At 40.8% G+C, this 144,179-nt stretch overlaps 1 protein-coding gene across 5 annotated transcripts; it reads right to left on the reverse strand.

Moving 5' to 3' along the window:
* Positions 1-220: 220 nt before the first annotated feature.
* Positions 221-115,650, reverse strand: SEMA6A (semaphorin 6A). 5 transcript variants are annotated; one of them, XM_074855836.1, is made up of 20 exons: positions 115,099-115,650; positions 64,584-64,721; positions 61,858-61,975; positions 56,634-56,694; positions 55,072-55,134; positions 54,115-54,216; positions 51,211-51,301; positions 48,277-48,396; positions 47,146-47,234; positions 46,016-46,233; positions 43,054-43,185; positions 40,100-40,255; positions 38,545-38,721; positions 37,685-37,825; positions 37,516-37,596; positions 35,408-35,466; positions 33,578-33,598; positions 33,395-33,445; positions 26,290-26,454; positions 221-4,331 (listed from the first exon to the last, which is right to left on the reverse strand). In XM_074855836.1, exons 2-20 carry the CDS (start codon positions 64,681-64,683, stop codon positions 3,142-3,144), a joined length of 3,135 nt encoding a protein of 1,044 aa, XP_074711937.1. In that variant the 5' UTR covers positions 64,684-64,721; positions 115,099-115,650; the 3' UTR covers positions 221-3,141. The 5 variants fall into 5 exon arrangements, with proteins under 5 accessions (XP_074711937.1, XP_074711939.1, XP_074711940.1 ...); XM_074855838.1 differs by lacking the exon at positions 33,395-33,445; XM_074855839.1 differs by lacking the exons at positions 26,290-26,454; positions 33,395-33,445.
* Positions 115,651-144,179: the final 28,529 nt, after the last annotated feature.

The raw sequence follows: 144,179 nt of genomic DNA on the forward strand, positions 1-144,179 counted from the left end.
GAACAAGCTCATAAAAAGAAAATGCAGAATATGAATAGAGGGAGAGCAAATGTGTGATTCAATTTTTAATTACCATCACCTTACTCTAAAGTCAAGTTCATCTTCTGTAAGAGACAGAAAGTAACAAATTTCTTTTTCACCATCAGCATGGTGTTTGTTTGTATTTTGTTAAGAAAAAGGATAAATCATCATGGAAACAAAAGAACAAGGACACAAGACATAAGGTAGAACAGTCTGGTTTTATTACCATATGTAATCAAGAGCATTTATTTCCCCTTTTCTCTTCCTTCTTTCTTTTTCTTTCTTGCTTTTTTTTTTTTTTTTTTTTTTTTTTTACAACATACATTAAGTTGTGAATCAGATGTTAGGGGGATGTGGAAATGAAGGGAAACTGGTGACATCACAATACTTTACAACTTTACAGCAAATGAGAGTCTGAATTTGTTGCATCTACCAGTGTATAGCAAGGGTGGAAAGCAAAGGCACACATAGGTTCATGAACCCCTCGAAACAGAGGGTGGAAGGGAACCGGCGTTGGGAAAGGACAAAACCAGAAGACCCACTGAGTACAACGTGCACGTTTCAAGGTCAACCGAGTAACTGGTGTGGTGTACATCGTCAAGGCAGATCGCTGCACAAGCTGTTGCCATGATTATTTGTCTCTATGTTCTGGGAGAATGCTTTGTGGGGTAATATCAACGGGACCTGCACATTTGGTAATCCAGGGGTTTGGAGCTTGGTGAAAAGGTTGCGAGTTGGTTCTTTTTTAAAAAAAAATGACCTTGCTACCTACTGTTTTCAAAGGGTTTTCTGTTTGTTTTTATTAAAACAACAACATTGCTTTGGATACAGATCTATCTACTCCAGTCTGCATAGTTCACTAAGGGTGAACAAAACTGTTTCATAAAAGCCATGATGAAATGAAAGAACATGCAAGCACCCTTGTTACACACTTTGGTCTAGACCATCCAGACTTTATATATACCATCTATAAGCTAATGGACTTAAAATCAGTCTTTTCAATCATTCAGAAACAAAACCAAAACCCTGAAAAACAAATGGAAGTATAAAATTTTAAAAAACAAATTGAAACAGAAACAACCACCTTACTCAAACATACTGTTCAGTAGATATATATATATATATATAAAAAGCTTAGAAGCGATCCCCATCATTTTTCTACAGTATGTTGACACAGTTATTGTAACAGATTAAAAACACATCTACATTTTTGCATAAACTGAAAGACTGGAAAGGAACTTACACACCTGCGCGCACACACACACACGCACACACCTGTGTGCGCGCACACTCCCACACTAGCTACATGCACAGTCACACAAAAGAAACAAAGGAAAAAAAAAAACAGAACACTTTTCCCCAAAGAAGTATATGCAGCATCCTTCTGGAGCAGCAGGTAGCTACAGCAGGAGCCCGCCTGCCTGTCCTAGCTCCATGTGCCCTGCGTGCTGCAGGATGTGTGGCTGGGCTTGGCCCCTCTCACCAGCGCTCATCCCCAAACAGGGGACACACCAGCTCCATGGACAAGGGTGCTGGTCACTTCCCTGTTGCCCAGTGAGAATGATCCCCATGCTGACGTGTGGTAAAGGGGGAGCAGGAGGCAGGGGAAGGCAGAACCCCCAGCATGGTGCCTTGGGAGCATCACTGCTTGTGGGTGGTTTTAAGAGAGGACTTGGCACAGCTAGAAAGTCAAATTGAAGTGGAGGGTATGGTGCTAGCCTAATTTATTGAGGGACATGGGGTTATGACAATAACCACCATGTTCTTCTTTCAATGTCTTTACTCCAGTTCTTGAAGGGGCTTGGAGAAGGAAGGATCAATAAATATTTGCATTACTCAAAGGGGAAAAAGAAAAAGGTTTTACATACTACAGCTCACAAGTATACACAACTGAGGGTGTAAGGCACAAATTTACATGTGGAAGAAAACAGGCTATTCACAGATATATTCCCACGAAAAACCCGTGTGATAAGACCATAATTTATGCATGGTAACAGCCGGCATATTAACTAGTTCACACTGTTTGAGGATTTTGTTTGCCGTCTCACATGCAAGGTGAAATGAGATGGCACATCACAAGCTGGTGCCTTCACAGAAAGTATTAGCTACTGACAAAGCCATGTTGATAGCAATGGTGCACAAATGTGCGGCTTTTAAGAGTTTCTCTTGCAGTTGCTTTAGAAGTTATGAACTTGCAGTATTTGTTGCTGTCTTAGGTCAGAGGCCCAGCCAGCTAATTAGCTGAGAGACTTAAATAGATATCCCCTTTTTTTTCAGCTAATGAGGCAGTCCAGGCACAAAGTTCAGAATTCCAGCTCCAACTTATCTAACTCAGTGAATTTATTGGAAAAATAAAAGAGTTTTAATTACTCCAGTTAATGAGTTTCATGTTAAATAGGTATAATTTTCAAGGTACTTCTCTGAAGAGCTGCTCATAGGATGATATGCAGAAGTAATTTCCTTAGGAAAAACAAAAGTTGAACAATAAATAAGAAGAGTTACTTGAGTTAACAGTCACATGTTATTCATTAAAAGAGAAGGGTAGCAGAAATCTATGACATAGTTTGCCCAACATGGCATTTAACTGCTGTAACCAAATGGCTGTAACACTGATGGGCATCATTTCACAGTACCTGCACGTAGTAAACTTCTGCCATTGTTAAGTCAGAGTTAGCTTTATCAATGGGTTCTTTTTTTTCTTCTTTTTTTTTTTTTCTTTTTTAAATTTGTTTGTTTTTGTAATTATTTGTTTTGCTTTTCAGAGCATTCTTTCCCAGTTCAGGAATGCGCTGTGCAGTTGGGGGCAGGGGGTGAAATGTCACAGTCATCTTTCACCTGTGTGCTTTTGGCTCAATGTTTGTGATGGATGGTTAGTCTTTTGAGCAAAGAACTGGCGGGTTGTGGGGCTAAGTCCTGCAATTACAAACCTTCAACCATGGGTCATATGGCTCGGGTTTAAAAAAATATTCCACTTTTCCCAGAGAGCAGAAATCCAACACATTTTCAGCTTGCAACAACCATCTTCTCAGAGGAGCGAGTGGTAATAGTTGCAGAACACTGGCTTTCAAGGGCAATCTCTGCTTAACTGACGTCCTCCCCCATCCCCCCACCCCACTCTGATTATGTACATGCATCGTTGGGCTTCATGGACGTGGAAAGTGGAGCAAAGGAAGGTTTGGGAGGTACATCTGGCTTTAGCGAGGGCGTGCGTTTCAACCCTGACCTCGTCAGTGAGTTGTAGGTGGTCAGACTCGGCTGCCGAGATACAGTCACAGCCTGTGCCTGAGCAGCGTGGACTTGTATGGAGTCCACTCGCTGTGGGGCCGGCGGTGGGTTGTCACCCCGGCCAAAGCTCTGATTGCGGGAGAGGTGGGACGAGTTAGAGGAGTTGGTGTTGTTTCTTTTGAGGGTTGATGTCTGGTGACTTCTCGTGAGTGAGTTTGTAGGATAGCTTCTCTTGTAGTCCACGTTGTAAGCAGAAGAGTGCACCTCCAGCCGCTTGCTCAGGCCACTCTGCGACAGCGAGGCACTCGGGGGCCCAAGGGAAGCTTCCCGCTGGGGTACTTTTGGTGGCAGGCTGTCGAGATTTTCCACCAGGTTAACCCCGTGGCTGGGGCTTTTGCCACTGAGATGGTCCTTGATAGTTTTGTACTCAAGGGTGGCATTCTGGTCCTCCACAGACATCTGAGCCCCATCACTCATTTTTGGCTGGTCAACATACTCATGCTGGTAGCCTTGCTGGGCTATGGGCAGGACCACAACACTGGGAATGTGGCTAGGAGAAGCCCTGAGTGGCAGGTCGGTTGGGATTACGGGCGAGGCCATTGGGGGGATATCTTTTGTGCAGGCATTGATTATGTTCTGGTTTCTCTCCCATTCCCTGCTTCCACGGCTGGGTTTTCTCTTCTGTTGCAGGGTTGGGGTGGACTCGGGGGTTGGCAGGGCAGCCAGGTCCAGATGGTGCTGGTCAGCTTTGATTAGCATCTTGGCAGTGCTGCCTGGAGTAGCCAGCTTGCCATTGTGCATCAGAGGTGTGAGGATAGCTTCAGGCTTTGGCTCCTTGGACTGAGCATCCCCAAACAGGCCACTGAGCTTGGTAACGCTGCTCATGGAGCCACGGCGGGAGTGGGTCAGCTCCTTCTCCTTTCTCTGCACAACAGCCACGTCTCTGCGGCGATGGTCACAGATGCAGTACACTATGATTCCTGAAAAGATGGCCCCCATGACAAAAGCAAGAATAACAGCAATGGCCAACAGAGTGACCGGCACCAGTTGATCATGACCCTTCAGGTAACTCTCACGAATCACTCCTGCAATAAACAGCATACAGTGGTTAAACAAACTAAGGATGGGGAAATGCTACTTATCATTAACTACTTTGTTCAAAGGCATGCCCTGGGAGGTTTGTTTGTGTTTTGCACGGTGATTTTTGATCAGCTTGCCCAAATTTGGAGACATACTGTACCTGCCAGCTACATCTTGCATGTACACCCTTGGGCTTTCAATACACCTTTCAGATCTGAAGTTGAAGACTACAAAGTTCAGGAGGGGAGAGGGAATTTACTTGCAGGGCAAGTGCAATTGGTTTGAAATCCTGGCCCTGGGGAACTCACACTGACTTAAGCAGGTCAGAGCTATTATTTCTCCTCCTCTGACATACTGGTCATTCCTCCCCTCCCCTCCATCTGATCTCTCCTCAGCTAATACTATCTTATTTTTACTACTGGTAAACCATCCACACTGAAAAACCTTTAAAAGGAGGAGAGGAGACAGATACTCTGCAAATACCAGAGAAGTGCATCCCACGTTGTTTAAGGCTTCTTTCTCTGATCGTCATTCTGTTATCTTTGTCATGTGTTTTAAAAGTCAGTGTCACATCCCTGAGCTTCAGGAGGATGCTTAAATAACTATGAAAGACAGAGCACTGTGTTGAAATCTACTGAGTCTGCTAGATGACTGTCCTTGCTGTTTTAATTTTAAAAGCTTTCTCTTGTTCTGAACACATGAATAGGTCGATCTCTGTGCTGAAACCTGTGCTTTCTCGTGTGAAAGCCCTGATTCTGAGGGCCTCATCTTGTCATCCCGTGCTATGGTCAGAGATCACTGTCAAATCTTACTTGGCCCTCCAAGTGCCCGCTGTTAGAGAAGGCATCTCTGGCAGAGCGCACCTCCTCCATCTGAAGTCCCTAATATAGCATTAATCAATACCCTGAATTTCTGACAAAAGTAGCTTTTTCTGAGATAATTGGGCACCAAGCCAGCAGCACTAATGAAACACAAGCACAGAGCCTCTAGTTTGCTTTTTTTCCATTTCTGTTTTTGTTCTTAGTGCTTAACAAGGAGCAGATACAGCCTGACAAGGAGCTGAAGGAACATCTCTCCCACCTCTTTCTCCAGAGAGGGTCCAAGCACCAGGGCATTAAAAGCTTCACATGCTCTAAGGAAATGTCCTTGTCCTTATTATAGGAGAGACAGCAAGACAGAAAATGTATCTCCAAGGCTCTCCTGAGACTTCATGAAGATACAAAAATTTCATGTCGTAAATCAACTCCTTCTAGAATAACGTCTTTTCATGTATTTGGCAGAGAAGGTATTAGTGGCCCAGAATTAGAACCAAATGCAAAATACTCCTCAGCAGACTATGTTAAAAGAGCTTTGGAAAGTTGCCACTATCTCACAGAAACTTTTGATAAGTATTCTGGCTAGATAGAGTATTGCTTCTACAACATATATTTTTCTGTCCCCATTTAATTGCAGTGTTTAGGTGGACAAGGGATATTGTCTTACAAGATAAGAACTTTATGTTTAAAAGCAAAACAGCTCTTGAACTCATAAGCCCCTGCATGTGACATCATAGCTGGTTGACACAGAAATTACTGTGCTGTGACAAACAAAGGATTATGATTTCACAAGGAAAATATATAGCAAGAGCAGATGATCACCTAAGAAAATAAGATCCTGCATTCATATAAACGTCTTAATAGTAAAAAAGTAAGGGGAGGAGAGTAAATCTCAGAAAACAATATATAATTAGAAACAATCTTCAGATTAAGTGTTTCTAAGAGAACCCTCTTTTAAAGCCCAGCAGCTTTTTAAGAGGCAGATTTTTCTATTCTTTGTCATCAGCACTTAACAAGCAGCAGTAGAACCTAGCTCTGTAATTTAAATCCACATACAAAATTGCTGTATATAGACCAGAAGCACAGTCTAGTGATTATGGCACAGTCAGCAGTAACTACATTTCACTGCAAAGTTGTTGGTCTTCTGTAGACCTTCACCTGCTGATATTTACATGCTAGACCCTGCAGCGTTTCGAGACCAAATTTATTTACACTTGTAAAACTGTCTGTGGTCATTAACCGGAGAATCAGAAATAGAAAGTCTTAAATGGGTGGGAAGGATGGTCAGGGAAGTGTTAAGTCTTACCCAGAAATGCACTGCTGGATGTGAACTTAAGAAAAGCTTCAACTTAAAAGCATGATTTCATGGACACCTTCCATGCACAAACTTCTCAGAGATATGCCCCTGTGAGCACTTAAGTTCAATGTTTTTTGCATGAAAAAGACTCAAAATCCCAGCTCAGTGCCCACCTAAGGGTGTAAGCATCTACAGTCAAAGCCAGCATGTGTTCATGAAGGGAAAGTCATGTGTCACTAATTTAATATCCTTTTTCATATAGACTGGGGCACAAGAGGCTGGACTGCAGCTCTGCAGAAAGGGATCTGATGGTTTTACTTGATGGTAAGCTCAATACGAGTCAACGATATGCCCCGGTGGCCAAAAGGGTCAACTATGTAAAAATATTAGAATGTGTCCAAAGGAGGGCAACAAAGATGGTGAAAAGACTACAGGGCATGACTGGTGAGGATCTGCTGAAGATACTCAGTTTGTTCAGCTTAGAGAAGAGACCTCATTGCTATCTGAAACTTCCTCAAGATGTGTGAAGAGGGAAGTGCTGATATCTCTCTCCCGGGTGTCCAGTGATAGTATGTCAGGCTTAAAACTTGTGTCCATGCCTGACACTTCCTACTGGCTAAATGAGGTGGTCCTACAACCCTCAGCCTTCTGCTTTAGGCTAAGTCCTACTCTGTGAATGATAGCCTTCAGCACAAATCTGCATCACTGCCTACAAAAGCAACATAAGTCTTTGGTTTTACACTACCAACAGATATTGAATCATTACAACTCACATTACAAAATTACCACACAATTCAGACTGAATGACCATGTGTGTCCAAGAAAGGGGTAGCTGAAATTATGTCACTCACACTGCAGGTGTTTTATCAACAGAAATTTATGAGGGTCTTAACACAGTTTGATGCCAGCTAGCTCCTCCTGAGCTCAAACCTTCCTGATGTTTATTATGTTTTCTATACTAGAGTTAAAGGATATTAACATTAGTGGATTTGCTCTAGGCAGGCAGATCTTCTCTGGACACAATGTCAGGTTGATTTTTTATCATGGATCACATCTGCGTGTTTTAGTTACGCAAGCAATCCCAACAACTTTAACTTAAATGAAGATGGGCAAGATTTGATCCTGCATTAATGTTTATGAAATAGATACAACTAAGTATTGAAACATCCTACTTTCATGACCACAGGGAGCGAAATCTAATATGAAATAGGCTGATAACTGCAGTCATTGTCAAACAACATCTCAAGCCCCTAGGATCAGTAGTAACTGTCTTCACAGACTGGGAGGAATAAGCAAGTGTATGTCCCCAAAACAAGATACCTTGAAAGCAGTTAGGACAGTGTTCGTGCCATTTTACAGTCTGCCTTGTGTGCGTTTTTACCTATCCTCCAGTTGTTGAAGAACAACACAGTCTGCAAGGCTCACTCCAGCACCATTCATTAGCACTCATTATTAAAAGAATTAGAATCAATGAAGAAAATAATCAGAAAAATGGAGGGCCTACATTTCTGAAAGTGAAGTAAAGTATTCAGACTCCCAGCTCAGAGGAAGTACCTGCTATTGAAAAGTCTTATGACTATATATTATCTGACATGCTTCTAAGACATTATGTACCAGAAAACTGACTGGGCTGGCTGCATAAAATGCTGTGGAACCAGACTGTAAAATATGACTGATATAAATATGAATATATTATTTTTATCGTATATTTAATAATAAAACAATTATTCTAAATTACTTTTAACATACTACATTTAGAACTTTTCTGTTTGCAATATGTTCTTTCCAAATGTGAAAATAAATTGCTTATTTCGTTTTATGTGGTCTGAACTGCTCATCCATACTCTCCACTGTTTTCTGTAGTACCTAAGGATGTATCACCACGGATAATAACCAGTTATTCTTTGGAAAGGGATATTGTTGACAGAATTACCTGTATTAACATTATACTTGGGAGAAGTCTGGTGGTAAAAATGGTATTAAAACTGAAAAAGCTTCAAAGACATAGATGAGGTTAAATATTTGCACCTTCAAGGATCAGACCTTACATGTTGCTAATGCCCAAACATGTTGACACTTATCTATCTCCCTGAAGTCTTCCAGTAAAGTCCCTTGCAAATCACAACTGGGCTTACAACTTCAGGGTCTTCCCACCTGCAATGTACCATTATTTCGGACCACTAAAAGAGCCAGGCTAGTCACCTGATATCCTCCACTTTTCATGGCCATTCTGATTCCTGTAGACAACCTGATCCTTCCTCCTCCGCTAACTTTCTGTAATTTCATCCCATGTCCTTTTGTCTGCATCTCCTAACATCACCATTCATTTTCTCAGTCAGTATGCCCTGTACTGTAACAGTCTGAAACATGCAAAATCACCTCTACTTACTCATCTAATGAGAGAGAAGACCTGATATGGTATTGTATTATTCTGCTATACATAATTTATGCTTTCTTCCAGCAGAGCTTGTAGGTAAGGTACACAGTGTTGGCTGGCTGGTCAGTTAAGAGGACATTGAGAAGAATGTTTCCAAACCTTCAAAGTGTTTCAATTTTGAAATGAGCTAGTGCTCTATTCACATGAATAGAGTATTGATCTAGCTTGTTCACTAAAGGTAGTTGGGGAAAAAGCAAGGAGACATTAAATTTTATGTCAGTAATACATATACTTTTTCTAAAGTTCTAAAAAAGGTGAGAAGCAGACCTGCTGAATGACTCTGGGTGAAAATAAAGAGAGAGAAGACCAGAGATGATACAATGATATAGATCTACTGTATACTAGATCATCATAAGCAGGAAGGAGATGAGGCTTCTTATTTTCACCAATTAACAAAATTATTCAAGGGCTAGGACTGTACCTCTATATCTGCTAAAATACAAGTTAAAAAGCAAGATGTGCACAGTGCTAAAAGTATTATTGTATGAAAATGCTAATGAAGCTATTCTGGGCATGTTCTCTGCTCCTTCAAATTCTAACAGGACAGAACTTCTGAGGGCAGAAATGTAATTAGAATGAAATAATCACAAAGGGAGAGAGTTCATCATTCTAAAGAATACACTGCATGAGCATAACTGAGTAAGAATAATGAATATCAGTACAACAAACTTCAGTAAAGGAGGGCAGATAAGGAAAGACATGGAGATCGAAGCATTTACTCCTTTTCCTGCTTCACTTCACCAAAAATCCCCACTCTGATCTGTGATCAGAAACGTAAGAGAGTCAGGCAATAACTGTCTACCAGAACAGAGAAAAGATGTAAAAATATTTAGATAATGTAGATGTTTTCAAGTTGTCTAAAGGAATTAATCCCCGACTGCTTAAGCCAAAGCAATTTCTAGACACTGCGAAGTATCTTGGAGAATGCTGGAGGAAGTATGAGCATCAAGAGCTCTGGAAAAGGACAAGCATATTACCTGCCTCTGAGATGAGCCAGAAGGAGGACCTAAGAAAAGACAGACCTGCCAGTGCAATTTTTAGAATGGAAATGACACTAGAACAAGTGATTAAACAATTTTATGAGCATCCAAAGGACAATAAAGTAATTATTAAAAAAAAAAAAAAAGCCAAAGAAAATTTGCCAAGAATAAATTACATTAAACCAGACAAACTTCCTTTCTTGAGAGGATAAATGGCTTACTTTTTACGCAGAAACATTAAGTATGATACCCTTTGACTTCTGTAAAATATTTGACTTATTTTCTCAGAAGCAAATGAAAGTGAGCTAAAACCTGCTGAAAACCTGCAGTTGAAAAGTACTGATCAAAGGTCTACCTGGAAAGAGATCTGAAGTAAGGTGTCTGTCTCAGGAGAACAGCAATTAACAGGCATCAGCAGAAAGGAGACCTTAACTCCAGAGGTCCAGCAAAAGAGCTGTGTCCTTTTAGCATATACAGTATAAGAGACATCCCATGATGAAGCCTAAATTTGTCTCACCTGTGATCAGCGACAGGGATGGCACAACATCAAGAAGAGCCCCACAATCACATTCGTCTAAGTCGGGGTTCTGGCATACGCTTTGCAGTGAGCACAAACTGAAATTCCAGCTTATAACCTCCACAACTGATTGATGAATGAAAACAAACAGCAAACAACTTCTCAGTGTGAATAGCTTAATGTGAGGCCGTTTTAGTGATACAGTAGTCCGGATGCTGCCTTCTTTCCCAACCAAGCTGAAGTCAGTGAGAATAACTCACAGGGCAGAGAGCAATCTGGTCCCATTACTGCAAGTTCTTGTGTGAGAATAACCTAGTTAACTGTCACCAAAAATAATGACTTTCAGTTTGAGCACTACAGTTAGCTGTAGTGTGGAGACAAAAACACTTCTGTCACAGAAATGATTTATGGCTGCGAGCGGTGGACAACAAGATGATCACATGCCATGTGCACCAAGAACGCTCTGTGATCACCTCTGCAGGGAGCTGTCATTGTCTAGCTTTCCAAAGTTGCCTGCAATGGATGGCAAAGTAATAACCCAAAATGGTGGCACACACAAAAGAGAAACACAGAAGTGGGAAATGAAGAATGATGCTTTAGCAGCGAAATGAGGGAAGAACTATCAGGGAATAAGTAATATTTACGTCTAAACCACACATTAACAGCAGTCAGGGAGCGAGTGTCATTGCTGTCTTAAACTTAACCTCTCTAGCTAAATGGGAATGAGCCCACCTCCATCCCCAAAACATACAAAATCCCTTGAGAGTTTCCACGGAACAAGTCATTGTTCCAGAAAGGCACAATGATTTCTTTACTGCTGTTATTTAAACCTTGCAGTTAAATTCATTCTTCAGTGCAAGCTTCTCTGTCTGATGTATGTCTTCCTCTGCTTAGACTTGAAGAAATGCTGGTATAGACTCATTATGAATGGAGGTTTTTATGGGCTTCAGAGTATCTTTTTTAAATACCACTGAATAGGTTTTCAACATGTGTCTCCAGGTGTTAGAAGTGTGTTTACAGGCAGTCTCATGCTGCTAAAAGACTATTTCAGCCTGGAAAATCCCTGCAGGTATTAACAAGCTTTCTTCCTCATTTTTAACCAGCAATAGGCATAAAAAAATACTCAAGATGAATTTAGCCTGGACACCCAGATTTAAAGTGACAGCAAATTCAGGAATAACCAGAGTCTACCATGCATTTCTGAGATCTTATCTCACAATTTTCTTGAAGGAATAATTTCAAGGTTTAACATAAACTAATCACATTATAATCCCAATGATTTGATGCTTGCCACTTTATTGGAACTGCTTTGTTGTAAACAGTAAGGTTTTTCTTTCATCTTTCTTCTGGCTGCAAGGACTCATTCTGCTGACTCAGTGCAACTGTACACAGTATCTGTTTATCTGGCCTCTTGGTACCGGCTAGAAAAAAACAGCTCAAGCAGTTATAGTTAAAGCTGCTGGTAAATGCTTTTTTCCCCCTCCCTCACAGTAAAGCTCTATTGTTGATTTGTAAAGATCTGCAAAAGTTTTGCATGACTGTGCTGAGAAGAGCAATCCATCTCCCCCAGATTCCGTCCTACGTCTCTCAAAGCCAGTTGCCCAAGCTAGCAGTCTAAGATATCCAGCAAACAAAAAGTGGATGCATGTGCTTGGAGAGAAGAAGGAATCTGGTAAAGGGAAAAACCTTCAGTTTCAAGATGATCTGGGATCATTGGAGGTATGAGAAGAAATTGTATTTCAGAACTATAAAATCAATATATAACGTACCTGAAGTCACATGTAACAAAGCCTTGAAAAGGATCTGAACAATCAGATCAGCCACGTGGCCTCTGTCAGCGTCTTTTGGCCCTTCCTTAATCGGACCTATTTCAGAGGCAATCCCTCCAGAACAGGTTAATCTATTGATCTGTAAGGGTGGTTTTATTTCTCCTTTCAACCAGTCCAAATTATATCACTTCTCTCCACTTTGATGAATTACTGTCGACATGACTCTCTATAGAAAAAAAGATGGTTGTAACTTACTAAAAGAGGGGAGGATCAACAGCTGGCTTTGCTCTCAATGGGAGGAGGGAGAACTTTCATTCTTGTATTTTTTTTAAGCTAGATAAAGCTTTAAGAAAGGTGAGAGAAATGACTCCATCATGTCCATATGAGAAAACCTGTGGGTCTTGAAGTAGCATTTTCAGAACAGATTTCAATTATCTGTTTTTAGTTCAATTATGAGCCTGCAATCCAATTTTTCTGCATGCCACAGTGGCCATACAAAACCTACACCACGGCCACACTTGTGAACTTTTGAGAAAGTAGAAACAAGCAGTTCTTTTTGGAAAGGGATTATTATAGATGGAAATTACAAGACCTGAACCAGCAAATTCATGCTCAGACACCTCCCACCCACACTGAAACAAAGGGGAAGCAGACCTGAAAAAGACTGGAATAGCAAGCTCTTAGAGCTTTTTTAATTGTGTTACTTCTAAGCAGTATCTTTATAAATAAACTAGTTTATTGAGTTTGCAGGTATGGGAGCAGGTTTGAGGTACACAGCCTCCTGGATATATAATATAATGATGAAAGTCCTGAAGCCAGCCCAATTTCATTTGTCCCAGCGGCTAGGCTTAAGGACAGCTCTTGCACTAGAAAGAGCTTGACAACCTTTTTCCCACTGGCAGGTGGTATGCAGTGGCTGATCATTTTGAACTTTCCTGATTTCAGTACTTTCTTTCACCTCTCACCCTTTCCCAGTGAGCAATGATAATTTTAGATACCTCTATGTGATGGGAATAAGACATAGCAGGTCCTTTAAAAAAGTAAACCACAGGCATTCACAGTAGTTCAAACAAGATGCATAAAATCCAAATGTCAAGGAAAATTAATTCTTTTGTAGCTTGTCTTGGCAGAGGCAAACTTTATGCTGCTTTGCATCTTAAAACAGAAGTTTCTTTTAAAGTCTGCTGTATTTCCTCTGATGACGTAAAAAAAAGCTCAGCGTACATTCTGGGACCTTTCTACTATGCCTGGGATGGGCTTAAACATATCCAGCTGCTCTTTACTAGTTTACTTCAGGGGATCTTTCACAGCTGGGTTAAACTAGATTTACATATGTTTGGCTGAATATGCATGATTTCAGGGCTCCAGAGAAGTTGTTGTAGCCTGGAAAGTGAATCTCTCATCTTCACAGTTCCCATTTCGCTGCATGGAGCTCCTCTGATGGTGCAGAACAAATGTGGGTTTTTTTTGTTTTTTTTTCCGCTGTGGGCATTATGTATTCTGGGCAGCCCAGTGCCTTTCTGGAAGCAGTTTTTATGAACAGTGTCAAGGAAAGAGAAGCTGTCACTGAGAAATTCTGTGGCTTTTCCTCTCCTTTTTTACAGTCTGTTTTGAACTATGGCCTTTCTGCACAACAGGGAAAAGTGAAGTTTGCTGAATGTCAACATAAGCAGCTCTGCTTAGCAGACTGAAGCTCAAAGCAGCCTTATGGAAGAACTGGGGTTAAATTTCAAACACTGCAAATGACCTAAAAGCAAAAAATGTTTCCTCATCAGCTCTGATCTTCTTTAAGGACACAAAAATGGAAATGCTGGTTTTGAGCTACTAGTGAGACTGAACACATCACAGCTTCACGAACAAAGGAGCCATCTATTAAACATCCAAGATGTTTAAATAATAAGAGTGTACCCTATATACCTTATTTCCTGAGGTCCCTGGAAATTATGATTAAACTGTTGAATAACTATGTTACCAAGCCAACAATGTTTACCCATGCGTGTAGACTGCATTTCTTGGGAGTAGTCCTTCTGCCCACAGCTGGGTTGCTGGTGCATGTTAGGAACATGGCTGGACCCCATGTTAGGTCTGTTCTTACCCAGAGGAAGGATGAAACCTCTCCTGTCATTAAAATGCCAGCACTTTATATTTTGTGACAGAAAGCAAACACTGTGGATTAATTCTTCATTTCTCCCACACTCATGAACACTGCAGATGCAGTCAAAAGACCTGGACTTAAGAATTAAAAAATGTCCCCAGTGATTAGGAAAAGACAAGTCTGCATCTTCTAGAAATATTTGCAGGGCTGGTGTTGTAGGTAAAAAATAGCTTATATGTGTCTAATGTTAGGTTTATCGATCCCTCCGTATTACAGTCCCATAGCCTCATCTGCCTTTGAATACATCAAGAGACTGAAAAATTGTGATGAGATTGAAATGCTGGCCACAATAGTTGGCAAGACTAATTCTGCTCCTAGTTCTTTTTCTGTATCTCACTACTCTTCCAATATAAGTATCAGAAGCCTTCTTTCCTTTCAGTTACATTAATTCAAATCCACAGTATCTCCAGCAAAGCAAGCATGGTTACTCTAGCCACAATCTGATGTAAAAGACTGCACTTCCCTGATTGACATCTTGTCCTGGTGCTGCTATTATCTCTCTCTCACTTCATTTTCTATCTCCAGTGGTGGCCTCTTTCATGCATTTTTCTGTCTCTTAAATGTATAGTTTTCTGCATTTTTCTACTTTTTTTTTTTTTAAATCACCTCCCCACTCTGCATGCACTTCATATATATTTACACTTTGATGCCATAACTTCATCAATCTTTCCTGTCTATGCATTTTTTAATGTGCTCAGTGATTACTATGAGCAAGCTGCTTCCCTGGATGACGTGAACCCATGGCTTCATCTCAGAGGACATACTTTGGCAAGCAGGTACCTGCCCCAGTTCCAAGAAAGCTCCCTGGGGCCAGAAGCAATCTAACCACAGTGTGTGCAAACCAGTGTCTTCTCCAACATATATTCAAAGCCCATTCAGAAACCCTCTTGACTGTCCAGTGTCAGGCCAGGGAGATGGAACTCTGTATTTGCTTTATCACACTTATCGCAAACAGCACTGTTTCTGCAATACAGCAACTCCCCCAGTCTTCCACTCAGTTCTGGCACTGGATAAAATTTCCGTTTTCTGGATTTACTGTAGTGTTTGTTCAGTTTCTGCTCATGTTCTTTCTTTAAGCCAGTGTTTTCCACTGCTGCAGGCAAACCAGGCAGCTTGCACAGCTAGTTAATCAACATGAAGGTAGGTGCTATAACAAGGAACATGACTGGCTTTTTCATATCTGTAGACTAGTTCTCAAGATACGTATACTGATCTACAGATATACAAACTTCCATGTGAGAGGTTAAAGCCTCATTTTTTTCCTAACATTGGAACCCTACCAAATTTTATCACAATCTCTTTTCTCTCAGTGATATGTATTTATTCGCTCTCCTTTCTAAACACAGTGTAAGTGAGACCAAACACTTCAGGGAAGCGCACCTGATGTTGTCAAGTTGTCTTGCCATGAGCAAGTAGAGATAAACTGTATTGTCTTTCCAGGTCTTGATGCTGGGTATATGAAAGTAGCTGCTGATTTGATATTAGTAATTTAGTTCAATGAGTGAGAACTGCACACTGAGATATACAAATCCCCCTGGGTAGGGAAAATTAATTAGTCTTACTGGATGAGTGCCTCAGGGCCTTGCCTATAGCGTGGTCATATTTAGACAAAAAGCATATGAAGTGCTGCAGGACTGTAAGACCTCTTTAAGACACTGAATAGAGACTAGTGTTTTGTAGAGATAAAGCCGAACGCTATCTGCAAAAAAAGAGCAGAGCTCTTTATGTTCCTTATTATGAGCCATGATTGCCTAAACCTCTGGGCAGGGTCTGTGGTGAATGCAAGAGGTTCAGTGGGGAGAGCAGGCAGAAGGGACAGAGGGCACTCCTGCTCTGTGCCCTCCTTTGAGAGCCTCTGATTGGGACTCATTCAGCAACAAATACACATGGAGAATTGTTGGAACTGTTTGATGGGAGCTATAAGCTGGTGGCAGGAATTTAATTTCTCCAGTGCTGACCAAGGCCTCAAAGAAACTACCAATGGCCTTTTCTGCAACGTGTGACAAGACCACTTCTGTTAGCTTCTTTAAAAACAAGGAGTAATTAGTGTTTACCCAGCATTATGGCTTCTGCCTCACTCACCCTGATTGCTTCTAAACAGGAACTCAGTACAGTTTCCTGATTTAAAGAATAAGGAAACACCTGGAAAATATGTGCTTCTCAAAAGAGTTTTGGAATTATTTTAATGAAGGCTTTGGTGTGCTGCTGTTCAGGAGGTGTTTCTGTGCACGCCTAAATTCCCTGTTTGTGCTGGTACTGTTTGTGTTTAGTAATTGCAGATCTTTCAGGCTCTCCAAAAAACCCCCTCTGTTTCTTTCTGCAAGAACATGATAGTGAATAACAGTAGCTTTGTAGGGCTTTAAAAATGTGCCTGCTTCCCCCCCCCCCCCCTTTTTTTTTTAACAGCTGTTCTTTTATTTTCTATCACAATTGTGGGTAAGATGGGATGGAGCACGAACAAGATGGCATATTATTGACAGCATGCAGCTGGTGTTATTTTCCAATTAAAAAAATCCTTGTTGGGCATATGAAAGAACTGTCTAGTTTATGCCCAGTTGTGACAATGCTATCAAGCTGCACCTTCATCTGAGATTTTATTTCACAGAAGATAGCAATCTTTGGTTGCTGATGGGAGAACTACAGTTTAATATCCAGGGCTAACCACTTTGGTAGACGTGGGAGGCTGGAACTGGTCTGGAGGCTATCCACTGGGACTCGCTGTTTCAGAGTATTACAGGTATTCTTCCCAGCCACCACAAAGTTTGTGATGAATGTGCTGTTAGCCATTTCCAAATGTTTGCTGTATTATACAGCTGTGCCAGAAATGCCTCTTAATGCTTCCTGAGCAACTTCTATAAACTGCCCTAAGCTCTTCTAATGCCAATGGAGCTGTTAAAATCTATTTCAGCAGGGACTCTGACTTATTCTGATCTGCTGGGGCAGGGAGAGCCGTCAGACTATCAGTTGGTGGTTAAAGTGCTTATCAGTCACAGCACCAATGCTCAATGTACACAGAGTTGTCTGTGTATTTAGTTGCCTAACTGTGACGAGTCTCTTCTGGGTATAAGGGACTGAGATTTTTCAAAAACTTAAGCTTGGCCAATGAAGCTATTTTTTCCCTCACAGAGATACCAGGAGGCACATTTTTGATATAATGGTAAATTTGTACTAACTGCTTCAAAACTTCTCAATAAAATGCTCTTAAGACTCTTTTTTGTAACATGAGAATAACAATATATTCTTCCCTATCCTTTTTCAGCTACTGGCACAGAAAATGTTAGAACATATAACTAAAATCTAGCAAAAGTCTTAGCAACAGTAATTGGATACCAGAGACTACAGTGTCTCACTAAATGGCTATTAAAGAGCTTGAAGTAACACCTGACTAAGGCTATTCATAGGAGCAACTACTTTCCAAATGTGATGACATTTGTTATCTTTATTTAATGTTCAGTAAGATTAACATGGCAAAATCTAAATTATGTCCTCTCCAGGTTTTTCTTTTTTTAATTAACTGCATACTGTTAATCAGTAAGCATCAGCCCATCCTGACATAAAGAATTAAGCTAGCCTTTTTTACAGCCTTAAAGAAAACTAAGAAAAAAATGGAGAAGAGTCATCTCTACATACTGAAGGGCATGTTGATACCATTCGCTAAAAGGTTATCTATATGAGAAGAATGTAGGTGGTGTTTTGTACCAGAGGCATGTAATTAAACAGTTCACAATCCACAGATCATGTTAAAAGTGCTCTGAACCAGGACTGTCAATGTTTAGGTCGTTGTAAAATTACTACAGGACACCTTACCTATTAATTAATACAGTTATTGAAAGTTGGCACATCCTATATGATAAAAATGAATTATTCAAATATCTTTAACAGCATATTGACATTTTAATTGCACACTGGCATTAACACCAAAAGGCGCTTTAAGTGTCTTTCAGCTACTAGATCTTCTGCTCTTAAATCCCTTCAAATTTCAAAGCAGTTTCAGGAATCTCTTATTTAAAGGGCTAGGTTGTCCTTCCAATTCAGCATCTTTGTATGGCACAACATCTCCCTATATTCAATATAGATGCCACAAAAATGAAACTGGGTGTTGCTTAACATCCTATCCACCAATTATGCTTTGCTATTTCCAGATAGAGTAGTGGTCCTGTGGGGCCAGCATACCCTCCAGCGAATTCCCAGCTCTTGATAAATATGTCAGTGCTACAAGGGTCAAACAAGAGCACGAGGCAGTCTGTGTTCCTCCACCGAGCTGTCCTCACCGGCTGACTGTGGATGAATGCAGCTGGGGATCTAGTCCGTCACACAATAGCTTTAATGCCCTGAACCCTGAGCATCTGCCTTGACAAATTAGATGTGGCCTCTTTTATTAAAAAAGTAGATCAAGGTCATGGGGCAATGACAGTTTTTCCCTGTTTTAGTGCGACAAGCTTCTACTGCTCATTGTAGCCTGGAAATGGATAGCCTGACTTTAAATCTATGCAGGCGGACAATTACAGGTCAAGGATACCTGCTGTTTCCTGCAGCCACATTTGACATCTGATGAGTTCTATTTTAAACTTCACCCTTCTTTTATTTGTAGGATCCAGTAATTTTGGGACAGGAAAGCTATGTTGATAGTTTTCATAACCAGGGGTTGCACATCGATACAACCTTGTCTATTATTAATAATGTCTGGTTTTGGCTACTAAATAGCAAATGGCTCTTGGTTCTAATCTTGTTACTCACATTTCCACTTCTGCTAGTTAAATGTGAAATCTGTACTGTTAGTGAAATGTAGAAACATTTTGATTTCTGAAAATTTTAAGTTAGTGCCAGTGCTGAAGTACAGGCCATTTCTTTAGGTGTGGCACAGGCAGTTGGTGTGTGTTGGAATACAGCCCCTCCCTTATTTTGATTTCCTTATCCTTGCCTATCTTTTGCAGTGAAAACTGTTCCTTTCCCTATTCTTCCAGAAGGTTACTATAGAAAATCTGTGACTAAATGAGCTGGGGCTTTTTTATGTAAGGTTTGAAATGAAGACTTAGTCACAGAGCAGGCACACTAAATCACTGCCCTGTATTCTATTACAATCCCCGTGTTTGATTAAAATTGGCTTAAGGATGTGGCCCTGCCCAGGGAATTAGTTTCTGTCATCTTTTCTGCATGCCTTGTCTCCTTTCTGTCTCTTCACTCTTGTTCTCATAAAAACTTACAAAAACATAATGAAAACAAGTTTGAAGAAAGTCTGTTGTCAGAAACATCCTTCTTGCATTCTTCTTTCATCAATTTTATATACAATTTCCATTTTATTAATTAGCATCTAGTTTTCTACTGCCACTGTTTGAACTTGCGGATGTAATCTGAGATGATTAGTTGTCTCTAGCCCTGGGAGCAGACAGCTTGTACATGCAAGACAGAACAGAGGAAGGATCAGTGTCATTTCTCCGGACAAGTCTGGTGTGTTCCCTTAATCCTGACTGCACAGCCCTCTGGTGTGTGTCACAGGATACCAGTGACTCCAGCATGGTGAGGTTATCAATCTTCTGACATGTTTGCTAGTTATTAGCCTGGTCTGGTGACACAGGTACCTGGCCATTAAAAACTGCTGAGAAATCTGGTCCCATTTAACTGCTAAGAATGGCTTTCTGGTATTTATCTGATATGGAGCTAACATGGTGCTCCACAGCAGGTATACTCTTATTAGTCTCTGAGACATTCAGTTCTTGGACAAGTTGCTCATTAGAGACATTCTATACAAATACACGGTTGTTTGTTTAAAAAAAAAAAGACTTTTTTTTAGTATTTCACCTAAGCAGTTAGTATATGTGACAAACGTAAATAAGCCCCCCATCTAGAAACAGGGATGTTTACAGTAAGCTGATGCTAATTTACCTAAGGACATTTTAGAAAAAAAACCTCTAGGGCTTTATTGAGCATAGACTCATCCAACCAACCTTTGTTTAAATCCTAATAGAAGTAAATAGGTTTTAATCTAGATGTGGCTCTATAAAAGTTGAAATGAACTAAGTCCCATGGCATCTTGTCTTGTGTAGGTGAAATCCTTTTGTGAAGCACTACAGCTTCAAGTAACCACACCTCTCACTTCAAATCTCAGCCAAATGCTATGGAATCATAGACAGAATCAGGGCAAATTCCCTACTCCCTTTCTCACAGCACTCATGCTAGACTGTGGGCAAAAGACTTAGAAGTATAGTAAGTGAAGGATCTGGTCCAATTTGATCTTCATTGTTTCCTCAACAGTTGAAACTTAGTGAACTGCAAAGTACTTGCAATCTGCTTTACGTTTGTGTGTACAATGGTTTGAGACACTGGAAAAGAATAGCAGTGTTCCTCGCAGGCACACATGCTCTGAGTTTATATCTCTTCCCAAGCCCCATAAAGGCAGAACTGACTGTGGTGCAATTCCTTCTATTAGCCTAACACTGTTTTTAGGATCAGACAGTGCCAGGACAATGATATGGATCAAATACAGAGTATTTGCTTCGCCTTGAAAATCCAAGCTCTCCCCCTCCAACCTGCAAACACTGACGCAACAAATCAGTTTTGACAAATTTTGTGCCAATTTAAATCCTCTTCTGAATTATTACAAAATGCCAGCAAGATAACAACAACTTCTCCCTGCCTCCTGTGAGAAAAAACACTCTTTTAGATCCTTGCACATATTAGCAAATAACAATATTTTTGTGTAAAAACATACAGTGCAAATGTATTTCCTGGTGCAAAACTCAACCCTCCCATGATGAACACCAGTTGTTTAATATATGCAAAAAAGTCTGATGCTTTGCTTTGCCACAGTTGTTTTTTTCTTTCATTTCATGTCTACTTGTAAAGTATCTTGTTAAATCAGCACTTTACATTCTTTATCATAACTGTACCTGAAGTTTCATATACTTCTGTCTCACTGCAGCAGAATCTGGCTGAACATTTGCAGACTCTCCGGAGACAAGCATTGTCAGCACTTGGCAAATCTTTCAAGTAGTGATAATCACAGTAAAATTTAGTAACACTGCCACTTGTGCACAATACGAAATATCTTCTGGAGTCAGGTTTTGAAATTAACAGCCCCTGGGCTTCCCAGTAACATAGCCCTCTCCAAACAGAGGAGCTGACTATTCCTAATGATGTCCAAATCTGTACCAGAGGAAGGGCTGCAGTTTATATTTTTATAATTTATAATTATATAATAATAAAAATATATTTTATAATTATTATTAATATTATTACTACTATTACTAATATAAATTCTATAATCTATAAAATAATAGGTGCTCCCAGATGCCGTATCTATAGGAGCATTTTTGACATCCAAATACACTAGCAACTCTTAACTCTGCAAACTGTGTCCATCATATCCCCCTTCTAATCAGCATTTTACCATTGTTACATGGATATTGACAACAGGCTTGTTAAGGAAAGGAGATACCACCTCATAATCTTCACTTAATGAGTGTTGAGACAAGTAAGAATACAAACATTAAGTCTGCTAACAGCAACACTACACTTTCGTCATTCAGTGCCCAGCTCAGCCATGTCCACCTGAACTCTATGGAGAAGAAGCTGGAGCAGAACCACGAAATCATAAGCTGCATTTGCAACTAATTTATCAAAACTGTGATTAAAAGGCAGGCTCTAGGCAATTAGAGACCGAGTGCGAAAACTGAGCAGTTGGCTGCATTTGTGCTAATGAACCCAGGACTTGGAATAGCATGAGGTATTTCTGAAGGGAGGCAGGAAGGACAGGAGGCAGCAGAGAAGGGCAGCAGGTAATGAGGGGCAAGGCCAGCTACTCCTGAAGAAAATCACTTTGTTTTCTTCATGTAGGCCTCTCTATGAGCAGTACGTGTCTACTCCCCTCTTCGTTAGTAGGGCAACTACAGTGAGACAGAGTGCTACGGCACTACTAGTGGTAGAAGGTAGAGGGTAGAGCCTTGGAGTGCTCCACAGGAGGAGCTTCATGACTGCGGTGGGAGGGAGACCAAGTACAATGGCAGCAGGGGGGAAGGTTAGATGGTGAGGTTAAGGAAACTGTTTTGACAAAGGTGAGAAACACACAATTAAATTAACACTAAAACAGCAAGAAAGGAAACAAAATGTAAACATACTCTAGAACATGTTTTTTTCTTTTTCTTTTTTCTGGTGAGGAGTTGGAGAAGAAAAGGAAAGGTGCAGTTTGCCCAAACAGAGCTGATTTTTTTTTTTTTTTTTTTTTTTTTTGGTTCTGTAATAGGAAGGGCAGATTCCTTAACGGCCAAAATGAAAATGCCAGTGGGATAGCAACGCATAGTTCCCACTCTATGGGTTGCACTACACATTTTCATCTTGGCAAGAAATGTGATGTAGCTCAGAAACAACAATCCCAGAGTATATTTAGCTACTAAAGCTGTGGCACACAAATGTCACATTCCCATGAGTCAACCCTTTTAAAGAACCCCCTCTTTACGCCCCCACAGATATTCCCCAAGATGCTGAATTAAAAGTGAAGCATATGGATGGATGTGACATCATCAAAGAACCCGTGCTACAGAAAAGAAAGCAGCAAGTGGATTCTGTACAATTAGTACAATCAGTAAGAAGCTGTTTGTGAGCACAGGAAAAGAAGAAAAACACTGGCCAAAGGATCAGACACAACCAACGAAGAACAACACAAACCACCTTACAAAACAACGTGAAAATGAAAAAAAAAGGATAATATTTTTTCTTTGTGAATGTGTGAAAGTAAAAGAAATCACAGCAAAAAGTGAAAACAAAATCTTGATAAAAGGATAGTAACATTTTCTGATTTAATTTTGTGTAAGAACTCTTTCCTTTGCCCTTTTAAAACAACAAATCAATAGTAATTTTGGAGCCAACTGGCTCTGACTGGGCAAGGCAAGGAGTAACAACACACAAGTAGATGGTAATGGTAAACAACCATGCGGTCACCTCTGCCGCCATTGTTTTGATTGCATGTAGACTGCTTCCAGCTTTGTCAACATTCATAATTAGGCACTACAGAATGCATGATATTTAAATGACCCTGTCAAGTGCTAATAAGGCTCTTTGGTAACCATCAGTCCCTGGGGAGGGAACTATTGAATGTAAGCCACCTCATCAGTCAGTGAATTGAAGCAAAAATTATTAGAAACCAGCAGCTATACATTTATTAATATTTTCACTTCATGCTCTTCTGAAAGCTGCTACTGGCATACAAGACGCTTTTAAGAGCTAGCTTTCCATCTATTAAGCATTGCTTCAGAAAAGATTTGTGAAGTAGGGACCCACACATAACAAATAGTGCCATTAAAATGTATACGCATCTCCGCATTCCTCTGGGTACATAAAGGGACAGATCTTCCACTATAGGTGGTTTCTGACACTGCTACCCTGTCTGATGCCAGCAGAAGAGCTGGGTTCAAAGACAAATCCCTTCCTCCCTCCCTCCCTCCCTCCCTCCCTCCCTTCCTTCCCTCCCTTCCTTCCCAACATCCCCTTCTCTCAGGGCAGAGGAAAGGTACCTCTTACTTTCAGAAAAGGGAACACTGAGTTTTCTAAGAAATGTCCTCTCACCTCAAGCATTTTGAATATAGGTGTTACTAACAGACTGGACAGGAAAAGAAAAAAGCCTTATTTTGCGGCTGTCAGTGTTACCACTGACTTACTGCTGAAAGGAAAGAGGATTGCTAGGTAAATCACATGCCATCTTTAGAAGGGCGTGCAGGTTTATCTGCCTTCCCTCCTCTACATAGGTGATACCCAGAAATCACTTTTTCTGAATTGCCCTTCCACAGCTGAAGAGCAAGGGCTGAGGAATTAAAAATATGAGGATGGTATCTCAAACTGATCTTAAGTATGAATTAGCAATCTGAGTTTTCCTCTTCAGCACTCTCAATTTCTTGCACCCTAAGTTACAGTTTTGAGTATTGCAGCTGCCTGAAATTCTTCCTCTGCCAAGGTTCAGCAGCCCACAGGTCTGTAGAGTGCAAAGGAGCTCTGTGCTTAACTCATATGTAAGCCTGATCAGGTTCTAGAAGTTCATTTTTTTGCTTTGGATTTGCAGTTATTCTCCCAGAATGTCTACCGGATCAAGCTCTGAAAAAAACTGTTCAAACAGGGGCCACTTCTAAAACCCAGTTGAAGAAAGAAGAGGAAATGGTAGTTTTTCCCTTTTGTATAGGAAAAGCTAATTGCTGGGAGGTGGGAGACAAGTTCACTTCCTTTGCCTAAGGCAATTCAAATATTCATATTCCATTTCCTGCCACCAAGCCTAAAAGCCAAGGCTACTAGATTGTTTGCCACGGCATGTCAGGAAATTTTACTGCATCTCCTGCCTAATTTGACCAGCCTCCTCAGCTGGAAAAGTGCCTCAGGCTTCATCTCTGCTGGGTCAGTCAGGTGACGCCCATTGCCTTCATGGCTAGGAACTTTGAAGGCTCTGTGAGGTCAATCCTGGTGAGTTCAGTGAGAAATCCAGGATATACCAGGACTGTGGGAGGCACTGTGCATCTGGGGCTGTTGTGAATAACAGGCACTGAGTTCACAGCCTGGGTCCAGAGCACTGCCAGCTGTTCGTGCAGCTCTGCTGAATGCTGTTCCACAATGTTAATGTGTTCATCACCCCCTGCTGAAAGTCTCCTCAGCCAATGCAGAGAATTCAACATTCAGTGGGTCAGATGGAGGGGAAGGAATGTGATTTAGTAACCTACTAGTCTGGGCAGACAATACAAAGCAGCAGAACTGGCATGCCAGTAGCTTCTCCAGGAACAGCTGATGCTTTTGTCTAATGAGTTTTTCATGTAAAATGCATGAACAATAGAGACTGGAATACACATTTCAATTAATATTTTAAGTGCTTTATATCAAGTATTCATAGCAGAAAGGACTGAAGCTCATCTGTGTTCTTGCCCCTGGTGAGTGCCCTAACCACTCAGCAAGTGAGTTTTGCTTATACCCATCCTCCTTGTGGCCCACTGAGTATTTAATTAGTCCACACAGAGCGAAACATCTTCAACAGAGAAGAGATTGAAAGAAGCGATCTAAGAACACCCTGGAGAAAAATAACAAGGACTGAGATCTCTCTAGGCAGTAGAGGTATTTGAACCTAAGTCCCCTATTTACAAAGGAACTATTTTAACCTCTTAGAGACAGAGATTAAAAGACACCAGGAGAATGATGGAGGGCCAGGATGGAATAAGGGGGCACCGCCATCCTTATATAGGAGAAAAGCTGCTTCTCTAAGGATGTTCAAGTGGCAGTTTTAAGCAATTCTCTGTCTAATTCCCTGTAGGTATAGCAAAAGGGGACTGAAGGCCAAAGGACAGGTCTGTCACTTGTATTAGACCCAAGTGTGCTTCAGCACAGGGCTGAACACTGTGAAATGACACCTAAACCCCAACATTTTGGTGCTTTAAAAACACAGCACAGAATCTCTCCCCACCAGCAGTCACCTCTGCATCTTTTAAAACATGCTAATGACTTCCTCAGTCCCCACTCTCAAAGGTATTTGATGCTCAGGTCCCACTGTCTTCAGTTTTACTTCAATGGTTAAACTAGAGCAGACCTTCAGTATCTCTGTCTGTCATCGAGAGATGGAAAAAACATGAAATTAGCCGAGATCTGCTGTGTTGCCCTGGGAATTCAGACAAAAAGACAATATAAAAGTGCACTCTTAAGAACAATGGGAAATCACGGATCTTGCTCTGCCAGAGAACAAGGCAGATCAAGTTTAAAGGGAGCTAAATCCCCACTGTTTCCCTCCTTACCGTACACATGCACAACACACTCTGCAAAGGCATACACTTCTGTTTGTTTTGTGTGGTTTCCTCAGGCAGTGAATTATCTAGGACTGAGTCTGAGATTGGCTGTTTAGTTTCAGGCTTTACAATAAGCTTTTAATTATAGCACAGGAGTTTCATTACATGTTACTCTGAGCCAGCTGGAAGCAGTTACAGTTTAGACCTCCCCACCTCCCTCCTCACCACAGGATGTCATTTCCAAGGCCTTACCCTTCTTGTCTTGATGATTATGGGATGAAACTGCCACATATGGATCTGTATTTTCAGATGAACCAAGCGGATCCTTCCAATCCAGCATGCGTCCCCTAGCATCATAACCCTGTCGAGTGCGAGAGTCGGAAGTGGTGGTGCTTGGGACTAGGGAACTGGAGTGTCCTGTTTACATTATAAATACAGGTAGGGAAGACAAGTCTCATTAGTCACTTCCCACGCTACCTCCCCATGCTCAGGAATGCACGCACTGCTTTGCTTCCATGATGGGCAAATGCTCGTCTCGGCTGAGCAATGTTTCAAAAGTCCTTCAAAGCACAGCCCCAAGGAAACAGGGGATTTGAACCTTCTAGATCAGGGTGTTAAGAGGTGCCCACATGCCTCAGACTGCCACTGAGCTGGCAGTTGTGTGCTTTTACTCAACAGAGTTACATGCATATGGAAGAGGGTTAGCACACTTCATCTGAGTCAAGCATCCTTCAGCTGGATTCAGTACACACATCTGACCATCACTGAAGAGTCAGTCCATGCTGTATGGTACTAGCTTAGTTAAAAAGCAATTTTAAAAACAATTTAAAAGGGAACAACTTCTAATATGGCCAAAACTGAAGGGGAATGCCAGAAGAGCTACAAAATGGTGACATCAGTGCCCCCAGGGGAATGAAGGACTGCCCAACACTGGCGTGCTTGCACTGCAGCACTGCCCCGCAGATGAGAAATACACAAGGTCTGTCAGCCACTTGCAGCCACTTGCACTCCTGCCATCGGCCCTGTCTGAGCTGATGGTCCAAAATGGCTCTGAGATAAGCATGAAATCCAACATCATTTCTGCTTAGAGTGACAGTGAAGACAATGCCTTACTATGTGGATCTGCCCAACCACCCGTGCATGACTCTAGCAGGTGCCTTTTTTCCATTACAACTACTCTAGACATTGTTACTGTTGTCCTGAATAAGGGCTGATGAGCTCCTTGCCTATCAAACAGACACTAACAAACAGCATGTTCACAGGACATGCCCAGCTAGAAACACTGCAGTTTTAAGAGTGGTTCAGCTGGGGCAGAGATATGTTTGTGGACTCATACATCCTTTGCAGCTAGATCCTGAGAAATACATAAGCACCCAAAATGCCTGGAGTGCCTGGAGTCTACTGTCTCTGAAAGATGGCTCCAACCTGGACTTCCCAGTGGCTTGGGTTGCTTCGTCACTGCTGGGGAGGGGGCACCAAAACTCCATCCACACCACAACATTTTGACCTCAAAACCATAGACGTCTCTGAAAGTTCTTTTTCTGCACATGTATCAAAATGAATTATTTTCAGCAAGACTTAGGGAGCTCTGGGACTGGTTAATTTGATGTGGAGTAGCTATACCTCCTTTTACCTACTTTCCTGAAAGAGTCCATCAAAAGTGGGGTTTTTGAAACATGCTCAAACACAAACTAACAGAATCCAATTATTCATACAGAATGGCAGATAATGCTTTCTCTTCAGGTAATACCAGACAGACTGACAGAAGCCCTCCATTCTCCTGCCTCCTTTTTAACAGCTCAGCAAATTAATTTTCCTTCCTTAGATGTGAGTGTCACTTGGAGAGGAGTCCAATCAGCAGGCTACAGACTGCCCTAGCAGGGACCCTCTCCCTGCTCCTTCCCTTAATGTTGGTTTCAGTGTTTAGAAAAATAATTTGAGACTCACTGGGGTAGAGATAGAGCAACACAAGGAACACAAATTTAAAGCATTACGGAGAAGGCTCAGAGCCGTGCAGGTAGAGACTGTACTTCTGTAGTTTATTTTAAACAGTCACTGGATAAGCATTAAGCTTTCAGAAGCTGCATGTCAAAAAGGCTGCTTTAAATGGCTTCTAAAGCCATCAGCCCCAGTTCTCAGAAGTGCAGAGAGAGCTGATGAACCTAGATCCCTAATTCCACTCCAGCAATCAAAAATCTAAATGTTGGCCACCAATGCTCCCAAGCTTTTTTATGCACCCATGTGTTTCGTTTTATCCAGCCCTTTCACCAGCTTCATGGGGTTGAACTACTGATGAAGTCAGCAAAAAACCTGCAACTCCTATTAAGATGCTGCTATGATTTAAAGAAGTCCTGCTGAATATTAATGGTCTTAGAGGAAGAAAATATCTGTGCTCCTCTGTATATTTTCGAGGAGTCCTTTTGATATATTGCACAGCACTAGTGGCAGCACTTTTGACTGTGTTTTGCATAGAACGTGGACACAACTAACTCCTTTAACTGGTATGCTTCACAAGGAGAATTGGTCAAATTCATGGTGTTCTCACCACAAAGCCAACCTTCAGCTACTACACCTAAACATTATACAATTTAGCTCTGGACCTCAGGCTGAAGGCTTATACTGGTAAGTGCACTGGATTATTTTCTACCTCTCATGATAGGAAGTGTGGTTTCTCCCGGCCGTCTTTCTTTAACACAGTGAATTAAAGGCTGTATTTTGCTGAAGACAGAGCTTTTAATGTCGCTTATATAGAAAAGACAAGCCAAATATTACCCACTTTGAAAAGGTTTTCATAAGCTACAGCATGGGTGGGAGCATTGATAACACACACTTAGATGGATGATGGACTCTGATCCAAACATGCTGCCTCCTCCACAACAGTCTTGCAGCAGGGCTGCTTGTTTCCAAAGGACACGTAGAGGTCCAGCGACTGAACACATGTGCCCTCCTGAAGCAAGAATATGATGCAGCGTGAAAGTGTTCACCCCTACACCATTTTATGCTTGTCAACTCCTGTGCTTATCCCCAAGAAGTAAGAGAAATAACAAGACAGAGAACAGGCCAGAAAATGGAAATTATGAGATTTCCATGTCTTCTTTTCCCTAAGTACTAAACCACAGTGCCAGCATTCATGGAGTTCCAGTCTCTAAGTTAAAACCCATTCAGCAACCACAATGAGGTGTACAATATTTGTTCAACCTACAAATAGTGCTGCACTCAAAACAAGAAAGCAATTAGTCATAGCTTGATAAGGAGGTAAAAGAGAAGAAAATCTTGCTAAGCAGCAAACATATTTTATGCCTGTGTTTGATATGCATTTATACGTCCATACCTCTGTCCAGACACTTTAGGTGTGCTTAAAGGGGAAATTCTAAGGAAAAGCCATAAGTATGGTTAAAGAAAAACATTTCTTAATGCAGTAATCTAAAGGAAATATATGCCCAAGGGACACATTTTCTGAAAAAAAAAAAAAAAAAAAGGTTTCCTGGACCACATGCTGCAAATACATAGAGAACTTCTTCATAACGGAAAGCTAAGGCTTTGTGAAGATATTAATGTGTACCAGATGGTCGTTAGGTAAAGAAGGGTTTCATACAGATGTGAGAAATCAGTCTATTTGCTGAGAAACAACTGAGAAACAACCTTCCACACCTCATCGAGATAAACTTTTTTTCACTAGATTTTGAAGAAGCAGGGCAGGAGCAGATCAGACCTTAACAGGCTGTTCCACTTGTGTTAGAGCTGCATTCTGGAAATACTACTGGGCAGTGGCTGTTCCCATAAGCAAGTATCACTGTGTCCTGTAAGTGCCTGGATAGCCAGTCCTGCTGGGTGAATTTCACCTCTGAGCAGAGTGGCATCACAAATGGATGAGCTAGTTAAGTTTCTCTCATAAACAGAGAAAAGCCTGAAGTGGCAGGCAATCCAGTCCTGGCCCTCTCATACACAGCCATTATTAAACCTTACAATGTGCTGTATAGTTTGCAACATGTAGTGGGCCTTTTTTTTTTCCATTACACCATTTTTACCACTGTGACTATGTAAATAGACTTCACTGCAATTTAAAGAGGTTTTAAGCATATCTGAGACGTGACCAGTACCTCTATGTTAATATCGGTTAATAACTAAACAGCTAAAAAACCAATTCTGCCTTTGTTTTAAAACAATCTGAAAAACTGCAGACACAGTGCTTTTCGAACTTCTTTGTTTAAAACAAACACGTAAAAATCAAAATAGACACAGTTTTAAAAAAATCTGGTTTAGGTGCTTCCATTATTTGCAGAAACTTTTCATTTGGAGTGCTGTAATCAAGTAACAGAAGGAGAGTAAAAAGCACTTAGTGTCTACAGGCACGGATAATGATTCAGAAGGGCTGCACTTCTGTAACTATAGCTCTTTCTGAAGTGCACTTGTAAAATATACGGAGGTTTTTTGCAGGTTTAAAACAAAGACAAGGATTCAATATGTATTTGATAGTTGCTCTAATATGCACGAGTCATTAGGATCTCAGAGGTTAAGATGTCTGCACACTATCCTATTAACAGCTATAGCAACCTAATTAGACAATTAGGGGGAAAGGCTAAATCAATACTACAGAGGGAGAAAGGACTATGGCTAGGGGGTAAAATAAGGGCCCAATTCACTAAGAATTGACGTTTCCAAAGGTAATTGAAGCTGCTTACAATTTTGCAGAGGAATCTAGCCTAATCTCCTTGCTTAAATATGTGGCTCTTGCATAATTTTTCTCTGACCTAGCCTGCTATCTCCTCCTTGGGTGTCAAAAAGGATGCACTTGAACAGTCACCTGTGTGGATTTTGCAATTTAATTGTTTACAACCAATCACATGAAACTGCCCAGAAAACAGAGCCCACCTGCCAAATTCAGGAAGACGCTGATGCCAAGAATGCAAAGATTAAGGGCTTGGTTCTCCTTTCACTCACACTGCTACAGATTTGCAGTAAGTCTGTTGAAGTAAGCTGATTTATAGTGGAATAATCAAGGGAATCAGGCCTTAAGACTTCTTTTGCAACTGGAGTTTCAGATGCCTTTGGATATATTTAACCCACTGGATCCAAAAGCACCCTGAGCATTCACTCGCTTGGCATTCTGGTATATTCCAGAGTTCTGAGGTTTAATCTATTATGAAATACCATTTACTTATGCATTTAACTGTACTCAGTAACATTAAAATGCAGCATTTATAAAATTTTCATTTTCTCAAGAAAAAAATTACTCAGAGCAGTCACTACAGTTAGCAAACACGAACATATTTACTGAGACTGGTTTACCACCTCATGCTGGAATTTTTAACATTCCTCATGTGGAAGATCAGTAGAGGTGACTAGCACATTTCCTTTCGTATTTTGCCATGGTAAGTGAAAAGAAAGACTGACTGCAGTAATATCAGAATGGGTATTTTAACAAACCCATAAAAGGAAGAGCTGACTTGCCTAGAGACCACGTTATCAGGATGTACCTGAGGATGGTCAGTGAAATAATCCATGAAAGACAGGGCACGAATGGGAAGCAATGCTCATGTGGGTCAGCATTTCTCTATTGCATCTGGCTGTAGGGTACTGCTTTAAGAGCTGGGTTAATTCACATAGTCTGTCTTTGGGCTTGACATGCCTGGACAGTAAAATGAACTCCCTTTTGTTACCTGTGCTCCCTGGGACTGCTGCTTTTTTCACTCTGCTGCTCACTTGAATCACTCTTCTGCTTTCTTGGTCAGATTAAAATAACAGTTTTTGCTAAAGTCCCTACTAATATGGTAGCTGACAAGATCCAGAACTATAGCCCCACACCTATAACTGTGCAGCCGACAAATGCACTTAGAAGCAGGAAACGTAGAACATTTCTGGCACATCAGCAGTGTGCCCAAGGCCATTTTCTTTATCTTTATATTCAGCAGTACAGATTTTAATATTACTGTTCTTTAATTACTGCTCTGTGCATTGGAAATATAGAAATTTTCAAATGAAAGAAAGTACAAGCTGTATATGCATATGAAACCAGAAGTCTTCCATATATTATGAAGTCTCGACTTGTCTTTGATTTTGTACATTCCCTTCACAGGTTTTCATTATCATACTTTCAAACAAGTTTCACCTGCATGTTTTCCATTTCCTGGTAATAAACAACACGGGAAATTTGATTTTATTTTTACAAATGTTGAACAGTATTACTTTGCCTCCAGTTATTTATATGCTGCTGTACTGAGCTGCCATTGGTTCTGTTTTGTACCTACATATTTTGCAGGCACAAGATTAAAGGATCAATTAAATGCTCATCGCAACTGCACATTAATCTACCTCTTGCTACATTCAGCCAAACATATGGTTAATTTTCCCTAGGTCTGATGAACTGCTAGTCTTGTACAGCCTGAAAGCAACTTCACAAGCAAGCTCCCATCCCACATGGAAATTTGCTGTTGACTTCACTGGGAGCAATACCACACATCCTCTTAGCTTGTGAGTACTTGTCTTTGATCAGGATGTCTATAAAGAGAAACTATTGCAATCTAAGTCTAGGTTTGAATTTAAAGTGATTATTTATTCTGCAATAATTCCTCATGAAGACATTTATTCTGCACTTCAAGTATCAGTGTAATCCACTTCCAAACATACAGAACAAAGTGGTGGAAAGTACTGTGAGCACAGATTAAGAGCTGCCTCATGGGAAACTGCTACTCTAGGCTTGCAGAAATGCTCCTCTTCAGATCAGGTCATTTAATTTGCTATGTGAATCCCCTTTTTTTTTAACAGATTAGGCCCCATTCAGGCATTAAGATACTGCAAGCATGGACAACATAAATGACTCACCCTAGAAGTGACAGGAACCTTCAGCAATCAAGGCATAACCCAGTCTCAACTCACATGGGTAACAGGCTAATTTTCCTTATGGGAGATCTTTCTGTAACCCAGTGACAGTTCCTCTCCTTTCCCTAAGGTACCTCTGACTGGTTGCTGTAGCAGTCAATGACACCAGCCTGGACGACTCATGACTGAGATGTGAGCTGCTATCTTGTTTTTCCTGGCAAACAGGTAAGATGCATCACTGTACTCAAGTGTTCCTTTGTCTGAGTGTTCAGATGAAGCATGCTCTTAATGATGTCTTCTGGTATGCCATTAAAGTAGGCCATATTTGACTTTAATTCAATGAAGACAGTTTTGAGGGAGGACTAGAAAAGAGGGATTGAAAATCAAGAGGTATGACTTAATCCTAGTTGTAATTAGTGAATCAGGCCCTCAAAACCAAGACAAAACAAGTCAAAAAGGGTAACAGCTATTTGAGTACAGGAACTACTATCTAACACAAGAATCTGGGGAGAATTTTTAAAAACACCCATAAACTGACCATACACTGTGTCGTAAGACATTTCATGATCAGGTGAAGCAGTTGAAATGTCTATGAACAAAATAAATTGGGAAGAAACATTAAATAAAACAAAAGTATGAAAATACTTAAAAGTTTAGTAAAAAGTGATTCCTCCAAAATGGATTTGCTGTCAGTAAATAATGAAACTAAGAACTTCCTTACCATTCAGGGCTACGAAGGAATCTGAAAGACAAATAACAGGGGAAAAATCATTATTTCTCTCTCATTTTTTCTTTTTAATAGTTTGCTGCTAGCAACCTTTTATGCTTCAGCTGATATTTATATGTATGTGATTAGTACCCTAAGGACCCAGGCAAAACTAATATTCAGATATAAACAAAACCAATGTCCGGCTTTGAAAGTGTTCATGACCAGCCCTGTGCAAGGGATAGCAAGTGGGAAGGCTAGTGCCCTCCCTGCCATGGGTTTCTTTGCAAGATCAAGTCCAAATCTAATGCAAGACACTACAAGTGATTCAGCCGGCAATGTGAATCAGTGAGGACAAAACTCACATGACCCAAGACCACATGAAGTAATAAGATCAGCTGGGTTAGCAGGGAGCGAAATCTACCCCTGTGCAGCGTCAAGGTTCAATGCATCATTCAGGGCTAAAGAGGGACTTAAGCAGGGTATGGGCTTTGTTGCTCTCTGCACAGGAGCAGATATCTGTCCATGAGCACAGTGTGCTGCTTCTGAATAATTTCCTACCCTTCTTCTATATTTAACTGGTATCAGGTACACTCCACTCCTTTCTAACCTATTTGCCCAAGGAGAGTAGAACTGGCTGAAAAGGGCAAAGTTGCACCAGCTGGGAACTGACCTGATTTGGTGCTAACCCATTTTACAGGAGCACAGGAGGGACTATGTGTACACCTCCTTCAACATACTTAGAGACAGCCTACGTAACCCTATCTTAGAGCAGAGGCAGAGAGAGGTGTAGCTGAGATGGGGGACACGCAGAGGCTAAATCCTTGTACTCGTTCAAGCACAGTGATCACAGTAATAAATGGCTCTTGAACAAGGATGCACAAGGCATGAGAAGGTCCTGGCTTTCTCCAGAGCAGCTGGCCTGCACTGTATCCCACTGCACATTCTAGACCTCTGTTATTTTGCTCTGTATTCCTAAACTAGTGACTCTCTCACTGTACATTACTTCCGCAGCTTCAGTAATTTTATTGCATCTACAAGCATCAGTGCAGATTACACTGAAAAGAATGTGATTCTTGATTTCATAAGGTTTATAAATAATATTTGGGGTTCAGAATTAAACCAACCTTAGCAAGAACATTTCGAACGAGAGCTGTCCTGATCAGATGTTGGTACTCCTCAAGCCTCAGGAAACAGCATGCAAGCAGTGCAAGCTGTGCACATTTAAGCATCTCAGTGCAAAACATAAATGTTTAAAGACTGTGTTTAAGCTTCCAACTCACAATGTCAGTACCTAAGGTTTACCATTAAAATTTCTCAGGCAAGGTCAGTAGTGCCTGACCCTTAATACCATTATGTTGTCCACCCTGTGTGTAAAATCCACTAAGATTCACAAACTAAATAGTTCCCACTTCTTGATCCAGATTGAAAGCTGAAGGTATATTTCACTGTCTCCCTGTCCTGCATGGGAATGTAGTTCAAGTCACGGTCTACACCAAGAAACCAAGCCATTTCTACATAAACGACCCAACCACCATGGCTAATAAAGACAATGAACACACAATTCATTATGCCTTTGCTATAATGAATATCCTCTAGAACTGAGGTTTTCTCAATACACAACTGCTTTGAAATCCAGTATTTGTAAAAATCACACCAACCAGGCTATCTTCTTTAAATACATTTAAACAACCATTGCTCTTCTGAACCTGCATCATTAGGCTCATTTGCTGTTCCTGTTGTGGCTTACATTGTACAAAAGAATGCCTGACAGGTAATGGTGATTTGAGGCATTCAAAGGGATGCTGTGACACATGGTAAATAGAGGGTAAAAGCTTTGCTTACTTTGGCAGTCACCCAGGCCATCTGTATTGCCATGTTCTATGTCCTGTTCAAATGCCAGTCTAAATAACAGAAAGAAACAAAACAGTATGAATAACAACAGTCACACAGGCACTACCAGAAAGAAATTATCACACGTGCAACTGAATAAAGCCCCGCCGTGAAACTGGCCATTTCTTTGGAACTTCCATTCAAAGGCTGAAAAATTGCAACACAGACATTCAAGTTATTCATCACTGCTTAATGATTTCTCGGCTTCTGATGATGCTTTGTCTTTTTATTATTACTTTTTAAAAATCCACTGCATGCCTCATTGTCGAGAGAGGAAAACAGATTTATATTTTTTAATATATGAATGAATCTATATATCTATATATAGATATGAATATATCTATAATATAATATATATATGAATATGTCTATAATATGTAATATTATCAGGAGCAATTATGATCCTACCTTAACTCATCCATATAGCAGACAAGGTGCACTGACACTGACATGAGAAGGAAGCTAACCCATTGAGTAGGCACTGTGTTGGGGGAAGACAACCTGCATTTCAGCAATCATTTAGGTACTGCGCTGGATGAGGCTGCAAGATGTAAGGTCCAGTCCACAGAAAGCATTCCACTGAACTCAAGTGGCTCTACTGAAAAACACTCACAGGCTATTCTAGCTGACATGCCCAGTTTACACTCCTAACCTCTGCCTGGGATTTTGGATAACTAGTGAAACTGTTTTTCCAACTTCCTGTATGGTCAAAGGTGAATGACAAGAGCCTTGGAAAGCCTTCAACAAAAGCCCTTGTCTATATTAGCTAGGATACTGCCCTTGAGGCATAATTACCCTTGCAAGCACCTCATTCCCAACTCCATGTTCTTAAAACTCCTGCTCAACTGTCACCTACTCCAGGAGGGCACCTAACATCTCTGCCTCCTGTTGACTAGTTTAGAAGTTCATCAGACATCTTCACAGCTGATCTGGATCTCCTTCCTACATGCTATGCATTGGACAGAAAGTGACCTGCCTTGCTTGCCTCTGGACTGCACCACTGCAAGCTGCACTGCTTCTGTCTTGATGGATCTATTGATAAACACAGGAGCTGCTTTTAACAGTAAGGTACAGAAGTCCCCTACAACTTGCCACGGAAGTGCAAGAAGACTCAAGCACTTTGGCAATGCTGAGAAAACCTGATACGGACACAGGTGCATTTTAACATTATTCTACCAAATGTCCAGTCAGGAACAGTCCACACTGGACTGTCTGTATATGTAAAGCATATACAGACAGATATAGCTATAGCATCCCCAGTGGCCAAAACAATTTGAATTCAAATAGCTAATTAAGAACTTGACACAAGCACAGAGATGATAACTCATCCATTATATACTGAAGACCTGTACAGAAGCAAGGTTAAGTGGGGTCAGCTGTGGGGCTGTTGAGGTTGTGTGATGTTTGTGCTACACTTCCACCACTGCCTTGAGGAAGTATAGCTGTACCTCAGAGTGGGCAAGCATGAGGTGTGTCAGATGTTGCCAAGAAATGAGAGCTCTGAAGTGGGTCTGCTCCCTGCAAGGAGGCTTTAGTAACCACATTTAAACAAACCTTCACAGACTTTCATTATTATAAAATAATTAAATTCTACTGTTAAGCAAGGGGAGATCCAGCACTTCTCTGAATCAGAGCTCTTACTGTGCTCTGTGATTCCTCTTAGTAATGCACACTAAATTAGAAGGACTGGTTTTGTTTGCAGTGGACAAATTGCTTCAGTAATTTAATTTGGATTCTATTGCCTCTTTAATCAGCTGTGATGGCTCCAGTGTGGGCTGGTCCAGACACAGCCATCCAGTTCCCTCCTTTCAATAACACACGGACCTTAGTACAGCTCTTTCATTTTCTTCTTCCTCCTCTTTCATCAGTTACCAATCAGCTGACAGTTCACGTCAGAAAAATTTGTGAGACATTTCAGAGGTGAATGCAAATAAGGTAGAAACAAACACTTCCCACATTTTTCCTTCCCTCAGAGCCTCATGTTTCAAATAGCTCTGCCCAAGACTGCCCGGCGCCACCACCAGAGCTTCACGACCTGTCCAGCCAGAGCTCTTACTCACTTGGAGCCAAGGACCAGCTGTGTGCACACCCCACTCTCCTTCACCCATCCGCAGTAGGGGTCTCTGGAGGCTATGCAGGCCCTTGAGAAAGAAGAATACAAGGTGGCATTCGTAAGTGCTCCCACCTTCCCCATGCCTGGTGTGCAAGCTTCTGACAGAAAACACGTACTTTTTGCATTTGCCATGACGCTCACAACGTCCCAGGGGAACCTTGATGACACAGGTGGAGAAGGCGACATACAGGGCGCTGCTCGGCTTGTCAAGCTGCATGCCCACAATCCGTTTGTCCTCTACACTGTCGTAGCTGCACCTGATTCGAAAAAAAGTGAGATAAGGTTACACATGAGTTCTGCTGGGAAACCAGATGGAAAGTTAATGATGCCTCAAGCTGAAAAAACACCCCGAAAACAACTCCTACAAAAAAACCCTGAGAAAGGTAGAATTGAACAAACCAAGGAAAAAGAACACACAATAGCCACTAAAACACTGACAGACATATAAGTGAGTATTAAAAATGCATGGGACAGGGGAATAAGGAGTGGATAGAGACGGCACACCAGACAAGCTTTCTGAGAGCCCTTCGTTTTTTGTGTTTATTCTTCTCCACCACTCAAAGTAGCTGAAATTTCTGCATGATTATGGCCCACTTCAAAGCCCCCTTAGGCATATTTGAGGAAGGCTGAAATGTGGGAAATTTCCCTTGGAAAGTGGCTTGCTGTTTGTTGAGTTATTTGGAGAGGAATCAGGTTTTTTACAGGATCAGAAAATTAAAGTTCCTTTGCATAACTTCACTTTTAATTATCCATCAACTACTGCAGAGGATGGGCTATTTTCTACACATACTGAATAAAAAATATCTTATTGCAATGTAGAGACTGATAAGCAGACATCCCCTCACCAAACAATTTAAAATTACTCAAAAAACTTGGCTTCTCTAACCACTTCCCGTTTTGTGGGACAACCTACTCTCTGGGAAACCGGGAGTTCAAAGTCACCCATACATGAGTACAAAGAATCAGATATACACACTTTTCAGGATTGTAAACGTTCATCTCCTCCAGGAAAAGGCTGTCATTTAGGAAACCACTGTTTCCTGTCCGTGCCAAGAACTTCAGGATGATTCCTTTCTCTGATCCCAAGAAAACCACGGTGTAGTTCTGATACGGCCCAGCAGCAGAGTCCACAGCAATCTTGGTCAGGCGGTATCTAGAAGAACAATACAGCATTTTGCATCACTTGGGATCAGATTGTTATTTTATTTTATCACTTTCTCCACTTCAGATAACTGTGTGGTAGCCTTCTAACAACTATCTAACATATTTAAGCACTTTTCCTAGCTGAATAACCTTATAAGTTAACAAAGACTATACCAGTTTGGCTCCCCAAATAGTAGGGAATTTTTGTGTGTTTGTTTGCATGTCCCTATGTCCAATAGATAGCAGAAGTGTTTGCAGAAAGCTAAAGGGGTGCTAAGAGTCTTTCCAATCAAAAGCAAAGTACTAGTCTGGTGACTTCCTCTGGCAGGGAAAGAAAATCATCAAGTGAAATTTGTTTTTAATTGCAAGTTCTGTCACATTAAAAGCAGCGATAATGATCTACATACAACTTTTTTGGCAAGAAAAGCTGTGCCAGTGCAATAGTGAGACACTAAACACCATTTTACCTCACTAAAAATAATCACAAAACTGCCACTAAGCAAGTTCAGTGCAGAGGTGATATTGAATCTTGGAACTATGTAATTTATTGAAAAAGAGTACTGGTGATTTGGTACCAGTTACCTGGTACTGGCGATCAAAGGAAGGTGCTCTGCAGAGCTTGCTGCTCTCATCTTTGGTTGGAGGTACAGAACCTGACATAAAAACCTGACGGAATATACGTTACTAAAACTAAGTCAGGCCCTTCCAGAGCTAAACACTATCCAGCACAAAACTCTACCCTTGTATGGAGGAAGAAAGGGAAATATGGCAAAAGTTAGTTACATTATTCTGTTTACAACTGGAGGGTAGATAAGTAGTATAGTGACCACAGCACGGAGTGGGAATGTATTTTGATTGGAAGGGGATGGCGTATTTGACGCTTGCTGATTTATGAGTCTCTGTTCAAATCTCTTCATTAGTAATTTTCTCTTGCTGCCATAGAAAGAACACAAATTATGTGACTACTTCTGCCTGTACACTTCTGTAAACATTAAACCATACCAGTACATATCCTGACAGACATCTTCATATCCTGTGAACACATCCTGGCAGACATGTTTGTAACCTGTGTTCATATGCCTGGGCTGTCTGCTGATCCTTGCCCAAATACTGACCCATAAACCAAAAGGCTGGTCAACCTTCCCTGCACGGCATTTCCTCCAAGATCTGGTTTCAGCACAGCGTGGTTGGAAAGGACTGAGGTTTTTTCCTATCTTGAAAGCTGCTGAGGGAGTTCTGTGACATCTGCTCAGCACTGCTATCATTCCTAGCTGGATTCATGCCCAGCACACCAAGGATGTTTACTGAGTTTGAGAGTATTCTGAACCAGACTATTAGCACAACTTGACAGCTATGATGAGGACAAGAGTCCACCTGGAGGTACACACCTGACCATTGTTCTCAGGAACCAGGGTCGATTGACAATAGAAGGTACAGCCTCATCCATCAGTGGATGTGTTTTGATGAAGTTCAGAGTATCATCCGGGAACTCGTTAGAGGTTACATATTTTTCTAATGATGTAGAGCCAGCACAGCAACCAGGCCTAAATAAAACAAGAGGGTAAAGCCAGAACACTTATTTGATGCCTAGTGGAAATTTCCTTTTATAATGAAGCCCTCAGTGAAATCTGATGTGCATTACAAGCGTCTAAATGGATGATTGAGAAGACTAGTGGACTTGTTCAGCCCCTCAGGGGAAGCTTAAAATCCTGCTCTATCCTCCACTCAAAAAGGCTTAACATGTCACTTAAAAGCACAGACATTTCTTCAGCAGGAGTGCGACACACACAGTTTGTAGTTCATCCACTCACATGGAACCTAATTACTATATGTGTGCATTGGGCTTGATGCAGCCTACTGGCACAAGTGCTTTCTGATCTATAATTTGCCTAGTTGACTGCTCTTTACTGGAACAAAAGCAGTCCCCAACATACAAAAGGAACTTGATTTTTTTTTTAGCATGTGTGAAAGAATGCTTGCTTTCATTCCTGTCTGGTAGAAAGCATACTAGTGGAGAAGACAACCCAGGAAGCATCCATGTAAACATTAGTTTTACCCCTTTTCAATCTGGAAGACAGAGGACTGAGGACTTTCACTGAAAAGTTATCTAATCATTCTTCTACAACTTAAAATGCAAATCTGCTCACCCTATTCCTAAAATCTACCCTGCTCCTCAGAGGTAACTTAACCTTCCTGCCTGGACAGGTCACCTCCTACACAGGAAGTAGCAAAATGCTTTGCTTGTTATTAATATTTTGTGGGTTATTTTCTCCAACAAAAGGTCCATTTGATCCCATTTCCTAGAGCATTATGATTCTTCAAGTTTTTGAGCCACTGTGAGATGGGAAGATGAAAGATGGACCACCCACTCATAAACATTATGCAGTGTCCAATTTTAATCTGCTCTGACGTGGGTAGAGCCACTGACATGAGTGAAGTAATGCTAACTGGAACAAAATATAGTGCTGGTCCTATTATATCTGTTGTTCAGATTTAGATAAACATTAAAATCTCAGGTAACTAAATGTTATGTAAGAAGGTAGCAAAGGACTGGAGGGGACTAGCTGGGTCAATGAGTCTGCTCCCACACACACAATGAACACTACAAGCAGAGACTGTGTGCTCTGACTCTTCGTATCCAAAATATATTGGTTGTCTTGTAACTGCATATAGAATTAGCAATAGAGGGACAGAAGGAGAAACCAAGGGCATCACTGGTCTTCTAGGACCTTGTAAGGGCACTGATTCAGGAGGTGACATTCCCAGGGAACTCTAAGGAGCAGCGTATGCCCTTTGGCACTGTGGTGCCTAGGGTACAACTAATCTGGAGGCCTATTTCCTCCTAAATCCTAATCACATGATTGGATTAATCCTGTTTTAATCTCAAAAATGGTTTAATCAAGTAAACATAAAATCAAGTTAACACTGCTGTGCACCTTGGCCAAAAGGGAAGCAAGGACGCTGAAAGGCTCTGGTATGTTTCTGAGAAATATTAGGATCAATAGGAGTAGTAACGTTTCTGCACCATACTGAGATATCCAAACATAAATGACCTTATTTCAAAGGCGTCTTGTGCCTCTCATGCATTTCGACATGAGTTAGAAGTAATGATTATTTCTATTAAGCAGATACACGAAACAGGGTTCACCGATTCACTTCACGTTATCTCCTGCTGGCTTAGAAGAAGCAGTATTACCCCATCTTCATCATAACTGTTAGCCTGCTATTGGCTCATCCCATGAACTTATAATGCAACTTTCTCTTCTTCCTTCCCTCTGAAAGAGAAGATGTCTCTTCTCCTTTTCCCCTTCCCTGCCAATACTCTCTGAGTTCCAAACAAATGACCTCGGAGCCCTCGTGCAGCCTTGTACTACCAAGGCAGCCCATCATGTCAACAAGTTGTTGAAACACTGAAGAAAGGAGAAGAAAATCCAGCAACAGTGCTAACGGGTGCCTTACTAAGGCTCAGACTGAAAACAGACACAGAATTTACCAGATTTTCCAGTCACCTCCAGGCTCTTCTCTTGAATGACAACTTCAGAATAAAGACAGCACAGGAATACTATACTCGGCAACTCTAAAACATGATTGGCCAAATGTGGATTTAGGCAGAAGCTCAGTTGCCACCACAGAGCTTCAAATCTGTTTTTCTTTTGAAGTTATGTGAGATAGCAGAAGCAATGTAAAATTTACATTAAGGTGGTAGAGCTTGACTGAGATAAATTAATTTGCTTTATCTACATTCGTATTATATTCTCAGAGCAAAATGACGCTGGTGTAAATGAGTTAACAAATGGCTGTCAGCAGCAGCTTGCATGAAATGGGTGCTTGTAGGAAATACGAAGAGAGTGTAATAGAGAAGCCACATGCAAAGAGGAGGGAAGAAGAAGCAAGGAAAATAACTCATAGGAGGAATGAGGTAAACTGAATCTCCATTTTGATGGAATGCTGTTTTTTTCCTCCCCATGATGCATCCTCAGTGGCACATAAATTGCATGTTAACCACACAACAGCAAACCGCAGAACTGGTGCAGGCTTTGTAATGATATAATGATATATAAATAAATATCTATTACTGAACCAATTTGCAGCAGGTGTGTAACACCACTCTTAAGTGATAGATTATTCTGACCAAGTGGATCTGATGCTGGCCTGATTTATGTTACACAAATCTTAAGTGGACAAATTTTCAGTTGCATACGTTAGATCCAAATGCAACTCAACTTCTCTTTAACAACATGTATCTTCAATTGTATCTGCAACTTACAAGGCTGTTCAAATTATCAAAAACCTCTGTTCTGTGGTGCAGGAACAGAACAATATCACTATCCATGAAACATACCTGGGCTTGGGCACTCGTTCATCAGGAACTGGTGTCCATGTGGAGTCTGGAGACTTTTGTTCTTTGAATCTCCCAGTAAATACATTGGCGATGTCAAGCATATCATAGGCACAGACTGCAGAGCCAGGGATGCTGCAAAGTGACATTTCCCAGAAATTGTTACTCATTCTGCAGTTATGCATAAAATCTTGAGTGAAAAACATGCTGTATAGAAGTCTTCCTGTCACAGGCTACTCAATCCTGAACTCTGTAACCTCTCGGTATTGACAGGAAAAGCCAGCCCCATGGAAAAGCCTGAAACATACCAATCAGCAGACAGCTCCTGCCAGCACAATTTGTTCAAAGTCTCTACAGAAAGAAGTAATTGCAATAATCTTGAAGAAGGGAAAGAATCTGGGAAACTCCTGGTACCACTGGCGATGCATGAGGAGTAATAGCCAGTCTCATTCAGAGCCCATTATTTGGAAATTTCAGTTCTTGTAAGTCACAACATCTCTTGGTATTAATTCTCACAGTCCCTGTCATTCCACAAAAATACACTGCAGACAGTTCAGAAGTTGGTGTTGATCAAACTGGGAGCATACTACAACGTTCCACTGACCTGATATTTATATGTTATTACTCCATCCTCCCACAGCCTGATCTCCAAGTTTTCCCAACGGAAAGGAGTTAACTATGCTTTGCTTAACTCAGTGAGGTGTAAAGAGCTTATAGAAGCAAATTCATTTTTGTTTTTAGATCATAAAGTTGTAAATTTCAACTTTTTGATTATTTGCATGCAACTGCACGATAGCATTGTCTAAATATAATTATATTCTTACCTACATGTTTTCTGATAGGCTTAGGGGTTTCCCATTGTCACTCACTTGGAAGCATGAATTATTCATTTATCCACCTTTCATTTTTTTACACACGAACTACTGTATTCGTGTCTGACTTTCATTGCTTGATTTTATCAGGTAAATAGCATGAACCCAGCTGGCTGAGGCTTTCAATCCTGCTTTTAGCTAGTAGGTTATTATACACCAAAGAAAAAATGTAGGAACTATAATACTGTTACAGAGAATAAACTAAACTCATAAAGGTATATAAATTGATAGAAAAATAACTGAATATTAAAAGGTTTCAAAATGCTTATTACTGAAGGAAACAAGTAGGGAGACAGTCTTACTTTGAGCTCCACAGAATGTGTTTTTATATGGAAGGAAACTTCAAAGCTCTATATTAACATGATACTACACAGCAAGAGTTTTAAATGGAGGTAGCCACACACACATATGTTGATGTAACAGTTGATCAAGGGTATATTTGGCCACACCCAGGACCCAGGACCTCATCCTAAAAGACACCTCAAGACCCACTCCAGCTAGATTTTGCACTTTGCTAAATTAAGCCCCGAAGAAAAAACAACCCTAAAATCTTGAGGTATGCTATACAGAACTATAAGTGATGAGAACTGTTCTCAACATATAACTACAAAGTTATAGAGGGAGTGCTGCAGTGAGAAGACTGCAACAGCTTTTACTCTTGAGGATGACAGTTTGCAGGTCCACCATGTGATAAAGCCATAAGGATGGAGTATGGTCAGTCACAGTCAAGCCACCTCACAACCACTGCACTACAATCATCACCAGCTCCTACTATGGGTGACCTCAGGTTAGACTGGGGAATCTCTTCCAGCTCACTCTAGGTAGAAGCTTTGTTCCAGAGATCAAAGATATTTGTTGCAGCTTTTCCTCAGTGGAGGAGGAATGGGAGAGATGCGTCTATGTCAGAGGTAGGTCTGCTAATGAGCTGTCTCCAAGCCTATAAGCCTTTCTGTCATCTTCAACGTCTGGCAAAAACTGAGGCCTATAATATAGTACCTTGATTTTAACACCAAGTATTTAGATTTTAAAATGTAGGGTTTAAGAAATTCGTGACACACCACAGGAGATACTAGCAGAGCAGGAGGACAATCTTAATTTTGAGGTAATCTCAAAATACAACCTATTTTCTGATGCTGAATCTCTGTTTGTTCACTTGTTTTTATTAAGCCAATTAGTGTAAAAAGAGATCATCTTAATTTAAGCTTGTATTTCCTACTGTTGACATAATTATTCCATTGCAGTTCCTATTGTTTTGATGTCAAAACCAGTGATTATACTTTCCAGTCCCGGGTTTACTGTCATTTGAAGTCAGTTCTGTGCATGACCTCACTGAGGTCAGGCTTTGACAAGAGGTGATGAGTGTACAGCAAAATCAGATGAATTTCAGCAATCAAGTTCCCCTTTCAGCTCAAACATTACTCTGTGAAACAGCAATATATTTTTAATTAGAATGTTACTATTTTTTTAACTTCTCAGTGAGACCTCAATAATTAGATACAGTTACTCTTCTAATAACTTCTGGAGAAACAGAAGTTATAATGTAAATTCTGTGCAGATGAACCCATGCTTTTGGAAAAACACATGGACAATGAAATACAGGTGTTCTGGGGACCCTCCTCCCCAGCCAGCAAAACATCTGGCTCTCCCAGGAGAAAATGCAAGAGTCAGTAGGGATGCACGAAATAACAGGAAGGAGTACTAATGTGGTTCTTGGGGGTTTAGATGTAAACAGGACAGACCCAGTCCTTTCACCGTGAGAAAAAAAGTAGTATCTCCTCTTTGGAATAACATTCTGCAAGTTACATGCTGCAAAACTTCTTGGTGGCTGGTCTGAATTATGCCCATGTAAAGAAAAGTATGTCCAAGGAATGTGTCCAGATAGTAAATGGCTGAAAGCTGCTCTAAATTATCAGATATAAAACGCAGTAAGCAATATCAGGGTATCTTAAAATGAAACACAAACTAAACACATTGTACATAATAATTACACTGTGTAAGCAATCACTTCTTGTACCTTCATATAGTAAAAAGAAACTGCAGTGAAAAGCAAAACGTAAAGGAAACAGAAGGTAAAAGGTTACTGAACCTATTACCTATTATATGGAGTGGAGAAGGTTGCTAAAACAACATCCCGGCCATTGAAATGGATAACATCTGTAACTGCCTGCAGTATGTTAAAGTAGAAGTGTGAATCGCCAGGAACTGAGCAGTTCAAACGAGCCTTGAGAAAGGAAGTCCACTGTTTTTCCAGCACTCTCTGAGATCCTCCCATGTCATTTTTGCAAACCTGAGCCACCCTTGGGAAAACTACCTGGAAGGAGTAGAGCAAAAATAATGGAGAAAATGAAATGTTTGTTTGAACTAAAAGACTTTGCTGAAATTCTGCTTTTAAAACATTTGGAATAACACAGCAAGGTGCTTAATTTAATCCCATGTTTCCATAATCTGTGACAAATAAGAAACAGAAAAATTCAGCTTTGGAACAGTGTGCTATAAAAGATAAGACTGTGGCATTTACTATACAGCCATAAATCCTTCAGGAGATCTGTTCTCAACCCATATAAAACTCATTTCCATACAGACTGCTTAGCTCTCTATTTCCCCAAACAAAAGCACATTTTATATTCACAATCCCTGCAACCCACGCTGCCTGCTCTGACTCCTGTGTTTTCAGCACTTAAAAACTATGCAAATCTTGCTGTGCATTTATTCCTGCCCTCCACCTTTGTGACCTTGGTCAGCTTTTCTGACTGCTTAGTCAGAAAGCTATTGTGAAATTAGCAAAAATGCAGAAAGTATTTAATTATTCTTTGCAGAACTGCAGAGCATGAAATTCCTGCCCCTGTTTACTCAGCACTGCAATTAAGATTTCTTAAAGAAAAATATCTCCCTGCTTTGGAATCCATTTTTAACAATTACCTACTGTGCTGAACTAACTATATTTGCCTTGTGCTTTTTATGGTTTGAAAAAAGAGATTGCAGCATACACCTCCACCATAAGAAACCAAAAGGAAACACTGTTTCCTTTCAAGACAGTGCAATGTTTCACTTCAGCCAACCTTTTGGCTTAAGCAATAGGAATCTTCTCAAAATGATGACCTTGTCATCATGATTTATGGTTCTTATTTCAAGGTCACTCCTAACAGCATTGGCCCGAGAACAGCATATGTTTTCCTCCTTCTGAATCTGACAAAGTCATTCAAGGCAATGTTTTTGCCCTTACCTTTCCCATGCTGTTGTACTCCACTGCTATTTCCCGGAAGAAGAAGTAAATGTAACTGCCATAGTCCACTGCCTGGACAAAGTACGGTTCTAGAAAAAAAAACAGAACATCCTATTCAGGCACCACGTACAGCACATAGTATGCGAAGAGAAGCCAAATACATTCACACTAAACATCCAAAGGTGAAATGCCTGCATTAGACAAACTTGCTCAGTTTTCAGAACTAGCAACACCACCACTGCAGAAGAATCACTGTCTGGGGACAGGGCAGCTGGGGACAAGTCTGTGCAGCATCAGTGCAAGGTAGTTAAGTGTTTGCCACTAATACATCTACCCTGCGTGGAGTACGATGAAAGGTAAAGAGTCAATATACAACAGTATGACCGAGGGGTCCAAGCAGTGCTCTTTATGACATGCAGGCTATGTGTGGAGGGAATAACAAACCATGTAACTGTTTCTGCCCACACATGTCTGTAGCAGCAAGCAAAGTGGGACAGCTAAAGTCGACACCTGGCAAAACATTTCCGTATGCAGAAAAAGACTTCAAACTATGGCTTTGCTCACTGTTAAAATCACTCCAAATGCTAACTATTCATAACGCCTACATGAAGCTAAACAGCACCGTTCTTAACAATGAGGGTATTTAGAGCACAGAAATTGCCTAATTCAATGGCAGCTGTACAGTCCCTAAGAATCATAAAAGAAAGGCTTTGTGTAATACTCCCATAATTTTATTTTCATTGATGAATCTTAATGTTACAGGACAGACCCTCTATACTTCATGAAGCCTTGACTATTACCTAACAGTCCTGGGGCAGGAATATTTTCAAACACAGACCAAGCACACCAAGCCCTGCAAGTTCCAACCTTTACATTCAACAGCTGTGAACTGATGGGTTTCGGCTTGGAAAGCTCGCTGGAATATATATTCTGATCTACTGTGATCAGTTTCTGTCAGGTCCCATAACTTGGGGTCAGAAGAGGGAAAGACATAAACAGATCAGTCTAAGAGATGTAATTTAGTTCCTTCTCTCTGCCAGAACACGTTGGTGAAATGAAATGACAGAGAGGTCTGTCAGGAATCCAAGACTCTCATCAGAGATGCTTTTTTCGTTTTGCTTGTTTATCTACCTTTCAACCACTTGGAGTCATGTTTAACTGTCCGCAGAGTTGGGCTGTCTCCAAGGCTCCGGTATATAACTGCATCTATTGCAAGGAAGTCGGTCACTGTGGCAGAATACAGCTTTCCCTCTGGAGAGGAAGGAAAGAAGAAACAAGAGGGGAGGAGCATTAGAAATAATATAATTGCTTTCTCTCATCAGTCACATGAGACGGGGCAAACGAAGTCATCACAATCTCCTTAGGAACACTGAAGGAGAAAAATACCGCTAGCTAAATGAGACCGAGCACTGAAAAAACAAGTCACCAGTTTTAAAAATGGTCATTTCAGAGGGTTGCCATGGGAAAAGAAACCATATAGAGTAATTCTTCTCCAGTTTAGGTAATTCATACTGAACTACCCTATCCAGTTTCCCTGCACATGCCTCTGGCTCAATGCTCATAAATTCTGCCTACGTATGTGAGCAAAATAAATAGGGGGAAGCCACACAGAATGGTTCTTTTTAACTGTGAGGGCAAACCATACAGGTCTTAAGGACTGTCAGCTAATTGACACTTATGCAAATTTCTCCCTTTGAGAGCACTTTTCCTCTGCCAAAGATCACTAGCAAAAAATTAAATAGTGTGCAGGGAGCCCAGGCAAAACAGGGATGGAAAGAGATGGAGGAGGATTGCCTATCTATGTTTCTTTTCTGTAATGTGTTTTAGGCATTTCCTGCATGAATTATGGATTCCTCTCTCTTAAAGAACTGAAGGACAAGTGATAAGCAAGGGTCTACAAAATGGCACACAAGGACAACCAAAAAATGCAAAACTATCAGCAAGTAAAAGCATGAGCTCCAACAACATTTTTAAAAGATGACTGTTGTGTAATCTGTTTCATAATGGTTTACGTCTCCTTTGACAGAGATTATGTTGGGTGTTGGGCCTTGAAGGCACCAGCACTGAGGACATACACAGGACAAGGCAGAGAGGCTTCTATTGGTGAAATTCTCCTCATTGCACTTACAGACAACATTTAATTTCAGTTCAAGATTTAAAAATCAGACCATTTTTTATTAGCAGGACTGTACTCTTTGTTCTGAGCCCCACTATTCCCATCATTATTTGGCTATTTGAAAATGAACTTTTCTTCTTAGCAAAACCAGAAAAAAATAATTACAAAAAAGCAGCAGATACTAAAAACAATTTTAAAATAGAATAAAAAGCTGAATTGTTTAGATATGGATGTCTGAACTCATTTTAATACAATCACACATTCATTTTCTTTCCTGCCAAGTTCCTGAAGACCATGTGACCAATAACAATTCGCACATATCAGCTGTAATAGCTACAGGCTGCAAGAAGAGCGATATTCATGTAAGTGCACCCAACAGACTCAGATGAGCTGGATTACTGCCCTAAACTGCTCTGAAACTGCTTTTCACTGCACTCTGAAAAGTTATCGTGGGTATCAATATGTATGGCATATCAAACAGTGATTTTCTAAAGCTAGCAGATTTACAGGGTATAATCTACAAGAATTTATTTGAACAGTATCAAATTTATTCGGAATCATCATGAAAGGGTATGATCATTTCTATAAATATACTTTTTATTGTCAAATAATGCGAGGAATTCTTCAGTGACAGAATGGAAGTCATCTTACCAAACCTCAGCTGCATGCAAGGTAAATGTTTACATTAAGTTGGTAATAAACACTTTCTTGGCCAGTATAGTGTGAAAGGCCCTTCTGAAAGGTCATTCAGACTGCCCTAAGGATAGACAATCTGAGACACAGGATAAATCTCTCTCTGAAGGTGTCTCTCTCTTTCCATGGTTTATGAATTTCTACTTTACGTTCTTTTGACTGTAATTAAGAAATTGCATACTACCACCATCATCACTATTATCTTTGAAATAAAAGGACCCATTTATTTACACTATAAGGAGTAAAAAAAAAAAAAATTGCAACCTGCCATAAAATCTCTCCTTTGTGAGACAGATGATGCTACCTCAAATACAGTAGTGCTTAATACAGCCCTTCAGCCTCAGCCTCAGTTGAGAGTGGCTGAACTACTTGCACGGTCTCAAATCTTCAGAGGAATAGCTAAAGTATTTTCACATGAGCACCCAGGCTCTGCTTCCTAGCATCACACCTGCTGAAGAATGCTGACAGTATCATGGGTGACTTCTGTATTATCTTTACCACCTTTTACAGCCAAATCTGAGAAAAGATCATCAGGGTTCACACTAAGAGAGATTCAATAATGAAATAATTTAATCAGGAAGTCATGAAGAAAGGTACAAAAATGCACACAATTAACAGCCCAAATTAACCCCATTAGTAAGCACTCACTTTTTTAAACTACTGCAGTAGAAATCAGAATTAACTGTATTCTGCTACATGCAGCATAAATCATTATTAACCAACACACTCCTCTCCTTTGTCTGCAACAGCTGGTAACAGCATATTGAAATGTTTTCTGCTTTAAAATAAAACTACCATTCCCCTTCCTTCTAGATCTAGAAAAGGGCACATCACAGCACGTTGCCTAACTTCCTTTTACTATGAAGGTTAAGTTAAGCTTAAAGTTCTTAAAGAGCATATCCTGCCCGCTCCTGATTAAAGTTCACACAAGTTTTCACTTTCCTTGACTTTCACAGAAGCTGGATGCAGCCAGAAATGGTGCCTCACACTGGTCTGGCACCATATTATCATGAATCGAGGAAATACTGAAATATTGAACCAGGAAACTGAGGCTTCAGGCAATGTTTATGATAGTGAAGCTAATCCCAGAGAAAGGAAGGCTTCTGTTCTAGTGATTTCCTTAAACCCCCTATTTTTAGTCATTATTCACTCCCTTTGCCACCTTTTAGATTTTGGCATTCTGGGCTCAAAAGACACAGTGCTATGGCAAACCCAGGCTGCAGGACAGAAAGCAAAGTTTATCTCTGTCACTTTACCTGCGAACAACGCAACGTTGGCATGCTTTGCATCATAGGGGCACCTGGCCATTCCACTGAATTCATCTCCCAGGAACTCCAGGGTATCCATCTGAAAAATGAAAGGGAGCTCCTCAGATAGAGAAACAAAACTTCTAACCCAGAATGAGGTTTATGACAGTGTTTCTTCTTTTCTGGGCAGGGAGGAAGGTCTTTTCTCTAACTGTGCTCCTGACTATGAATTAAAAACCTGACAAAAATCACAGTGTTAAATAAAATCTATCTGAAGAAAGTGTGTCCAATAAGTCAGGCATTCTTTTGGAGCTAATCACTCTTACTCCAACACATTTTACAAAAGTCTTCAGTCTATATTTTATCTGTACACAAGCTTCCTGTTGAACTGTAGCAGGCTATGAGGTCTGTGGTTCTGGCAAGGATTCAAAATTTATCCTCAACCGTGATCCAACAGAAGCGCTCTTATACACAGAAAAGACTGCAAGCCACAGCAGTCAGAAGAAACAACACTAGGACAATTCTCTGTGTGTGCATTTTTCTCCCAAAAGTCCGGAGATCCTTCTGCTCTAGTCTCAACAGTGGTGCTCTCTTCCTTCATTTGCATACTCAGAAGGATGCTCTCCAAGTCTTACTGTATCAGTTGAGTCTGTGTCACAGAGAAGAAATCCTCTCACCATCAGGCAAGAATTAATCTGTACAGGAATTGTAAACTCTGAGGTTTAAGTATAACTCCTGGAAAATAAATTCACCCCAGGCACTGACAATGACACAAATATACAGATCAACTTTACGCTGAGTTCAAGAGAGTTTAGTGAGCTATGGGGGAAAGGTACAGCTCTTAATTCTTTAAGATTCTTATGCGATCCTATTTTGGGAATAAGAATCTTTCTAGCATACTCAAGTAACTTGAGCAGCTCATACTGTACAAATCATATAGAGTACAGAGCATGAAGAATAACCCACCCAGCACCATCAGCTACTCCAATCAACTTTTAGCTCGTAAGTCAACTCCAATCAACTTTTAGCACCCAAGTCCTCCAGCGGATGATTTGTCATCATTTGTTTTCTGTCATGCATACTTCCTGTCAAAATCCACTCTGAAGGGAATTAGTTGTGTTTACTCAAGGGCTGAAGAGAATTTCACGTGAGAGTGAGAGGAAATGAGTTACAGTTCTGAGCAACTTTCTCTGCACTGAGCCCCACACCCCAGGCTCATCCACACTTCCATTGGCAGGGCAGAGGCACAGCTCTGTTTTCTGTTTGGCACATCTTTAAGGCTCTCTTTGTATAATGCAGAAATACATGGAGGAAAAGCAGGGCAGGTGTTGGAGAGACCTGCTGACTCCCAAAGGTATCACTATCCAGCCCCCGCAGCTCAGCAACAGGTGAGGCAGTCTGCAGAGGCCATTCATCACAGGGGATGAAACAACTGCAGTAAGGGTAAGGAGGGACATTTATATCCCTCACACCAGGATGCCAAGGAAATCTGTATTTGTATTAAAAGACGGCTTTCTAGCAAGGGGACTGGTTGTGATTTGTCAGCTGCATTAATGGCATTGAGAGCTAAAAAATGACAAACTGTGCTGGAAGACTAAATACAGCACTGAGACTGAGAAGCTTCATTGCATGCTAGGCACAGGATGCAGGGAAAGGAAGAAGAGAAGAAACATCTTTTAACAGAGCAGCTACCTGTACCACACAGGTACCATGACACAGGCTTGTACTTTTATCAAATTTGATTCTTCCTCCACAGATTGAAATAAAAGACTACCCTGAACTTCTCTCCTGTGTTTCCTAGACTATAGCCATCACAGTGGCTAAACAAGGTAAGGTAGCATTGCAGAAAGAGCAAGGAATAGCAGCAGTCACAGCAAATACCACTAAGGAAGTCGTTTTCCTGGATGGTAATATCTTTACTCTGTTTTTCACAATAACTCTGAACATGATGAAATGAATGAGAATTGTGCCATGACTTTATCAGAAGAAGCATTAACAAAGCTGAATTTTCTTTTTCCTGAAGAAGGATGAGAAATGACCTGTGGGACAAAACAGTGCCTGGAAAAGCAGAGTCTGGTTATCAAGGGCCTAAGTAAATTCATTTCAAAGCAACTCCAGAGACATCAGCTGTTGGGGGTTATATCAGATTATACTGGTGCAAGCCTGAGAAAATGGGAAATATTTGAATAAATGGGCCCTGTTAAAATACAGATAACAGAGACACACTATGTCAGAGAAAGAATTGGGGTCAGGGAACGAATGTCGAGTATCCATGGACCAGCACAGTTTTCTATACTGCTCTAGATAATGTTTTGGCTTTGTAGATCCCTAGTTAGTGAGGAATACATCACCCTCCTGCTGTATTTTCCCTGTGGAGATCTGCTGTCAATCACTTTTACAGCACACAATGCCATAGGATCTCAACAGCTTCCATGGCTGCTGGGTCTCCAACACTAATCTACTCAGGTTTTGCTGTGTTAAGCCCCCAGGTGTCTTGAGATCTGGCTTTGGAATTGAGAGCACTACAATACCGATATTTAAAACATGCTACCCCAGAGGTATCAGCATCAATCTATGGCTTGAAGTGGGTGTCAGTGACAAGCTGAGGAACTTTCTGAGGAGTGACCGCATCTCCAAGCAGGAATCTGAAGGACTCTGCATCTATGGAGGGCAATGCAAAGTGGTGATAAACTCTTGATGTGCAGGAGTTGCAAAGAAGTAGGTAATCAATCCAGGCAATTCTCAGAAATCCAATCAACACTGAGCTCTGTAGCACTGAAACAAGTCAGAATAAATGCTACAGAGTTGAATGATGCACTGTTGAATGACAACCTCATGCTGTTGCCAGCACAGTCATAATAAATCCAACAGAAAGACAAGGCATAAATGAAATCCCACAAACAGATCACATACCTTGTAATTCCTGCAAGAAGGGTTGAATGCATTTGTTCCACAGATAAACAGTGTATCCTCATTTCTTTTTAGGAGAACCTTAATAAAATTATGACATTCATCCTGAAGAAAAATAATAAAAAGTGTTTCATCTACTGGATTTTGGGTGTCTGGTTTTATTTTTATGCCATGATATCTCATTGTCAGGTCTAAAATGAAATTGGCTGGTAGCCACTGTGATATTCTGGGCTTTATTTCAACTATGTTTAACCGACAATGAGCAATATGCAACTGTTTTATATTCTAGTGGTTTAAAAATGGGTACAAAGAACTGAAGATATGATATTCATATTATAGCTCAGATTTTGCTATTGTTCACATAGGTGAATTTTGTTTGAAAGGCATTGCTTTCCTCAAGAGTGAAAAACTTATCTTCTCATCTATGTGGCTGTAGGACAGTAGCATCACCAACGCAATGAATTGACATAAAGCAGCTGTAACTAGAAGGGGAAGGAGGTGTAAAGAATCAAAGAGTCTGCATTTAATTCTGATACCACTTGTGTTAGTCCTAAGTTACAGTAGGGTAAAATTGGTGTGAGAAACAGTCCTTCTACAACTGTACACATTCATGCTTTCTGATGCTTTACACAAACTTCTCAGTAAATTCCTGCTGGAGGATGGACAGTAGCACTTAGCTTTTGAGGCAATGGTAAGCAAAATCAGTACACTAAGCATTATGTCCAAAATCCTCAGTGCTTTAAGTGTTTCAGGATATTGCTGTGGCTCCCGTTGTAATGTTTTATCACATTAAAAGTAAACTATTTTTGCAAATTAAAGCCTTCAGTAAGTTGATGGAAAAAGCAATTACTGGCAAGAAGTGAATGGCATGATCCATTCCACATCACAGACAGCAGCCTGAGATAATAGTGAAGCAACTAAACTAAAGTGGCAGATGCAGAAGAAATGAAAATTGCCTACCTTATGTTTTCCCTTCATTCTGCATGTGTCTACATCAGCTTGTCTAGATTTCCATGTCAATTTCTGCAAGGATCAAGAAAGAAATCAATTAGAGCCCAGAGGTTGTTGCACTTGATTTCAGAAGTAGAAGTCCCTTAGGGCTAGCTGTTGAACATATATTTATTGAAAGCTTTCTGCACCCTTCCCCATGACTAATTCACCACAACAATGAAAGATCAGTGATGTGGAGCACTCACTTAATTTTGTGTTGCCATCTATTCATTAGACTAGAAACCTACCCCCCCCCCTTTTTTTTTTGTAAAGCCTAAACCAATAGAATTCAGCAATAGGCCAACTTTCAAAAATATGTGCACTTTTCTTAAAAGCACTACATTCTCTCTTAATTTGATATTGTTCTGCAAATTAGAACAAACATTTATGGACTATAAACCCTGAGATTCTAAATGAAATATGTATTTGGGAAGATGACATTTTAGATTAGCAAAGAAATCAGATTCAGGTAATTCTTATCACTTCAATTCAGCTAACAGGACCAGAGAGCCCTCCACCTATCAAGACACTGCTGACTTTATCTGCTAATACTCTTCCTCCAAAACATTTACAGATAAATCCCAGGCTGAATATTTTTGTGGTGAGTTTCAGGATTAGTCAAATGCGGTAGGCTGATTAACTATAATAAAACTTTATTTAAAAACATATGGCCTAAGATAGTAACACCTTAGACACTGTTGCCCACTATTGTCATGATAGTCCTGACAGTGTTTCCCACAAGTAAACTGAGGCACTGTGCATTCATGAAAGTCTTCAAGATGAATGAATGATTATTTCCATTACAAGTCTGTGCCCTTGCTTTTTGATGAGTAATTGGGCATAAGCTCGTCTTCAGCATTGTTCATAGTTATAATGAAACACTCTCCCCTCCTACAGTGGAATTCATCCAATGCCCAAATTCATGATCTTCTGCTGGACCAAGGCTCTGTTTGGCACGTATTACACAATATGAATGCAATACAAAGGAGCTGCAGGGAGATTATTTCTAGTATGTTTATGTTAATATACAATATAGTAATGCAGACAAAGCTCTTCTTAGTTTGAATGTAACTTCCCATGGAGATAATGTGAATACATCTGCAAAGTGAAGTTATAGTAAGATTTTATTTAGAGAGTACTTGCATGAGTGAATAAAATTTGTGTGCATGAAAATATGTAAATAGCACTTGCTTTTTTGATGAAAGTTTCAGTATACTTAATTGGGATAGTATAGCTGTTATAGAAAACTGCTGAATATAAATTAATAGATGTTTGACAGATGTTCCATCAGGGACCTCACTGTATTTTAGTATAGATTGCTTATCAGCCCAGCTAAATCACTTATCAGAAATTCACAGAGGACATGATTGCTATTCTAGCTTTCCCCAAATATGATTAGCAATACCATCTTACTTGCTTATTACAGTTTTTACAGCAGCGCTGGCAAGTTGTTTGAAACAATGTCATCTTCCTATTTATTTGAAGCTTGTTCTAGTGTCCTTGTTTTCTGGATGATGATGAAAGCTACTTACTTTGCTAAAATAAATTTCTTCTGTATGTGATGTGTCCATATCAACAGTATAAATATGGTCCCTGGAAACAAAAGCAAATTAATGCAAAGTCAAATGGAGTAGTCAGACAGTTCATTTTCTATGAAGAGAGCTATCTATCACAAGACAATCCATAATCCATTCAAAAAAAGATCACAGGTCTTACCAGGGAACATTACTGGCAGCATCGCCTACTTCTCCCAGAAAATCACTTTCATATATAAACAGTTTTCCTTCTCATTAAGGAAAAAAGAAAAATGCTACAAAACTTCAAAGCAAGATTCTTTCCCAAAAGCAATTATTTGAACAAATGAGATTTTGGAATGGAGATGAGCCTCATATAATTTCTGCTCTATAGGTCCTACAGCAGATGCCATAATCTAGCATGCAGATGTTTTTGTGTATCCTGAAATCAGTTGCAATAGCTCATAGCCAGTCTTTGCCAGATTCATGGGCTTGCAGTCACTGTGCCACATTTAGCCACTCAGGGTTAAAAAGAGGTTAATGCTTCTTTCTATTTTTTTTTTTTTAATTTAAATTACATGTCTAACCTCAGCTGTGATAATTTGATTGACAATATGGTAGGCAAAAGGCTGACAGCCACAAAACTATTCCCAGAAATCATTCTTCTCTTCACACACTGGTGGCCAAACTAAACTGTAAAATACTCTTCTGAAAAAAGTTCACATTTCTTTCTTGCATTTACTTTCCTGTTTTCCTGAGAACCTGTCCCTCTCTACAGTTAGCTGCCAATCTCACCTTGGAAAGAGGAAATAGACTCAGCTACTCAGGTAAAGAGATATTTTAAAACATTCTCCTCTGTGCAAGCTGAGAACAAGGACACCTCTGTATGGAACCTAGAATTTGAAGAAACCCACCAACTGACAATGCTGTTAGTAACTGCCACATCAAATTGGGACCGAGCATCTCATTTTTCCTTGAAATAACATTGGCTTTTTTCAAAATGCAGGAAGCTGTGCAGCTGGAGCATGATCCACAGCATTGGAGGGGTCCGCTGAAAGTAGGATACAGACTGTTTCCATTTTAGAAATCCCTGCTCTCAAGGTTAGCTTCTTTTATTGGGTTTTGGGGAAACAGTGCTAGTCTCTTAAATAAAGCAAACACAAAATACTGCTATAAGAGGAATAAGCAACACTTCTTTCACGTGGAGAAAAGAGGCAGCATTGTTGCACGGAACTGGCTTTTAAAAATCTACTGTCTGCTATGGCGCTTGAGGCTGTTTGCATTGTAAGATGCCAAAATGAGGAGTTGTGGGTTTTCTTCTCCAGACTCTGTAAAACCAGAACTGTCACTTACTTCCAAGATTGGCTTAATGCTTCAGCTTATTATTTGCCTGACTTTACTGGTAGAGCAGTGGTCAGGGTTGGTGCTAGACTAAAATTACCTATTAACATGATATCAGCTTCATAGATTACTGCACAGTTCCCTTTTTATGTATATCACTCTTTGTTGCTGTCACTCCTACTATATAAAAGTGGGAGCAAAATCCCTTGAATTGCAAATTAGGTGCGGCTGGAGCTCTAAAAACCTTCTTCCAGCACAGCTCTTGATTTTAATCATCAGTCTTGCTTTCCAGTAGTTATGATTTTTTCTTTCTAAACAAGACAATTAAAAAATACAGTGGTGGTACTCAGAGTAAATCTTGAGTTATTTAGTTCCACTCTCAATAAAACAGCTTTCAGAGCATTTACTTTTTGGTGTTCAAGAAACAATTCAAAGAAAACTCATATGCTAAGTTACAGGATCATTTGAAAAAAGGGTTAGTATCAGGCAAATTACATATAATTTTCTCGTGGTGTAGGTGAAATGTAGTTGCTGTTAATGTCAGCAGAGAGGAAAAGAGATGTCAAATTTAGGGGAGGGCTCTCTAACCACAGACAATGCAGGATTGTCCTTGCCCTCCTTTTCCCACTGCTGCCTAACTCCTACTATCTACTAGCTGTGGTATGTGTACAACTTGCTGCTAATTAAGTTATTCTAACACAAATTGACTTAATCCTAGAGCTTCCGTTTTTCCCACCTCCAGTCAGCAGAACCCAGTTTTGTTGCCATGGCATAATCTTGTGGAGGAAGGGAATTTAAATAATGCCACTGGCTGTGCATGACCCCTGGCCACTCAGTGCATCGTCTGGAAATGTGTAACTGCAAATGATGAGGGAGCCATTCCAGTGCTTTGCGGGCTCAATAAACCATTTTGTACATACATGAGCAATAGAAAATAATGTGAACAAAAGCTGCCACTGCACAAGACAATAGCAGGAGGAGACATGGCAAACTTAGAAAAGGGTGTGTGTGAGTGGGTGTGGGCGAGTGTGAGAGAGACAGCCAGGGAGTACCCTTCCCACGAGAGAAAAAAACAGAGCTGGACCTTTGCAGACTGCAAGCCAAATATTCGGACCGCATGGCTTCATGGGCTTCAGCTGAGTTATTCTGATTTATATTGTCTAGATATCTCTGCTTGATAACATAAAATAAAGCTTTTCCAAAGCAACACAAAATTTTATTTGGTAATAGCTAATAGGTGTCACGTATCCCCTATGACAAAATAAGCAAATGTCAGACAGATACTTTGTTCTACGCCAGTTGCTCAGTAATAAAGTGTTAGTGGTTCTCAAATCTGAGTTAGTCCTCTCCTGCGCACGGAAACTGCAAGGTAAACACTGGATTTTCTAAAACAAGCAAAGAAACAAAACCCCCAATCCAAACCCAACAACCCCAAAATAAAAACTCTCAATGTTTAATCATTTGTTCTGATTGCTCTTCAGATAATATTGTGCAAATGTAAACTTAGCATTGCTATATTTCAATGTTTAAAAAAAACAGCATGAAAGCAACATCTGATACGATAGCTAAGGGATTTATGTTAGCTACAGTTTTCAATGCATCTTGTTACAAAAGTCTTTGAGAAACACCTTTGATTGTGTACACATTTGCTTCAGTCTCTAGATTTACTACTACTTCTAAAGGAGATGTGGTATTGCAGTTATAAATTTTCATTCACACTAGTTATCAAAGGATGACTCATTTTCTGAAGTTTATTACTTAAAGATAAAAATGACCTTTGAATTTTAACTTGTATCACACAGGCTTCTCAGCCCAGCAGGGATTTTATTCTGTAACATGTGGAGGGGGAAAAGAATATGTCAAAGAGTTTCTAAGTTACCAAGCGAAAGAAGCGTAAGAAGATTTTTTGTTCTTGTGTAAGTACAAAACAGAGCAGATCTTTATTCTTTTTTGTAGGTCACAAGACCATAGGAGTATATAAGCACTCTCACTGTAGTAAACTGTTTTATACAAATATATAGCCATGTAATATATAAGAATGCATATTCACATACAAGTACTTACACTATCCCCCAAATATTAGCATTCTTCATATAATTTGTGCACACAGTGGTTTCATATCCCAAAATGTTTTGCTGGGTTTTCCTGCTGTAATGCCAGTTGCTTGGGCACTGTGACAGTCTAATTGCGTCAATCTCAGTCTGGGAACAAACTATGAATACAGCAGAGCAAAATTCACAAAGTGGATTTACCGCCTTCTCACTGCAAATGATTTCCTAATTTAAAGGAAAACAAATAAGGAAAGCAAAGGGAACTCAGCCATGAAAAGGAGGAAATCCTGCCACCACCTTTCAAACCCCTTCAGCCCACTCCCCCACCCCACTCATTATCACACTAAATTCAGCAAAAGTACTAATCCCTGAGCTCAGGCAAAGCACAAGGAAGCCTTGCAGTGGGGCTGCCTGCTCTTTGTGCCCTACAACCAGTGCCAGTGCAGCTCCCATAGAAGGATGCATGCTCTTTGCCCAGAATTGACACAAGGGCTTGGCATGAGTGAGAACCCAGAGCTCTGCCACGTAGACCCCATATAAACTGGCTTATGTGAGGAGCCCAAAGAAGCTCCACTTAGCCGGTACAGCTGCAATGCCCGGGTAGGCAAACAGGTAGAAGTGTGGTCTTCTAGCAGCCAGGGACATGACTATGTAAAAATGGTACTCAGTGCCTCTGCTGGTCTAATGCAACTAATTACCTGATGCCAAGTGGAGATCAACAGGCTGATCCCCACCACAGGACACATCCGACCACCCAGAAGATGGGGAGTGGCTATTTGAGAAGAAAGCCAGGCAGCTCCCAGAGGCTGCCAAGAGCTTTGAGGACAGGGCTGGTGGTCAGAGGCTGCCTGTTCAGCAGCTGTTCCCTCTCACCTCCTGGCCATCCCACCCACCACTTCTTCCATCTGCAGGAACAGCCTGGCTCTCTGTGGCACATGCAGAAGGGTGTGTATTTCTCTGATGGAGAAGAACCAGAAAACAGGCAGGAAACAAGCTGCTACCAGAGGGGCAGCTTGCAGGGGTGGTTCCAAACAGGATATGGGTCCAAGAGCTCCTAAACTGGACTACCCACTCTTGCTAATCTGCACCCTTCTTGCATTCACCCTGTGTCCCTCAGGTAATTCCTACTCTAAGGTTGTCAATCTCCTTTGCTAACAACAGTCAGGGAGAGGAAGTGTTAAGGTCTGATCTGTGCCAGGTCGGCAGCTGTATAAACCGGTGTAGCTCCACTGAATCTGATGGTGCCATGCTGAGATATTCAAACTGAATGGGTGGCTCTACATGAAAATTTTATAAAAAGCCATGTGCTTATATCTGCACAGTATAACTCTCCAAAAATATCCAGAAACCAAATTCAGTTAGCCTTGCTGAGTACATCACAACAGCAGCAAACATGTTTGCCTCTGTTTTGTCTTACAATATTAAAAACATGCCTAAACCAGGAACGTTACAGTTTAATAACTCTAATCCGAACATGCATTTGTGCACCAGAAGAATCATTCTCTAAAATATGTCATTAATGCTGTGAACAAACAAAATTACAGGATGAGGATGGACTCTCTCCTCTGTGGGGCTGAACAATTTCTCTGGCAACTTCTCTCTTGCCTGACTCCAAGGGAGGCAGAGGTGTGCAGTCCTGAAAGGACTGGCTCAGCACCTTGCAAAACTGAACTTTAGTTGACCAGCTAACTGGATTTCCAATATGTCTTACTAACAGGCTGCAAGGCTCTCCCTGAGTGCGAGAAAATCCTAAAAATAATATGTCCATCAGAGAGGAATTCAGAATATTCCTTGTCTTCTTCCTCCTCTGAAGCAGCAAGGGAGGAGTGGTGAAGCAGGGGACTACTGACCTAGCAGCAACGTAGAGGGTCCTGTTCATGACCAAGACCAGCTGGATGTCCAGCCGGTGCCTCTGCGTGGTGTTCCGCCCTGGTTTGTGACCCACAAACACCGGATACTGTCTTGTATCTGCAGGAAGGGGAAAAAAAAAAAAAGGGTCAAAAGAGAATCACAAGCTGCAACATTGCTAACATGGAGCACCATGGGGCCCAGCTACGGCCAAAACCTGTTTTTTCTGTTCTGCCCCAGCAGCACAACCTGGGGTTGGAAGGCATGAGCACAGAGGGCTTCTAGGTTACAGTCTTTGCAGCTGCGAAGGATAAAGTTATCACCTTTGTAGAAGGTGAAAATTGTGAGGTTTTTTAGAGCATAAAGCTGTTCTGGAGCTCTTGGCACATAGGTACACAGCCCTTTCTCAGTTTTTCTTTCGCTGCTTGCAGAGCTTAAATGCTCGCTCCTGGATGCCAAAGTGTGTCTAGCAGGACAAAGCTGTTTCACAGTGGCCCATCAATCACAACAATGACTGGACTGGTAGTGGTTAAAGCAAAAGACTTAGCTCTCCTTGGTTCTAACTGCCAGCTCCCTGGGTTTCCTACACGATTTGACTGCCATCATAGAACAGCTGTGGGGATTTCTGAGAAACAGTGGGAAACGACCATTTGAACTTTATAAAATCAAAGTCACTGCATATTATTTTGGCAACGTCTGATACTCTAGTTCTTCTGGCAACTGGACAACAATACTGACTGGAAGCCCTGTACTGAGCTTATGCTATCAACAAGTTTGCTTTCCCCCTCGACTCTACCAGTCAGCAAGAGCATTTATTCACTCTATTTTCATGATTTTTTTGGTGAGACCTCAGTATACACGGGGTCTGCAGTTGCTCCCCAGATGATCTGTGTGTACAACCTGTAACAACAGTGAAGAGTTCTGACCAAGGGCCACCTTGCTGTCAGACTTCATATGAATACATGATCATGACATCTAGATGCACAAACCAGGGAGCTAGTTAAGTAAACAAAATGACAGAAGACAGGAGAAGAAATGTCTGATGAGCATCATCATCAGTGCAGAACTGCTGCATGTGCATGTTAGACAGAGTGGACTACCACCTATCTTTGAGCCTTTTCCCCAACAATATGCTTTCCCAGAAACCTGGAGCTGTTTGAGGGAGTCTATTTCTTCAGAAACTCATCTACTGCTTTAGTGTTTTCAGCTATTGTTCTCTAAAAGTATTTTCCCTGTTACGTATTGCTTCACAGCATGGTTTTAATAAAGCACCTGAGAGTGCCATGTGTCAGAAAGCCTGGTGATAAAACTGGATAGAAACAGGAACTTCCCTGCAAACCAGATGCTGAGAACTCTTGGAGAAACAAATCAAGAGAGCCCAGGCAAGATTTATGTTCAAAAATTTAATCCTTCTGACGAGGTCCTACATGCAAAATGACTCTGTAACTCATGGATCTAACATGAGCTGGGGGCCTGTACATTCATGTGCATTTCAGCATGCCATGCCACAGAGGAAAAAGTTATCCCGTGTTGCATCTTTCCAAAAGGATCAAGACTGGCTATTTCTGCATTAGCAAGGATGATTAGCATCACCCTTCTGGAGGGTGAAAATGTTGGTGCTAAAGACCCAGTGGTCACACTAGACATGTTTCAGCAGGGTTTGCTTCAGAGCAGTTCTGCCCTATTCTTGTACACCTGATGCCTGTCAGCATTTGGAGCACACCAAGTATGCCACTGGAGTCTGTCTTTCAGCTTGCTGTTACCCAAGACAGACAAGTTTACGGGTGCTAATGCCACCTTAAAGCACAGTAAGCAAAGACAATCAAGAGATTCACTTTAAAATCAAATTCCTGATCCAAAATAGGCTAAACATTAGCTTACTCATTGCTGACTTGCTACTCCTTAGATACTTTTACAGACCCAAGACTAAAGACCTCCTTTTAAACATCTGGACCTTTGGGACCTCGTTAGACTTTTTTTTGCAGTAAATGTAATTGAGCTGAGGTAAATGTGAAAAAATCATTTTTGCTAAGCCTGACCTCCATGGCAAAATGCACAGAAAACTCTCCACCTGTTTAGCCAGAAAATCTCAACACTGATTCGCAGCTGTCTGTCACCCTAGATTTTGGAGAGTTCATCAGTTACTGTCAGTAAGAAAGAAGAGAGATTCTGTTATGAATGATTCTTTGTCTTAATTTGCTTTTATGCTACATTTCCAGCTTAGCAAAACATGCCTAATGTTAAAGCAGAATCCATCTAAACTTAAAGAAGTAAGTTCAATTATTTGTATTAGACCAACAAATTATGTTTCAGAGGTCAGCTACTTTAGTGTGCTATGCTGGATACTCTGAGGTGCTTCACTGGTTATCCAGAACTACATTTGCACAAGTCAGGTGAGGGACACTTTGATTACAGGGTGGGAACAGGAAGAAGGCTTCCTTCCTTTGCTGCTGGATAGAGCAAGATATTTGGTTTGATTATACTACTGAAGTGTCTCTGAGAAGGAGAATGGCTGTAGTTTTGGAAGATCAAGCAGTTTACCACCCAGTAGTCATAAGTCAACACGAAAAAGTTGTGTTCCTATATTAATATCTGAGAATGTAAATTGGCTGATCTGGAAAATGTCAAGAAAAGCAACTTTCTTCATTGCAACTGTAACAAAACACTGTTGATTTGAAGTCCCCTGATTAATATAAAAAAATTAAGTCCTCTGGCCTCTTATACTTACAGTTGCCATGCGAAATACTGATCGGCTCAGAATCTTCTGGGAAACCAGCCCCAGCAAAGTGTAGCAGTGTGAAATATAGCAGCAAGGCTTCTGACCTCATAGTAGTTCAGCTGGGAGGCTTCACTTCTTCACTTCACCCTGTGGAAGACAAACAAGGGCTTCAGTGCCTTCTATCAATTCAGTTTTAACCACTGCATAGAGAAAGCTAAAAAGAGTCAATAGAAATTAGAGGGAGCTTTCCTTCTCCTCAAGCCTCTCACCATACTTGAGGAGGTATGTCAAGTTCCTAAGCAGAAACTGGTCTAACAGGCCAGTTCCCTTTAGCTGGTGCCCCAACAGTGCCACATCTTGCTTGAGGATAGCCTTAAGTATCTGTGAGCTACAAAGAATTTTCTGCCTCAGCTGCTTATATGCAATAGAGAAACTTCATCTCCTGCATGATCAACAGCTGACAATAGTTTTCCAGGAAATATTTTGTTTTCCCCTTCTTTGGTTTACATAATTAGATGATGACATGATGACACACACCATAAATAAAAAAAGCACACTACATTATTCTGGTTAAAAAGAGATTAAGGGTTATACTACAGTACTGATTCATACCCTGCAGAGTTGTGAATCAAGTGAAGAAACACTGAGAGAGCCTATGGATCATGCAGAACATGTCATTGGGCTTTACCATAAAAATATGTACCCATAAATTTAGGTGCCATAAACCCAATACTCCAACTTGTGATAAAATAAGGGAGAACAGAACTGTCTGAAACCAGTGGTTTTTTTCCCTGTGTTCAACTGATGCATGCCCTTATTCACATTTCATGTACAAAAATATCCCTAAATTTTGAAGATAAAAGGAACCACAGGGGCCTTTGGATACAGTGAAAGAAAACAGCACATAATACAGTAAATAGCTCATAATTCCCAGGCAAATTTCACAGAGATGTTGATCTGCAGGGGAAATCAGTGTAAAAGTGGGGTTTTCTTTTCATCCCTTCCAGAGTTTCAAACCTTTGATGCCGCCTGCCAAAGATTTCTTTTGAACAAAGCTATTTTACAGTAGTCTGTCAGTCATTCAAGATTTACGGGCAGAAAGTCAAACTTCATAACCTACATAGTCTTTGAAACTTAATTTGGCAAACAAAGTGCTAACTTGCCCTTCTGCAACACCATTTAATATTAGATACCTATGCCTCCTTTCTCAATGCCAAAAAAAAGCATTAACAAGTCTTGAGTGTTGCATTTTCATTTTTAATTTCACAGACACCGCTGATCCCTCATCTTTTACCCAATTGAAAAAAGTCACAACAATTAATTTGCCTTATCAGATACTTGCTTTTAAATAAAATTTCAGCTCCTATAACTGGATTGGAATAGGGACTCTGTTGCAGGGTGATACAGTCCATAAGGACTAATGATTTATTATACTCTGTGTTTGCCTATTATTATTCAAACACACAAATTGGAAGCTTGGCTGATTCTCTATTTCTATTAACAAAATAACTGAGAGACCGAGTTTGACTGAGACTAGAAAAAATAAAATTTAATGTAAGGCAATGACTGACACCTTAACTGAACAAAGTGTCAGGTGGATGGCAAAGGATAAAAATAGCGAGAATAAATGCAGCACAACGCAGACACTGTCTGTCTATTATACCTTATGTGAGAATGCATACTAGAATATACTATGTACAAGCCCCAAAAGAAGCATTTCCATCTAGCACTGGGTAGGCCGATAGCTGTGTATGATTACTGACACAGCTATGTCTGCCTGCAGACACTTTCTTTACCTGTTTCCTCCATTTGTCTCTTTAACCACCTCCTACATTTTGTCTTGACTGTTAGCTCTCTGGGGCAGGAACTGTTTCTTTCTATTTGTTTCCATGCCCAGTGAAACATCATTTGGAGCCCTTAGGAATGCCCAAAGTAGAAATAAGCAGCAGAAGTAAATATAATACTTGGAAACACAGTTTCCTTCAAAAGGTTTGAATTAAAAGTAAGATATACACATTGAAGGGGTTAAATCCTTTGTATCTACACAATTTTTCAAAATGTAATTTTGACACCTTAAAAATTTTGCCCCTGTAAGTACTCTAGAAAGTGACAAAGTGTCTTATCTCAATACACAAATAGACTGAAATTCGTTCCTTCTTGAAATTGTTACAGTCCAAGGCAGACGTCTTTTCTGAAACGCACATGAGGAGCAACAGTTTAACGGGAAGGACTTATCAAGCAATCCAATTCTTCCACTTAAACCTTATTCATCCACAGTATCAGTCTGCAGGCTGACAATTCAAAGCACTTGGCTCACAGTGAGACTCTGGAGCATAAGAATAGCTAGTTTCTGTTACTCCCTATCAGCACATCATCCACTATCTGACAATGTGTGCATGCTATGAGGAAAGTTGTGGTACTGCAGACTTATCATTGCCACTCCACTTTAGAGCTTGAAAAACTTCTCCCATGGATGATTCTGCACCATCATTCCCCACTTCTCATTCAGATATGTGTACTGCTCTGCGTAAAGATATATGGGAGGCAGCTTCCATGAAAATGAACAATGTCCAGCATGCTTATTTTGTCATTTTATGTACATGTTATTGGTTCAGATTTTTTTTCTTTTACTGGAAAAGAATTAACTGACAAATGAACTGACATATTGCCTTCTAACAAAGATCAGATTAGTGGGGTTTTAAGTATATGAAATTCTCCATCACTCTTAAGGGTAGCTTCTGGGGAAGAAAAGAGGGAGAAGAGAGAAAAAAAGAATAATTCTCTGTTGCTCTAGTGCTAACACTAGAGCACTTAGAAGTTGTTCAAATTCATACAAATTAAATGCAAAATGTCTACTTTGATCTGTCAACAATTCAAGTGAACTACACATCTGTATCTATGCCTGTGCCAATACAGTAACATCGAGTAAGACTCAAGTTGCATCCAAAAGCAGCTTTTTACTAGGACATAATTATTGAAACATAACATTACTTCTACTGTTCTTACAATGGAGGAAAGAGCTCTACTGTTTCAGTGGAATTTCAGAAAAGTGCTGATTCAAGAAGGTCACACTTATTTTTAGTACAAATTTTCTTTTCAGTGAATACTCAGCTCTGGTTGGGCTCCTGGGAGTGATGCAAATGTTCTCACTTGCAACTGTGCTGAAACTACTTTCTAATCAAAAGTGCTTGTGAACGCAGTGTCTGATGAAGCATGAGTAGCTAGACAGTGATGCTGAGTGAGTACAGGCACTGACTCCAAATAGAAGTTTTGCAAACATCAACGGAGAGATCTTCAGTCAATATAGACCACCTGCAGTTCAGTCTGGCCTGCATTAAGCCATACTGGTTGAGAGAGAACTGGCTCTGAGAACTCCGGTTCTCCCTGTTCAAAACATTGCTCCTGTTGAAGGAAGCTAGTGGTGACAAGAAGGGTGAGTTTTGGTGGTGTTCTTTTATTAGCAGACGTGCTAATAAAATACAGCCCTGCAAATATTTAGGAGCATGTTTTATAATCTATGTCTAATGCAGTCACTTGTAGCCATTGAGTTGGTTGAGTAGATCAGATTTCTTCCAAGCTTCAAAAAAACACCAACTAATCTGCTTCTTGCATGCCTAAGGTCAATGCAAATATAACTTTATGCAAGATACTTTGGTGCTCTGATTCTTCTTTCTGACTTGGTGGTTTCAAATACCTATGTAAGATGACTTGTTCTGGTTACTTCTGTGTTCCCTCCTTTTTGTCGTATTATGATTAAGTATAAATAAACCATATGACCTCTTAATGTATATACAAATCAAAGTTTTGCCTTCCTAGATGAAATAAGTTTTTCTGTTTGTACACTGCAGCCCAAAGGTGAACCATGTCTAAGTAGGATGTTTGGATACTAGTGCAATATAGTTGCTAATACCACTGTATTTACTAACTCAAAGCCTATGTATATATATACATACACATATATATTTACATATACTCTGCCACACACACATAGGTGCTTGTCATAGCGGCATTTAACTTTGTAACAATCATGCTGCTGGCATGAAGGAGTTTCTCAAGCTAACAAAGTAATGATCATTCCAAATAAAGGAGAAAAGTTTGATTCTATTGTGCCAAGTGTCCTCCACTATGGTTATCTGTGACTATGTGAGCCAACAATATTTTAACATTTAGTGACCAACACTCTGGGTGGAAATGCATATAGAATAGCTGCTTGGCTAAGGAAATGATGACATGGCTGCTGCCATAATCATGTAGTAACCAGATTATTGTATCTATTGCTTGCAAATTCCAGAAAGGTTATAGAAATCACAGGAAAAAATCCTAAACGGAAGAGCTAACTTCCTGGTAAACTCCACAAAAGTGTAAGGCCAAATTTGATCTTGAGAACAAATTCAGCAGCAACAGCAATGACTCTGTGTAGACACTCTATAAATAACTATTGGAAGGGACACTCTCCCATGTTAGAAAACCTCCCATCTTGTTGCTTTGGCCTCATTGTACGTTCAGCTAACCTCAGCATAACTCCAAGTAAAATCAAAGTATGTAATCATGTCAGAATTCTCCAATTTCACAGTAAGCCTGATCAGTAATGGACAGATCTTGTTACATTCATTTATTACAAACCTGCTTTATACCATGATGGTTTGTGTTCATACACAACAGCTGCACTTCGATCCACAAATTATTAAGCTTAATGTGAGAATTATCAGACAAAATTCAATGGTCTGTGTTATGCATGAAGCAAGACCAGAAAACCTAATGGCCATAAAAAAAAACATGACTATTTTAAACAAATTCTTTAATCTCTACAAACTTGTAGAAATAACTTATTCTTCAAAAAGACAGCAAGTCTAGTAAGAAGGAAGAGCATTTAATCAAACAGTAAGGAAACTAAAAAAATGAAGCTAGATGAATCTTCTGAAGTACTGCATAAGATAAAATACATGACCAGAAAAGTAGCAACCTCTGTGAACTGGCCCTGGAAACACTCAGCAAACTGCCCTTATCACATTCAGCATTTTTTATCCTGGGAAAAGCAAAAGAACCATAAAAAAGCAGGAAGAAACTGATTTGAGTTACATAACAGAGGTAACAAAAACATTTGAGATTCTCCTGCGGCAGGAGCTTTAAAGGCATGCAAGTGAAGCAGAAACCCAAGTCCTACTTCAGTGTCTCACTGAAAGAGACTTACAGAGCAAGATCTATCTACCCATACATAAAAAAGCCTGTATTGATCTGCACAGCACATGCTTTGCCATGCTGAAGGCAGAGTGCACAAACCAGTCGGCCAACCTGGTTGCTGTTCCCTGCTATGGTACAGATTTGCCGTGCAATGCTGGCAAGCATCTTTCATCTCCTTTGGCTAAGCCTTTGGAAATCTCTGAGTGGAAGACGCTGTTACTGCTATTTACCCCTTTAAATTCACAGTTCCTAGAAAGTGAAAGACAAGAGTTCTGTGCAAGTCAGAGAAAGGAATTAGGAATAATGCAACAACAACAACAAAAAGAGAGGAGTACAACCTGCAGGCTGCAGCTTCCAGAAAACAAGCAGTTAGGCTGGCACAGCAGAGCTGTTCAGGAGAGCATCCTTTGTCTATGCCTGTTCGGTGGTGGGCTAGCTGCTGCTCAGTCACCTCACATGGCTGGCTGCACCTGGCAGCAGAAGGGATCATGTGAAATGCCCAGGCTGAGTGGTGCAAAGGGGATCAGACAGATGTGAGTGAACAGAAGCTCAGCGGGTGCTTGGGGAGCTCAAGAGAGAGAAGACACAAGTGGCTATCAGCAATACACAGCATGCAGTGCCAGACATTGCAACCGAATTGGCACGTGGGAGGACAGTGCCTGGGATGGCCAGCTTTTTCGCTGATGCTGTCCTTTCTCTAACAATTGCTGATCGGTCACCTGAATGGTGGTGCAGGTGGCCACAGACACTTAATGTCAGCTCTGTGTCCATCATCACTACCAAGTCCAACATCTTTTTGTGACCGATGGTTTCGCCATCATTCATCTTTCCTCTCCTGTCCTGCTCCTGTTGTCTCTACAGCTGGCCATTCATTTCATGTGGCCAGAAAAGCACTCTAGCACTCCAGGTAGCTGGCCCTTATGCCAGAGAGGCTGGTGCATGAATGCATTGGGGTAATCACCTGTATTCTTTCAAATCACATGGCAACAAGGGGTTGCTCCTGAATGCTGGTGAGGGGAGGGAGGCAGCACCCAAGGGAAGTCCCAACCTGTCTGGCATCCCTATTGACCCTGGATTATGTGTATGAAGCACACTCTCTCTCATCTTTTATGCATATCAAAAAGTTGTCCCTGACCGTAAGAGGAATGCATGGGTGCGCTCTGCTATACATGCTTTACTATCATTTTAATTAGATTCAGTATTGCTTACTCATTGTCCAGCTGCTGTGGGCTGCACGCCAGACGTTACGATTAGGTCCAAGGGAAAGACACCAATGGGAGTGATTTTGCCTCATATAGTAAGCCACAGAATCTACCTTCATTAAAAAGAATAACACAAACTTCATTACTAGTTTGATGAAACACAGATACATGGACCATGCAGATCTTCCCACTAAGACTTGAAATAAGATGCATTTAAAATAAAATTTCAGCCAAAATACAAAGTACTTTTCACACAAGTTTCAGGGGTACTTGCTTATTTTGTTCAGGTTTGTGCAAATGTTGAGTCCTTACCAGCTATCCTCTCCCCTCACTGGCAACTTTACAAGGCCATACATCACGCACAATAATGTCAGCTATGATATGTAACATCACTACCTCCTGCTTTGGTAAGTGATAAGCTGAAAAGATCTGGACAACCCCCAGGCACTACTGATGAGCCTCGGCCTGCCGAACGGTAGTAGCAGGTGTCAAGACAGTAGGCAAAACTCAGCATGCTTAATGCTGGCAACCTGTCTTGTCAAGATCAACATTAGTGCTCAATCCAGTGCAGTCCAGAAAGAAAATGCAAAGAACAAATGGAGGCCTAAATAGGAGAAACCTTCTGCTGACCTGAGTGAGACATCCCTGATGACTGCAGCGTTAATAGGATGCTGCTGTTCAGAGAGGGAACAGTCAGATGGAAGATGAACATCTCCCAGATGGAATTAGAAGCATCTCAGGCCTATCGATTTTGGTTGTAACCTTTACTGTAAACAGTCCACGGGGGCCTCATCAGCCACCTGTTCAGTGATATTTGCATTGAAATATAGAGCCAACGCAAATGAGAAAATGGCCACAGTTCCTTGCTAAAGCATCTGCTCTGTTCCATCCCTCTGTCTATGCATCACCAGCAGCAGCAAAGGTACAGGTTTTAGAGGAAGGGGTAAGGCAGTGGCACTAGCTTTCTCACACAGCAGCAGAAACAATGAACACTCAATTTATCATTCTGTTGATGGTGGCGGTAGTGGTATTATATCATGCAATATTTCACTTTCTAATAATTGCTCAGTTTTATACTGAAATCAGGCTTGCCAAAACTGGGAGGAAAGCCATCTGTGCCTGGAGGATGACTGCCAGAAACATTTGCAATTTTATTTTGGGGTTATAAACCTGCAGAATGGAACAAAGGCAATGCCTAAATAACCCCTTTCACTCACCACCCCCAACCACACAGCAACAGACCTAACTCTGGAACAGCTTGGTCAGTCATTACAAAGATGTCTTTATTATTTTTAAAAGCCTCACTCATTTAAGAGATAAAAATAGCTCTATTGATTATTTGTGGGACTTCAGCAAACCTCTGTCAAGATTTTGAATTGATTTAAGAGCTAAATGTAGCAATCACTGCCTTTTGACAGGAGAGAACGCCATTTCTAATATATACTTTGCTGTTTCATCTCAGCATGCTTAATAGAAAACAGATACACTACCAGCAACACCATTACTCTCCCCAACCCTAACTTTGCCTGGGAAATATCAGTGCTAGTCAGCTGACCATTCCCTCATCTGATGGATGGAATAAAAATTATGTAGCTGCAGGTGACCCAAAGCTGTAATGGGAAAGAAATGTGGCCTCCCTTTGTTTTCCTCTCCTTTTAGATAACAAAGGTGGAACATGAAGCCTGATACATTTTCACAACAATATTAACAATTGTCACTGATTAAAAGTTTGACATAGCCCTGCAGACACTGTCTCAGCTGCCACATGCCTGCTGTAAACATAATGTTAGAATCAGGCAGTAATCCTAAAACAATCCCTACAGTTCAGCCAGCTCTTAAGGTTAGATTTTCTCAGGTACTTAGCATTTGCTTCCTTTCACTGTTGGTTCATATCTAAATGGATTTCAACCCTTCTTCACCCTCTAACCAGGAAGGAAGACTTAATTTCCAGTCCTCTTATGTCTGCTTAGCAGATCAGATCGATATACATGGGCATAGGTTAACTTTGAATAAAAAGTTAGGATTCCATAGAACATATCACTGTGTTTAAAGCTCAACGTAATTACAAACAGTTCTCCTTTGCTTTTTGTTAATGCAAGAAATGCTCACGCATTTAATGCATGAACCCCGGCTATATTCTTCAGGAAACTCACCCCATTTATTTGAAATGAAAGTGTCCATTTTTTAAGGTGATAAAACAGTAGAGGAACGCAAATCCTCACATTTAAGTTAGCTGTTAAGTAATCAGAGCACACTGCTTAGCTTTCATGCAATTTGGTCAGTTCTGGACCTAAATGCATTTATGTAAAAATTGACTCATTAACCTGGCTTCATTCACCATGAGTAAAACACTAAGTCTTGTCAAGAGCATTTTTTCAAAAGGCACGAATCAACTTCGGCATGAAGTGATTTGATACAACATCAAACTATGCCCCTACCCTCAAAACGTGAATGAACTGTACTGTAACACTGCAAATATGAAGAACAGACATTACCATTTACGTACTACTTACTCCAGCTGTAGACACCATACTACCCAAAAGTGCTTTGCCCCAAGCCACCTCTGGAGAGCCCACTGCTTGTTCCCCACTGCAATAGTCTAGTCATGGCAGCAGGGAAACAGGCCAAACCTCAGCATCATATTCTGGGGAAGGCTGCTCAGCACAAGGACATGCAGACACATTGTGGTCAGGCAAGCTGACTCTTACAAGCAGAAAAAAGGGTAAAGCTTTTAACTCTGGAAATCAGACAAACTCATCAGAATAAATTACATTTGTCCCTGACAAATAAAAAATGCAGGTAAGCAAACAGTTCTCAATATGTATTTATAATTTTAGCCCCTAATTTGTTTTTGAAATCAGTTTTCTCAGGTTTCTCTGCACCTTGCAGAAGAGCAAGAAATAGAAATGAAAAATATCCACAAAACAAATGTAATCCCTGAGGGAAATTATTAAAATGCCTGTGGATACGCACAGCAGTTAGGGGAAAAACACAGAAGACTCAAGTGTTAAGAAAACAATAAAATTAACTGGGAACATTGTCTCTCAGCACTATCTCTGACATCTCTCCCCCTCAGACATCCATTCATTCACATGTGCCCATACACTCACAGACATTCACCCAAATTTAAAAGGCTCAGCTACCACAGGAAAGGTTGTTTATTAAAACTTTAGAGAAATTTCATAGATCTCTATCTTTCATGATTACTCATAGTTGCCCAAATTTTTTGCTGATATTTTTGGAAACCTTAAAGAAGTAGAATAAATCTGACTCTGAGACAGAAAATCTATGTAGTTTGCTTTTCCTCTGAGATGAGCATGATACTTGCAATAATCCAGTTCCTGCAGTTTGCTAGTAATTGCTAGCTGCAAGTGGCAGACTCTGAGCTTTGCTCTGCCTAGATTCATGTCCAACAAATTCCCAAATTTTACATCATATATAATCCAAACAGCTTTATGGACAAGTTAATACAAGAAAGTACCCTATCCTCAAGAATGCCTTTTGAGTAAAGGGATTACCTCAATATGCCGACATGACACATTTTTCACTCTTCATTCCACCACTTCAGAGTTATGAAGAAAACAGAAGGCAAAGCAAGAAGCCAGCAGATACATAAGAAAAATCATACTTCCAGGATACTGCTGAGACAAATGATATTGTCTGTTAAACTGGACATAAGGTTAATTACTGTAAGTCAATTTATTTTAAGGGAAAATGTTATACGTAGATATCATCAATTAACCTATGAATATAAAAATCACAATTCCTGTAATTAATAAAACAGTGCAAGACCACTTTAGTTACTGGGGTTCTGTTATTGAGAAGAAACATGAACTATCAGAAGTGATTTCAAGGGCAAACTTAAAATTGAGGTGGTGTGGGTCAGAAAAAGTAAAAAATAAGATTACGGTTAGACAGAGATGAGCCCCTGCACCACATAAAATACACTAGTCTCTTCTGACACACATTCACCCACATACTGAGGAAGACAAGCATCCTTACACATTTGTTCACACCTGCTTCTTAGCACAGCATGAGAGAATTAGAGCAGCATAGAAAAGGAAGTCAAAGCAGCATTGACAAATGCCTGTAGTACAAGTAACAAAAGCAATAGCTCTGTTATTATGTGCTTTATTTCTTTGGAAAAGCTGTGGAGAAAAAGGTTCAGTGTAGCAACAGAGAACAAGCCCACTGAGTAGGAGTGCCTGAATGGGGCATGATGGATGAGCTTCCTTGCGGATAGGAAAAGCCTCTAATCCGTTCTCCAGCTCATTGGTAGAGCAAGGCAAAGTTGTTCTTTTCTTCTGTGGAAAATATCCTCTGCCTTTTCGATATCATGTGCAGGGTTTTTCCAAAAGACAATTCAGACTGTCACACAGATGAGACAGCAGCCTGCTTCCAGGTCCTGTGCTAGGGCAGGCTCAGCTACGCAGCCCAAAACCCTGCAGCAAGACAAAGACCTTTCTATATTGCACGTGTTTCCTATGGCTATTTTAGGAATGATTGGCTGCATTCAGGTTCCAACTGCAAATAAGGAGATATATGGGAAGAGAAGTAATTTTCACGGCACCAGCACACAGCTAATGACTGATGCCGAAAACATCATTACTAATATTCCAGCTAATTTTGTGGAGTTGAAAAAAACCCACATTGTGTGCAGCAGACAGAATGCAGCCATAATCCTAGCAATGAAATAACATCCACCAGCACCAGGACAGAAACACTGTCACTCTGGGGTTCACTGAAGAAAGTTTGGCTCTAACTGAAATACTAAGGCTTTCTCAGACAACCAAAGACCTATTCCCAAACCTCTTCTCCCCCACCCACTCCCTGCAGCTTCACTCCTTAAAGGTGGGGGCTGCAGGAAAAGCAATGGTTCATTAGCTGAGTGCATCTATGTGAAATCAGTAAGATTACTTGATGAGCACGCACACAGAGTTACAAGGTTTTAACAAGTCTGCCAGGTGTCTTTGAACCCAAATGAATCCTTCCTAGCTTGTGTGACAGAACAGAAATTCCTGTGCAGGAACAGGGAAGACAGCATAGTTGGCAAACTGCTGCTGTTATTTCTTACTCTGCAGTTCTGCTGCTTATGTGATTTATATCAAGTGCTGCAGAGAGAGTTTCCTCTAACTTTGGGTTGGCCTCAATAACGTGGACATTCAGCTGATCAGCTGCCAGGAGCTGATCTACAGCCAAGACCCAAATTCCTCCCAGTAGATAGAAGAGAAAAAAAAAAAACCCACAAAAGACATTAGACCAGAAAATCAATTTACTTTTAAATGAGACTGAAGGCTCTATGCATGGACTGTGCTGAACTCACTAGAAAAGCTTGAAGAGATGCAGGTTGGCATCAAGGCATGACGTTCCTAACTGGACTCCAATCTGGCAACCCCATGTCAAGCCTTGCTTACATGTATGAATGATGTCTCACAGATTATGCTTCCTTACACCACAGAGCAGTGACTCTCCAGCTTGCAGTACAGACACACAGTTAACAGCTACAACTAAAGGGCATTGGCTTGTTTTTATTTACGCCAGTGGAAATGCTGACACTGATGTCTGCTAGACTGTGAAGTACTGATTCCCACTGGACTTCAGAAAGACTTATAGCTGCTCTGCAGCTCATACCATCTGCATCAGCTCAAGGGTGATGTTGCTTTAGCTATTTATAAGCCTTCCAATTATAGAGAACTGTATATATTTTATACTTTCATGCTCATACATACAGAATACACATCCTTACATAAAGACTCAGATGAATTCTGCTCACTTTATATGGCTTTTGGGCAAAGTCTCCTATCTAACATGAGGAAATGGAAATATCACATCCAAATTTCCTATGACATTTGAGGTTACATCTTTTAAAAAGATTATCTTTCAAAGAAGAAATTCTTTTTTTGGTTTGAATTCTTGTTTTCTTAGAGTAAGCAAATTAGATGCTCTTGATCATACTCCACTCTAATTTTTCTTGTTAAAATCTGCCTGTGAGCAATTCAAAACAGAATCTCATGGGTATTATTCTTCTGTGGTAAACATCACTACATTGGCTTTAAGTAAAGAGAGTATTCTTTGCACACGTGTGTGCCTATATTCAACCTGTGCTTGTGAAAAAGTCAATTTTGCAGTGTCTCTGACTATATACATTGAAAATTTCTGGTATCTTGAACAACAGGACCAATACCACCTGTAAAATTGTCTGTGATGGCTCAATGAAAAAGCTGTCTGGAAGAAGACTTCTCTCAATGACTTGCAGCAACAAAGGGATCCGAAAGACATCTCTGCCAGCATTTCCCCTCTTCTGACAGAAAAATATAACTTCGAAAGAAAGCACTTAACCTACAAAATCTTTTCTGGAAGCTCTGAGGGACCCTGTTACCTGACATCTGCTTTAGCTCAGGGTTGTCAGCAATAGCTTTTCCTAGACACCAGCCATAGAGGTACCTCAGTGGGACAAACAGCCCAGAGCTTCTCCACATTCTCACAAAACTTCCAGAAAGGAGAAAGACCTTTATTTAGTTCACTTACCAGTAAGCTATGCTTCCTGTGCATAGAGTCAGAAACATGTCCAGTCACAGAACAAATGGCATTCTCAGAACATGCTGAAGAACAATTTTATTTTAAAAAAAATTTTAAAAGAAATTGAATATGTTCTCACATATTTAAAAAACAGGGGAAAAGATGTGGAAATTCATTAATAATTTACAATTACCTCATTGAATAATGGTGCCTGCCACAACTCCCCTCCTTAATTTAGAGCTAAAACCCAATTTTTTTCCCCTCAGCAAATTATTATACTTTTTTCCCCTGGTGTTCTAAAAGAATTACTTACTGTCCCAAACAGGAAGAAACAACTTGCACAGGGTCTGCATGGAGGAGCATGCAGCCAGGAGGGCAACACAAACCTATGACGAGCAAGATGAAGTTGCAAACTGGTGATGCTCTACAATAAAGTGCTTTTATGAAGAGCAGAATTGGTTTGTGAGACTCAAAACTCTGACGTCTCCCTGGTATGGGCTGTGAGAAATGCATGTATGCTTCCTATCTGAATCCTAAGGAGCTCCCCAAATCCCTTCACTTACATACAGGAACTCTCGTAAAAGGACTTGGCTTTCCTCACACAAGAACAGATTTGGCTTTCCTTACACCAGAACAGATTACTCCCCTTACTCACAAACACCCTTACATTCCCCAAAAGCTGAGAATATTATTTCTGCTGCAAGCTCATAGGGACAGATGGTATCTTCCCTCCTTTTTTGGACAGCTTTAAGAAGATTGCTAGTGCTTCACATAAATAAAAAACCACCTCTTGACGATCAAAGGATGACTAAACTTGGAATATACCTGCTAATGTACATTTTAATAAAGCTGACTTGTGACATTATTTCTCTTAGCTGAATGCTCGTAAGCTCTGAAGGCGGGTGTTATACGGGAGAAACCAGGATAGAGAGATGTGGTAGCTTTCTCCCAGGGGTTGGACAATGAATAAGATGGAGAGCAAGCTGCTTCCTCCTGAAGCTCACCAGGCATGTTCCTTCTTTTTCCGCCATGGAGACAGATCAGCTGCTGAGCTTCTTCTCAGTCAATAGAGCTAGGCACCCTCCTCTCCCCTGACCCACCAAAGATAACGGTCTGCCTCTGCCAGGAGTAAAGCGTGTTGCCCTGCTGTGCATTCCCCAGGGGCAGGACACAGTCATCCAGAAGAATTCTGCCTGACTGGAAACGCAAATGAGGGCAGAAATCTTTTCATCACAACTTCCACTTCAGTCTCTTCTCTTGCTATGCCACTTAGAAATACACAAGGTCAAACATATTAGGACAAAAATTAGGACCATCCTCCACAGGCTCATCCTGCCTAGATCTCTCTCAGGTAGGATTAATTGTACCGCATGAACCAACACACACAAACTCTGTAAAAACTTACATTTCCAGTATGCTGCTTTCAAGGTATTTCTAATGTAAATGCAGACAAAAGGTATGCTCTCTTTTATGACAGGCCTGAAATAAAGCAGCTCTAATGATCAAAACCAGATATGACTTCAGAGGTTACACAATTTTGAATGCAAGGATAAGAAACACCTCCTTTGAGCTTATTCAGCAGCAAGCAGTCTTCCACCTTTCCTCCTTCTTATACCTTTTTCTCTTTGACTCTGCAAATCTATACAATACATGAAATGATGATTTCCTACAATAGCAATTTGATTACTGATTGCTGCTTTGTCACAAACCAACCACACATCATCTACAATCAACCAATGTCCTGCATCAGCTGAATGAAGTAGTGCACTATGCAGTCCTGTCCACACTATCACTTATACTGCTGGCTGGACCCAGCTATAAACTAGAAGGCTGTAACCTATTTTCTGTCTGTCACTGGTGCAGTAATAAAATTTGGGCTACAACATATATGCCAAAATACTGTTTAGGATTAAAGTAGTGCTACCAACAGAAAGACAAAAAAAACCCCAACCTTCACCAGCTGAAGATACTACTTCAGTGGAGCTCCTTTTGGTTATTCTTTCCTAAACTTGTATTTTACCCCAAGAATGCTAGGCTCTGTGAAATTTTTAAGAAGAAAAGGCCTTGTCCTGAAAAGTTTGCAATCCACATAGACAACACATACATATGTAGACAAAGGAAGGTTTTTTTATTTTCACATGTAGAAGGAAAACTGTTCCTACCTGCAGTTCTCTCAGTTCAAATACAAAAGTCTTCTTTGGCCCTGTTCTTTCTTTAAGCAAACATTTTAGTTACTAAACTGTAAAAATATTGACAACATTTTTACAGCATAACAGCATCCATAATAACTGACTTCCAGATCCCAAACTGATCAGATCAATATTTTGGGCTCAAATGCATTCAATGGCTGACCTCCAGTTCAGCACCAAGTCCTTAAAAATTGAATCACGCACACATGCACACACATGGGATGCATTCCCCAAGATAGATGAGTTATTGCTTGCCGTTTCTGTTTCAGCAGGGACATGGCTTCAGAGCACAGTTTTGCAGTTCAAGGAGCGCAAACATGATGATTCATCTCACTGGAAATGTTCAACTCATAAACATGCATTTGTTTAAGTTTTTCCATCATTACCAACTGGTCAGTCAGAGCTATATTTTTTTCTAGCTATATCTACAAAAGTCACCCAAATAATGAAAGAGTTGTTATCAAATTTTTTTCCTGAACATCAGACTTTAGAAACACTCACGTCTGAAAAACCCTGGGCAGTGTCTGGGACTAGATTGCAGAATTCACCACTCAGTCTTGGTTCAGTAACTAGAGAAATGATGCCCCACATTTCTTCAGTTGTCTTATGAAAGTTTTTCTTCATTTTGTCTAATCAATCAAGTTAAACTACATTTAATTATTAGACTCCAACAGCTGGGTTTAACAAGAATAATTTAATCATCACAACAAATTCACACTTAAAAGCAAACCTCTGTCTTGGACAAATTGAAGGTTTAACATGGAGTTACCTGATGATACAACCAAAAGAATATGGTTTCACTCAACACTCACTAAGTTTCAATTCTAGCAGTAACGAAAAGGATGACATTACATATTACCTTTCTTTTTAAAGAAAGAGAGAGACAAAAATTCAGTACCGAAGGAGGACAGTGTCATGAGCACCAAGGACAAAACAGAAGAACAAGAACAGCCATCTCAGCACATTACAGCTTTCTGTTAAAGCCACAGCCAGAGCTGGTATAATATAAACAGCAGTAGCAATTCCCTTTGGACTGCAATGTTGTATGAAGCTACACACAAAACACTTCGCTGATGTCTCTCGGGGACCAGAGGAGGCTAAAAGTCTATTTTAGCTAACTACTCTAATCCTCCCATCACCTCCTCCCAAACCAACACTTACCTTCCTCTTCAACCACAGCAGTGGCTAAAAGCCTAACTATGCACTGCTTTGAAGATCTTGCACTTAAGAAAGCTCTGCAAGTTTGATTTCTAAGTAGAAGTTTCTAAAAATAAACTTTATAAAGCTTACTAGTCTGTACCTTTGGTATCCAAAAGCAATGAAGGCTCCTGAAAGACTAGCAGGTATCTCTGAAAAAAGGAATAAACACCACCACATCTCACTCTTGCATTGCTTACCATTTACTCCCCCCGCCCCCCCCCCCGCCTTATTTTGCTGACAGCAAGATGGACAATACATGAAAATTTGATTCTTGGTAAGCCGAGTCATGCAAATTAGCTTAATGAAATAGATGACTTTGTGTATGTCCCTTTGATACTGATTAAGCTCAAGTATCCACTCAGCTAATGACTAAAGCAATACCATGAGAGCTCTTGTGGAGGTGTCATAGCTATACTTTTTTTTTTTTTTTAAACAGCCCTTTAGTCAGCACTTATTTCTATCTCAGATCTCCCTGGCCAGGAAACAGGCCAGCTTCCAAACAGCAGACAGAAGCAGTTAACAGCTTAAGACATGACTGACGTAACATAAAAATCTGCAGTTACTTTACACAGCTAGTGCCTCAACATATAAAGGAGATATGCCTTTGTGCCCACAGTTTCCAAAGCAGATTACCAGTGCGCTTCAAGGGGCTGCTTTGACTCTGTAATTATAGCCATCTTAATAATGACCTGTTTGATGGCTGCCTACTGCTGGTGCCCAGACAGTTTAATCACTATGCATTCGGCTGTAGAGAACTAGCTATCCTTCCTCTCATTTGAAACATGGGACATGTTGTGTGAAGGCGGTGTAAATGAGCTTCCCCTGAAGTAGCTGGCTAATATACTTTCATCATTTAAAGCCTAAATTATAAAATAGACCAGTAAAAGTGATAATGCATTGCCTCTTAGTACAAAAAGATGTTTCACCTCAGCTGCACTAGATGAACAGTCACTCCTTACCAAGCCTATATGTATATTATTTATTGAGCACCAGCTGTGTGCTCGGCACTGCACAGACACAGAGGGATGCGGTCCCTACTCTTGGGGAAGCTTTTATACTCTAAAGTAGTGCAGTTTGGCATTCATTCTGTCTGTGGAAATCCCATTGACTTCACTATGGGGAGCAGTTGCAGAAGCAGGTATTAAGGCATTTGTACAAGCCATTATAGTATCAAGTGGTAGCTACAGTGAGAGATAGAATTCAAGCAGTGCTCCTACATGGACTATACTTTAGGCCTTCTGGAAACTACTGTGAAGACTGACACAGAAGAGGTATGAATATACCTGAGCATATGTGAAGATGCAGAAAGATGACACAGTGTTACAAGTTCCAACAACCCTCTGTGCTGATGCTGGCTGCATCTCTCCACACTCCAACGCTGTGTGGTTGCTGTCTTAATCTGTGCTTTCAAGGCAATACTGATCCAGTAACATCCATCAATGGAAGAACCAATGTCCAAGTTCCTCCAGTGCCAGGGATTTGTTTGGACTCCTAGCTAAGCACTAGGAGTGGGCCTAATGTGAGAAGGAGGCATGAATCATCACCACAACCTCCAAAATGTATTTTATACTTGAGATGAAATCCTACTCTCAGATTCCTGCAAAGTTTTCCCACACTAAAGAACAGAAGTGGCTGAACGTACAGTTATATTTACACACAGTGGATGGAAGAACCTGGAAAAGAAATGGGGAAGAGCAAGGCTAAAGTGGGAAAAAAAGGGAGCAGATTTGAGTGCAGGCACTGGGACGCAGAGAACAAAGACTGAAAACTGGCAAGCCAGAGGTTCAAACAGGTTAAGTAGGCTAGGGAGGGAGAGCTGTCATGGCATCTGGGCATGGAGGGAGAGAAATGCTCAGCAAGTGGCAGAATGAGCAAAAAATACAAATATGAGAAGGACATTTCAAAAGGAATACAGCTGTAAAAAGACTGTGAGGCAGAAGGACAGATGCAGATATGTGTAAAGGAATCTTTAGAAGTGAAAGAAGGCAATTACAGGCAAAGGGAGAAGAAAGTGAAAAGATTCAGAGGAGATTCCTAAGAAAATGGAAATGAAGAGAAGGACGTCAGCTGGATGGAAGGAACTGAAAGAGTAAGAAAACACATCGTTAAAGCTACTGTTGTGTATGACACTCATTTTCATTTAGAGTCTATGGCTGGAAATTGGGTCTCATGGGTGTGTTATTTTGTTCCTTTACTAACTCATCAACTTTTTAATCTTACAGAAATAATTCAAGGAGAGGGAAGGACACAAAGGAAGTCTTCCACATATCGACTGATGCAAGGTATTAAAGGAGGCAATGATAGTGCCCTCCCAGCAGCTGGCTCACATGAAGACTGCAGGTCCCAATACTATGGCTACATCCAAACACAGTCTGTGTCCTGTGGGTCACTACTGGATGAAAAGACAATTCTCCATCACTTCTGTCAGCACCTCTCTGGTTACAAGCCATCTAAATACATTAAAATACATTAAGTGCTTTCTTAAATGCACTCATCCATGTCAGCAATCACTGCAGTTGTCCCAGAGATGCATTTAAGATCATGGGTGGGAAGGCAGGTTGTCCACCAAACAACAAGATCACTTGTAAGATCCAAACTAAAAAAACCTGAGCCAAGGGTATTTTGCCTGTGCATGAGAATTGTCCTTATGTTTCAGAGATGAAGGATTTGGAGTCTGGGCCCAGCTCCCTGTGTGTACCCACGTGTGCCTTGATTTATACAGTTATCGTGTCTGTTGCCTGTAGCACAGGGACTTGTTATAAAAGCACAGGAAAATGTCCTCCTGCAGAGCGCTATCTTAAACCTCAGTCAGCGGCTGCACTGGAGAGGACTGACAAATGGCCCACAAGAAGAGGAAAAGACTTCTGTGCCTCAAGGTGGAATGGAAGAAGAGAAAGATGGGAAGAACAGAGTTGGGGGAGAAGCACAGGCAGTGGGAAGGGAACCTGTGAGAAACAGGAGCGAGCAAGGATATATACAGAAAGCCCAACACAACATGTACCTAACTTGCCTCATGGGACTTGCGCAGATAAATCTAAATGGAATAGGCCTCTATTTTCATACAGCTGCAAAGACAAACATCCTTCCCATGAAACCATTATAAATCCCTCATCTTCAGGGTTGATTTAAAAATTGTAATTCAGCTGTTGCAATTTGTATTGGACTGGAATTTGGCAGTCCCAGACATCAAATCAATTCCACATGAGAAGGGGATCTACAATGCTCCATTTTACAGTCTGAAATTGTACTTTCAAGGGTTTTAAATGTTTTCTACACCACTCCAAAGTGAAAGAAAGATTAGGTTAATTTTTAAAATGAGGCATCAGTTTAGCTCTCAGTAAAGTCAGTGGAAAGATTCCCACTGGATTTAAAGCATCCAGTCACAAATACTGATGACGTGCCTTCAGCATTCTTCCCCTCAAAAACATCAACAAAAAAATGAAAAAGCAACCAACAAAGCACAAATATTTAAGATGAGAACATTTTAGTCCTGAGCGCATCCAATAGACATTTGACATTGGCATATCACTTTCCAGCCTGCCATGCTGTTATCCAACACATAGCTGTTCCTTGCATACAGTCATTCATTGATTTCCATGCATTTTTCCATGCATTTTTTTTCTAATACTGTCTTATTTTAATGGGGTTAGATCTCCTGCACAAGGTGCATGAGGTTAGCATCCCATGTGGCAAAGATCAGGAGCGCTGCACTGTTATACTTTCAAACTGTTAAAAATATGCAAACTGTGGGTCTGGATCCTGAAGAACGTAGGCAGACAAAACTGCCATTTAATTTAATAAAGTCAATGGGAGTGTAGCCAGCAAGTCAGACCTTACGAAATTAATGTTCTGCACTAGCTAGTCTGCTAGTTTATGTTATAGGATGTGTCGGGCACTGCGAAATGCAACATACCAAACTCAGCCTCACACAACCCTAACAGCGGGAACATTTCTGTCTATTTATATGGAGAGGTTACTACTAAACAAGCACTGGAACCAGTGAAGCCTGGTGGTTAGGAATTTGTGTCCTGATGCTGATGTCTTTAAAAGGATGGAGTTCCCTGCATGCCCTTTGCCTCTCTGAAGCCACAATCTTTCACCTGCTTGCCTGGTTTCAGGAGAGACCTTGGAAAACCACTGCCTTGCAGCCTGGGCTAAGTCAGCCCCAAAGCTCACAAGGTATTGTGAGCCAACAACTACATGTACAGACAATACGATCACACAAGTCTTGCTTCTTTAGGATGCCAGGCTAAGAATATAGCCATTTGCATTAATTGCTCAGAAGAATTTCAGCCCTGATCTACAGTGGGTTTTGTACCCCCAGTTGCACAGAGCCAAATTTAGCCCTGAAGGCTGAATGACTCCCCTCCCTTCTGTGGATTTCAGACACTTCCTTCACCCTGTCCTCACACTGTTGTTTGTACTTAATTGGAAACAGTTGAATGTCCTGTTAACTCATAAGCAAACAAAGCACCCTCTCCACCAGCACTGGGATCCCTGCTTGGCTGACTTTAAATAGATGAGGCTGACCAGATACTGACCATCAGTTCAGCGAAGAAAGGGCCATTGTGCAAGAAAGCCGCATCCCCCCACCAGGGACCCAGGCGGCACAGTGCTGCCACCGCCCATCGCAGCCCCACTGTCAGCTTTGGGGAGGTGGGTTTGGAAGACAAGAAACATGGATCTTCATCACATCAGGAAGACATCATTGTGCAAAAATCCCAGAACAGATGCTGGCAGGTGGTCAAGAATTTGTTACTTATTTACAAGGATTTTAGAATGGGAAAGGCGCAGGAGGAGAAAATACATCGGCTCTCCATGCAGGGATCTGGCAAATCCCCAAGCCCAGCTCGTCCTGAAAAGCTCAGTGTGCCAGTGTTTCCTGCAGGTACTGCTTCAGTGTCGACAGCAAGATGTTCTCAGCAGCAGAATAACAGCTGCACAATACAAGCAGCAACTGAATGGTTGAACAGCTCTTTATACAGGCATGATGTGATAAAAACCTGGTGTTCTTTTGTGCTTCACAAAGCCCCTACTTTGCTGACTCCAAGTTCAAATCTCACGGGCTATTAGGAGAAGGAAGGACAATGCATTAACATGCATGGTAGAAAAGAATGTGCTTTATTCTGGAAACCAAGTCTGCACTAGGAGCTGTGTCACATCCTAAATACCAAGCCAGAAGCTGCTTTCATGTCAATTAGAAGGTATGCATTTTGGCATGCAGGGATCAAGCACTTAGTCACAGTGAAACTCAAGCCTGCTCGTCACGATGAGGTCTAAGTAGAGCATTTTCCCCTCACTTAGTTGTGCTCCCCAGCAGGGGCAAACACAGGAGACATAAAACTGTCATCAATTGGTGGTCTTGCAGCTTATTTTTTAAAGGCCGGGAAATGTACAATTTTTCCCAGTTCCCAATCTTTTCTCCCCAAAGAATAAATCATAGCAAAATAAATGAGAGGTGGGAAATTCCCTTTAGATCGCTGAGTTGAACCCTGTGTTAGCAGAGACAGTTAAGCTACTGCTAACTCATTTAAATTGCACGGGAGGAACAAGAAGAGAAACAAAGTATCAGGAGAGAAAGGCAGAGGAGGACTAGCGTGGCTGTCCAAAGTGTATACTGGGTCTCCAAACTTGCTCTTTTTGGGGGGTTCTTTTAACGTCCTCCTCTTAACATTCAAAGCCAATTCTCTCCCGGAGAGGGATGCCAGGCAGCCATGACTGAGAACAGTATGGGTGGTTTACCAGTAGATACCAATCCACAGTATGTCAGCTCATCTTGGCTACCCCCACCCAATCTTCTCTTGAGAATATTTATGACAGAGTCCCTGGATTGCATGAGGCCTTTATTTATTCATCTGCAGATCAGTATCGTAATGGAGTACCTGCCTCACAAGGAAGTTATAAGGCTCCATTAACTCCTGTAATGCGCTTCAAAATAATCAAATTAAGGATGCTAGGCAAGTGTATGGTAATGTTATTGTTCCCTAAAAATTCCCCCTTTTCCTAGTTGGCACAATTCTCCCTTTTCCCTGCCTAATTTTAATCTCTCTTAGTCCTTGGGCTACAGTTTACTGCTCTGTCTCTAAATAGAGGCCAAAAACTCTTTGCAAATAAATTTCCACTAGCAAAGTTGAGTCAGTGTCAAAGTTTTTAGTGTAAACTACAGGAATTAAAATAAGCTATACTGACAGTAACATAAAAATTCAGTTCTCTCATCCTTGCTGCAAAAGCTCTTTATAGAGCTCTCTAAAAGATGACAAAGTGTTTGAAGGTCAACAATTGTTTTTGTGCCATATGGGCTGAAGGCTGAATATGCCTGTGAACACTTGCACAGATTTGGGGATGGGGGGCAGGTGCAGGGTGCAGCAAGAAAAAGTCCAACAGTAAAGGAAAGCTTGAATTACATGCTGGCCTTGCTGAAGCAAATTACTATTTAATTGGCATTAGCTTAGTCTAAAAATCCTGAACTTGCTGGATGCGAAACCAGACAATGCAGTCCTTCCATGTATCAGTCTTAAAAAACAAGGTGTCCATTTTGAGAAGAAAAAGAACAACCGCAGAGAGATTTCATTTGAAAGCCACGATGTTCTAAATGAATAAATCATACAAGATGGCATACTAAAAATACAGTTAAGTAACTGCTAAAAAGGAGATTGTCATGGACACAGGAGAGGGTTAATGATTATATACTGACCATGATAGCCCACCCCCATAACCTTTGTCTGCCAGAATTTAACACACTATTGTCATTACAGGTTCAAACACTGTAGTAATTCCAGCACACTTGCTGCTATCTTACACACGGCTTGATATCTAGGACAGGAGAAAGCTCTAAGTTCTGTAAGCCTTAAAGAAGATTGATTTATCCACATGGGAATTCTCCTGCATAGCTGTATCACGCCCTTGTTCACATGTTTTTTGCTTTCTGTAACCCCCATTACTAAATCAGTGCTCTCTTATTTCAGAGTTGTTTCACTCTGCCAGATTTCATAAAATCCCTTCAATCACAAAAAGAGCATTCAAAAATGCACAACAGACCCTATGCTGGTGGACTGCAGAAAGCACTTCTGAAGGCTCACAGACTCTAAGGACAACCTCAGCCCTCACAGACATTTGTTCACTAACATGGTGCTTCTTTTAGCGGAACAAAACAAAGTACTTTAAGCTTCAATTTACTGAAAAATATGCATTCCTCTAGTCCCAGGAAAGAAATATCATGCTAGCAGTAGTGAAAACTATGCAGAAACTCTTGCTGTTTAAATTCTGCTCTGCAGGTGAATTCCATGTTAGGTTCCCACTGAAATAAAAGATTCTTACCTAACCAGCACCATGTTGATTCATACTTAACAATGGTATTGGCTTCAGCGGTATAATTCCTGACTTCCTCTGCTGTGAGTGCAAAATGAGTTACAACATGCTTTTTACTAGAATTCAATGGACAGCTAACCTCCACTGTTCTCATTAGAAAGCGTACATTTTTAGTCTTTGCAGTGCTTAATAACATAGTGTTTTGCTAAGCCAGCTTTGGGGGCCTTTCTCCCTGAAATAACAAATAATAAATATAATGCACATTGTCTATTGCCCTTGCACTCCAATTTATTTGCTATTTTTCTCTTTGCCTAATGAACTGGAAAGCCTGGTTTACAAATGACTAAGAAGAACACATAAATTCAAGTATAAAGATTTTTTTTTTTCATGAAGGTCAAGGCATTTCCCATGTCAAGGAACTTTCAGAATACCTTAATTTCACTTTTTTTCCTGACAGGTTTTGAACCTCATTCTTTGCTGTTTAAAAAGTTCCGTTATACAGTTATGAGGCTCCTGTCTCAAGACTTTCTGCACTCACATTTGTTGACTCTGCTTGTGATGAATAATCGACATGTTAAAACAAGCTAATAAATCTGAGTTTCCATAAATCCCAGCATTGTGACTAGAGACCTGTTCGAGGCTAAATGGCATTTTTACTTACTTGAAGATTTTAAAAAGTTGTGCAGATGAAACAAAGAGAAAAGCATATGCCTTCACCTTTAAGCAAAATGTTCTTTGAAAGGCAGTGAAGGTGACGACAGGTTTGAGTAAGTGCCAGCTGCAACTGGTGCAACTTTAAAGAGTACCAGACGCTGTGCTCATTATTTTTTTCTAGCCAGACCTGAGCAACTGTATCTTGGATACACTCCTTGTTAATGTACTGAAACAACCCCCGTCACTAGGGATTCCAGCTGGACTGCTTTTGGGATCCACTTGTAAACTGAACCTGGTGCATGAAAGGTGATCTGACTCTTCCTGTTTTTCTCATCATCCATTTCTCTTTCACTTTCGAGAAATTATTTTCAATCGAAGGGCTACCTCCATGTCTACTTTCACCATTGTCCATCATTAAAACCAACAGAGCAAACTGCAAGCTATATATGTACCTGAGTTAATAGAAAAATGCTTAAATTACTACAGGCTTTCCAAACAAGGAAGCAGTATACGCTGTTCTTAGACACACACCCCCCATCGGTGCGCTAGTACTTCTTCTGAATTCCAGCTTTCAGAAGAGGAGAGAAAGAAGCCTTGATCCAGATGTGAGCAAGATGAGATGGATCTGCACCAGAAGCAGCTCTAACTGCTACCAGTTCAGAGGGCTGAGAGCACGGACCTCTCTGACAGGGCGTAATGAAGGGCACCCCAGTGGTTTCATCCCCAGATAAATCCACACACATTCAGAACAGTCTGGCAAGAACCTGGAACAAAATCAGTTAGTGAGAGTTTTTTCACTGACCTCACAGGAGCAAGTATTTCTCTTCTGCTGTGATGCTCACTCTGACACTAACAGGAAAGCACCCATTTTTTATTAAGATGACGAACAGTAAAGCACCCATTCTTTTAAGACGGAGAGGTGCTGGTGGATATTTCTGCCTATTTTGTACATACAGGTTAATAACCTAAACAAAAGCTTAAAAAGATACAAGTTTTGCAGCTAATCATGCAGAAGATTGGTTCCTCTGACACTCATTCCCAAGCACATACTATAGCTACCACTTTCTATTGCTGCAAGACCAGGAATTATTAAAAACGATTTAATCACCAAAACAGCTCTGCTAGTAACGATAAGGTTATTTATTAGTCAAAGTATTTTCAATGATACAGAAAAATGATCACAAGTCTTTTCCTTCAATACAACATAAAATTTTTGGTTGAATTAGCAGCAGTTGCTTTTATCTGGGGAAAAATTAAGAACTAGCTGCAACTGGAACTCCAGCTCAAATCCTGATCCTCATCCACATTTTCTTCACATTTACTTAAATAATTCTTCATCTCTATGTGAGGCTCACTATTTACAAAGAAAGCATGGTTATTAATATAATGTGGAATCAGCAAATACAAAGTTGTCTGCTTCTCATGGATCTCCTAAATCTCAGATGATTCAGGTTTTCCTCAAAGACTGAGCGTACAATGCATCAAAAAGCCTGAAGATCAGACCTCCTGAGGTGTTGTCATGTACTGGAAGACAAGTGCAAACAATCAAGAGGTAAAGAGTCAGAAACTAAACAAAAGAAAGAAGAATACATAGGAGCAGGCACCACTGCAGTCAAGATGTGGACAGAAAGGCAGTTGCAGTTACACAGAAGAAAGGAGAAAGGCTTGAAATATGAATCCTTCACAGGAATAAAGGATTTGGTTGAACTGCAGTAAAGATTAGGATCCTGTCAATACTGGGATCTGAGGAAAGTCAAGACAATTGACGAAAGATGTGAATTCAAAGTTAATTCTTAAAACATACTAATCTTCCAAAGCATGCAGAGTTAAGCTGAGGTAAGGCCATTTTGGAGTAAAATCACTCATACAGGGATCAATGCACTTTAATTAAAGCATAGTTGTAGATAATAAGTCTTACCTATCTATGTCCCAGAGAATAAGGAGATGGTGTTATACAGAAAAGAAGATATGAGAAGGTAAAAGAAGAGACTGGAAAAAGTTTGGTTGGCAAAAATAATGGTAAGGCTTTATGCTAGCTGACCATATCTTTGACAGCCTCATCTGTGCTCAGTTTCTTCAAAACCCTTATATGTAAGGGTAATACTTGGCATTGCTGGTAACCTGTAAAAGTTTATTCTGCAGGTTCAGCAAGAGATTACATCCTAGAAGGTTCCTGTAGATGTTGTGAAGATCACATAGCCTGCTGTGTCTAATCAGCTGGATATCCTGTGCATTACTACAGGAAATCATGAAAGCAGCAAAAGCATTTTCAAGTAAGAGCACAGGATATTTCACCTCCCTTGTTCCTGTTATTTAAAAATTTAGCTGAGGCAGTAAGACTGAAGGACTTTGACATGCATTGGACTGTTCCTTCACACACGAACGTACTTCCCACCTCAATCCTGCCAGCAGTGTGTTGCAAGTTCCTCTAATTCCCTATCCATATGACATCTGCACACGCAAGGTGTTTGTTTCCCTTGGTCCTTTCAGATGTAAGCTTTTTGAAATATTTTTTGACTATAAACTACAAGAGCTCACTGAACAAATAAAATAGAAATACCTTTTCTCAAGTAACTGTTGTTGAATTCTCTGATAAGGATAAAGCTAGTACAATCAACTGCCTGATGTGGGGTAACTCTTCCCACCATTTCCAGCCAGCCATGTCTGGAGTCTCTGTTTACCCTGGTAGAAGATGGCTCCAGCCCTATCAAGGGAGAATTCAGTCCTGTAGAGTGCAGGTGTACTCCATAAAGCAAGAAAAAATGCTGAGGTCTACTGTAATTGTTTTTCAGATTAAATCTGGCAATTTAGCATGTTTTATGTGCAAAGTACAAAAATAAAAAACATGTTCTAAAATCAAAGGGAGTTGAAAAAAAAACCCAAAGCCTTCTTGTTTCATGATAAGGAACTATTTCTACTTTTGAACTGCAAGCATGAACAGCACTTTTTTGGCCAGCTAATAGGAGCTTTTTCTGGTTCAGACGCTTTCAGTGGTGTCATCCCATCTCTCAGGGTAAACCGGACACAGACCTCTGCAGCTGAGCAGCAACACTTTTTCAGAAAGGGAGTAGTGCAATGTTAGCACAGAGCTGCCAGGTTGAGTCCTAAACTATTGCTTCCCGGAACACCACTGTATGGGAAATAAAGAAGGACAAGAAGCTGTGAACATGGCATCTTTGTGTCCTACTGATCTCCAAGAATAGTATGACTGGACCCTAGCTGTGACACAGTTTTCACACACCTCTCCATAGCACATCCCCAAGCCAGGCTTTCTTACATAACTGAGGGCTGCTCTAAAGGCTCATCACGCCACATCCAGGAGTCCCACAGGTTTCTGCCACTCTCGAGGATCTTGCAACCTATTAAAGGCAACAGGAACTTTCTTCTATAGAGTCTGCAGTCAGGGTCTATAGCTTCGCCCACTCCTTTCAAATTCTGAAAATTACAGTATCGTTACTTCTCTAAAGCAAGGAGTTTCAAAGAGCTGCAAATTAGCTATGTGAGGCTGGGTTGAATAATACCTTCTAACCACTGTGAATTCCAGTAGGAAATTCATTCCCACTAACTGACTTTACTTCAAAAGTGTTCATATACTACAATGGTTGGCTGCAAACATGGTTTCTACGTGAACTGAAGTAGGGGTTTTTTCATTACAAGTAATTATCAAATATTTGGTCTTTCTGTGAGGAAGAGAGATACCGCTTAGCATCAATTTAACATATCTACTTTACCTGGAGGCTGTATCCTGGTTTTGAAAGTGGGTACAAAATCTTAGTATTCCTACCATCCACAAGCCTATCTGATTCACTTGTGAACATCACCAAAGAAAATATCTCTGTTTACAGTTTTTATACTCCTTTTCACTTTCTATAGAGATGTACTCAAGTAAATGAGTACATTTCCTGGAATATGCCATAGGAACAGTAAGTATTACTTTGTGCAAGCTTCATATATATTGATAAGATAAAAAAACAGTGAGCCTACATCAAACAAGGGAGTGAGTTTATTACAAGACCCTGAAAAGCAGAGTTTATTCACCCTGGCAGAGCCCCGTGCTGGCAAAGCCACAGGGTTTCTGCATGAAATCACCAAGCGTCAATCGGTAAACCTCTGCACACTGAGCCATGATGATGCTCCTCTTGTTTCTACACTCCACTGCCTACGTATAGGGGATTAAAAATGCTGGTCCTTGTCAGTTTGCTCTACTAGAGCACCTAGCTGGTGTGGGCACAGGGCTGCTGCAGATCCATGCACCAAACAGTGAATATACTTGCAGCAAATTTACTGGAGCAATTCTCAGCTCCTTAGCACATTCTTTTAATACAGTCATTGCTAGATGTGCTGGTTATTGTGGAACCACCCTCAGCCTATTCAGAGCAACTGTCACTTTTTGTATTTTTTTTCTTGGTCAGTCCTGATTCAGTAGCTTTGATTTCTACTTTCAAATACAATAGGATTACAATCACATAGAAGTTCTGAAACCGTTGTTTGTTTGGTTGGTTTTTTTTTTTTAAAAAAAAGGGTTTACTGCAGATGATACTTCTTTTCCCAGTGACAGTCTGATTGCTGATGACAGCCTAAATTTCTTGTATAAATTTCAAGAATCAAACTGTGATGTCACTGCTTTTCGTATCTTCATGAGTTGTAAAAAACTATTTCCCAAGAGTCACGCTCTTCCCAATTTCCCTCTCATGCTGCCCTAGCACTCCTCAATTTTTAAACTTATTCTTAGTTTCCTCTCAGAAATACACACTTGCTGTCTAAAAGACCCACAGAACTTGAGATGCTTTTTCTTTTTTATTTTGCATTTAAATATGGAAAGCAGATGCAGATGTCTGCTTGCATTTTTCAACCATCTGCTTTAATAACTATAGGATGGACTCTACACTGACCTTGCTTTCCAGTTGCATAGTCTATGAATAAAGCTGTTTAAACCATGACTTAAATCCAATGACTGATTTGCAAGAAACCCATCACTAAACAGGCCTGAAGTCTGAAGGCATTAGTTTCACACACTGTCTGCTCACAGGAAGTGTCTGCTTGTTTACTCTGACATACCTGACAATGAATGAACAGTAACACCAAAGTTTATGAATGCTTTATTTCTTTATTCATCAAGTCATCTTTTGTGTTAAGTGGCAGCTGACAAAAACATACACCTTTTTGAAGATAACTTAAGAATCACCAGATCACTTGCCAACTAAATGCAATTCATACTTATATGTTTAAAGAAAAGTTTTCCTGTGTGCCAGTGTTGCTAACTCCTACAATTTTTATCACAAGGCTATATAAAATTGGGTATTTTCCTTGATGCTCTGGCTTCTGGAATCACAATATTAAATTAATTTCCAGAGGTAAGATAACTCATCGTTCCCTCAGGATGTGTTGTAAGCTTCTCGAATTCATCACTTTTAAGACCTCATCAGTGGAGCTTGGCAACAACTGTGTCTCTCTGTATTTCCAGAGCCTCCAGAAAAACAGCACTCTCCTACGAGTGTTACGAAAGTCTCAGTGACGTATTTTATCACTACTTGTCAGACCCAGGTTAAGGAATTCAAACCACTGATAAAAACAAGCTTTTCAAGTACCACTTATTGCAGACAGAGCTGAGCTTGTTCTGGCCCTTGGGCAGAGCTCAGTGCAAACCCACACACCCAGGAGAGGGGCAGAGTGGGCTGGTATGGCTGCACCAGATGGGCTGATTCTACCTGATGCCAACGGACCACGCGGATTTTGCACCAACAGAAGTTGCAGGATCCAGTTAAAGAAAAGACCTGTGCTGCCTATACTTGTAAGTGAAAAGTACAGATCTGTGGCCTGCTTTGGAAGCTTGCTGTACCTTCCAGTGCCAGCAATTGCACCAGAAGTCTTGAATATTCAGCAGTTCTGAAAGTCGTGACACCTCCCTTAAACCTCCACAAAGGCAAACAAAGCTAAACTCTAAGAGCAAACCCCTGGAGAAAATAAAACATTAAAATCTCTTTATTTGTAAGAGAGGGAATATTATCAAATGCATCTCCAGGAAAACATTCCCTTTAGCATTAACCTTTATTATTAAGCAAAATAATAAAACTGAGAGCTCCTAGCTATTTCCACTAAAAATACACAGCAGGCAATTAATATTACACCTCTTCATACTCCTATGCAGAAAAGAATATTTTTTTCCTGTTTTGAAAAAACTAGACAAACGGACAGCACCAACTCATGATCACTGAAGGGATCAGTATGAAAATAACTCTACCTACAGTGATTTCCTTGCCAGTCCAACTCTTCCATGTACAGCCTGTAAATACATCTCTGATAATTAACTCACATTCCTCTTCTACACAATCATACAAAGAAAAATTATTTAGCCATATTTCTATTTTACTTTACAATGTCTAGATCAGTTCTCAAACATACTGAATATTAATGAACCACCAAGAAATAGAGAAATATATAACACACATCTATCCTTCAACACCTTTCACCTGGACACAAATTTTAATGTCTGCAGATTTTCATGATCTCTCTTAATACAATCTGCTCCTCATGCCGATTTTTGCAGTTTTCTCATACAAAAGACATAAACATAAGCAGCGCTTGTTTCCATTTAATGACTGCAACTGAAATGAGCATCTGGCCTGATGGTCACCATACGTTCAACAACACTTACCAGGATTGCCAAAAGGTTACATAGAGATCTACTCTCTCTGGTATTACTTCACGCTAGTAGACCTGCAGTCCTTTAATTCTTGAGCTTGAAATTAGCACTACGAAGTAACTGCAGGAAGTCAAGAATCACTCTGGTGTATGGAAAATCTGTGACAAGGTTGCATATGGTTATCTCAATTTCTCCTTTATTTTTGTTGACTTGACACCAGCAAAGAGCCAGAGTAGTACTGCTAAATTTTTTCATTTAATCTGCATACAAACCTCCACCAGTAATTCTTTTGCTGAACAGCAGACCAAGGCCCATGTCTGAAACTCTCCACACCATCTGCACACTGGAATGGACATACTGGCCATTATGACCCGAAGTCCACCTACCTTTGTATCTCACCTTTAGCAACAATCATGAACAAACCTCCAGAGAAGTGCCACTAACAAAAGCAGCATTACTGAATGCTTGTAACGTTTCACATATTTAAACTGTCTTATGGCTTTGTACCACTTTTCACATATTTTTATGGATATCCAATTTCAGTGCTTTAGCTACCTAACATCTATCTACAGAGGTGGATAGAGAGGAGAAGGAAGGAACAAACAGTAGCTAATTAAAAATTATAAACCTCAGAATGACCCAGTCTAGGTTTTTCTTTAGCTGCATTAATGCTTTACAATCTGATACCTATGTAAGTCACATAACTAGGAGGCAAGTAGCATGTATCTCCTTGGAGGTATGGAAATCTCCCACTCTGCATATTGCAGAGCACTGATGCTTGATAGGGAGCAGTGAGTGAGCCGATACAAATCACCTGGGGGTCCAGCCATCTGTCTCTCACCCTACCAGATCAGAGGACCTCAGCTTTAAACCTGCTTCCTACCTCAGCAAAAAAAATGTGTTTTACCCTTGGCAAATGTACGTCTAGATAGGACACTCTTAATCTGCTGTGTAAAAAGACAATCTTCCTATCCCAGGCTGGGTTGGTTTGGTTTGTTTTGTTTTTTCTTTCAAGCTGCCTGAACCTGTTCAAGAAGGTTGAAATGGTTAAAGTAATCTTGAGGACGAATTAGGAAGCAAAGTGCAAGTAAGGTGGTTGAAAGTGTGTAATAAATGCTATTTAACCTTTGACTGTCATTCATCATAGATGTCACTGAGCATGTGTGGCATATACAAAAATGTTAATAAATTTCACAAAAGGCCTTTCCCACGTGGCTTTTTTTGCTTCTAAATTGTAAGTTTGGTTTGGGTTAAGCTTTACTTTTTTAAAATTATATTGCATTATCTGGCTTAGAAGGAACAAAACAATATTTTACAAACTTTGTTTCAATGTTGATAAAACATAATACAAACTCAGCAATTGCTTACTAAATCTCTTCCCTCAAGACCACCCTGAAACTCTAAACAAGTCAAAAGGGCCACACTGAGAATAAATATCAAAGACATTGCCAACTTTGTCTTTCTGTTTAATTAGCAGACAAGCTCATTAGCAGAAAAGCTATATAGGAGAGTATGCCTGCAGCCCTTGCTCACATCAAGGATTGCAGAGAAGTAGGTTGCAGTCACACATGCAGAAAGCCGCCCAGAGCTGGCAGCAATAGCAGTAGATGGCAGATCTGGGGACAGGAAAGTGTGTCCTTTAATAAAGGCGAAACTCTGCAGCACACTGTGCTGTAAAGTGAGATTTGGCATCTCTGGGGGGAAGCCAAACAATGGCTTCAACAGCACAGAGCACAACCAGCAGAGCACATCCTTGCTCTGTTAACCAGGTATATTTTCTGTATAAGGGAGGAGCGGGTGGGACAGACAACCTGTGTCCTCAGCATTCTAACGCTGTCTTGACCCACAGAGCACCACACCGTGAACAAACCAAAAGACATGGGTGGTAAACAAACACTACCACCAGAAAACATATGAGATATATGTGTGTGTGGGAGGGGGTGAGTGCCTGCATCTAGTCTGCACAGGAGGTGGTGGGGTAATTCACAATGCAGCCACGGCAGCCTGCTTCTGTGTTCAGTCTCTCACTGAGCAGCACCATTTATAACATAGTTAGATTTTAGTACTTGTTCAGCATGCAGCAACTAATACTCACAAAGTGCTACAGGAACTGAAAAGACTGTTTGAACTAAAGGCAGCCTCTCCAAGCAGAAGCATGTCCGCCTAATTATTGCTGGGATGTTGTCAAGCACATTTTAGCTTAAAATACAAACAAAATCTTCATTTACAATAATTTGAGGATTTCTTCAACTCTTTTCTATTGAGAAAATAAAATCTGGGGGACTTGAGGAGTCACAGATGTAACTAATCAAAGTTATTTAAGAGACTAACGTGAAACAGCATGTTTGTGAAAGTTCATCATCACAGCAAAATTAAATCATTTTTACAGGGCATTTATTTGAAAAGTTCCGTACACAAACTTTGAATATGGCAGAGAATATTTCCCTCACAGTTTAGGTTTGATTTCATTCCTGGAAACCGCTATAAAAATCCTGCTCACTTGCAGCAGGGTTCTTTATTTATACTCAGTTTTAGTTTTAAGACCTGTGACAAACACCAGATTGCTCACGTTCATCACAATGCAAGCAGACCCGCCACACATACTGCCCTGCCTCCTGGTACTACCTGGCCGGCATGCTGCACTCCTGGCTTACTCTGGAGCAGCCAGCTTGGCAGGTTTTTCCTCTGTGGACATCCAGGTCCAGAGCTGAAAAAGGGCCTTTGAACTTCACACAGCTCCTGGCACATCAACAGTTACAGCCACATCATGACAATCACCTTAAAATGATGATCCTTGTGCCAATGTTATTCTTCCCCTACTACAAAGACCAACTCTATACCCCTTACCTGCAGAAAGACAAGTCCTGCTCATCTCAGCAGGAGTTTTGGGGCCAGCTGCCTCCAGAGCCACCAGCTTCACTCTTTCCCTTCTCCACTCACAAACCCCATCTCTTCAAAAACACAAGCTGCCTTTCATTTAAAAAGGCATAATATATCAAAATCTAAACTTTAGGGATTTTAACCTCTGTTGAGCTAGGCTTTTGCTTCCCTGCTGAAGCTACCAACAATTTTCCTAAACAGTGCCAGGTGCAGGGATTTTTTTTTGAAGCAAGTTTTATTAGTTCAGTGGAACCTGGCCAAAAGCCATGAACTTGTTCCAGACAGCTGACCAGAGAGCTGCAAAGGGTAATGCCAATGCCCTTCCCTGATGGCTACAAACACATCAACTCATCGTTGGCCTGGAAGCCAGAAGATCATAGAGCCCATTGGTAGCTTCCCTCAAAATGCACATATTGTAAAATGCACCTCCTCCCACCTCTTTGCCCAAGATCTATTACAACAAAACTGCTTACTGTACTTCTTTTACATGCCTCTTCTCTCTGCACTGCTATGTGTCAATCTCTCTTCCCCACAGAAAAAAATGCCTTTCCAAGCCAATCACTCAAGATCCTTGGCAATGATGGAGAACCTTCTTTTCTCTACCAATAGATTGTGAGAGAAATTGAAGGAGTCTCATGAGATTTCCCAGGGCAAGCAGGAAGGTGTGGGGATAGAGGAGAGTCCCAGCTGGGCTTTTTTTCTCTCCCACCTACCAAATTCTGTATGAAGGGTAAAGAAATCAAGCACAGAGACAAATGATGTTACTTGCATCTCCCATGTGCCATCTGTTTCGTCCACTCCAAGCTTCCTATATACTTTAGACAGTGACAGCTCATCAGAAAGGTATCGTCCCACAGCATACTGCCAGTTTGTAGGGTAGACAGAGCAACGAAATACAGCACCTTCACCCTGCCCTTCCCTCCTACACCTTGGCACTTTGGCTATCCATCTGTACCAGTAGGAATATATATTTACAGATATTCCCCTAATCCCTCTATTTCTAGAAACCTTCTACCCCTCAGCCTTGACCTTGCAGTTACTTTCCTTGCTTTCTGTAATGGTTTTTTCCATAAATGTTACTCTACATATGTGTGTTTGTGCCACCACTTGTGGGGGTAGTTGGGATCTAGCAAGAGCAGTACGGTACCAGAGCCATATTGCTCATAATTTCAAGGTTTATGGGTTTCTTCTTGACTTACTCAGTCATGATGTTATCTTTTCAAAGATAATGTTTTTGAGAGATTACACATACCAAAAGCACTGATAAGCCTCCATAAATTTAACTTCAACTTAATTAACTGTGGAGCACCTATCAAACCCATCTTTCTCTTCATTAAAATATTTTGAGTAAATCTTCAATAAAAAATGTGGTCAAGAAAAAATGATACCTCAACTCGGACCATCTTAGCAGTTTCACTATGGGAAAAAACAATCTGCAAATTATTCATAGCTTTCTTGGAATCTCTCTCACAAGCTCACAGAGCAGGCATTAACCTGACATAAAAACTTTCCCAAATATTATTAACACTTCAAAGACACCACAAATATTGAAGTAGATAAATTCTGTTACTTATTCTCCTCCACTGTACCCTTCAGCAGGACAACACAGCTTCCCATGTTTTGCCTGCTGAGTTAATGCTGAAAATATGTGTTAAGTATGAAGTACTCAGTTCAAGAAGAGGGTTTCATTTAAACTGATAAAAAGTGAGGTTTTTTCCTGCAGTTAAGGGAGACACCTTGTCCTGAATTTTCCATTTAGCCTTGCAGGTTCCATAAAAATGTTTAATCTTCTTATATCTTGCACTATAACATAAAGTTGCAATGAAGTTTAAAGCAGAGAATGACAGCAGTGACTTTAAGACGTCCTACTGTTTTCCAAGCCAAAGCCATGGCCAAAGAGAGCGTTCTTGTTTCACACCCGTTGATGTCAATGGAAATATTGCATATGTTCCTAAGAGATCACAGGTTCCATTACAAGAATGTAACATAATATTCTATGAAGTATCCCACCTATTTCTTAAAATGCAATCGGTCTAGTTAGTGTGAGCCATCTTGTCACTCTGTGGCACTTCTATTTCATCCTAACTGGTTTCACTACAGAGTTCCAGAAAACACCTTTCCTTCTTTGAATTGGTGAGACCTGAGCTGGAGCTGGCACTGTGTCTACAGAGCCAGGGCTGCTGAGACACCACTCCCAGCAAGATGACTTGGAACTATAACACATTCTTCAACTCTTCACATCTTTTGTTGGTCGCACTGAAAATCCAACGCCCTCTCTAACATACAACCTCCCTTTTTTCCAAGCTATTCAGTGAGGATTGAGATGGGCTTGGGACTGATGCCTACAGAATCTGTTTGTACTGAGAAGAACTGAAGGCTTCCAGTCTTAACTTCTCCAAACCTGAAGTTACCATCTCACACAAAGTAGAAATCTAAATAAACAAGTGCCTGGTCTGAAAAATCTTGGCTTACCAGCAGGTAACAGGTGTGAGTGAAGCAATTATGCAACATCTTTATTTGCAGATGAGTTTCCATGCATCACCAATGCATTTCCAGTGCATCTCCTTCATGATGTACCCAGGAAGAGAAAGCTTGGAGTCTTTCATAATTCTTTTGGCACATCTGATTTATTTATGTATGCATTTGAGTTGTTTCTGTTCCAAGCCGCTAGACATTCTACCCGTGACATATTTTAAACACACACAATTCACTGTTTTTTTTTTTTTAAAAAAATTGAGACCTGATCAGATGAGAGCAAAGAACTGAGTGCTTGCTTTGTGAACACATCGCCTTTCTTCCACACACAATGCCAGCTGCTTGACAGCAGCTTTCTACTCAAGGCTCTGCCTAAAACCACCTGCAGGCTTGCAGATTGAAGTCTGAGGTGTGGACTGAGAGGAAAGCAAAGGTACGAACTGGGGTCAGAAGCAAGCATCTGCCCATGGAGCAATGGCAGGATGCAAATACAAACATACCACCTTTTCAGAAAGGTCTTCCCCTGATGGGAGTCCACCGTACTATGGCAAAATGGATTTGGGGAGCCACAAATTTAAAGCAACTAGGGAAGTCAAGAGGCCCAAAATCAGCATATGAGCATAGGCATCTTGATCAGTCAGCTGTGCCCTTCTGCTGATTTCTCAGCCTGTGTGGGTCTCAAGAGATCAGCAGGAATGGGAGCAGAATTACTCCAAAACATATAAGACTCTCTCCGTTGGTATCTTGCTCTGAAGTAAAAAAACCCACCCACCCAACCAAAAAAACCCCAAACATGCTAATCCCTGTACGTTCTTTTCCTTAAGACTTGAGCACTTGGGCCTGAGTCCTTAATGCAAAAGTAACTCTTGGATGGCTAAAAGAACCACTTCCAGAATCTACATTTCACCTGTTCCAGATCCATAATATGACTATTGTTAAGAAAATGAAGGCTGAAAGATGCTATCTCTCAAGCAAGACACAAATGAAACAGTTTCAAATAAGCACTGAGTTCACATGGGACTGACCTGAGGCAAAATCCAAATGCACATTATTGCTCAAGAAGATTTAAAAAAATGATTGGAAAACTGAAAATTAACATGGCCTTAGATTTATGGGTCAAACCCATTTCTAGCTGATTTCTAAGTCACTTTTAAAATAAAGAGTTACTTGAATTACTATTTCTTTATTCCCTTAAACACTGGAAAATCATACAGCTGATGCAGTCTATTTTTCTGCATCTTGCAAAAACTTTATATAAATCTAAATTCTGGAAGCTCTTTAAACATAAGAGAGTATTTAAATACTCTTTTGAGCTGCAGAAAATATACTTCATACAAGCAAGGGGAAGTGCTAGAACTACTGCCAGAAACTATTCAATAGCTTGAAGCAATTTCTATGCTCCTGTTTGAACAAGAGGAAAAAAAATAGTGTTTAAAGGACATAGAATATCTATCTTCCCTTCTCTCTCACATATCCAACTAATTTGCCTTAACTTAATCTGTGCTTTTAGCCTCCCTTCCCTGTAATTACTGAAGAACTAAGCAGTAAGAGAACAGGAGCTCAACACAGACCAAGTGAATGTTACCTGGGACACTGTTTTGCTAATATGCATACCCACTGTTTCTGCCCAGTGCAAATTGTATTATTTTGTGTTCAACTGGTTGCACTTGTATAGTTTGATTGTCTTATCTATCCTGCAGGGCTGAGCAAAACACTGCAACCACTGTAACTAAACATGAGTTTATTTTCTGTAAAAGCAGGGCTGAGACATGAAAGCTGTGAAAGAGTCTTGTTAGCAATTCCTTGTGTAGGCAGCATGTCTCACTTTAATCATATGCATTACGGCCCTTACCCATCACTGCGAATTCACTCATAGAGCTTTTCTGCACATCAGTTTGGCTAACCCACTTTCTAATGTCGCTAACTCTGTATAAGAAAGCTGAAAACTGTATTGCTTTTTATACTGCAAACAGCAAGACAACACACACGCAGACAAAATCAGTGCCTTTGAAGAGCATGGCTTGTGTCCATCATTTCTTGGTTTTGTTCCATGTTTTTCGCCAGCATCGTTAGCATCTGGACGCCTGAAGCGCCTGCACTGAGATGTTGCAACACAAGAGGGCAGGCTACATGCAAAGGAAGAATCACAGTGCGTTTTCCCCTGAGTTTTCAAAACGTAAATAGCCCAGCTGAACCTGCTGTTGGAGAACTTTAAAAAGAGAAGCATTTCTCACTTTCAGCATAAAAAATACATGACCAAGCTCTTGTTCTGTTTCTCTAGACAGTATACTATTAGTTATAGCTGTACTTCTGCATTTAGAAACTGTGTCAAAAGGTGAAAGGTCTTACTCTTGAAATCTGTAGCGATTTCTAAGGCTGTGCTGTAGCAGTAAGGAAAGTTACTTACTTGCTCTCTTTCCAGGCTTTGACATGCAATCAAATGAAAATGCAGTGGATTCTCTCTCAGTAAATTCCACCCACTGAAATCTTTCAAGGCCCACCCTCCATAAATATATTTCAGTAAATGTGCTGTGTTCGTTCTTACACATCCCTGTTTTCTAAATGAGGGTAGTTAGAGCAGGCTGTCATACGACAGTTGTCTAGAAGTAGCAGTGCAACTTCAAAGTAGCACCCCAGCCCACCTACTAACACATTCTCTGCTGTTTTGCTGTTGAAAAACCTCCAGTAGTGGACTCTTTGAAGCTGAAATATCAATTCAAGGTACAGATGCCATTACACTACAATGCCTTCTTGATGGTTTTGATATGCATTTGCTCATGAGTTAATTCCCTCGAAAAATTTTAAATTTCAGTAATTAACAATTCCTACTGAAGTCAGCAAGGTTTATGTCACCAGCATGAACGAGTCAGAGGCTACCTTTTCTAAACAAATCCCATGCCTGGTGAAATAAATATGGACACACAATCTGCAGCAAAACTGTGCCTTCATACTTCTGTTTGATGTTAACAGATCAAAAGTTAGATCTTGCATATTTTTGTGCCTCGGCCCAGCTCCTCTGCACTCATCTATGTGAGCAACGTAACTGGTTCTGATGACATATTCATGTAAGCTAAGGCAACTTGTTTGAAAAGAGGTTTACAGCTGGGAATCCAGATTTGTTTCTTGGGATCCTGGCACAAAGGAGGACGTCAAGATTAGTCTTTCTAAAAAAACAGTAGTGTAAGCATGTATGTAGGTGCTCCAGGTTTTGAAAAGTTCTTTTAAGTTCTTTGTGACAACAATGAATTCTTTCAGCTGTTTCAAATTAAAAGAGATTATTGACCATTTATAGCAAAAAAAAAAAAAAGTCAAAAGAACTGATTTGCTATTCAAAAGTCTAAAGAACTGATTTGCTATTCAAGGTAAATCAATGCAAGCATTCTTACAGACTCCTTCTCCAGCATTAGTAGTCTACATTTTCCACCCTTCTGCAGCACATCACTGGCATTTAGTTGCACCAACACATTACCAGAAAGGACCTGGCTGAATTGCCTCTCTCACATAAAAAAACCATTTGAGTTGGGTGCTATTTGGCTTTTTTTTGCAAATGATATTACCTCCAGGATTTCAGCTACACAAGAGAGCTCATGACAAACACAGATGAACACAAACAAAAACAATTGGTTAAAAATGTAAAGGGTGCACCTTTACAGGAATTAGTCTGTCAGAGAACTTACTCTATCCCACATTTTTATTTTCAAATTTTTTTGTCTTTTGTTTTCAAAGTTTTTATCTGATATACTTTAACACATGTATGTAGTACTCTAAGAAAAACGTTCTGACAAATCAAAACTGCATTATTCTCACAGTCAGCCAGTCAGTCACCAGCCTTCATCTCACACCTTCAGGCTATTAGCTCCAGGTTGGCTAAATTGCCTTTCGGACTATATATGCTGTTGAACAAGAACAGGATCTTTTTTTTTTTTTTTTTTTGTATCTTGGGAAAGGAAGTGTTCTGGCAGTATCTCTAGGTCTTACGCTTAGAACAGGATAAAGCAAAAAAGACGACACCACCCTACAATATACACGTCTCGTGACGGAATTAATCAGTGTATCTGAACATGCTGAACTTCCCTACAACAGAATTAAAAGGAAACACCTTGCAGATAATAATGAAAAAGTATAGTGGCTCATGCAAAAATCTTTCCTCTTCCCACAACATCTCTTTAAGCATTCAGTTCTTAATTTCTTTTTAAAGAAAAACAAATTCCTATTCAAATTCAAGAATAATTTCACTGGGTGAGTGAAATTATTGGGTGAGAAATCACTGGGTGAGAAAAAAAGCATCCCAAAGAATCACTAGAAAATAGTCTTCTTACTTCTTTGTGAAACATGAAAAGACTCTCCCCTTTAACTCCTTTCTAAGAACAAAAAAAAATTCTGCACAATGTATTTCTACAGAAGAAAGTCTTACCGCATAGACCCAGTTCTCAAAAAGTAAGTTCTATAATCACCATCCTTTAACAGACTACAGCAAATTTAAAAAAATCAGTTTAAGTGTGGTCATTTCTGATTAATGTGCTTAGGATCAGTAAGTTGTAATTCCAAAAGGTGTGCATTTGTAATTAGTAAGTATAAATTATTCAGAAGTGGTAAGGGTTGAATACTATTAGAAGTTTATACACATAGTAGCAAATTCTGTTCATACACAAAACTAAATTCAAAAGTTGTTTTTAATGCATGATGCCCTTCTTTCATTGGAGAGCTATGATGGAAAGCCAGTGCTGTAAAGACTACGACCCGAGGTTCAAGATTGCAGTTAAACCCCCTGTGATCCTCTCTATGTAATAAAAAAGGTATTTTCAAACAAATACCAGGCTGCATTTAGCCATGCTCATGGCATGAAGTACTACTCAAGAAACTTAATCCTGTGGGACTCAACCTCTACTTTGCCATCAGATGACACACACTGGGCTGCACCCTGTGTGTAGAGCAAGCAGCGGAAAAGCATCTCCAGATGGCACGAAGGCATCCCATGCCATCTTCCTTGCTCTGGTGTTTTGAGACAGGATGCAGTAGCATCCTCCTGGTCCGTGCCGACTGCAATGGCAGCATTTGCCACTCAGACCCAGGTGTGTGGGCCAGAGCTCCGGCCACCCTCCCATCACTTCTTGCCATCTGCTCACTCCGAAGGGCCAGCAGGCAGAGGTGTATGCAGCCCACACCCGGGGACTGGCTGCAGGCCCTGGGGAGCTCTGAGGCTGAAGGGGAGACAACTTTCCTCTCTCTCATGTCCCTTCGTGAGCATGTAGCCCAAGCCAAGCTTTAGCCTCCCAGGAATATTCTGGCAGTAAGATGCTATTCAAGGTGTACAAGATTTGCAAAGAAAACTCCGTAATATTGCTAAAAAGACACAAATATAACAGTTACTTTTGCAGAAATTATTATTTTATTTCCTTGATAAGATTAATACATTTGATGCTAAAATTCAGCTGCTTGGGGATGCAGAAGAACTTTTAAGACCAACCATAAAAAAACTGAAAGAACTATACTGAACTATAAATGGAGTAAGGGCTTGTTGCTGAGGTGTTCGGTAGGAATTCTTCTTTATTATTCAACAGGAACAAGACTGGGGTCTATACTGACTATACAATCACTTATCACTTTCTTCTCTGTTTCTTGAAGGTAAAAAATAAATAATAAGCAATAAAAATCATTAATTAATGTTAAAGAAGTACAAACGTACCTTACAGAACTGTTTAAACTAATTTCTATACAGAGTGATTCTATACCTAACCTGAAACACTAAATGGAGTACAATAAATTCTGAAAAGAAAAACACAACTGAATTTGTACCTCTACAGCTTTTGATCCAAGATATTTTTTCTGTAACAATTTTCTTATGCAGTCACCAGCTCCTTTCCAAAAGGAACTACAAAATGACAAGGGCAAATAATTTTGTTCTGTTAGACTGTCAATCTGCTAGATACACGCACATTGTCAGTTTAACAGGAAAAAGGCTGGGATTAATTTCATGTAAAATATGCGTATACAACAGAGTATGCAAAAGCCAGACTATAAAACAGAAACTTCCATACTATGGAAGAGTGTAAAATTACAAATGCAGATTTTCTGTGCATCTACCAGCAAACAAAGCTTTGTCATCTTTAAAACTAATGTGAAATTTTTGGACTTCATTTGTTCAGTTGGTAAGACTCCTGAGGGTGGATTACAAACAACAGACACATGTTCTCAATCTGCCTGTTGATCTCACTTGAAAAATTGACAAGATTGAGTAGTAAAGTCCGAAGCTGAAGCTTTAAAACTCATCTTTGAATGAAAGCTATCTGAAAGTAAAAAAGTGGCTAATTTTCCAGATTAGTTCTAATTATACTGAACTCTTTAATCTAAACTACACAGCTTTTAACATGATTCTTTGCTTGATGTGAATATTCAAGACTCTTTTTTTTGTGTGTGAACAGAAGATACATATCAAGCTTATCTGTGCAACAACAAAATTGCTTTATTAGAACTGGAGGGAAATCACTTAATTCTGGAGACACTTGTAAAGTGCAAAAGAAAGGGGATTTAAATATCTGCTAAAAAAATGTGATTTACTCCTGCTCACACAGAAGTGGTGAAAATTTGTTCTCAATGGGAAAAGAAAAAGGAGACCTTGATTTGCTTAGTGAAAGATGTTTGTGCTTTATATTATGCATAACTGACAAACCAATTAACATTTAGCACTACATTGACAAGTCAGTCTTCCAGATACTTTACTGTTAGACCTATTTTCTGCTTTACCATTTTTCTTATTTGTCAAAAAAGCTATTTCTGACTACTCACAGCTAGGCATTTCTGAAAGTATGCATGTTTTAATGTTGAATTTGTGAACAGATATGGAAATATTATTAAAAAAAATTACTGCCAATGTCAACGCAGTGCTGAAAGAGCACTAGTTCTGTCTGAAAAAGTTAATTTCCCCTTTTCTACTTTGTAATTCAAGCTGTTCTGCAGCTATCAAAAGGGTACTTATTGGCATTTTATTAAATTTAAGGTAACAATAAACATTAACTCAGTCTCAAACATGATGTCATGCTGTATTTAGTTAGGTTAAAAAAGAACGTAAAACAAATTACATGGATTGCTTAAGAAATCCTAAATGCCTAATTTACCCAACCATTTATCAGCAGAACTAGTGAAAAACCTTTTTTGGTCTTGTAATGGATAAAGGTAGCTATTAGTCTCTGAAGTATACAATTTTACCAGCAAGACAAAACAAAAAGCAAATCTTGGGAGTAAATATCAGCTGGACATTCACATAACAAGGTCCAGAGAGACATATCCAGAAGTTTCCTCTTTTAATCCAACTCTAAATAATGTTGGATGCTGTTCTCTATTCCTTCAGAGCTCTTCTACTGCCAAAATAACTGCAAGGCTTGCAAGTCCGAGTATTTCTCAAGCCTTTCCCAAGGCACCCCAACACTATCTGAGGCAATGAAACTATGGCAACAGAATAAGAAAGCAGCTTCCATGATTAATAGATGAAGATCCCAGCGACAGTGCCTAGCTAGGCCATAATTCAGGAATGCAGGAGGAATTACCATAGAATCCATCTCAATCTACCAATAAAAAGTAGATTTCAAATGGCATCAACAAAACAGCAAGTTTTTTTCTGCTAAAAAAACTCACCAAACTATAGAACTATAAACTGTTCAAATTCTCATTAACACTTCAATGAACAGCTGCCTCGAGTGCAAGTAATGGATGAACATGTTCATGAACAAGTTCATGAACAATGGTGAAGGAACCAACATAGCAAATTTCCCATCTGACTATCAAAGCCATACATAGGAATACTCAATAGAACATCTGAGTGAAGCTGAGCAGACGGAGATAAGAAAGTAGAAATAATGTTTGCTACAGTCAGGAATATATTTGGACACAGTTTTTCCCATTGTGTTGGCGATTCATATGAGAGAGTACTTTCTCCATCTGCTGAACTGGAACCCCAACCATATCTATTATATACTCTACACATTTTCATTACTAGAAGGCCCTGTGAGTCTGTCAGTTCATTGCAAAATTGATGAGGGTTAGGAATACCTTTTTTTTAAGTGCATAATCAAACTTCTACTATTACCTCCACTAAAAATACTAGTATTATAGTCCTTATCCACCAGATAGTCTCAGATTAAGGTGAAAGGGCGTACTAAAAATACTCTTTATTTCTTTCTACTTTCATAAACATTAAGTTTTCACTAAAGGCAATTGGCTCCACAGATCATAAAAGCATAGGAACGCTTTTTTTGCCCAGATCACACAAAGGTATAACCCTGAAGTCAAGACACGGCTTTTCCTGGGGAGGGTGAGGGAGAAGGAGTCAGAGGCTTCCCATACCGAGGACAACACACATGCTGCCACGTTGCACAATGTGCTGCAATGCTGTGCATCTGCCCCCAGAAACTCTTTAACTTCAGCACTGCACGAATGTTGTAAAACTGTATTTTTGTAGAAAGTTCCTCAGTAGCAGTTTTCTCAGTAGCTAAAAAAGACCTGAAAAAAATGGCATGGGGGTAGTCCATGATATGTGAATTTCAAGTATCTAGTATAAATACTCTATATAGAAATGCCTATTATTAACAATACTTTTAAAGGAAAGGTCATCACTGAATGTAGCGAATTACCATATGTCTTCACTCTAGAGATACAGCAACTGGCAGTTCTGTTAATAGCTGGTTTATCTACTTCATTTTACATCTCTATTTCAGCCACTAAAGAAACACTTAGGGCTTGGGGAAAAATTCCTTTCATACAAAAATGACTCTGTATTCACATAGAGCATAGTACACCCTCCTTTTGGCTGATAACTAACTACAGTTCTATACTGGGAAAGACTTCAAGAGGTTTTGCAGCGAATTATGGGATAATTCATGTTGGTTTTTCTCATTTTCCTCTTCTTTTTTTGAAAGTTGTTTTTTTAAAAAAGTGGTATCTACTCCCTTTTTTTATTGAAGTATAGCTGGAGCTAACCTTTAGATTTCAGAGGCAGAAGCCTGGCAGCATCATTTATGTTCATCTGGTGCATGAAAGCTGAGAATATGATTATTTTATGGGGGGAGGCATGGATCTCTCATCCCCTCCCTATTTCCAGTGGCCCTGCTATGAGAATATGATTATTTTATGGGGGGAGGCATGGATCTCTCATCCCTTCCCTATTTCCAGTGGCTCCGCTATCAAATGTTAGAGCCTTTACAGGTTGGAAGCAACAAAACCTGCAAATGCCTCAATGCCCGTGTTTCCTCCTAAGGCTTACAGAACACCCTGATGTTGTAGGTGCATACTTATTTTCTTCTTTTTTTTCTCCCTTGGTTCCCATATCACATTTAATTTGAATCCTTTCACATCTTCCAGCTGCTAAAATAGGATAGGCAAACAAGCAGCTTGAGAACTCCAGAAGACACGCAGGACATGCAATATGTATAATTATAACACAGTAGGTGGCACTCTTCCCTTTAAATCCTAAAGCAGTGCCTTGGAGCTGTGCTGCCATACTTGTCATGTTGCAATCAAGACCCAAAACCAAAGCATCGTTTACCACGGACAATTAAAGATCCCTTAACACTGTATAAACATGAACATTCAGTTATTTCCACGATCATAGGTAATGGTTTAGTTGTCTTATAAGACAACACATAAAGAAAATAAAGACATGCAAACTGCGGCCTGTCAGGTTTGCACTTGAACTAGGGAAGTCCACTTCTTCCTTCACAAACCCTATGCACATCTAAGCTGTTCCTCACTCAAGAGACTGGTGTGACAGGCCAAAAATAAAAATATTCCTATAGAGAGGTGTGAGGCTCAGGCCCAGCGTTTCCTGCAGCTGCTTGTTTCTGCCTGTGAACACTGTTCATGTTTGCTGTATGCTGTTGATCAGCAGCTGGACTCCATGCTACTACTGACTGTATCTTACTGCCAAAACGATCCCTGTGTATGCCTCTCACACCTCATAGTCCCAATACACAGAATTAATGAGCACAGAAAGCTCAAATGGTCATCAGTAAAAAAGCATTGCTTATGACTCTTATTTTTCTGTTGCCCTATCAAGACAAAGCTTGTCACAATTTGTCAGACATAACTTGCTCCATAGGTCTGACTTAACACTGAAGGTCGATCCAAAGCGAATGTACACCACCATAGCTTCAGGTCCTCATCAAGTATTGATTCCCAACAGAAAACAGTATTTTTAGACTAGGGCCTAAACATGAAAAAAAGTCCCTATTTGAGTAATATTTCAGCAACTGCCTTTACTGTCAGAAAATTGCACAGGCAAGCAAGGCTTCACTGGGTGAGCAAAGCTTACTTGGGTCAATGAGACTGGGAAGGATAAGGGCTAAAGATTTACCTCCTCAATAAATTAAGGGTAGGAGGTAAAATACTGCAACATCTGTATCAAATTAGGATAGTCAAAACTTCTGGTTTAGTTTGGTTCAACTTCTCTCTAGTATATGCTGCATCTAATAAAGATGAATGTTATTTTCCAGAATTTACCCAGTTTGTTTTCAGCACTCTGCTATAGTGTATGGGAATCAGGTACTATACACAAAACATTTATTTGAGTAGTATAACAATGTGTTCTTGCAAACAAGTTGGATGGGAGGCATGTATTAGCTCAGGTCAATTTAATCCTAAAACATTTTATGTCTCCCCTGCTGTAAACCATGTGAACTCCTTTCATGTGTATTTATGTATGGCTCTTCAAAACAAGATGACAAATTTCCCCTTCCCTTTACAAAACATACACAAGCAAGTTCACAATCACCTACTTCCTTTTCAATGCAAACAGTTCTAGTCTGGATTTATCACAGGTCATTAATTTGATCTCTCTCCTTTCCATTTTTATTTTCTTTTCAAAAATTCAATGAAGGCAACTCCTCATCCTTAGCCTGAACTATTTCCTTCTCCAGTCTTAAACTCCAATAACTGTGATCCTCTATTTACAAATATTAAGAGGGGACTACGGCTAATAAGTCATTTTCACCTTCAAGTAGCTAGAGATGTTAGCTAGCTGTGTTTCTCATAGATGTTAGTGCCCAATTATTTTTTAGTTCAAGTATTATGAGTTCAGTTGATAACGTTCGTTTTGCCGTTAAATAATATACAGTTTTAATGTAGACTGAGAATACATAGAACATCTGTGACCACACAATTCATCTTTCCTGAAAGTATTCACCCATGCTTCAAGCATTTGATTCCTACTACATGAACAGCAAATATTGCAAATATACTTTATGGTATTACTTACTATTTTAAAATTCATTTAGCATTCAGACAGAAAACTCATCTGGACATTCTGCTCCTGAACTACCATGAAAGCCAGAGATTTTTTTCAACTGAAGTGTGGTGGAGAACAGAGATCAACGTTTTTATGCACAGGAAATTGTTTGGCTTTAACGAGAGTCAGTATATATTCTCTTTTTCTTACACCCTATGAGAAGCTACCATATTAAAAAATGGTTCCTTTTAGATAAAAATATACCCTGGACAGTAAAAAAAGCACAGTTGCCAAGGCGTTTCAAAGAGTGACAAACCTTCCCAATGTTTCTGAAGCTAGTATTTGTTTTCAACCACATGAGGCAATTCTATGAAGAAAGGGGTTTGCTGGAGGAGACCCAAATTTCCTCACAATATGCTACATTAGTCTCTTTAAAAAAAAAACAGCAAAAAAACAGAAGTTAACCAGAGCAAGATCATTTTGCTTTTCTGGTCTGAAAACAAATGGCAAATGAAGCCCTGAACATAACAGCTGCGTATATCTTACTCTGAGAGAAATGCCACAGGCTCCTCAAAATCTCCATGACTTCTGTCATTAAAAGAGCCTGACTGCTGGACTTTCTCACATTGATGTCAAAGGATTTACCTGTCAAGCAAAGACTACTTAGATGAGAATGGCTCACTGGCTGACACTTAGATTAAATGAATGCAAACCAAAAGCTGCCACAGAACTAATTTTTGCAAAGACAGTGGGAAATTTTGCCTGTAGCTACTATCTTTGAGGTTAGCTTAATAATTAATATCATTGCTGGATGATACTAAACAAAAATTAGCAGAATCTATGTCAATAATAAGCCATCGCATGCAGCCTGTGACAAAATGGTTGTGGACATTTAGCTCTTCGTTATTTACAACACCTGCAAGCCGTGTGTGCTCGTTTGGATGATCAAGCATTCACCTTGCGGAGTCAGGTATTAGCATCTTTTACACTTTATCACTGAGATGACTAACGCCTTTATTTTAACCGTTCTATTAGTGAAATAATCTTCTGTCTACAGAAGCTAGAAATCCGCGCTGCACAGACGCTGGCACAAGCGCGCATGTTTACAAACTTCAAAAGCAGCAATTAGCTCGGGAGAGGAACAAACAAATTTCCCTCTGAACAAGCGGTCGAGGTTAGAAAAAGAGCCATTTGCCTAAGGAAAACGCAGCAGTTACTGCCTTGCGACTCACCCTGGGAAGAGCCCGGCAGGACACAGGCGGTGGCGGCGGGCAGAAGGGCATCTCTGCTGCGACTGACCGGGCTGCAGCCTCAGCCCCGCTTCTCCTGCCAGCCCCCATCCGCACGCCGGCCGGAGCCACCCCCGGGAAACGCATCCCTCGGGCGGGAAGGAGGGAGGGAAGGAAGTGGCGGTGGAACAGGCGAGCCCTCGCAAGGCGCAGGTACTTTCTCCACGCGTGGTGAAGGAGACCCAAACTTTTCATCGCCCTCCCCGGCGGCGGAGCGCGGGGTGGTGCTGACCCTCAGCCGGTCCCAGGGGCTGCCCGAGCCGTCGCTCCCCCACCTTCCCGCACCTCGGCTCTGAGTCCCCAGCTCCCCGCCGGCAGGAGCAGAGCTCGGGGAGCGTGCGGGCTCCCGCTCATGCTACGGCTCCTAACACACCTTGCCCTCAGCTAGGAGCCTTCCCTGCCCGTGCATACACGGGGACGGGTGTGTGTGTGTGTATAGGGGGAAATACTCCGCTCCTCAGCATCCTTTCCCCTCAGCAGCATACACTCCCCTCCTCAGCACCAGCGGCATGAAGGCGCCCAGCTCCCGGCCCCCGTCCGGCCTCCCCGCCAGCTCGCAGCCCCTCTGGGAGCGCTGGCCGAACAGGAACTCCTTTGTGCCGGCCGGCCGTGTTATTCCCCCTTACAAAAACTTTCTCTTTTCCGCCGTTTCGCCCGGCTCCCCCGGGGCCGGAGGAAGGAGACGGGCTGAAGGAGCGGCAGTGCGAGGGCACGGGCGGAGGGAGAGGAGCTGGGCTGCCCTGCGATGCTCCCGGCCTGCCAGGCCGCCCCGAGGGATCCGCTCTCCCTGGGCTCGGCACCGGGGTCAGCCCACCTGCCTGCGCTCAGCGGCCGGGGAGAAGCGGCGGGAAGAGCTACCGGCCCGCGGGAGAGAGGCTGACGGCGTCTGGCAGAAAGGGGCGGGGAACAGCCCTGCCCAAGAGCCACCCTTCTTCCCGGGGCTGCGGGAGGGTAGCCGGCAGCCGCCCTTCTCCGCGGCCGGAGCGGAGGGGAAGGCGGCTGCCGTCCGCGGGAAGCAGGCGGGGAGGGGAGCCCGCGGCCCCAGCCCACGATCGCGAACAAAGCCCGCGGAAGCGCCGGGAGCTGCGCCGCGGAAGAAGTTTCCTCGGTTCCCGGCCCCTTCCCGCAAAACGCAACCTCAGCCTCGGGGAAAAAATAAATAAATAAATAAATAAAGTAAAATAAATCAACCGCAGCCCAACTACCCCGCATGGGAGAGCGGAGACCGCGGGATTACGCCTGTGCACAGAGCGCCCACATTGTCCCTGTAACAAAGACACCCCCGCCCCCCCCCCCCCCCCAAGCCCCACACGATGCCCAGCGGCCCCGGGGTGAGCGGGCGGTGGTCCCGGCCCCGGCGTCTCGCGGCGCCCCGGCGGGCGCGACCCCCCCACCGACAGCCCGCTGCGAGCAGCGCCCGCGGCTGGGGAGGCGGAGAGGAGCCCGAACACCGCACATGCAAGCCGTGCCAAAGGCCAGGGAGGAAGGGTAACACGTTAAGCGGTTGGGGGAGATAAGAAAAAGAATTAGAAAAGAAAGGCGAAGCCACGACATGCCTGGAAAGTGGCAAGAGCAAGCACAGCGTGTGCACTTGCAGGCGGCTCTTCTCCTCCCTAGGCGCTGCAAACGCCGTCGAGAAAGAAAGCAGCAGCCGGCCTTAAACCACACACCACCCTCGCTCCTCCCGAGCCTGCCGGGGCGCCCCGGGAGCCTTTCTTTTCGAGCAACCCCAAAACATCAGTAGGTATACGGACGGGGGAGTACTGTACCTTTTCGGTGCATGTATCTAGGCAGCTAGAGGACAGAACTAGCTGATGTAGTGTCCCATTTAGTAATCCATTTAAGGGGATCTCTCTGGGAAACTGGAGCCACTCTCTCCTTTGCAATCCTTTGTCATTACTACATGTGTGCTTCCCGGGGGATAGAATATTTAATATTTCTACTTTCTGAATTGCAAATGCAATTTGTTCATCTCCAATGATGGGCGAAAAGAGGGGAGGGAACAGGGAGAAGAATAAGGAAAAAAAAAAGCGTTAGCAACTCCTCTCCAGACCCAAATTCCACTACGGTTCCACTCCAGTAAGTCCCCTTCAGTCGCGCCTCGGGAGGTAAGTCATTGCGGGGTCTCTTCCTGCTCCCTCTCTACCAGAAGCGCTCCCGGTGGGACGGCTGCTTCAGGAAAACTCCTAGGCTGGAGGCACTCGCCGTGCCGCGGCAGGAAGGCGCAGTCGCTCCTCGCCCCGGGCTGCCGGGCATTGAACTGTGCGCGGCGAGGACGGGGTAGCCGCTCTCTCCCGCTGCCTGCCGCTGCTGCCGCTGCCCTGCCTCCCCTCGGCGCCCGCCTCCCTGCCCCTGGAGGCGGCTCCGCCGGCGGAGGCGGAGACAAAGCCCGGGACTGGACCGCGGCGGGCGGGCGGGCGCGCCCCGCCCCACCCCGCCCCACCCCGCCGGGCGGTGCCTCCGAGGGGGCGGTGCTGGCGGGCGCGGGGCGGGGCCTCGGCGGCGTCGGGCGCGGGGCGGGGCCGGCGGTAACAACCGCGAGCTGCCGCCCATCGGTGCGGGCGGCTCCTCGTTCCCGTGCTGGGTGCCGGCGACACCTTCTCGCTGGTGCGGGGCCGGTGCTGAGTGTTACCGGTCTTATGTCGAGCAGGTGCAAAGAGAGGGGGCCGCCCGGCCCCTGCCCGGCCCCCTGGAGCTGTCGCTGACTCCAGCCATCGCGGTCGTTCCGCGCCCGCGGGGCGCAGGGGGGCGGCGGGGGGCGCGAAGCCGGTAGTGCGGAGACGCCCACAAGCGGCCAGAGCAGCCCGGGCCGCCCGCGGCGGGGACACGGTGCCGGGCAGCCGGCCGCGGCTCCCCCGGGGGATGCGCGGCTCCTCCGCGTCCTGCGGGCGCGGCAGCAGGGGCCGCTGCGGAGCCCCGCGCATGCTGCCGCCTGGCAGAGGGCGCGGGGCCGGGCCGCATCCCCCGCGTCCCCGGGGAAGCGGGACTGGGGCCGCAGCTGGCGGCCGGCGCAGGTCTCGGCTGCCCCCTTGCCTTTCCTGCCCCCTTTCCTCCGCCCGAATCCTTCCTCGGTGGTCGCTCGCTGCGCTAATCCCCGTCTCGGAGCCGATCCAGCCAGGAGCAGGAGCGAGCGGCGCTAATTCATTAATCCCCTTCTCCCCGGCCCCGCGCTGAGGCCCCTCGCCGCCGCCGCCGGCGGTAATCCCCCGGCCCGGCCCCGGCGCGGCGGGGCGATGAGGGGGCCGTGCCGGGGACCGCTCCCCACCCGCCCGCTCCGGCTCCCGCGCTCTCCCCTCGCCCCGCCGCCGCGGCCCCGGGAGCAGGTGGTGCCGGGCCGCCGGGCTCGCAGCCCACGCCGGGGTCGGGCGGCGCTCAGCCGCTGCTCACGACCCGCCCGCCCCTGGGTCCGGCCCCCCGCGCCCCGCTGACCTCTCGGAGCACCGGGGCTCTGACGGACGAGCTGCGGGAGCGGACTGCGATATAAACCCGACAAAATAGCCCAGAGTCGGTGAGCTGAAAATCCGCGTGCACGTTTCTTCGGCGGCGGCATGCAATCCCTCAAGAGTTTTAGCAGTAATTTCCACCCTCTAGATCTCGCCAGGGTAACGCTGCAGGAGAGCCTCTAGTTATTTCAGTCCGAAGGTATCTAGTTTCTAGACGATTCATTTACATTTGCAATTGCTTTAACATGATTTATACTTTTTTTCAAACCAGATAAGTGAAAGGACAGACTGCAGCTAAGGGATTTGCTGTCAGGCCACGAAGTTTGCCATTAAAATTAAAATAATTACTTGTTTATGACAGCTGGTTTTCTGCCTTATATTTTCAGATAATGAAAGGACTCTGAGAAATTGGTTTTTGTTCGGTATTTGATTTGGGATCTAAAATTACACACACATTCATTCAATTTCTAGCTGTTAGATTACAAGGAAAAACATTCATCTGTATCAAGGAAAAGTTTCTTCTTTCAGACAGTTTAAACTGAATGTATACTTAGGATAATTTTCTAACCAAAGGAACTGAGACTTAATATATATTTTATTTCTTTCCCGGAAAATCTAAACCAGAAGCGAATTCTGCACCGAATAGAATAATTGCTGGGGACAGATAAATTTTAGTGAAACAAACGTACCCTAGATCTGAAAGCAATTAGAGAAACTGAACTGGTACAAATAATTTCTGGGTACCCAAGCGTGTATCAGGGGGGTAAACCAGTTGAATGTACCTTGATTTGCCAAGACCCGCAACCCCATTTCCACAAAGAGGCCCCTGATCATCTCATGCTTCTTCTCCCCCTGTCAGGCAACGAGAACAGAGACTGAATGCAGTCAGGATTTGCCGGAAATACCCATTCAACAATACCCAAGGCTGACGTTCAATCATTACATTATGCTCAATCACTACATTCATTTTGAGGTGTTCTAAACTTCCACTGACTTTCTTGTGGGTTTGAACTGTAAGCAGATCTAGATTGGGCCCTTACTGTGTGCTTCAGATACTTCACAAATATTTCTGCAATACTGGTTTATTTTATAGTTGCATTTCTTCATTAATCAAAAAAGGCTCTCTGACAGAGAGCACTTTCCTATATTTAGGGTTTTGAAAAATACAGACCAGATTTTTATGTTATGGAAGTTCTGCAAGAAACCGTAAGCACTAAAAAATCCTATTTTCCAGACATTAGTACTAGCTAAGACATCAGTTGCTGGAAGATTTATATTCAGTCTCTTTCGGAAAAGTGTTTTCCATTCATCCATTTTCTTTCCCTGTCTTTAATTTCCAAGCCTGCGCTGTCTAATTTCTTCACTTAAATCTCACATTGTAGCCCTTTTTCATTTAGTTGCCTGCCAAAATGAAAGTCAGCTCCCTTACTGCTCCTTCTGCTCTTAGCTTACTAGAATTGATCTGAAAAATCAGATGTCTTCATGGCTTAATAAACTCCCCTTTTTTCTTTTACCTGACTCCCTGTTCCCTTTCTCTCTCTGTACCCAATCCAGTAAACTATTGTCCTCATCTTTTCTCTCTCACCAAGTCTTTTAGGCTATTTCCATGGAACTTTGATATCAATCTCAATTCTCCATGCTGTCAGATTTTCTGAAAACAGAGACACAACCTTATTTATTTTGCTTAGACTAGTTAACAACTTGTGGGCTACTCACACTGTCTTGGGGAAGGGAATTATTACCCTTATTGATGGGAAAAGTGATATTTTTTCACTGGCTGCATTTTGGCAGCTGCAAAGGTAAAGTGCAGTGGGTTTTCCAGTCAGGAATTCTTGGTGAGGTCTTCATGGAGCTGTGCATTTTAAAAGCCTTATCTGGACAAGTCACACAAGCTATAGAAAAGTTGTCGAACTCCAACCCCTCTTCAGAGCAGGTCTCTACCAAAGATTTTACTCGAGTTTGTATGAAAACGTTTCCTCTACCCCCTCCTTCCTAATGACGTATGAAATAATGTTGACTTGAAGTTTGTGGGACACTTGGGTCTCCTTCAGTGGCAGCAGCTGACTTTCAGTTGGGTTGTGTGAAGTTCCATGTCAACTGGCGTGCTGAGCCCCCCACTGTATACAAACATATTTTCTACTCTACCAACTTCCCAGAGCCATATGATGTAGGAGCAGCATCCCATTAGATACAGTTCTGAGGATCTGGGGTACTGCAGGGATGCAATGGCACCTTGTTGAGCACATCCTCATTCATTACCTTCCCACATCAGCATTACCTATGCAATGTTCCCCAATTTCTGTATCAGTTGTTATTGTTAGATTCAGTTCAGTTCATTCTTGCCTCTATTTCAAAGGTTCAAAGTGCAGCAGAATTTTACATTGACAAGAAACAACACACAAGAGTGGCAGAACTGAGGATTTTGACAGCTGTCTGAGAAACACTAGGGAGTTTTGCCCCAAGGAGGGTATGAGATGGTCTTGATGTCCAGGAGGCACTTGAAACCTGTAATCTTAGGGAGGGGTTGTAACTCGTTTTTCCCCTCTCCTGTTCTGGCATCAGAGGAGATGCCTTTAACTGTAGGGATATATCTCACCACAAATAAAAACAAAATGTTGAGTGCAGGGGCATCTTAATAGAAAGAAGTGTTGATTTCTTTAATATTACAGCAATAGTGAAAGCTCATCAAACCGTAAATATGATCTTTGTCAAGACAACATTACTGGATGCCTGGCAAAGTAATTACTCCTACACAGAGAAAAAGAAGAGCTTTCTTTTAATCACTTCAGAGGAATTTACCAAACTCAGCTGTACTCTGAAAATATGGTTGAAAGTGGGCAGGTTTATAATCAGCACATAGCTGTTCTTGGGCATGCTGCAGCTAAAGGAAAGACGACTCATAAAAAACAACACAGACCCAGTTCTTGGTCTCTTAACATAAAATGGCAATGGGTCTTTTGCCCAATTAACTCCTTCAGAGTCAGGCTCATAGTTTAAAATTATGAGCGCTAGACATTTTACAGACCACTGTAAACATGTAAAATGAGATTAGATTAAGAACAGGTGGGCCATGAGTTTCCTCTATGGATGTGATTTTTAACGGTTGGTGAATCCCTGAAAAATTCTTTCTGTAACTAAGGACCTTACTAGAAATGCCACATTTTTAGGTTGCTAGATGGCATATATGGATTTGCTTTTCTTAATCTCTTTCTTCAGACATCTTCCAAATGGATACCCAGATGACTGTAGGCTGGCATGGGGTGTGCTCAGCAGGGGCATCCAAAGTATTCAAAATTCAGGAAAATAGTTCAAAATGCTAACTAGAAATACCAGGGACTCTACTGAAGGGTTTGCCTCTGCCTGTGAACCCAAAGGGAGTCTCTCTGTGCCAATTCTGTGCAGATTGGTCTTTACAACTACGGAGGATTTTGGAAGGCAAACAAGGCTGCGGAGCAGATGTTTTATGCAGGAGGCTGCCCTGGTCAGCCCCTGCTGTACTGTGCCAGAAAAATCAGCAGAAATTCATGTTGCGCTGTGAGCAACATTCACATGTCACTGTGTCATCTAGTTCCTGGAAGGGAAGAGTGTTAGATGATGGTGAAATAAGCAGAGAATACTCTGGATAGTGGCTGGACCATATGGTGAAGGGAGTGGTTCCCTGTTGAAAAAACAAAACAACAGAGCATGGAAGATCAATGTGGGAAAGTGATGGAGAATTTAACAGTTGTTAAAACCAACATAAATTTGCAGAGATTCATTAGCAGATTACTCTAAACACACATGGGCCAGATCCTCCTCCAGTGTAAATTAACTTAATCTTGTTAATTTTAGTGCATTCATATCGATTCCACTTGCTGGTGATCTGTTTCATAAAATTTCACCAGGAAGGGAGTGTATGGTAATTTTTAACTAGCCAGTTAGAATTAGAGCTCCACAATAGTAATATAACTGACCTGTTATATTCTATAGGTAGTTGTTTAAGTCACTAGAAAAATTATTTGCAAATGAACTCTGTTGGATTTTCCATAAAGGAGAGCTTACTTTCTTCACACATTGGATGTCGATGATCTCACATTAGTCTCTTCTAGTTAGAGACTCTGAGAGAAAAAATTAGTCAGAAACTGTAGAGAGATCATCTGAAGAGAGTTTTCAGGGTTTCTTTCCCATCAGTTTTATTATGGGAAGAGACAGTATGCTCCTCAGTTACTTCATGGTGGTTTAGTTCCAAGTATTGTGCTCTACATTTTTAGTTCACTACTTCAGAAATTCCACCCCCTTCAGCTTTTCCAGCATTGTACTTAGATGTTGCATCCTTTTTGAGTACAATGAAGAACTGAATGGAATAAAATGCATCTCTCAGCTGCTAACTGACACTAACTCCTCAGACACTAACTACTGAGTTGTTTGGACAGCACGCGAAGATGTGTAGAGAGACTCTGAAAACGTGCAAAATATGTTTTGGTTGGAATGTTAAGTCATATTCATACAGTTTTGTTGGGGTAAATCCTCTGTTCTTATCGGGACTCCATAAAATCAGGGGCTTGATCAAGAGCTTAAGGAAAACAGTGAGAAAAGAGATTTATTTTGGCTTTGTCTGTGTTCTTGCAGTGGATAAATATGGTCCAAAGTGAACCATTGCAGTGGCTCCCAAAAAAGAATGAACATTTCAGATCTAGATGGGGGAACTAAGTGTAAAATTATCATAATTGAAAAGACAGCACTGAAAGAAGTCAATATTATAATAAAAATGTTTTAAATACAATTACAGCATCAAACTGAGAGCAAATCCAATTTTAAATAATAAGAAGTGGTTAGTTTAATAAGTCAAAATTATTGCTTTCAGTGTCCCTTCAGATGAACTGAGCCCTTAGGAACACTCAGTAAGTGGAATTGCCAGGCAATACAGTATTACCAAAGAGAAACCTTTAATGGTTTCAGTATCTGAAATAAAGAGGCTTTATTCCATCCTCTTCCTCAACACACACACTTTAATTCATAACATTAAATCTCATCCAGCTGAAATTTTTTTTTTTTAACCTTCAAATTGATGACAATGGGAAGAAAAGAGGGTCTGCAACTGACAGACAGAAAAAAAGGACGGAGAAGAACAGAGGGGAAAATTGCAGCCAGGGCAAAATGGAAGAGATGAGGAGAAGACTCCACCTGGGAAAATTTATGAAGCACAGTGTGCAGCGGTGGAGAGAGAGGGAAACCAGAGAGAAGTGATGGAGAAAGGAGAAAGGTAGAAAGAGGACCAAAGAGAGAGGAAACAAATAGTGTCTATGTGAAGTGAAAGATTAGCGAGATATAGCAAAGCAATGTAGGAAAAATGGGATTGGTTAAACCTTGACAAATGAGCAGCTGATGGAAAATGATCTTTTAGTCAGATTTTATCCTTTGATCCTGTGAGATTACTGAATCAAAACAACAAGAAATGAGAGGCTTAGTTGCTCTAGGTTTATACTTGCTTTTAAACAATATGAATATTTTTACATACTAAAAGAGAAATTAATGTCAAACACATTATGGCCTGCTAAGATACAGATGAGTGACTGAAAATGTGTTGAAAGACATGACAAAGTATTTGGGAAGAAAAGAGTGTGTCCTGCTTTTGGCAAAGCAGTTTTCATCAGTGTCAGTCACCTCCCCACACAGCCTGATGAGCTATTTGGACCTGATTCCATGTGGAAAAAGTGACACAGGATAGCCAGGAAATAACAGTGCTCTGCGACACAGGTCGGATGATGGATCAGTTCAGAAAGGCACTGGGGTGACCAGCGGTCATCATCTGTGGGTGGGCTGGTGGGAGTTCGGCTCCTCTTGGCTCACACCTGTGAGCCTGGCGAAAACAGAAGGCAAGTGGAAACACACCTCTCCCATCCTCCCCGTGCACCTGTCCTCACCAGGGTGAGTTAATGTCCCTGATAGATCATGTAGAAGAGCAGGAAATTACTCCCCTCCAAGGGAGGACGTGGGATGAGCCATCAGTTTGTAGCACAGTGTGGCTTTTACGGGTTATGGTGGGAGACTGGCAGTGGGGAGTTGATGGGTTTTTTTCAGTGATTTCTGAGTATACTTTATCTAGCAAAGATTTTATTCAGGAAAAAGAGCTGAAATGGTTATTTTCCTTTGTCTGCTTGTCTGTTTCCTAAGAGATCAACTGACAGCATGGTGTTTCTAGCTCTAGTTCAATTAACTGCCATAGAAAGGGCTCTCTTTTCTCTTTTCCCTGTATTACATTAGACTGGGAAAAGTAATAATGCTGGAAACACAAGTTCATTACTCTAGATTTTTCCAGATAACTGTCTATACTCTGCCAATGGTATCTGTATTTAAAAGTGTTTTACGCCATAAGAAGATGCACTGAAGCTGGTACAGGTAGCTGTGGAGTTAGATGTTTCTTACTGTGTGCAGAGGTGATAGCTTCTGGCCCATCTGAGGACGATGATGATAACAGTATTACTGCCAGGTACAACCCCTCCCTCCCACTGTGCTGGTTGTAGTCTGGAGTGATTTCCTAGTGATCATTAGAGCTGAACAGCATTTGCTAATGAAGCCTGTGCTATTACCAGGGAATGAGGGAAGGGGAGTGGAGACTTCCTGTGTTTGCTCATTTCCTGGCAATCGTTAGCTAGCCCCTGCTTCCCAGTGTGACTGTCCCAGGTAAATCACAGACTAGACATTCCAGCCTTGGCTAAAGTGAGTTTCAGTCACTCCACTGCACCTGATACTAGTGCAGCAAAATTGAGAGAAAGTGAGTGAAACATGTTTGGAGGATTTGTCACTGATCCAACAGAAAGGGCAAGAAACCATGCAGAAACTGACTGCTAGGATGAGCCTTTTTGACTCACCATGAAAGAAGGGTTTCCATTGCTTGGAGATACATACTTGATTTCTGAGTCAAACAACTGTTCTTTCCTTAAACCATCATACCAAACATACTGTATCATGCGTGGAAGTTTAGTAGATAAGAAGGATATCTCATAAGTGCAGAAGTGGCAAGACTATGTATAAAGAAGAAATGTGGATGAAAACATCAGCTTGCATGAAATAAACCACAGGCATCCTCATTTATGTGCCATCAGTGATGGAACTCCCACTAGCTGAAAAATAAATTCATGTATTATTGCTTGAGGTATCATTTATAGCAATATTCTTTATTTGGTCTGTCCTGAAGACAACGTTATTCTTCACTTTTGGCAGGAACTTCCTGTGGATGTTGCTTGGATTGTACATTCAGCCCTGTGTGGAATATGCATTGGTGTTCACAGAAAATCAGCAGAAAACATATGTGCATTTTAATATCTACTTACATACTATGTCAAAGACACAAATAAAACTTGATTTAAAAGTATTAATCAGCAGAAAACGTGCATTTTAATATCTACTTACATACTATGTCAAAGACACAAATAAAACTTGATTTAAAAGTATTAAGTTTTTGCTTGGACCTGTATTCTATTGAAATCTTTAATTTGGGTGTTCAGTTAAATAAAAACCAAAGTAGATTTATAAATGAGTTATGTTTGATGTGGGCTAAAGTGCTTGGGGTAAAGAAGTGGCCTTAGAGAAGTCTTTGGGAATTTTGTCAGTGATTTTCATGGGACCAAAACATCACTGGAGATGCAAAATCCATAACTAACCAGTTTGTAACCATGCCTACCAACTCTGTGAAAACAGAAAATTAAGAAGAACATAACTGTAAAATAAAATAAATAAAATAAACCAGGCATTAAACTGGAAAGTCTAGTTCAGTTCTTGATATCACTGAAGTCAGTGGCAAAACTCTAGCTGACCTCCGTGTGGTGAGACACTGATTTTCAAGTCCAAATGCAGATTTTGGCATGGTCTTTGTGTATGTCAGATGAGACATATACAAGCCACCTTTTCCCACAATCTACTTCATGCTAATGAAATGAATATCCCATTCCTGCCTCTTGGGAACTGGATTCACAGTGACTTTACCTGTACTGTTTGCTCTCAGAGCAGTGTCTGACACCAACAGATAAATGTTTTGTTCGTTTTTTCCTTTTTGTTGTTGTTGTTTTGTTTTGTTTTAGATGGCTTTTGTGTTGTTCTTTTTTGTTTTGGCCTGTCCAGAATTTAAAAATAGACATGACTTCTGCAAAAGTACTCCTTGGTTATCCTTAAATTTTCCAGCAGTTATAAAACCTTGTAAGTAGGGGGTTTATAATGAAAACTCTACAGTGACCTTAATGATGGTGGCAGATTATAATATGCAGGTTGCTAAAATGTCTAGTTAATGAATGTCAGTGGGATTAGAAGATGATGAGGGCACTTTTTAATGTTGCCATGCTGTGATAGATTTCTATCACTAATAACAATGAAAGGTGCATAGGAATCTATGGACACTGCCTATTTTCTCCAGAAATTGTCACTGTCGCTTATTAATTAAATTGAATACAGAACAATATAAATCTCCCAGTGCTTATTCCACTCATTTCATACATACTAATGAGGATGAGCTTCTGAAGCTGGTGGTTGGGATCATTTATTCAGCGGTGGGAAAAATAACATCAGGATTCAGACCTCCTGCTGACTTTGCACACTGTTGTGCTCGATTTATACTGGTCTACTAATAAGTAACTGAATACATTAAACGAGGCGTTCGTCACTGCAAGGGTTACAAGGGACTCCTTGTTTTTCTTCCTTGTGTATTCTTTGGTGAGGAGATTAGGGGAGATGGGCCCATTATGTAAGTCCTCTTCGTATTTCATCCACCAGTTCAAAGACCTCTTTTCCAAACAGAAACTATGCCAAAGCTCTCATCAATCATTAAAAGTCCCAGCAGTTACAAACTTGCTGATTTTGATGTGAAGTGCAACAGTCCTGCCTTTTTTTTCGCAATAGAAAGCGAATCACACTATGCTTAGCAGTTCAAACTCTACATCGCACAGTATGCATGATTAGTGAAGAGAGAAAATACAGGGCATTCAGCAGCCAAAGAAATGTCCCTTTAAAGCTCCTCTTTGGGAGGAAATACAATGGAACAAGCAAGCTGGGTATTCCAGTGCTGCGTATGTGGCTGCAAAAACCTGGGGGAGTCCTGTAGATTCACATTTAATTTTGAATCGATAGACTCAACTTCTCAGCCTTCTAGATTTAGAATGGGAAAACAGTATACACTGTATTGCCAGACAAACAGCTCGCGTTACAAACCTAAAATACAATACTATTACCACACTCTATAGCACATGACCTGTGTCCATGTGTGTAAGTTTGGTAGGGAAACATTGAAAACAGTACTTTATGGCAACTGGCAATAAATGACGACTTTTAAAAATCTATGACCGATGTATTTTCTGCCCACCAGTTGTTAGAAGACAGGTAAAATGCACCAGATATGTGGATCAACAGACTGATCCCTTCTACAGATAAGTTTGCAACGTGACATGGGAAACTCAATTAGCCTTATTAGCTCAGCTTGTGTAACTGCACAGGTAATTAAGTAAGGGTGGCCACCTCTTTGAAAAGCCCCAGCTGCACTATTTGGCTGTACACAAGAGTGGGAGGTGCTTTTAATGTGTTTTGCAAGCGGACTGATGGAAAGAAGGCACAGTTTCTGAAGAACAGGTAACATATTGGATGCAGATTTATGCAAGTCATTTATTTATTTATTCATATTCAATATTATTATTGAATCATTATTGATTATTTAATCAAGGGCTCTTATGTAACCATTGTCTCCAAACTGGCTAAACAGTTAACTTTTTTTGGATGAGCTGAGGAGAGGGTTCCAGTACACAACTAATTGCCCTCAAGTTATGTGATTGGAAGGTCAGGGCTGAATGAATTCAGTGGTGAATGAGGAAATTTTTTTTAAAATGGAGATTAAATACAGTGTATTTGTTATTTGTATTGCGTGTGGCAATATATAGGTGAAGCTTTGTAAGAGATTTTATTATATGTTCCAGTTGACTTTGAACCCTCTCATAAACCCTCATAAAACCCTCTGAAAAAAAAACCTAAAAAAAAAAATCTGTAATCTTTGCATGGCTCGTTTTGGTTTGGTTTGTTACTGAAGTTTCCATATCCAGTGTTAGAAAATCAAGGCTATACAATTCTCTGGAGATAATGAGAACAGGTGGAGGTTCTCCTTTGTATATCATGAAGGAGCTCTCAGTAAATTTATTTTCCATTTCTCCATGGTTCTTGCTTGCTATGTTTCCTTCCACCTGACAGCTCTTTTTGGTGACCTATTTTGTGAATGGAGCTACTCTTTCCTTTGAAGTTGTAATCTGCCTTGGAAGAACTACCTAGGAAGCATTCTTTTATTGTTAGCCCTTGAAGCAGAGTGGGGATTGTTAGTAACCTCTGAGCATGTAGGTAAATCACAAATAGTATCTTTTACCTTAGGAACTCAGTTTTACATTATAACTTTTTCTTTGAGAGATGATGCTCTTGCACACACTTTCTTGTTTATGGAACTTAACATTCCAACAACAGCTCTAAATATGATTTATTTATAACATATAGCATGTCAAATGGTAATGTGTGTAAATAGTAACTATGAAGTAAAACAACATTTGAGAGAATTAGGTGAAATATAGACAACAGTCAAAATAATTTTGCTATACTGATAGGAGAAGGATGTAGAGTTTTTTATATAAAGCAGATCTTACCTCACCGAACTTACCTCCCTTATCTCACTGCTGGTTTTGGGTTTTTTTTTCTACCTTTTAGAATCACAGTTTTTATGTGCATTTAAATACATAGAGGAGGCACTTGATAATACATGACTTTTCAAAATCATGACCTTTTTGTTTTGGCTTCAGTAGCTGTAGGACAAAGTTTTTATAATGCATCGGTTGTATGCCCACAAGAAAAGAAATAAAAGAAACCTCTGTTACTTAAAGTATGTGTGCCGAATATGGAAATAGAGCCTTAACATCTTTTAGTCCACCAATCCTTTTTTTACTGTCTTAAGAGTCAGCTGTCCTGTGTATTTACTGGAAATATCTATGAATGCATCCCCAAAGTATGGGGCAGAAGGAAAGCAATCAATTGTATGGATGAGGCAGAGAAGGAAGTTGCTGTGGTAAGTCTGTAACAAGTTGTAGGAGCCTGAAGATGCCTGACGATCTTCTCTGGATGATATCCAACCCTGGGATGCAAATTTTCCTGACTGCACTTTGCAGCATTGAGAGTCTAAAATGGTGGCAGGTATGTAGTACTTTAAGCTACTTCGTACTCAAATGTCTGATTCCTAGGCTTTTGGACCACATCTAAAATTGCACCATTGTGTGCTGAAGATTATAATCTATCCTCTGTAAAAAGAAGGTCTATTAAAACTACATATGTTATTAATCACTTATACTTGCAAGTCTTCCACATCTGTGCACTATTTACCTTTTGCATTACAAATATAATGAGAAAAAAGGTATGTAGGGATTTGTTAGGAAAAATATCCATTGTAAATGGCACACAATATACATAGGGCAGTCAGGTGGAGTCAGATCCAGAAAGGGATGTAGGTACCTAGTATGCAATTAAGATACCATATCCACACTGTAACCTGTATTTGTGATTCTATTTCTAAAGCGAGACAGAATTATACTGACTGTGGCCAGTAACCTCTACATTGTTGAAGCTGGGGTTTAATTCGCAGTGTTTCCCTGGGCAAAGAAATCACGCAAGAACGGGGTTATACCTAAACATGTAAACTTATATATGCCAGAATTCTGTGTTTTAGATCAGGACCACTATAAATGAAGGACTGAGCAGCAAAGCTGGACCCAGGTCCAATGCAAATTTCCATAAAAAAATAAACCTATCCAGATAAACAACTTAGAACAATTTCTGCAACTTAGGTATGTTGTAACCATTACCAAGACCTGTTTTTATAAAGATTCGAATCCATTAAATTCATTGGCATTATTCCTGATTTCCACCTCTAGTAACAAATGTTATATTAGTATATCATATTGGATAAATGCTCAGTTCTCTCTGCCTCCTTCTGTTTTATGTATATGCATATATTAAATGACATCCAGGAGATGTCTTCTTGTCTGTGGCTGATAGAAATTCTTAATGCATTACAGTGTGATTGAATTCACCTGTTCATTCAAGCACTGCACAAATGTCACTTTGCTGGCTTAGGTCTCCTCCCTTGGCTGCTGTTTTCTGTCCTTGCAACACTCATACACCTTCTGGAAGGATGAGCTAGGCAGGTCCTCTCATAGCCCTCATCTTATTTCTCCTTTTATTAGGAAGCAGTAAGGTAAGAATGTGCCTGTGTGCATGATCAATAGGCCTTGTGGGAGGTGAGGTGTTTAATCTCCATATGTGTGTTGTCTCAAGCAGCCCTAGGAGCTGGGATGCTGGGGCTGTTGCTGACACTGGTCATTTAGATATAACCACAAGGTAAGCAGGCTGGACTGACCTCCAGAAAATAATTTTTAACTGCAGTTAGTAGCAAAACACTGTTGAAGTTTCAAAGGATTTAGCAACATTTCTGTAGGAAACATTTAAAGTGTCTTGTTAAATCAAACATACCCATCTAGCTCCAGAGACATTCATGTCCCAGGTCTGCAATGTTTGGTTACACTTCTGTTGTTTGATGTAGAGCCTTAGATCTTCAATTAATATGCAATTCAGCATTCACTGAGACAATGGCAGGATCTACTCAGCGTTTTGGCAGCTTGTGAAACTCAGATAAACTCTAACCTTTGCCAAATACAAAGGATGATAAAAGTAGAAGTTGCTCTTTCCAGCTGAATTAAAATAAACTGCCAATGACTTTGTAGTCCTCATCTTTTTTGCTGCTTTACTGTGGTAACCTTCAGCTGGCATTGTGTGGTGCCTATAAAATACCCACTGCAGAATTAATAGAGTTGCAGCAGCAAGTGGGAAGCCAGAGACGTGAGTCTGCCCTCAACCACTTTTCTTCCATTAGATTCAAAGCGAAACACATGTTGCTAGATTTCTCTAGGCTGACACTGGAAATAGATAAGGAGTCCGGTGCTACAGCAATCTACCTTAAAATGCCTTTGAGTTCAGCGGGGCAGGATTTCATTGAGGTGGTTAATTGGGAGCAGATCAAGATAGCATCATTAAAATCTTTTCATATGCCTATCTCAGGGCTGAGATGTGAAAAATCCAAGTACAAAAAGTGTATGAAAACCTGTTTTCCTGTAAAACTTTTTGAAAATTAAGAGATCACTCTTTTCTGCAAAGAAGGCAAAATGTAAGATTATTCTTTACATGGGAGTCAATAGACAGTACAGGGAAAGGTCTTTGGTTTTGCTTTTGTTTCTTTTTCTAAAATATGGTTGAGGGTTTTTGTTTTGCATCTTATGAAAAACTCTGTGTGTGATTTGAAAGTTTATGACTATATCTCATGACTGAGATCTAGTCCTGTGTAAAACAGGACATCGTATTTATGATTGCTTTTCTTTCAGTTTACCAGATATGGGGGTAAAAAAGTTCCCATGACGTGCTATTTTTAGTCACAAAGTCACAAGAGTTCTACATTTCCTGCTTTCTGCAAGGTCTGTTTTGTCTGAAATATTTTCAGGGAGAATAGGTGTGAACGGCCCTCATGTGCCTGTTTAAACAGTGTTTTATCTGATTTAAACAATTCGAGTGGTAGGGTTTTGTCAGCCTGACACATCCAGATTGAAATTTATTAAAGAGAGGATCATACAAACAGCTCCCCTGGCAGATCGAAGAAGGTGATAATCCAGGTGAGCTGCAGAAAGCTGACCTTGGAGAGCCGGAGTGGGCACTGGGTGATGGAGTTTTTTAAAGATCAAGTGATTAACCATGGTCATATGGGATTGTGCATCCAAAGGTTAACACAATGTGGGTTACAGCCTGGGTAAGCAGACCAGGAGGCTGAGGGGTGAAGAGAGGAAAACTTCACACACTGTGGCTTCAAGTTGAGGAGAGTCTCTTTTGTTGGGAGAGTTTTTAGTAGTGATATGTTGGCATTGATGTAGTTGCAGCAGCACATTCATCTATCTGGTAGTCTGGGGACTAGTTTCGTCAGTGTCTTGGGCAAGGTCTGAGTTCAATACTCTCCTCTGTCTAGAATGCTTGGAGCTCAGAGTCCCCAGGGGAGTGCTGCTGCTGCTGCCACACTGCTGGGCGTGCAAGGCTGAATTACTCCCGGCCTTGTTTATGACACTGCTCCACTTGTTTATTCCACTATTCCACCACTCCATGTGACCAATCTGAAGACCCATTGCACCAAGACAGCAGTGAGGCTGACAAGATATGAACAGGGAGATTGATCATCCTGGAATAAACTTTGGCATGTTGATAGAGGCAGTGTGCTGTAAGAGATGTTGGTTGAAATACCCATCAGAGGGACTCAGGTCTCAGGTCGGCACACATATCACTAGCCCATGAGATGAAAAGGGGCATAGGTAACACTGATATCTCTTCCTCGGTTTTCTGAAGCCTACTTTGAAGATTGCTTTTTTTTTTTTTAAGTCAGAATGATTTAGCAAGTTTGTAACTAGTTTCAGGACCACTAAACTAAGGTTAAGGTTTAAATAAATGGGCTTGTAACTGGTTTCAGAAGAAAAAACACATCTGGAGATTGTTCCATTATCGTCTAAGTCCTGTTAAGTGATCACATCAGAAATCATGCTACATGGAAACCGGTTTAGACATAGAGTTTATAGTGAGTTATTTCACTATAGGGATATGAAGTCAAATGGAGGTACTTATGGAAAGATATTTTAAGATTATTTTACTCATAGTATGTGTATTAAGTAGCTGTGGCACCCCTAGTGATCTTAAAGAAGTACTGGTGGGAAGGGGGATGAAGTTCACATAACATAACCATGATCAGAGGAGCTGATACCAGTTAAATCAGTGGTCATTTAATTCTGTTCACCTTCCCTCTGTTGATTTGCTGCTTTAATTTCCTACATTTGATTTCTCCAGTGATTTTAAATTAACTTCTCTTCAACTTAAAAAAAAGAGGCTAGATTGTCAAGCTTTCAAGTGAGTTTGCTGACCAGAAGAATCTCTTGAAGAGGCTCACAGTAAATCCAGTGGAACGGTGCATTTTGTTTAAGTGCTTGTCATTACAGGTTGGAGTGCATAGTAGACTTGAAAAGAGTTTGGAAGACTGATTCAAGTAGCAGCATTATTTTTCACATGAGTGCATCAAGAACATAAAGGGTTATAAGAAAAAACTGCAACCATGGAAAACAATCGATTCATGTTCTCATCTCTTTTTAATTAACTTGACTTCTTTTTAGTCTTTGTCATTTACACATAGCTATTAAGGTATACCTTGGGTCCCACTGCTTTGACAAACAGAACAAAGAATTCATTTATAGCAGTGATTCTACCTATATAATAATTATATCCCTGAAACAGGAAAAAAAAAAAATCTATGAGGACTTGAACAACAAGGAAGATTATTTATCTAGAATAAACAAGAAGATATCACTGGTTGACTGACATGAACGTGTTTGATATCCACTGAATATCTTTTCCCTTTGTCTTGGTTTATGGTGTCTGAAATTAGTCACCGAGCACCATCTTTTCAGCTTCTTCCTTAAGAAATCTTATGATAAAGCCGTGAAGTCTCCAGTATAAAACTTTACTCACAGAACTAGCACAAATCCTCCCATCCAACATCACACACTTTCACTGATGCTGACGATTTCTGGCACAAACCTACATACCCAAGAAACCATAACTCCCTGCACAGCACAGGATGTTACTGCTGGGGTGATTTGAGGAGCTTAAACTGTTGCTCTGGTGATTTAAACGATGGGGGTGCTAGTGGAATAAGCTCGACATGTCCTCACAGGCAAGAATTTCCTTCCCCCTCAGTCCACTGGCTCTTTGACCATTTCTTTACACCTACCCAATGGTACTGCAAAGCCTGCCTTCTTCAGGCTTGTGGGAGTGATAGATGTGAGCAGCATGAGCAACCACAGTAGCAGCTAGAGACAGAACCACATCAGAACTAACATCACAGCCAATGGTTGTCGCACCAATGCCTTCAAGCTGCACTTTCTGTCTCCCCAGTGGAGCTCCTCATAGCTGACTGCTGCTAATAAGTTGCTTTTCCTGCCCTTACCACTGCTCCTCCTGCACTTTGAACAACTGTCATCTCCTCCTTTTCTCCCTCTTTCTCCTGCTCGTCTTTGCTCTCTCTCTAGTGCTCTGTCGTGACTGCAGGAGATAAATGTTGCATAGCCGTACTAGCATGTAGTGTATGGTACGTCTCTGGTTGCGCAAATACACAATCTTCCATTGCGGTGCCTCTTATCTACCTTTCTCTGATGGTGTGTTATTGCTGCTTCTATACTTAAGCCTGGCAGTAACCACGGGGATTCAATGAAAGGCATTCTGATCAATATGAAAAGCATTAAATATTTCCCTATTAGTAGAGCACCTAGCTCAGTGTAGCCCTACACTTGATGGGAAACACTAAAGCAACTGGTGACTGATGTTATATATTTGTGTATATATTTATATAGCGGCTATTATGGAATTAAAAGGTCATTGCCTTGTATCTAGATACATATACTGATTGTTGCTTCAGATTATGAACATTTACTATATGACAAAATGTGCAGAGCTTAAAGACTGCAAAATGGGTGGATCTGTAAATCAAAAGAAATAAAAATAAATTTACCTCAACAGGTTTACAATTCTTCTGCTTTCTGAATAAAGCAATACAGGATAATACACCTGTCTCTTTCAGTTTTTAACTGAATTATTGTTCACAATTTGTATCTGACATAATTCCCTGTTTTGCAGCATTTGGCTCATCCAGTGAGACAGTAAACCACAAGTGATTCAGTGGGACAGACACTCATCCAAAAACATGGGCTACTTTTGCCACAATGCCCCATCCTTTCTTGCTATCCAATGTAGATATGACATATTGGTTGTATCTGTCTAATGGATACTTTGTGCAATCTAAAACAATTTTCAAAATCCAGTTTGTGTGTTGTAGAGTGGTACTATTATATCAGTGGTGGTGATGATAAAGCTTGAAGTACTAGGAGCCCTTATCAGAGATTTTGTCATCATAAAATAGTCTTTAAAAGAGACTTACACTGTTATGGGAGACTAATAATGTCTTGGTGCTTGGGAAGTGTTTATGGAGGGTAAGCTAGAGCTGGGAACTTACTGAATAGTTGCAGATTCTCAAAAGCTGAATATCTGGAGCTGGTTTTATAGACAACGGCACACCTATTATAAATCTTTTGAAATGGGAGCCTATATACAGCTAAAGCAAGTGTAGAAGGTGTTGAATAGGAGTCAGGAATAAACCTTGCACAAATAGCTCCAATAATGAAGAAGAATATCTGCTGCAGCTTAATCTTTGATTTATTGACGTTTTATCTTATCTCTGAAAATTAATTACAGAATCTCCTATTATGATCTTCAGTTCTCACATCTAAACTGTAATTTTGTTGGAATGTACTTATTAGCAGGGGTAACTGCCTAAAAGAGGAAAACAGAATGGAGATATGTCTACAACAGAATGGATTATGAAGAGAGTAGGTACTTTTAAACCATATACTTCTACATTATGATTAAAAAAAATCCCTCATAACATGATAAACTAATGATTTAGAATCCAAAAATCAGTCAGTTATATTCTCTTCTTCATGAACAAATATTATCTAAAGGATCTAAATATATCTTAAGAAAACCAGTTATTAGCTTCAGGTATTATCTTTAAAAGGTAGATATATTTATATTAAAAAGTCAGTGCTTTGTCATAGATTGGGTATTCTGAGGACTAGAAAAACATGACATAAAAGAACTCATAGAATAACTCTTTTATCTCTGAGGGGTCTTGTGAGCTCTGAATTTTAATAATCACCATCACAGCTTCAGTTTGCTGAATACCAATCACACGCATTTCCCATTCCAAGATCCTTACTCCATTTTACTTATAACCTCGTAGATCAAAAAGTCCAAATTATTTTTTTTTTTAGCTTCTTGGTCTAAGACCAAAAAATGGCTTGGCTGTCAACTGTGAAAGGAAAAAATGAGGGACAGGCACTGTGGGGACAGGTGAACACAGGATTGAGATGAAACAGCTCACCCAAAACTTAAGATGTGTCATGAAACACTGTAAACTTATGCTGTGGGTTTCATGGGATGAACACCTGCAGTTAGTTAAGACACCTGGTCGGTATAGCTCTGACCCCTGTATTTCAATTCCCTCTGCTAAAAATGCAGGAGATTCACAAATGTGTGCATAGAAATGAAGTATAACAATGCGTTTGTGGCAGAAAACCTGTCTTTCCCAGTCAAACAACACAGAGGCTGCTGCTGCTGTGCCACACATCCCAGTGTGAGCTGACCTAACAGAAATATTAGGTTGCAAAGATGCAGCTATGCCAGCATTATTCATATAAGACCATCCCCCAGAGTCTGCCCAGGCTCCCATACAGATGTTTGCTTCCCTGCTAGCTGCTTGCTTTGTGAGCCTGTGTTTACTGAAGACCAGGGAAGACAATGCAGAACAAGTCTTTGCCACAGAGACCTTCACAGAGCACAGGGAAAGGCTTGCTCAAACATCCTCCCTATTTCTAGGCATAGACCTATTAGCAAACCCTGACTGCATTGTCATAGCACATGCATGCATATACAATACAAAACCTCCATTGCAACAGTTGTTTTTGAAGATGATTACTGTGAAAACTGAGGAGAAAGACAATTTATTGGACCATTTGGAACTAGAAGGAGTATAGATCTTAAAAACCAGAGTAATATGAAGGACATGGTCTTGCATTCATAGCTCTTCAGACCACAGACATGGTATCAGCAAATTTAATAAGGCAGGCAGTCTGTAAGACAGTTTTTACAGTCAGGCAAAACTCTTGACAAGAGATGTAGCACTGAAATTACATAAATACACATGTGTCATGGCGCAAACTATATATGAATGTGTGACTTTCAATTGCTGTTTGTGAAGATGTTGAGCTTTTAAATTCTGACACCTACTGTTATTTTCAAAATGATCTATTTCTTTTAAAATTGGTTATTTCACAAACAAGGTCAAAATTATATGGTTCACAATCCTCGGGTTTAAAAATATTAGAAATCTCCTAATTCCCCTGACAGTTCCAGAAAGCATTCACGCTCTCTGCTTAACACCACAGATGGTCTTACCTCTTTATAAGTCCTCCACTGATTCAGTCAGAGCTGAACAATACCATGTGAGTAAGAAGATTGCTTCAACAATGAACAAGGAGAAAGGTATTCTCTCAAAATTTTCAGGAGGAGACAGCTGCAAAAGGTCCAGACATCTTGCAAGAAATTTTGTGCTTTGTGCAAAATATCTGAAAACATCAGTACTTCCAGTTGTATAAGTCAGGTAGCCAGACATTTTGAAGTTATGTATCCCCATAACATCTATGCATCTTTTTTTTTTGGGGGGGGGGGGGTGGGAAGGAGGAGGAGAGTAGAAAATAATATCTGCTTTTAAATTTGAGGAATGAGAAAGTTTGCATGATATACTGTGAAACATAAGGGTGAAGTGGTAGGTATTCCTTTAAGCAAATAAAGAGATTAGATGCAACCACCCAACACAATATATATTACTAATTAACAGCTGAGTTAGTCTGTGCCAAAGAAAATCATTGATTTCTCTTTAATTTGCAGCATTACTCTGGTGTACTTATTGTTTGGGAGACTGTGAGGCCCACATGGCCTTATGCTATTCAATCCAGTGCACATAATGTAAAATATAAACCCAAAACACTTACATCAGTAGGCACAGAGATTTCACTAAGAGAAAGCAGAATAGCAGCAATTTTTTTAGTAGATTTTGTTCAAAGTTAGCAGGCAAAGCCTGTGTGATTTGATATCTGCAGCAGTAGTGAATCTAGTGGCAGGAAATGACCAGGTGCTTGACAGTTTCTGTTGGCTGCATCAGGTTTTCTTCCTGTAGGATGCAGCTGTTCACGTATTCTTTAGCAAAAGCAGATGGAAAATTCATGTAGCTAATTGGTACTACTGACACGGGAGTCAAAGAAATGTTACTTTCCTTTTTTTTCCCCTTTGACTTCCTTTTCTTCCTGCTGAGTATTAACATTCCAGATGGGGAACATTAAATTATGTAGAATTTCAAACAGAAAATGTCTGAAAGTTGATGAAAAATGTCCATAAAATAAATAAAGGCTGCTGAAGTGAAGGCACATTATCCATTTTTTCAATTAGCAATAAAATCCTTGTGGTATTCTTAAGGAACTGTGGGAGCTGTGACTGAAACATTTATTATTTTTGATAATACCACTGTTGGATAAAGGGAAAATAAAATTTGCAAACTGAGTTGTGGAAAGATGCTGCTTTGTAGATGCAGAGGTGCTGGTAGTGAAGATTTATGTAAATATGCTTAATGAAGTATTTGTAAAATTCTTTTTCAGTAGGACCCTAACAGATTATTTTAATCTGCTGAATTGAAAGTAAAACAGATCACTCGATTTCATTTTCAGAGAAAATGTGAATTTATAAGAAAATTAACTTCATAAGTATACTGTGTCTAGGACTTATTTATAATGCCTTCTTCAGCTTAAATATATGGGATCATTAAGAAAAGTTCTAGAAATAAAATGATGTGACTTGTCTATGTTTCCATATGATTTAAATACTCAAAATGTTAATATCTTCTGTTTTCTCACAATGCCTAGAATTTTGATTTCATATATATTTCTACAAACAGAAACAGAAATTTGTGGAAAGCTTAAGACCCAACAAAGGCTGCTAACAGCTGAACAATGAGGATAACAAATTTCAGTGTAAATGCTGCCTTAGCTAAAAATGGTGGAAATTTATAGACACAGGAGATTTCCTTTCTTTAACAACCATTTTTAGCATCATCATTTTTCACTTAAAGCCAAAATATTTCAGCGTACTTGTTGAACTGATGAGACTGGGTTTTCTAGGGCTCCTATGCCTCTCTTCCCTGTTAAGTCAAAATAAAGTTGAATGGAATTCAAACAGAAAAAAAATCCTTTATTTTTCTTGTATTTTCCCCTTTACTAAAGCCCAGACAAAAAAAATCACATGGCTTCATTTTTCAACAAAACACCTGATAAAATTATTAGCTTTACTTACATGCTGTATATTTCTTCTAATTACTTGGAATCACCATCCAAAACACAGAATTATCTTAGAAACCATGATTCATTTACAGTGAAGGTCTGGATTGATCCCCTGAGAAACCTGTAATGGAACAACCTGTTTTTTTTTTTTTTAACCTTGGTGAAGGGGGATTTTAATCACCTCCCCCTGCCTTCCCCCACCTTGCAGAGGTTTCTCTGCAAGAGAAGAGTGTAATAACAAGACAAAACAAGGCAACAAAAAGGAAAGACAATGTTTTTTTCTTGAGTTTTTATGGACTGTGGCTATTTCTCAAAAAGTGTCATACAGCCTAGGCTTATATTACATTGATATGTTCCTGGAAATAGAGGAGTAATTCCAGAATTACGCTTCTGAGGAATCAGGGAATGGGAGTAGTAAATGGCTGGGAGACCTCTAACCAAACATATATCTTTTGAGGGATCTATACAGATCTTGGAGAGGGGTTTAGTGACCATTTTCTTCAGGTGGGCAAGCCGTGTGGTGTGAAACCCTTGGTGAAGGCAGGCCAGCAAAACCACAGGGGTGATTAGCTGGTATAAAGTCAGAGTGAACTTCTCTGGTGTGTTAGTGCAATACTGATAATATTGAAAATGTTAATGGCTTGGCACAGAGCTTTAGTAGCTTTATGTTTCATTTCAACACTTAATCAAACTTGCCTAAATATCTTTGGATGAGAAACAGGCCCGTAAATTTCTGGAACTGTAACTCCACTGAAGATTTTTATCTTTTGCAATATTTTTCTGTTTGCTTTGGCTGAAATTAGAAAAAACAGGGCATGTAAAGAAAGAAGAGAAAAATGTAACCAAAGCAGAGAATGCTGCCACAAAACCACAATTTTGTAGAAACAGAGAGAGTGAACTGAGTTTAGCAAAACCAGGCACACTCCCACACCCTCACAATGGATAGACTTCTAGTGAAAGACAGGAATCATCTTCCATCAGATTAGGACTAGTTTTTAACTAAACATACATTCAGCTCCATTAAAATGTGAAAGTTGTCAGGGCAGACAGTCCAAGGATACAAAATACCTGTGCTTACAAGTGCAGTAGTAGGTCTGATAGCCTGTCCAATATCACAGTAATGCTCCGAGGGTGTAAGGGAGATCTAATTGACATTTTCACAAACTAGTAATGAGTAGGATTATGAAAAGTGGAAAAAAGATTCCTTCCTTCCTTCCTTCCTTCCTTCCTTCCTTCCTTCCTTCCTTCCTTCCTTCCTTCCTTCCTTCCTTCCTTCCTTCCTTCCTTCCTTCCTTCCTTCCTTCCTTCCTTCCTTCCTTCCTTCCTTCCTTCCTTCCTTCCTTCCTTCCTTCCTTCCTTCCTCCCTCCCTCCCTCCCTCCCTCCCTCCCTCCCTCCCTCCCTCCCTCCCTCCCTCCCTCCCTCCCAGTGTAACTGAATGAACACTCTGAGTATAGGTCACTGTAATCAAAGTCCTTTAAGTTATTCACACCTTGCAAATATGCCAGCAGGAATTTAGAGCAGACAGTCTGCCTTATTCTTTCTACTTAGTTGTGTTTTATATTAAATGGTCATTTGATAAAATATCTGGTGTCAGTATACAGGGAGTAGAGTCTTAGTATGACAGATGGACACACTCACACTATCTGTCCCCACTTTACTTTGACATATTCAACAGCAAGTGGATCAACAACAGGAAGAACTGACTATAAAGGAGTCCCTTTCTTACCATAGCAGGTGACAGGAGAGGAGTGATTGATCTAGGCAGATAGATAGCTTGGGATCTTCTCAGGTAGGGAAGACAACCAAAATAGATCTTCCATAAGCAGCAGGACCAGTGGTGTACCCTGTCTGTCATCTGACAGAATTGGGGGCAATGCAATGGCCATGCCTTCTGCAGGACCCTGTCTGGAATATGTGCTCTCACAATGTGGATTGTATTGAACCACTCAGCAGATAACAGACCTGGACTGTGGGATTCAGTGGGGCTCGCACATGAGACAAAGTACTCTGTGACACTGTCAGGCCTTCCCAGTCATTTTGGTAAGTCAGTGTAATGCTGAAAACTTGAGCACTTTCCAGGTTTAGGCAAAAGCTGAGTGACATTTCTGAGGACTGCAATTTGTATTTACGCAGCTAAAACCTATCTTAGATCCCTAAAGGCTTTTCTGGACCCTGACTGTAGTCTGCGAGACAGGAAGCATTTCGTACAATAGGGCTTTACACAGCAGAACCCTAATCTGACTGGGATGGTAGGAGGGACTTAGAATTTCCTCAGTGTCTGCAGCCAACCATATCACTTGCAGACTATTTTTTTTTTATTTATTCTTTTTTCAAAGAGGAATAGGTAATTTCATATTGCTTTTAGGTCTGAAGGAGAAGGAAGACTACAAGTAACATCTAAAAAGTGAAGCTTTGGAATATCACATACATTTTCAGGGCAGTAATACCTTAATTTTTGAGAGCTTCTATGGACTAGTTATAAATGAAGCTCAGTCTGTCATAAAAATTATGCTCATGCGCAAAGCAAGTTATGCTCAGGTGTGCATATGGTCTGAGATAATTTTTATCCAGTTTGCTTTTATCACTAGCAGAAGGTATTGCAGAATGGATTACTGTTGAAATAAGGTTTTCTTATGGGGATTTAGAAATAAATGTGCATTATTAAAATATTTTGTTAATGGTTTTCTCACACTAAATGTCATGCATCATATTAATAATTTTATTTTTATGCTACATGCATATTTTGAAAACTTAAAGGAGAGGAACTTAAACGTTGAGGAACACTCAACTTCAGAGGCCCATTTAAAATGAAACTGAACTTTCAGAGCCAGCTCTCTATGCCATTCATTACTACTGAATAATATGAGATTAGTGTGAAAAATGCATATCTCTCTTCATATGCATCAGTGATGGTTGGAGGACTCGTCTCACAGTGACCACAACTAACAATTTAGAAAACATGAGCACTCCATAGCAAAGGGGAACTTCCAAAGAGTTAAGGGGTGAATAATTCACCCAGTACCTCATATTGCATATGCACTTCCTGGAATGATTCAGAAGCAACTTCAAGGTTGTTTAAGGAGAAACTTCCAAGGGCATTAGTTTGAAGCATGTAGGTGAACATGAAGTAGTTTCTGTTTCATAGGTCTTCATAAGATGTAATGCATGCATATGGTATTGTAGGGAGAAAAACAACTACGTAATTGCTGGTAGTAATTTCAAAAACTGTGCAATCAACTGCCCTGTAGCTATGATATTTTTAGCTCATTGCCTCTCACACTATGGGTAGACATACAAGGACCTCCATATTTGATGGACTACTTGGGGCTTTTCTTTGAAAAATATTATTAACATCCCCCATCCCTTAATTAAGGAGTTACTGTCAGGAAGGATGCTGAAGTTACCTGTCTTGCTGTTTTCTAGATTTAAGACTTCTTCAACGTTTATTCTGGAGTTAGCAACAGAAATTGTGTTTGCTAAGATGACTGTTCTTGAACCTGATCTGTCCTAATCCAGTGTTGGGGGAGGTTTCGATATGATCCCAAGAGCAAGATTAGAGACACAAACGAGGTCAAATGCCGTACACCCAAAACACGTTTTTATTATTAAAGAAGTGAAGAGGGGTAGCGGTAGGACAGAATGGAAGGAAAAGACAGAAATAAAGCAAGGATGCGGGATAGGGCTGCAAGAATAGTCACCACCATGAATCCAGCGACGTCCCGTTGGTCCTCAGTCTTCAGTTCTTCGGTGGTGGGTGCACACAGATCTGGCTTCAATGGTAGATGCACACTGAGAAAGTTTTCTGCTGCCTTTTTAAGTTCATCGTATCGGCTGATTAACATATCTGCTTGCCTTTAGTTTTTTTTTCTCTGGTCCAACAGGTTTTGTTACATCTGGCTTCAGGGCAGGAACCTTTGCCTCCTGTCAGTTCATTAGCAATGCAGGCATGGTGTCTGGCCCACACAATAGAGCCACAAATGGCTACAGGATGGGGCCAGCTCAGCACAGGTCTGCCCCTTTGAGGCTGGTCTAAAGAGTCCAGACAATGCAACCGCAAAGAAGTGGGGGGGTGCATCCTTCAATACACTCCGGCTTCTCTGGGCGACATTCCCCAGACCAATTCACAGGCCGCAGCAGCTTCTCTTGGAAGTTTGCACAGACACAAGCAAGCTTTGAGACAGTCATAGGACATTTCAGTCTCTCACACCTCCCTAAACACATGTGCTGCTGGACAAGTGGGGTTTTATGGATTCTGGAGCAGCCTATAGCAGCAACATTGTTGAGCTGCCATGCTCCCTTCCTGTAGTTCAACCTAATTTTTCATCTGTTATACTGAAGGATCTCCATTTATTTTAAAGTGAAAGAAATTTTTCTTTCGCCTGTGATGTGCAGGGACAGGTGAAGTAGAGATCTTGTGGATCTATGATGCGATTTAAAAATCTCTTGCACCATTATCTATACTTGATGACCAAAACAGTCCTTTCTAGGTTCTGTGTTTCTATGCAAAACCCACGTGGGCATCTTCCTTGATATGCTAAAATGGGAAATCCGAGCAAGTCCCTTCATGCTCACATAACATGGTCCATATCCACTGTTTGACATGCTTATTATTCAACCATCAACCAAGACAGAGCTGCCTGAAAGCTTAAATGAAACTAGCACAGACTAGGTTCTTCTCTGTGTGTCACCTCTCACTTGCTCTCTTACCTTCAAACCTTCAACCAACCTTAGTCTGAACTCCTGAATGGAATATTTCTTCTAAGCTTCTGAAGATGTTCAGGTTTCATGCTCCTCTCTCATCCCCATCTTTGGCCTACCTAATGAAGATCTCACTTGTTTTTCTCATGTCAAAGCAGGCCTAACCTCTCAGGAAAGATGAAAGACACAGATAACACAAGACATTGCCTGTTTTCTTCTATTTTTCAGCCAGCTTTTGTTTGTTTGGTTTGGCTTTTTTTTTTTTTTTTCCCCTTCCATTTAGTATTTGAATTTTACAGAGGGGATGACAGGACAATATACCAAACAACATTAACTGATACCAAGTCCCATGACAATGCATTTCAGCTATATTCAGCTGGATGACAAAACTTGCGAAGTTTGTCCTAATGCAAATCTTCAGAGAGAAGTTCTCATTTCATATTTTGCTCCACTTTTGTAAGCCCATCTACAAAGAGAGAGCCCAGAGCTCACTGGAGATCTGTTGGTCTAAGACACTCCTTGGACCTGCTTGCCAAATCACAGCCCCACTTAGAAATTAAACTATTTCAGAGAGAAAATTATATTCCATGTCATTATATCATCTTAAGTTACTAACACAGAAACTCTGCATCTGGCATTTATGAAAAACTCTAAACTTACTGTTTCCACTTTTAGAATTACAACCTATATTTAAAACTATGAAGTGATTTGTCGTCAGAAACAATATGCCAATACCTAGTCTGATTTGCTCTTTTAAAATGATTGACAGTTTTTCTTAAAAGCCTTTCAAATTGATCATCCTTTTAATTCTGGAAAAACACAGATGCTTTCCCACCTTTGAACACACCAGTATTTGACAGGCAGTGTGAATCCACATTTTTGAAGAGGCTTTTACAATTCCTATCCAAGGCAAAGGTAAATGTTAATTCCTCTGCAGGCTTGTTCTTTATCTTAGTTGGTTTTGCACCTTTTTCCAAAGGTGGCTTGTAGTTGCCTACTGTACATACCTTTACTTCAATATCATTAAGACCACCTCAGGAGAGGACATATACAGGTCTGCCCCTGAGAACTGTCAGCATTACTGATGTACTAGCACATGTTGATGACCCAGCTGTCTTCCTACTCATCCATAGCAGCCTGTTGCTTGCCTGGCTACAAACTGGCAAGTTCCCTTCTAGTCCACACTTCACAAGGAATAACACTAAAAATCAACCCTGCTGCTTTTAAAGACAGCCTCTCTTCTGAATGCTGTTATCATGTGCTGCCACTGATACCAGCAAAACAATGCAAAGAATAAGACTCTAAAATAAGTTCAGCTGTTTGCAAGGTCCAATTATATCTGTAGATCAAAAAATAGGCATCTTTTTATACCTGAAAGTCAGTCTTTCAAAATGATTAAAATTAGAGTTCATGAACAGGGAGACAGACAGTTGCACCTGGGTGTGTAGCTCCTCTTGTGTCTTTATTTTCCTTGGCTCAAACTAGGCAGATTTTAATTAACAGTGAAACTGAAACCCGAAAATGCTGTTTATTTGTTTTCAAGCAGTGGAGAAGGCACCTTCATAGAAATGGCATGTAGTACAGAGCTGTTGTTTCATTTTGGGGTAATGCATTCCCTATTATACTTATTGTTCTGCATTTAT

The sequence above is a fragment of the Strix uralensis genome, chromosome Z, assembly GCF_047716275.1.
Source record: "Strix uralensis isolate ZFMK-TIS-50842 chromosome Z, bStrUra1, whole genome shotgun sequence".
Classification (NCBI taxonomy): Eukaryota; Metazoa; Chordata; class Aves; order Strigiformes; family Strigidae; genus Strix; species Strix uralensis.

Bases quoted from the DNA above. Each gene is read 5' to 3' on its own strand.
- SEMA6A (XM_074855836.1), bottom strand. From the start codon at position 64,683: ATGAGGTCAGAAGCCTTGCTGCTATATTTCACACTGCTACACTTTGCT. The intron at 54,217-55,071 runs GTAGGCAATTTT...ATTTTTCTTCAG, and splicing joins GAATGAAGGGAAAACATAAG to GATGAATGTCATAATTTTAT. The intron at 35,467-37,515 runs GTGAGTAAGAGC...TCTGTTATTTAG, and splicing joins CAGCTGGTCCTTGGCTCCAA to ACTGGCATTTGAACAGGACA.